At 43.7% G+C, this 144,179-nt stretch overlaps 1 protein-coding gene across 8 annotated transcripts; it reads left to right on the forward strand.

Moving 5' to 3' along the window:
* The first annotated feature begins 4,531 nt into the window (after positions 1-4,531).
* On the forward strand, positions 4,532-98,175 carry LOC139390516 (transcription factor COE3-like). Of its 8 annotated transcripts, none has more exons than XM_071137664.1 (17): positions 4,601-5,233; positions 15,798-15,954; positions 18,639-18,702; positions 19,915-19,970; positions 21,964-22,037; positions 26,161-26,229; positions 67,300-67,381; positions 67,512-67,629; positions 69,455-69,588; positions 70,235-70,361; positions 81,577-81,665; positions 89,042-89,107; positions 89,502-89,676; positions 92,746-92,928; positions 94,540-94,629; positions 94,968-95,030; positions 95,155-97,200. In XM_071137664.1, the coding sequence occupies exons 1-16, from the start codon at positions 5,100-5,102 to the stop codon at positions 95,024-95,026; spliced, it is 1,677 nt and encodes a 558-aa protein (XP_070993765.1). In that variant the 5' UTR covers positions 4,601-5,099; the 3' UTR covers positions 95,027-95,030; positions 95,155-97,200. The 8 variants fall into 8 exon arrangements, with proteins under 8 accessions (XP_070993767.1, XP_070993769.1, XP_070993768.1 ...); XM_071137665.1 differs by having other exon boundaries at positions 4,716-5,233; positions 69,458-69,588; XM_071137666.1 differs by lacking the exon at positions 94,968-95,030 and having other exon boundaries at positions 4,532-5,233; positions 95,155-98,175.
* Positions 98,176-144,179: the final 46,004 nt, after the last annotated feature.

The following is a 144,179-nucleotide window of genomic DNA, read 5'->3' on the forward strand; positions in this document are numbered from 1 at the left end:
AAAACAATATATACTGAACAAAAGTATAAACGCAACACGCAACAATTTCAAAGATTTTTTATAAATCTGCAGTTTCCAGCTACAATAGTAATTTACAACATTAACAATGTCTACACTGTATTTCTGATCAATTTGATGTTATTTTATTGGACAAAAAAATGTGCTTTCTTTCAAGAACAAGGACTTTTGACCCCAAACTTTTGAACAGTGGTGTGTGTATATATATATATATATATATATATATATATATATATATATATATATATATATATATATATATATATATATATATATATTAAGAACACCTGCTCTTTCCATGACATAGATTGACCAGGTGAATCCAGGTGGAAGCTATGATCCCTTATTGATGTCACCTGTTAAATCCACTTCAATCAGTGTAGATGAAGGAGAGGAGACAGGTTAAAGAAGGATTTTTTTTTAACTTTTTGAGACATGGATTGAGTATGTGTGCCATTCAGATGGTGAATGGGCAAGACAAAAGATTGAAGTGCCTTTGAACGGGGTATGGTAGCACTCAAACCGGTGCCAGATGCACCGGTTTGAGTGTGTCAAGAACTGCAAAGCTGCTGGGTTTTTCACACTCAAATTTCCCTGTGTGTATCAAGAATGGTCCACCACCCAAAGGACATCCAGCCAACTTGACACAACTGTGGGAAGTATTTGAGTCAACATGGGCCATGATCCTTGTGGAATGCTTTTGATACCTCGTAGTCCATGCCCCGTGTAGTTGAGGCTGTTCTGACTGCAACTTCATTCATTGCTTATGATTCACAACTAGAAGTTGTTTCTTTTCTGGCCACTAGGTGGCGGTATGTGCCTTTTTATATGCTAAAGGAGTAATTGACTATTTTACAACTTGGTGTTAGATGTTTCATTCCCCTGGAAGTAGTCTATGGACTAGCAGAAACTGTAATACATTAAACTCTCTTTAAACAGCCATTACAAACTTCAGATAACTTTAGCCACCGCTAGCTAAAAATCAATGGAAGTGATGGAGGCATGTGAGTATGTTTTTTCAAATTTATTATTATGGCCAAATCACCTTTAAGTATCATTAAACCAAATATAGAGTTGATGTCAGGTGATTTGGACATTATTTTTCAAAAAAATGCTCACATGCCTCCATCACTTCCATTTTTTTTTAGCTAGCGGTGGCTAAAGTTAACTGAAGTTTGTAATGGATGTTTAAAGAAAACTAAACCTCTAAATAAGTGGCTTCCAAACCTTTTTTCTGCAGAAACCTACTTTAAGCTCTCAGATTTTTCTAGTGACATCACAAAGTAAACCAATATTTCTTGTAACAAACCTGCAGTCTCCTTTCTCTCTGGCCATCCATATGACTGGTGTGATGAGCCAGGACTATGTCAGTTAGACTTCAGAGTGCTGGAACGATAGGTCTTGCACCCCTGGTGTGGAGGTGTTTAAGGGTTATGCAGGCATCATTGGATTTAGGGTTGTGACCGTGCAATCTATAGGGGGTGCTCTGCTGTATAGGGGGTGCTGTGCTGTATAGGGGGTGCTGTGATGTATAGGGGGTGCTGTGCTGTATAGGGGGTGCTGTGATGTATAGGGGGTGCTGTGCTGTATAGGGGGTGCTGTGCTGTATAGGGGGTGCTGTGCTGTATAGGGGGTGATGTGCTGTATAGGGGGTGCTGTGCTGTATAGGGGTGCTGTGCTGTATAGGGGGTGCTGTGCTGTATAGGGGGTGCTGTGCTGTATAGGGGGTGCTGTGCTGAATAGGGGGTGCTGTGCTGTATAGGGGGTGCTGTGATGTATAGGGGGTGCTGTGCTATGTTTCTGGGAGAGGAAGTATATGGATTCAAGAAGTGTGCTTAAATCAGGGTCCCCCAGGAGGAGCACATTTTTGTTCTAACCCAGCGCTAACACACCCTTGATTAGTTGAAGTAAGTGTGTTCGTGGAGGATTTGAGGATATTGTATTCTCATGGAATTCGGCTCCTGCTCTGTGGGCCATTCTGGTTCAGACAAGGATGACCAAAATATGGGGTTTGTTACAGGTTCAAATGTAATCTTTTTGAATATGTTGCTGTAGGAAACATTTTGAGGATGTTTTTACTTTGAAATCATGAATATATGTACAAGTGCTATATGTTTGTAGATCATTTTTGCTTATGCACTAAAGAGGACAATAATACCTTGATTCATGCCCCAGTCCATCTTCCCCTGATAACGCATGTTGCAAACATGCCCACTAGGTGACAGCAATCGCTTGCAAACGGAAAAATCAAGACCAGTGATCAGTGAATTTTCCGTGGAATACTCTGTCAATCTAACATTGAAAGAGAAAGCCTGAGCATATGACCAAAAAAAATTGGATGGATATCGTTTTTTCTATGAAAAAAATATAGTTTGTTTATTCTCAATCAGCTTTTATAATAAGTACCACAAGTCTTAAGCCACTCAATTTGAGTGGTTTGTATGAATGCAGAAATATTTGGAACAAATTTGACTCCAAAGAAACGTGCTGAAATCTATGTAGTTCCCTTACCATAATTTACAGTAGCCTATAAACATTTCCATTGGAATCATGCGTAGCCTAAATGGCATTAAGTGTACCAAGAGCCAGCTGCTGAGAAGACATTGCTTATTAATTGTTGATCCATATGGTTATGCGTTCGATGGTTACCTGTAGACCAACGAAACTCACACGCGAGGTCGGAGTTTCGGATTGTCTCCACTGCGTGTTTTGTGGCCTCCTGAATGTCCCGTCTAGCCTTGTACACGGCCTTGTTGACCGCTCTAGAAAGTGCAATTGAAATATGAATGTCACAAAAAAACTTTTTCTACCCATCTTCTTGCCCTTGAGACTGGACATTTACATTAGTTAGTCGCAACATAGAATTGTATCCTTGAAGTGCCATAGGGGGGAAAAATGCAATAGTTATTTATTTTACCCCAACTGTTTAAACAAACGTTTTGTTAGGCTATAGGCTAATCATTAACTTAATATTGTTTTGGTTATTTTTAATTGATAATAGTCCACCAAAATAATGATAAAGTTAAATAAATTGTATTCTTCTTTTTCTTATTATTATTATTAATTATAACAGTTCGTTTAAGTAACAGGAAAAACGTAGCCTATCTTTATTGAAGATTTTTTTTAGGTCCTACTGCGGTAATGTGACTTGCGATGACATGATATAGGCCACATGTGTCAAACTCATTCCACGGAGAGCCGAGTGTCTGCGGTTTTCCGCTCCTCGCTTGTACTTGATTGATGACATAAGGTCACTAATTAATAAGGAACACCCCTCACCTGTTTGTCTGTCTTAATTGAAAGAAAAACCAAAAACCAAAAACCCGCAGACCCTCCATGGAATGAGTTTGACACCCCTGATTAGACCTACCGTGTTTTGTTGTGAGAAATTATGGATCAGGTTATTCCTTCTAAAAGTAGCATCGTATGGTAATTTATCAAGAGATTTAGAGATCTTTTTAAGTATAATCGAATTAATCTAGTCTACTTGTAGAGAAAGACATGTTGGCCTCCTAAATTGGAGAGGCTAAAGTTGTGTAAATATTTAATTGTGGTTGCTTTTGGGAGATTCCTTATTACTGAAATTGGAGTTGTCGTGGTAGCCATAGGCTATTGCGTTCACGGATCTGTCAAATTACCTGAAACAATTACATTGTTAAGAGTTTTTATTATTAATAACTATGAGACAGCACTATTATGATTAATATTATTATTATTAGGCTGTTGGGATCAATTGTATTACCATTGCTGGACGCAAAGGACTGCAAGTACACGGCGCTGTCAAATCTCATTGAACACGTTCACAAATACCATTCAACAATGCCAAGAGAAGCATGATTGCAAAAAAATGCCTGCACGCTATGGACCCCTCAAGAAAGACATATGGCAACAATTGTTCTGTTCCCCATCATGAGATATTAGCAAATGTTCAATCATCATGAAGTATATTTTAGTGTGTGGATGATGAGGGAGTGTGTCTATGTGTGCGCATGTTTGTGTATGTGTTCATACGCGCACGTCGGTATGTCTTTCTAAAAACAAATGACTTCTAATGACGATGTTGTGGAAGTCTATTGCTCCTTACAAACATAATGGATTTTATACAGTCCAATGCCACAACAAAATACAGTGAATATCCATCACAGACGTCCGTGCTCCTCAGTAATTCTGCACTCAAATGACAGTATCAATGCTTTCAAATGAGAGGTCATCATTATGCCTTTATGAGCCAAATCAAAAAGTAGGCCAACATGCAAATCGACAGATTAATCTGGTAAAGCAATACGCATATTTGCGTCCACGCGCACAGCGCAGCAAAGCGTGCAATGTTGTACAGGTAAACACCGGGAAAGCTTTTGCCGCGAATTCAAAAAAATGACGTCACCGATGACTTCAGCCAATGAGAAGACAGAACTGCCATTGACGTTGAAATGATTTTTCCATATAAGGACTAGTCTCCGCCCCTGTCAAATCCATGCTTGTCTCCCTCGAGAGCACTAGAGCCTCCGAACCCGAGAGAAGGTGCGCTCCGCTGGGACAGAGGAAGCATAAAGAGACGGGGAGGGAGGGAATGAGATTTCTTGCTACCCAATCCCCCTTTTCCCCTGGGAGAGCAAGCCTTCCATGGTCCGTCCCTCCCTCTTGTTTGGTAATCATTTCATTTTACTCCTTTTTGAAGCAGTCGCTTGTTTTATCCCACTTTTCATTTCACAATCCCGTGCGCGTATGTTCGCCTTCTTCTGATCAACTTCGGCATCTCCCCTCTCTTTACTCACAACGAAAAGGTATCCTAGATCCCGGCTGATTCTTCTCCTTCGAGATGCTTAACTGTTCTAGCGCTCACCCTCTCTCCACCCTCTTATAACTTGAGACCGGTTAAGCTTGAGCGAACTGAACTGGGGTTGGAATTAAAAATAAAGCGGAAAAACCCAAAGGGATACGACGCTCGTCTTTGGATAAGGACCGCTATCGCTTTCCCCCTTGTTGCACTTTGGGGAAGATTCTTCCCTTTTCAGTTGCTCGTCGTTAATCCAGGTGGCCTTGTGAGTTGGTTAAGAGAGAGTTCCCAGAAGGTTACTTTCATGTTCTCCATCCAGGACAGCCTCCCGCGGGGAGCCTTGACCATGAAAGAGGAACCGCTCACGAGTGGCATGACACCGGTCCGCTCTTGGATGCAGAGCGCGGGGATATTGGACGCGAACACAGCAGCACAAAGGTAGGTTAAACATCAACTAGACGCACATATGATAATCGCTGGACAGGATGCTGACAGATCACTGCAGATTGCCCGACAGTATACACTCGTAGCCTATACGAGAACCGCTCACAGGAACGCTAAAGGTATAGGCTTACTGCGTTCCGGATAGAAAAGCATCTGTAAAGACGTTAACGGTTGGCCTTTTAAGTAGGCTACTGTATCCTGTATTGATTTGCAAAACAACTCTAGACTTAGTGCCCCAATACTTGTAAACATGTAGCAATGTGTAAACAGCCTAGCATCACAAAGCGTGGTGAGTGGAAGGCATTGAGCGTGATGCGCTTTCACATGATATGCCCGAATGAGCTCCAAGCAATTTGCTGTTATTGAAAACTCTTGACGCCGATAAGAAAATAACTCAACTTTACAATACGCACCTACCGTCTAATAGAACGTCATCATATCTCTCGCATGAGTGACCTAATGTAAACCAAACACCGTTCCACAGTAGTGCTGGCTAAACAATAAGATCATTTCGAAGAGTTTGCCTCTGTGCATACGTTGATTGGTTCAGGAAGCCCTTACACATAGCCTAAATAAACCCCAAAATTATTTATATTATACTTTGTGTTGAACAAGTGCCAGTCCATACTTACAGCCTAACACAACTCTCATATGTAGGCCTATGCCTATATGTGATCTAGGCGTAAAGTTGCATCCATTAAACTATGAGATTTGTGTTGGCCCATCCTATTGAATTCATATGAGCATCGTTGCTTTTCTATCATTTTAAACTATACCAAGACACATTCAATCGAATATTACTCATTTAGGCTATACGAAATAGTTGCGTATCCATCCAGCTGTGGGCAACTCGATTTTATGGACATGCTTGCGCTATTGTAAATTATTGATGTGGAGATTGACAGCGTGTTAACAGTTCCACTATGCCACACAAGGAGAACATATCCTTTGTATTATTTAAGCCTACCTACAAGTGTAACTTTTAAGCTGTTTTGAAGTCATAATTAATTAGAAGGGCTTAATTAATAAAATGTCATATTTTCATAAATCAATTCGAATTGATAAAGTATTGATTCATGTTGCTGTTTGGGTCTAAAACAAATAAAACACGGTTTGTATAATATAAATAAATAATAGGGTAGGTGATCGTATTGAAAATATTGATGATGCGAGTGTATTGGCATAAATTGATTGGTTTCACTCAAATGTTTAAATACATGACTTCTGCTGACCTGCAATAATCTAGACTAGTTTAAATGCCTATGCTTTCTTTAAAATCTAATAATAATTCTATATAGGCCTACCGACAAATTACTTTTTGGTTTTAATGTTTCTGCGTGAACATCGTTAACCATCCAAAGTTGTCATCACGGAAAATAGTCACGACAAATCTCCCCTGTCTCTTGAATTGGGGTATCGCAGATTATATGATATACTATGTTTATTATTTATATTTACTCTTACAATGTAAACAACTAAAACCGTTGCTCCTGGGTTTAGGTCAATATTTACGTCAGTTTGCGGCATCAACAATTTGTTATGGTGCACGGTGCACATGGCCGACAGTTTGACACATCCCGTTGTCTGAACTAAAGAAATAAAAAGCCAAAACGGTTAACAAGAGCAAGCCTACTGAAGCTCACCTTTACCATCTTCCATGTTCAATATGCTATTCGTTTTTCAGTGCATTTTGAGCATGCAAAAGATGAGACCATATCATATATGCTCAGAGTATTGGCCTACCGTGTAAGTGACCCTCAGCTCTTCAAGAGGCCGCGAGTGGTGGTGTCATGTTAGACAACAGCAGTACGTTATAATGAACTAGGATAGATACGTTTATTCTGTGTTAGTTGTCATTCTATCGCACACACAGACATCCACCCGGGAGTTCAAGTCCGATAAGCGGGTCAATTGACATGTCCGCTCACGGGTGAGCGCGTCGACGACACGTTTGTAGGCTATACTGGTTTTCTTACGGTGTCAATCCATTTTTAAGTCCACAAACTTACTTTAATGTGTTCACAATTTTCCCTTCATCACAATGCAATGATATCTTTTGGGGAAAAATCGACCCGCTGCAGCATCTGCATAACTGTAAATGTCAGTTTTAATATTTGGTGTTCACTGAATGATGCTTCATTTAATGCGACGTTTAACTGACATGCAGTTGAATTTCGCATTAATTAAACCCATGTGTCACACATTTATCCTCTGTAACACAAAGAGAATTCATAGAACTGATATGCGTTGAGTGGTCGGCAGTATACAAGTTATTGATCAGTACTGGTTGACAGCTGCATTACTTTGCATTGGTAGCTACACTTCAATTTGGCTGAACAGATACAGGCTATACGGTGGGTGATATTATATATTGTTAAAGTGCATCACTTTACATTATGTGAAATATTGAACATGTAAAATGTACACTTATCTAGATTAATATATTGCAAAAATAAGACAAGTGGCTTTTATTAGTGACAGTACATTCGTCATTTATTATACTGTTTCAATTGTTTCCAAAAATCATTATCCGAGACCATTTGCTATATGATTTGAACACATTTTGTATTTTCTTTTTATAGCAGGTTGTCAGATAATTCTCCCTCCCAGTGCATTTAAAGATTATGCATAGCTCATCAGGCATGTCCTTTTTTGTGTGTTTGACTTTTGTGGAGTGCAATGCATTGTGTCTGTGTCATTTTGCAAGGTAGATTGTTGATTTAAATGTTTAACTCTCATGGACAAGTAGCTAATGTGTAGTCCAGCTGCAAAAAGGACACTCCTATAGAGGAAATTCAGGTTTGACGCATTGAGAGATGAAATCTTACCAAAAATTGCATGTGAGTTACCCATACCCAACTTATACCATGCCACAAAAAGTTTGATTTAAAAAAAAGTACATTCCCCAAAACTCCATTGAGGGGCAATGCCCAAACAGTGAGTTTCTTAATGTCAAGTCACATTGCAGAAAATAGTTGCATTTGTGCGTGTAGATGATGTTTCTTGTTATGGGGTAAGGGAAAAGTACTCTGTAGAGCCTCTGGCCTTCTCTGGATTCTGGAACCCTAGTGTACTTTGCTTGTGACCTAGTGTTAATAAAGACAGAACTGGAGACTTTGAGTTAGTTTTGTTCAGCACTAGAATGTGGTTGTGGATAGATCTGTTTTGGATAGTAAAGTGTTTCATTAAGAAATGGTCATTGCTGATTTAAATGTGCAAAGCATTGGTCTGGATCGCTTTCAGAGACACTCCCCTAGCTTATGCCCACCATAACTGCCTTTCCCGATCTAACCCCAAAAACAGCCATTCCACTGAGGCAGGGAGAGGAGGGGTATGTGTGTGTGTGTGTGTGTGACTGAGTGGTCTGCACAACTAAGGAAGAGATTTAACTTGACCCTCCCCAGTTGCCACTGTAAAATCGAGCAAAGTGAATTATGTTGCCCCTGTCTTTGTCTGCTAGGAGGAGGAGGGGGGAACTTAATAAAGTGCAAGTTCCCAAGCTTAGCAGAAGACTGAGTGTTCCGCGTTCACTGGCAGCAGCCGATGAGACTGATAGCCCAGGATTCTATATCCAGAGCCCAATCCGTCACTGCCTCAATCATCGCCAGTCACTGGACTCAAAATATGGAGACAATACTCCCTATTGGCCTCAGGCATATGGGACGGAGAAACCCATTTGTACAGACAGACATATTTGTGCGGTGTGGCACTCACTCATATTTCACATCACCACATGTCGTCTTGGGAGAGATTTTTGTCCAAGGTTCATTTCACTGTAACCTATCATCATTCACAATCCCTGAGGTCAATGAATATGTCTGACCTCTTATTTCTTAGTTGTTAGAGAGCAAAATAGATATCGTGAAATGAGCATTTCTCCCCTATTTCCCCCTATTCAATTCAGCTACATTTGACTGAGCCTTGTGGAATAGTGTCAGATAGTTCAAACAAGGCCCTCACAGTGCATTCACCCTGTTGCAGCGTGTTCCGGTACATTCTATCTAACACGTTGCGCGGTGGTGACAATACGGTGACTCGCGTAAACATATATAGTCGACCCTTCGTCTCACTGCTACATCTCAGCCACCAGTTCATTGGATCCCGCAACAGAAACAAGTGTTTCTCACCAGCTGCCCCTAAACGTGCAAACAATTAGTTGGCTTGAGCGAGGCCACCATCTTTACGACCCCCATTAGAAGTGTGCAGGTGACCAACTAATGGTTTCAGCTGTGGCCCACTCATTAAGTTTGCAGAGGTATGTGTGTTGCGAGGACCAGGGTGCTGCTTTGATTTTCAGTCTAGGGACAGGTGCGCCTCGGCTCAACCTGTAGTAAACACCGGACAGGGAGAAAGTCGAGTAAAAAAAAATACTGTTGCAACCTGAGGAAATAGCTGACACCAAAACAGTGAAAAACTCAAGGTGAAGATATACTCTGCATTTTTTGCCGAATTCACCAGTTTTTATAGAGTATTTAGTGCGTGCTACAGTACATGCCAAATAAAGTAACTTATGGCTTATGTCTTGATATACAGTACAAGTTGTCGTGCAATGATGGATAGAGACTATTTTACCCTTAGTTGATGTTAAGTAAGTGTTTGCCCACATGTTTGGATTTGCATTGAAGTTTGAACTAAAAACAAAGTCTGTGTCCATCACGGCTGTTGCGTAACTTGTTCCACGTGTGTGCACTGTGCAATGCTTTTGTGAGAGAGGCAGCCGTTCTAGTTGAGGAAACTGTTGGTGTTTTGATTTTCATTCGTGAACCCTAATCGTCTGTGTCATTTTTTGATTTATTTACCCAGCCAGCTCAGAGAAACATTACCCCATTGGCCAAAAGTGGCGTAGTTGTCTTGCTGCAATTGCCAAACAGTTGGACGAAAGAGGGTTTTACCCTATGATAATGCTCTTTTTACAGTTAGAGAAAAAGGTAGCAGTATTTCTGACAGTGTGCAAAACGAGTGTGAGTGTTTGTACAGTATGAGTGTGTACCAATTAGTACACAGTGAGCAGTGTTCCATGTGTGAGCGTGTCGTAAGTGTAAAAAAAAACAAGTTGTGCCGAGGATCCACAAGCATGTCTGTGTGGGTGTTAGCTGTAGACTTGTTTGTGTGGTTTTGTAGGCCAGTACTTTTCAAATCCCTTTTTACAAGTAGTATTTTATATTATTTGAAGAGATGCTCATTCCTTTCTACTTGAATAGAAAGTACTACTTTTCTGCCACAGCATTTACCTGCATGGTTTTGTAGGCCAGTACTTTTCAAATCCCTTTTACAAGTAGTATTTCATATTCTTTGAAGAGATGCTCATTCCATTCTACTTGAATTGAAAGTACTACTTTTCTGCCACAGCATTACCTGTAGGGAGGGAAGATGAGTAGGAAGGGAGAGGAAGGGTAGAGGGGCTTCTGTATCGTTCTTCTGAAGTGAGGTGTAAAAACAATGTCAAACTGTGATTTTCTTTTCAATATCCGTTTCCTGATGAGGTAATTGATGCTTCTCACACGCCAATGTAGTGGCAACACCTCTCTTCTGATGACTGAATTCTGTTTCAGATGTTATCGATGCAGAGTGACACTGACGTTTTTTCAATTGCGCTTGTAAGATTGTGATGGTTGATTGGTCACTGACTGGCCAAATCATTCACTGGGTTTTTTTGAATTCTAAAATGGCATAATGAGATTCCTGAAACCTGATTGCTCAAAGACTGACAGATGTTCAACTACGAGGCAGCTTATTGCTTTAGCGATGAGATAGTTCATTGGGGCAGATAGAGGAGACCGTATACGGGATTTGTTTCCCACTATGATGGTGTTTTTTGTTTTGGATTTCTTAAGGCAAAGCGTTGTCGTAGCGACATAACAACCTTGCAATATGTGGCTAATACTAAATGGTTGGTCCTATATTGTGAGAGGGGAGAGGAGAGATGTCTAAGGGAGTGCGGTGATAGGTTTAATCAGACATAACTTCAGACTGAAAGCATCCGAGACTACCCATCCTGCCTACCGAGGGTATAGTGTTTCAAAACACACACACAGGCGAGGGCTGTCCTCCTGCCGTGTTCCAGGCTTCCACTCATTAGCTCATATTACACGGCTAATAAGAGCTAACCAAACAAGCACTAGGGAGGGAGCGGCCCTGACTGGGCAAATGTATGCCGGAGTAATTGTGTATCGGCTGCATAAATTACACTCTTCCTTATGCGCGCACACACACACACACACACACACACACACACACACCAACATTTGCATATATTTCATGTGACCCCCCCAACATTTGCTGGTGCAATTAGTGTAAGTCTGAATTTAGATAGGTCAATGTTCCTTACATTGGTTTTCCATGCTGTTTTATTCTGATACCCCCCCTCCCTTTTACGATCTCCTTTGGTTTGTCCTTGGTTTTATACTCAACGTTTTCTCTGTGTTAGTCCTATATCTTTGTCACCTACTGTCCTCTCCAGGGACAGACCAAGTTGCAACCCAGAGAGGGGTGGCCGTACAACCACCACAGAGGTTGTGTGATTTACAGTTCCACTATTCATTAGATTAACACAGTGGCAGTAGGCCAGAGAGAGGAGATTGTTAATACTCTGCTTGCATCCCATTTGTATAAACAAGGCAATGGTATATGGCTCATTAGGCTGTCCTGCAGGAAGCAGCCGGCCGCGCTGGTTAAAGACTCCGCCGCTCGGTCGGTAGGTCGGTCACACCCCATCACCCAGCTGATTAATGCTGGAGGGGTGCGGGCCGTGTCCACTGTGCCCACTCTGGTGGCACAGGGGATGCTCTCTACCCAGGGGAGAGTGGAGGCAGTGGGAAGGGCAACCACTGATCGCTCCCTTAAAGCCACAATCTGGAAGATTTACCAGCTGCTCATGGGTACTATTTCACAGCTATATGTAGAACAATATATTTTATACATGTGCGTGCATACAAACACACGCACGCACACGCACGCACACACACACACACACATACACACACACACACACATACACACACACACACACACACACACACACACACACACACACACACACACACACACACACACAGTACAGTCAACAGTGTCCATTTTAGAAGGAGAACCCTTCTGCTGCATGTTCATTAGTAGATCATTTCAGAGCACAAGTCTCAGTGCTTAATATCTATTTCCCTGAAGTGTGCAGGCCCTCCAGCAGTGAGGACTTTAGCCCGGGGTTACCTTTTTCATTTATCAGAATTAGAATTTGCTGCATTGCATTAAGCCGATACTGCCGAAGAATGTACACTTTGACCACCATCCTAATGCTGCATGGCGGATAGCTGGACCTACAAATGAATTCAAATGATGTAGAATCTCCTTTTATTTTTTTCAATTTTTTTTCTAGTCTTTAAAACCACAACTCAAAATCTTGTTAAATTCTCTAATGACTTTAGATCAATTGTACCAGCCCATGTTAAAACGACTAGTTCAGTAAACATACCATCCCTATCGGAGCGTTGACGGCAGCTACAGAATGAACATGGGCTTTTTGGCGTCAGCTGATTGTGTTGAGAAGTGACTGGATGACAGTTGCTACTTCACACGTGATCTCTTCCTTCAGCGTTTACAGTGGGGGGTGAAGTGTCAACGCGCATGTAGGGTGGAGGCCCGTCAGAAGATCTGTTAGCGCTATTTGTTGTCGGTCTGTTGCCCTCTGATTTACACGGCCTGTGTAGTAGAAACCTGTGTGCCATCGATACTGTTTTTATTATACTGAGTGCTAAGGCCGCGCGCTACAGGCCGCCGCGCCCAGTCATAAGTGGATGTGGCTGCAATTAGCATAATTGAAATAATAACGCTAACAAGCTTTCTGTGTCGATAGAGTGCAGAGAGATCTGGATGTGCTGAGACTGGCTCTGGCACTGCCGCCGTGGCTGGAGGTCTCAACGTATCCCCGATGTTCTGGCGTAGCTTCATAATTGGGGTAATGGTGTTGAAGGGGGGGGGGGGGGGGGTTATACATGTAATTGGAGGTGGGAAGTGATATGATAGTGAGGGCTGTTTCTCACTCGAGTCTTGTTTTATTAATTGTTAGGTAGTTAAGTATAATTTTGAGTTTTCCCCCCAGATGATTTCTATGTAGGCCATGGCAGTAGTACGGTCACCTAATGTTTGTGTTCAGCAAAACATCTAGCAACTTCATGGGATTTTTCCCCCATCCACTTTTTAGGATTTGCTTTTGACTTTTTGCAGGATTTTTAATGAGGGTTTGCTAGATAGGAAAAAAAATCCCCTGTCAGTCCCACGCTTAATATTTAGTAGCACTCAAACCATGACGTCAGATAGGCCCTAACTCTCTTTCTCTCATATCTCCCCTCGATGTAAAACGCCATTCTCCCATGTGCAACCTTTTTGTCTTTGTGTCTTCAGAACTGAGTCCAGGAATTCGCTTTCAACAACTCGGTTACAAATGAGGCAGTCAGCATTGGCAATGGGGGTGCAGAAAGGTCACACCTGTATTAATCTAGCGCCTGCGGACTATACCCATGAGCGCAGAGAGAAAGCAACCAGGCAACTTTCCAAAAACACTTGCTCCGCCCTCCAAGAAAAATGCAGCACGTGAATAAATATTTCGACATGAACCGCTTTGCGATTGTGTGGCACACGGAGGTGTGTGAATCTTACTCCTCAGCCTGAGGTGGAGCTAGCTTTTCACGTGGCGCTGACTGGTAAGATGCTTCGGGCGGGCGGTCACCCATGCTAGCAAAGCAGACATCCTGCGTTCGAGCCTCGACGTGAGGCCGAATCAGGAGGAAGTGGTAATTGCTAAGCAAGCAGCGTGGCGCCCATTCCACTTGGAATCTCGTATTGATCATGGTTATTTGTTTTGTTAGTGTAGATAAATGAGATATCAGCAACCAAGTTGAACAGAGATTGATACCAAAGCATTATGATATTTAGATGTTTCATTGATTTAACAACAGAGCTCCTATAGCTGCCTGCAAGCGTTTGTTTATACATTTAGATCTGTCTGCGATTTTAAAAAGCAATTACGCTCATGCATCCTTGAACATTTTCCTGAATGAGGAATCGATTCTTGGATCTAGAAATCGGTTTATATTGAAGCTATGGGATGAGCAGAGATGCATGAGATATCTTACAACAACAAAAAATTTGCTCTCTGTCCACGGCCTGGAGAAGTTAGGCACAGTCTTCCAGACCACAAGGTACACGTAAAGTCAATCAGTCCAAATCATTCTGACACTGCAATCTGTCGTCTATTGTCTTCACCTGAAGACATGATTCTGCACTATATTCATTTTACATGTGTTTATTTCCATTCAGTTTCTTTTGTATGTTTCTCTCATGTCGTCTCAACTTCATTTGTTGTGGTTATCAATGTTGTCAGTGGTTATCAATGTTCACCACAATCTGCCATTTATTAGTGACAGGTCAAGAATCAGTGTGTAACGTCACCCATTCAGCTTCTTCTAGATATCATTTCCTCTTTCTCCAAAATCAATTGAATTAAGTTCAGATGGTTAAAAACCTTCTACATTAATTCCTCTCCAAAGCTTTGAAACCTTTTCAATTTGAATTTGTCATCTATTCCACACCATGTCACCTTTTGAATTGGCATTCACTTCAAAACTTCACTTTTAATCTAAATGAACTCCAACCCTGCTTAGCAGTGTGTGTTAGTAGACATCCTCCGTCTCTAAATCAATGGTGAAAAGGGCCGTGTGTGTGTGTGTGTGTGTGTGTGTGTGTGTGTGTGTGTGTGTGTGTGTGTGTGTGCGCATATGGCGCACGCCGAGTGTGTGGAGGTCTTTTATTCTCCGGGCCCAGGGGATGCAGGGCAGAGTTTGACTGACAGGTCAGGGAAAACTGGAGTGGCGCGGTTGCCAAGCCGAATGGTACCCCACAGCGCTTGGCACGAACCGAGGCAGACGCTGCCTTCTGGAGTCCTTGCTACCCAGCCAAATTCACATTGTTGAGGTGGTCGAGGAGACAAATAACACAAAGGAACGCGTGGCACACACAGGGAACGTGAAGAGGGGGCCAAGTGTCTTTCATTTATCACTCTCTCTCTCGCTCTCTCGTCTCCACTTTTCTCTCCTTCTTTTCATTATTTGTGTTTGTGTTTTTAACTTAGGTTTTGAAAGATTACTGTTTGGGTTATTTTGCAGTCGGTGCTGATAGTAGTAATTGACCTGACTAACATCCATTTTTTGTCAGAACAATGAACACGTTTTGAAACGTAGGTTTCTTAAATGAAACCAAGAACTGCATGCTAATACTGCTAGGCTAGGACTCTAGGCCCTATTCAATCCCTACTGCTCCAGGGTTTCTTCTTTGCGAGGCGTCATACTTAAATTATACTTAAATTATTGGAAAACTTTATTTTAGTTTCACACAGTAAACAACATTTTGTTTTACCTGCAGAAACAGCTTGTGATTGAATAGCGCCTGCTGTGTTTTGAATTGCCCCGGTGCTCCTTGGCTACACGGTACTAACCAAATTTCATCCTTCTCTCCCTCCCCCATTTGCTCTCCCCCTGTCCCCCTCTCTCTCTCTCTCTCCTATCTATAGCGGTGTAGGTCTGGCCCGGGCTCACTATGAAAAACAGCCCCCCTCGAACCTACGCAAATCCAACTTCTTCCACTTCGTGTTGGCGCTGTACGACCGACAGGGCCAGCCCGTGGAGATCGAGAGAACCTCTTACATAGACTTTGTGGAGAAAGACAAAGTAAGACCAACACACAAAGGGGAATGGGGAGGAGGGCATGTGTGCCCAGGTATAGCTGGCATTGGGGGTCAAAGGGTGGTGTTGACGCTGGGGCCAGTGTTTGTGGGACGTCATTCCTTCTGCTTCATTCAGTACTATAGCGCAGTGATGCTTTTGAAATATGAAATGTCTAGCACAGAAGCTGTGGATACACTCACAGTTTTCTTGATGTCAAGTCGAGAGCAATATTTTTTTTCCCTATATTGTTTGTTGATTTATTATGTACAGTACACTGCAATGCACTGTAATGCGTTTCTTTAGTGAATTAGATTTTTATTCATTCTATATCTCTGCATTCTGTAACATAATTATATTCTATTTTATATACACTAATTTAATTATATTGATTTGATTTGAATTTCATAAACAGAATTGTACACATTTATTTGAAGATAATATACTTTATGTAAATTATATATTGATTATGTCCACCTCATAAATAAAGATCATGTTTTCATTTAATTAACAGATTTGACATATTGTAAGTATCTGTTGTTGTAATTCAATACTAATTCAAAGTATTTGATTTCAGAAAGTACATTAAGCTCTTGAGATTTCTTACAATTACTGAAAGATTGTAATCCTGAGAGCTGTTTGAGGATAGAAACCATTCAGATATAGAAGCACTCACAGTTTACAAAGAACCTGTCGGGGGGCAGTGATGAGCAGAAGCAGGAAATCTTGAATGAAGCAGTTTTGATTCAGCTTTAAATCAGACATTAAACTCAAATAATATTTTTACTTAAGTCATTTTGATAAGAGGTTACGCGAAGGTATCTATTTTAAAAAAATAATCTAATTTGTATTCATTAATTTGTATTAATTTGTATTATTTCAGGGCGGCAGGTAGCCTAGTGGTTAGAACGTTGGGCCAGTAACCGAAAGGTTGCTGGATCGAATCCCCAAGCTGACAAGGTAAAACAATCTGTCGTTCTCCCCCTGAACAAGGCAGTTAACCCACCGTTTCCCGGTAGTTCGTCATTGTAAATAACAATTTGTTCTTAACTGACTTGCCTAGTTAAAAAAATAATACAAGATTGGAGAGCAAATATGATGATTTGATCAGACATGCTTATGAAAAGCCTTTGTATTCGTTTTAAGCAGTAGTTGTTAATGTAATTTATTGTACATTCATGTGCCATCTACAAGCTCTGTTATATAGTTGACCAGTCTATGAGGCTCTCTCTCTCTGCCTCTGGTATTTGTTCAGCAGTACCTGTGCTCTCAGTGGTAATGGTAACCCACTTCTCTACCTGCCGCCTGGGCCATTCTGCCATGCTGCCAGGGGGTTGTTCTCAGTAAAAGGTTACAGAGAACAGCTCCGCCCACGGTCAGGAGGGACAGCGGCCAGCTGGCACGGCCGCTCCTCCCGTCCTCCCTGCCCGTTCCCCTCTGCCTTGACCTCCAGCCTGCCCCTGGGCCCCTGCCAAGACTCCACGGCACACTTGGCACTGCAGGGCGGAGGGGGAAGGAGAGAGAGAGATTGTGAGGGAGGGAAGGAGAAAGAGACAGGGAGAGAGGGAGAGAGGAGCGGATGTGGCCTCTCTCCCGGTGCCCGCCCGTTGAAGAGGTGACACGAGATCAGTGAGAGCGACTTGGGCCACCTGGGAGCTGAGGTCATCGGTGACCGTGGCGACCAACACTAACTGGGCACTGTCACTTAGACTTTTACTACATCTCTCTGTTTAGCTGTGGTCACAGGGTTGTTTTAGCTCTCACCTGGGTTTGTCCTTTTGTTCTTGATGTTTGATTTATTCCTGGCTAGACGATGCAACAGTAAAGCAGCTGGTTTGTTGTGTGCGTGTCAGCGACGGGAGTTGGAGGAAAGATGGAGATTCCATGTTGTTTATCATCATGGACCTGCGGTGGGATTTTGGGCCTAGACAAATACTCAAAAATAGCAAGGGCTTAGCAACTTCATAAATATAACTCAATCAGAGAACGGTGTGGATTGTCCTCAGAGTTTATGGGAAAAGAGATTTGTTTTTAAAAACATGAACCCCTAGAACTTACTTTCCCAGAACTGTCTTCCTGTACGAATCTAGTAGATATTACAAATGTTCCATTTAATTCATATGTTTTCGGTATCATACCATTATTTGAAATACCTGTTATTGTGGACACACAGGCAGTGTGATATACCTTAACTAACAGCTTTCTGATTGCAAGCTCATTCAACCTCAAATGAAACCACAGGGTAATAACAGTGTTATAACAGCGGATAACCAGTAATAATGCTGGTTGGTCCCCTGACCTCTTATGGGATTTATGTGTCCTCTTCAGATGATCTCTAATTGGATGCAGTGGATGCCGTATTAGTCTGGGTATTCCCTGTGGCACCAGAGTTGGGTTTAAGATTTCGATTTGTGGCCCAACATCTGCTTGGATTAGGACCGGGATGTTGGTCTCTTCGGAGAATGTCAGCGATAGAGTAGATTGAGACGGGAGCGTAGATTAGGATGGTCTAGTTCTTTTTTTTTTACAGGTAGTTCATTTAGTTGTGAGATTTTGGATGACGTACAAGAGCCTTTATGACAACACAGCAGGGGACTAAATGGGCCGATGTTGCCTTTGATTTTGGGTGTCGCCTCAAAAGCTGAGAGCCGTCTTGATAATTTTTCTGTGTTTGAATTTGACTCTTTCAGGAGTACAATGGAGAGAAGACCAACAACGGCATCCATTACAGGCTACAGCTCCTGTACAGTAACGGTAAGACCACGATAATCCCTCCAAACATACTGCAGAGTTCTCTCTCTTCTCGCTGCTCTCCGTGGAAAAATTTGCTTTAGCACTTTCAGGAAAAACATTTTTGCATTTACGTTTGAGTCATTTAGGAGACGCTCTTATCCAGAGCGACTTACAGGAGCAATTAGGGTTAAGTGCCTTGATCAAGGGCACATCAGCAGATTTTTCACCTAGTCGACTCAGGGATTCGAAACAGCTACCTTTTGATTACTGGCCCAACGCTCTAACTGCTAGGCTAGGACATTAAATAGAAAAGGACAACATAAATATAAACGATAATCCTCATCACATCTGGAATTATATTTGACGAGCAAATCCTAAAGTCTGTTTTGGTCATTGGGGAAAAGATCTTGAAATTTGAACACTGATCACTGATCTGTGGTCATTTTAATGCACACAGCTTAGATTCCTGTTGCCATGGATTTTGTTTTGAGACCACATCCCGGGAAGAAACAGAAGACTGTGGGTGGGGTACAGTACAATTCTCAAGTAATCTAAAAATGACCTTTTTTTTTATTTTATTTTTTTAAAAAGGACAAAGAAATGGCGAGAGAACACCAAAGCCTGACGCAATTACAGGCAAGAAATAGAAAATCGTCTCGTTTCCCATGGTCCCTTTTTGACTACCTACCCCCTGTTGTGTTTATGCCGTATTTACGCTCCGTTGCAAAGCTAATAAAAGATAAGCAATAATGATTGCTATTTAATTTGTCTGTGAATGAGAACTCCAAAACGGCAGCGGGAGCGAGGGGGAACTCGGCAGTTGCAGCCGGGAAATCATAAATAGTAAAAGCTAGAGAGCACAGGCTTGTTTGTTTTTGCTGAGGGGGGTTTAGAAAAGCTTGGTCCCCATGACAAGCACGACAGAAAACATAAAGACACCACGGGGACACGGATAAACAGAATTCGGTGAGAAGACGCTATTAGAAATTCGTTGTTTATGTTTCTCTTTCTGTGAAAGAAGTGAATTTGCATTTGAGGCTGATGTTTAGACTGCTGTTGTTGCTCGAGACATTTCATTTGGCTCAACCACACGCCTACTTCTATGCAAATTGTTTACAGAGGAAGATGACATTAAACTTGTCGTTCTGTCAATGGATCGTAACATTTCAATAATACAAATTGGTGTCATGTGTAATTGCAGGATATCTGATACATATTTGTGTTGTGTTGCAGGCATCAGGACAGAACAAGATCTGTTTGTACGGCTAATAGACTCCATGACCAAACAGGTGAGCTTTCTCCTTACTCTGATCCCAGCCGTTCAACAGGTGACCAGGGAAGTGTGAACATTGTTTCCAGTAGCAGGGTTTCACTACGTATCATACTGCAAACCACCACCCATTTTGTACATGATGTAACATGAGTCAACCTATCCCACCTGGGATTTGAACCCATGAACACAGACACCCTTCAGTCATTTTACCCGCTGAGCTAAAGTGCTATCAATTTACAGTACCCCAGTGGCAAATAACTAGTCTTGACCAGTCAGGCTAGAAGACATAGGGCATCCTGGCTCCACCATACACTGTGCTGTACTGTATACTCCTTCCCATCCGCCCACCCTCCCATCCTGTCCCCAGCCCACCAGGCCCTCCCTGTCCCCAGCCCACCAGGCCCTCCCTGTCCCCAGCCCACCAGGCCCTCCCTGTCCCCAGCCCACCAGGCCCTCCCTGTCCCCAGCCCACCAGGCCCTCCCTATCCCCAGCCCACCAGGCCCTCCCTGTCCCCAGCCCACCAGGCCCTCTCTATCCCCAGCCCACCAGGCCCTCCCTGTGTCGCCATGTCAGGCTGTCACAGATCGATGCGGCAACGAGGTCCTCGACAAAGCGCCAGCCACGGAAACCAATCAATAGCCCTTAATGTGCTGCAGCGACGGCGCGCCGGAGACAATAATTCTGACAACAACACAAGGAGCTTTCTACCTCGGGTGCGCCACTCAAATCCCTCCCTCCTGCCTAGACTTGGACAGACAGACATGCAGACTTTGCATACTGTAGTGTGTCCACCCACAGAAAGGCAGCCATCTAGCAGCCAGAGGGGGGCCCATGTCTATTGATTGGCTGTTAGGAGCCCATTCTCAGACACTCCTATTGGCAAATTCAAACATATTACTGTATATAATGCATTTACCTGGAAGGCAGTATGTTGCACACAATAGGAATACAAATAATCTTCTTTTAATAGTGGATGTGTCGGAAAATATATCTGTTTGATATCCCCCTTCAGTCTGTCTTATCATCCTCAAAAAAGCAGAATCTTGACTCTCCTTTTTTGCCTTTTTCAACATGGTGGTATTACTCACGTATGTCCATGATATACCCCCATGAAAACTCCCAGACTAGCTCCAGGGGGTGGAGCGGCTACTTGAATCAGAAATGATGATGTATAAATATCGACCCGATACACCCCCCCCCCCCCTCCCCCACACACACCTCCTCTCCTCCCCACACACACTCCCACTCCCTTTCCCTGGTCCCTGTTGCAATCCCCACCCCTTCTGGCGAAATTGGCAGATTTTAATATAGAGGCTGGGAGGAATCAATAATGCAGAAGTGGTCGTTATCCTAAAAGTATTGTCCCCTTGGGGGGGTGTGTGTGTGTGTGTGTGCGTGTGTGTGGGGCAACTGACCACCTAGGTGGACGAGGTAGGGGTACGTCATTGGGAGTGGGATGGAGCACTCCCTCCCTCTCGTCCTCCCTTCATCCCTCTGACACAGGAGGTATAGAGAGAATGAAGGAGGGAACAGCTCCTCTCAGTGGTCATCCGTCATCCATGGCCGACATGGCAGCTCCAGTGAAGGATGCCCAGAGGGTGGTCTCTCTCTCTTACTGGGGCTCGCACCGCCATCTGTCTGGGAGGGGTGGAGGGCCGGCCGGGCCGCTCTACACCACGTGGCTCTCCACTATGGGGGGGGGGGGGGGCGCTACTCCCTCATCGTCCCCCTCCACCATCTCTCCAGTCTAACCTCCTTTCTCTCCCTGTTAATATGATATGAAAGTTAGACCAAGCAGCGCTTGCGCTAATAAAGTGTCATCCACTTCCATTGTAGATATTTAGCAGACACTGATAACGAACACGCGCACAAAGCCTTTCCAGTTATATGTAGTCACAACCTGTACAGGGCTATGATCGGATATTGTACAGGGAAAGCACAGGTTCAAGTCCAGGGACCAAAAGAAGACTGAACAAACAAATATCGGCTGCTCTTTTCTTCTCCTCAGGCGATCCTCTACGAGGGCCAGGACAAAAACCCAGAGATGTGCCGTGTCCTTCTCACCCACGAGATCATGTGCAGGTGAGTGCCACTCTATTTAAAGGGATATTTCACCCCAAAATCTAATGAATGGACATGATTGGCACCATCTAAATTAATCTGGAATTGGGGTCTGCAGTTCTCCTGATGCATGTACAAGAATCTACACAACATGTACACATACCATCGACTCCAGGACATTTTATGGCAAAAATTGATGTTGGAGTGACTTTTCCTTTAAGAGATCAACACAAGGCTCAAGGTTAGTCCCATTGGTCAAAACCAGTTAATTTAATGCAACAAGAGGCATCCTTATTCCTCTGTGGGCCATCCCTTTTTGTGCTATATAGTCTTCTCTATACAGCCCTACAGGGTTGCTCTCATTAAATAAGTATAGTTTAATTGAATACCATGCTGAGTCATTATCTACCCACTGTGTGTCTGCCGGCTGAAGGCCCATGTTGATGGGGGCTTCATGTGTTTGTGTGTGTTTTGATGGAGGTTGGCTGGGCGCAAGTCTGTAGGGCATTGGTTAGGGCCTGGTAGGAGTGAGTGTTAATTATGCAATACAGGAAGTGTGTTTGTGTTTGTGTGCTGCCTTGGACACTGGGGGTTGAGGAGTTTCAAGCTTTGGCCCACGAGAGCCCTCAGCTGGTTGTAGGAGTAAGGGAGGGAGGGAGGGGGGGAGGGAGGGAGGGAGGGGGTTGGGTTCGACACAGCCCTTTGCCTTTTCCATTGACTCAGTCATCCCTGTTGGAACCCAATTGCATATGCATCAACTGCTATTCAAGCAAAACCTTGATCTGGACGTTTCTAGGGCAAGACAATAGAGAGCATTTACCTGTGAGAAGGCAATTGTTGATTAGTTGAATCAATAATTCAGCTAAGTGTTTAAACACAGTGCTGGAAGAATGCTGATTTGCTTCACCATGGAAACCCTCCGTCTGTTATTTTGATTGAATCAGGGTCTAAGTCACTCATCTTATGACCTAGCTGGGGAATCCATATCTGAGGGTTGTCTCCTGGTTATCTCATGCATCTTGTTTCACATTTCAAAGCCAATTTCAAACAGTGCATGGAGGAACATTTCACTTTTCAACATTTAGTTGAAAAATGGTCGATACTGAAAATGTGGGGACTTCTTTGAGTGACGGACCCATTGTCTCCTCCTTGGAGATCCCCTCTGATATGTCGCTTCATTTTCCTAATGACGGTTCCACTTGGCGTCGGTCATTACGTGATTGAGTGTGATTATTAACCATCCTTCCCCTGATGAATGCCGTGTTTCCATTGGCTAATGAGAAGGGGATGAGAGAGATGCGCTCTCTTTCTTCATCTATCTCGATCTCCCCCTCGGTCTCCCAGGTGACAGGGACGTGATGGCTGAGGTGTCTTTATCTAGTCCCGTGTGGTGTTGCAGCCTGGCTCGCCGCCGTATAAAGTAACACACTCAACCAGCAGTGGAAGTATACTGTAGCAGCTGGTAGGGACCCTCTCCGGCATGGCCATGTGGTCCCTGGTGGTGGCTTTGAGACTTGTCCCTTTGTCCAGAACTCTCTGAAGATGAGGAGTAGTTCTCTCATCATAGAGCTAAAAGCACTGACCCTATTGGACGGTTTGACAATTTAGAATATTTGCGATGAGTTTATTCGTCTTTAATTAGATAGACATGACGACATTATAGATTGTAGGATCAAAATGGAGGCCCTTTATGTACAGTGTTTTAAATAACTTTAAATATCACTTTTTTTTCACAGTATTTTTAAATATCACTACTTGACACACACACAAATATCAACTTAACCATGTCAGTAGTTGATTAGCAAGTACAACACAGCACTCTTTCATTTGAGACGGGCTCTTCCAAAACCACCAAATGGGGCTTTGTGGTAGTCAGTTGGCGTGGGCCAGTCATCGGAGGACTGTGTTATGGGTACACAGGCTAGCCAGGACTGGGCTCTGTGCGCCAGCCCCGGTGCCAGGCTGGAAGAGGGCACGTTGTGTGAGAAAGGCTTGCCACGGGCGTCCTCTCCCAGCCAAGCCGGCTGTCTGCCTGCCGTCCTGCCGCATATCATTAGGTCTGGCTGTGGCCCTCATGTTTGGGCTGGGTAATTACAGCACTTGCCCTTTGAAAACAAGCCCTCCATTGACAGCCATTCACTGTGTGCGCATCTTATCACAGGCCTGTGATCCAACAGACTGGCTCTGTTCTCCATCCCTCTGATGCCCGTCTTCAGGTTCCTCAGGGAGCCTTTGAAGGCTTCTCTTGTTTTTTAAAGCTAAACTCTGATAGTTCAGCTTCGAACACTCCTTTTTTTAGTGCTTAAGTAGATTCCACTTGTGGGGATCATTTGAAGTATGCCTGGCTGACTGAAGGGACAATGATAAAGATGCTAGTGACCAGCCAAGGCAGGCTGCCCATCTTGGGATAAAACTGGCATTCCAGGCTCACTTCTTATTGTAGATTCGGTGTGGGTCCTTTTTGCTAGATTGACAAATCATCAAGTTGGCCTCTCTGGTTTCGTTGCTGCGGCGCTCACTGGACCAGCATTGCTCATGCTCAGTACTATTTCTCAGCTGTAGCTGAAAAAAACATAGTAACGCTGACTGGATATCCAGTCTAGTTGTTTTGTGGGACTTGTCTGACTTACTGGCCTGTGTTCTCAGTCATTAGCTAGCCAGGGTGTTAGCCAGTTTGGGCCCGGGGGGAAACGTCATTAAGGCGATATTGTGGACGCTCAGCCAAGGTTTGTTTTTGTGTGCGAAGGGCCCCGGGTCCCCCGAGGGGCCTGGCAGTGCTCCTGGGGTCCAGTTTGTTTATAACACTTTCTCAGTTTGAGGAGGTTGTCACCACAGCAGCACCATTGGGTTTCCAATGCTAATTGGTCTCCTGGAACTTTGCTAATGGTTCCAAGTAGCTGGGGGAATAAATTATTGTGTTGCGTTCTATGGCAACAGTCACACACAAAGACCAGGCAAAAAAACAGTACTTAGTTTATGTTTTTCTTCTACTTAGAGATCAAATGGTGTGATAAATGATTCATAAAATGGGTTAATTTGGCATTCGGTGGCTCGGTTTTAAGCTTGTTTGTCAAATGGCAATGTGATTCATGACAGCATGGGTGAGTGTGTGAGCATAATTGGTCCTCGGCAGGTCATGCAATATGAATAATTTTGAAGAATAAGAGGGTTGGTTTCAATTATCTTTAGAATAACACATTTATATTTCAAATGGGACCTTAGTTACCGTTAACAACCCGCAGAATCAGGACTTCCATTTCAATTTCACATCGCAGTGTTAGAGGCATCACTACAGACCCAGGTTCGATCCCTGGCTGTATCACAATGGGCGTCCCATAGGGCGGTACACAATTGGCCCAGCGTCGTCCGGGTTTGGCCGGGGTAGGCTGTCATTGTAAATACGAACTTGTTCTTAACTGACTTGCCTAGTTAAATAAAATACATTTCAGTCACTGCATGAAACAAACAATTTTGAATGTAAATGTACAAAAGGCGTATATTTAATCCAAATTCATTTTCTGAATGCAATGTAATTGACACTGAATGGACTGCTAAACTACTAGAAAGTATACTACTACCACTACCAACAAATGGAAAAACTGAAAAACTCTCTTTGCACTGTGCTATTGTTACACTAGACTGAATCAGAATGATTGGGAAACTGATCCTCATTGTCCACCATTGCATGGTGACCAACCAGAAGAGCACATTTGGCTGAATTCACACCCACTTTTCTGAAACGGCATGCCACCACATGAGCAGTTGGGCAGGGGCAGAGGGGCAGTGGCACAGACCTGGGCAAGGCCAGGGTGGCCATGGCGGTGTGGCAGGGGTGATGGCACGGGGGCAGGATGGAGGTGGCTCAGCACCGGGCCAGCCATCTCTGGGCGCTGTCCAAACTGTCAGCGAGTCACTGAGTGACCTTGGCTGGAGCCCTGCCCAGCTGGAGCGTGGGTCGAGGTGGGGGGATGGGGGAGAAGGGGGACAGCAGATTGCACATGGTTCCTCTCTGACTCCATAGTCCGCTGTATGCCCACTATTACCAGAGACCGTCCAACAACTCTAGTAACAAATGATAGTAAATGTTTTTAGTAAACCTAAGTGTGATAGCGAATTGTGTCTTTTGTGCTTTTTTTCTCCCTAGTCGTTGTTGTGACAAGAAGAGCTGTGGAAACCGCAACGAGACGCCCTCCGACCCAGTCATCATTGACAGGTAAGGACACACTCCTTTTGTTCCACGTCTTTCTTTCACAGCCACAAAGCAGGCAAGCAGTGGGACCATGCAGGTAAGCAGGACCAAGCCTTCGTGGTTGTGGCTATCATTGGGCCTGTCAGGCTGGCTGGGGTATACTGACCTCCTCCAAAAGGACAGTAGTGGCCTCTGAGGGCACACGGGTCATTACCAAATCCATGTTGGCTCGTTAGACTGAGCTTGGAGAATGGCCAGGGGACAGGAGAGCTGGAAGCTTGGAAACCAGTGATCCACATATACAGAGTCACAACAAACACACACACACATGCGCATACACACACACACACGCACACACATACACACACACATACACGAACATGCACACATACACACACACACGCGCATACATATATATATAAACACACACATACACACAGACATGTCTTCTTACCTCTTGCTGCCTGTGTTAGGAGTAACAGTCCAAATCTACAGAGATCATGTCACACCTTGTTTTCCTAGATCAGGTTAAGATCTCAGTAAATCTCATGCTATTCTCTTTAGTCAGACCTCTAGCCAGGGTTGGGGAGGAGTAACAGATTAACCCCCCCCCCCCCCCCAAAAAAAACGGTAGCTGTAATCCCTTACTTTACCAGCAAAAATATTGTAATCACATTACAGATATTTTTCAAAAACAATATGATTACTTATAGGATTACTTTTACATTCAGAAAGGATGTTTGAGTAAAAATCTTTGATATCTGTGTTTTCTCAATGACATTTGAATCAGCATTGGAAAAAGTTATTCCTGAACGAGTCTGACCACAAGTTAGAGACCACTATGATTGACACCAAATGTGTTGAATGGATCGCGTGAACAGAACAGGAATAGGCTTTTTTTTAGGCTACAGTCCAAGCTATGTCTTCCAATGGTGTGACTGCTGTTGCTATCCAAAGATTATCCAACTTGAATAAATGCTTGGAGGACAAAAGCAGTGGTGTAGTCTACGGGCGATACGGATATCACTTATTTACATCTCACATTAATGTGAATCACACTACCGCTCTCTCGTTTAGCTATTTGCACCTTAGGCTTCGGATTATGGTGGTTGTGGATGGCTGTTTACAATTGTATTTGTGTATTTTATGCCAATAATGGTTCAATTGAAGAAGCTTAAGCTGCCTATCAATCATTGTTTTTGCGACCAGTGGACAGCCAGTGAAAAATGAGCTCTTGCAACAGCTGCATAGTGCAGACCTTTTTTGACTGCAACCGCCAACCACAGGAGCCCGCTGTCAATGTAAATGACCTGCTGCCGCTCTGCTAATCATCAGATGGGCGGAGGAGAAGAGGTAGGGGGCCCATGTGGGTAACTGGGGGGCCCTGCCTTGGTTGGGTAACTGATTCAGGGCCGGCCCTAGCCTTTTGAGGGCCCTAAGTGAGATCTGGATGAGCCCCCCCCCCCCCCCCCCCCCACCTCGCGGGCAAAACACTTTAGTCGCCCCCTTCTTGACAGCAGAGAGAAAGCTAATTACCTGCAATTCTACACATTTTGCTATGACTTATGCCATATTAATGATATCTGAGTGACAGTGACTAACAACAGCAATGGGGGCCCCCTCGAGGTCAGGGCCCCTGGGCACATGCCCTGTGTGGCATGTCAGTATTCGGTATTCAGCCATGGTTAATAAAAGTTTAGATAGCAGGCTATTTTACAAATCTAAAAATTGTTAGCTGACAAGGCTAATTGAGTGACTATCAGTAACTGACATAACAGAAAACTGCAGATGCACAACCACATTTCTAAATTGCACCTTGTGTATCTTTCTATTCTAACTCTTAACAGTAAGCTGAGACCCCGACTGAATGTAAAAAATATATATATGCTCAGGTAAAACAATTTGGCTAATCTATATTTCCATATTTCCAAGTTCTATTCTTGAAGATCAAGCGGTATTCAATTAATTGGAATGACTGTAAATCTGACAGACTTTGGATTTTAATGTAAAGATATTACCTAGCTAATATATTATTATCTGTAGTAGAAAGCAATGGGTTAGAAGAAGCCTACATAACCAACCCATAAAGTAACATACCACCTCCATTTAAGGCCAACAATGTAAACTCTAACACTGATTTATCCTGCAGTAGATGTCGTTCAATTGGTAATATTCATTTGTGTGTCCTTCTAATACCTCTTAAAGGGAAAGTAATCTAAAAGTAGCTGAAAGTAATCAGATTATGTTACTGAGTTTGGGTAATCAAAAAGGTACGTTACTGATTACAATTTTGAAAGTATTTGAAAGTATTACATTTAGAAAGTAATCTACCCAACTCTGAGCACATACGATTACAATGACGATACTTTCAACCAGTAAACACACATACACCCCAGTGATGATCAGTGTCGTTTAAAATGAAGGAGGACTATTATGTTTTTAATGAGCATGGCCTTATTTCTATTACAGCATATTGGATGACTGTCATTCATATTCCATTCACCCAGTTCAATGTAACATCGATAGGTTTAGGCTACTACATGATACTCAAATATTCCCGATACCCATCATGAGGTTGCTACAACCTAGCCTGTGAATGAAAGTTTACAACATAGGTGCACACAGGTCATTGCCTTCATCGAGCTGATCTAGGGCGTAATCATTAGTCCAACAGTTGCAAACAAGAGCTTCTATTGGACAAATTCAGGTATGTTTGTCCTGTTTGCTTCCGTTTAAGAAATGTTTTTCAACAGAATCGGCGGAATGAATACACCACTGATCACACGTCAACACAGTTCACTTTCATAGCAGCCACGTTGTATTCCTTCAGGCACGTTGTATTCCTGCAGCGTTCTCCTCCTCTCACCTTTTCCCTTCACTTGTAGACTTCAGTGCACAACACATCAGCTCTGACCAGGGAAAAAAAAAATCCAAGTCAAACCATATCATAACCGCTACACACAGCCTAAATCGCTGTCACCGTATTTGCTAAAATAATGTCATTGTCAACATACAGTAGCTAATAGAACTAACGTGTTACTATACCCGCTACAATCATGCAGTAACGTTACAGTGTATAGTCAGTAAGCAGGTCAGCACTTACAATGGTGGGCCCCGGTGGCAATAAATTAGTCAAACTGAAAGCTTACCTTGACTTGGGAGAGTTCCAGTGTTGTGGTGTTGGATAGTCATAGCCAACTAGTTAACATAGAATCCCCCTGTTTGAGTCGAGTGTTTGAGTAGCCTAAACTAGCTAGCTGCATTTGCTAGCTAAGTGAATGTGAGATCAAAAAAATATCTCTCTCGCTTCTCCTTCATTTTGAAGAAATTAATATGTTTAAAACCGCTCAACTATTGTCTTTCTCTCTACTCACCACATTTTATGCACTGCAGTGCTAGCTAGCTGTAGCTTATGCTTTCAGTACTAGATATATTTACTGATCCTTTGATTGGGTGGACAAAATGTCAATTCATGCTGCAAGAGCTCTGATAGGTTGGAGGACGTCCTCCGGAAGTTGTCATAATTACTATGTAAGTCTATGGAAGGGTTTGAGAACTATGAGCCTCTTAGCTTTTGTATTGAAGTCAATTTTACCCAGAGGAGGATGGAAACTAGCTATCCTCTGGCTACACCATGGTGCTACACTACAGAGTGCTGTTGAGGCTATTATAGACCTTAATTGCAAAACAGTGTGTTTTAATCAATTATTTGGTGACGTGAATATATTTAGTATAGTTTTATCAAAAAGGATAGGAGGATGGTCCTCCCCTTCCTCTTCTGAGGACCCTCCACTGCCACACACATGCAGGACTTGTCACATTTGTCGTATAGAGACCAAGGCACAGCGTGATATTAATACATTCTTCTTTTAATAAAGAAAGAACACTAAACAAACGTGACGCTATATAGAACAAGTGCTGACATGCAACTACACATAGACAATAACCCACCAAACCAAAATGGAAAATGGCAACCTAAATAGGATCCCCAATCAGAGACAACGATAAACAGCTGTCTCTGATTGGGAACCAATTCAGGCCACCATAGACCTACATATACCTAGACATACTAAAACCCCATAGATATACAAAAACCCCTAGACAATACAAAAACACCTAGACAATACAAAAACTAAACCAACCACCCTTGTCACACCCTGACCTAACCAAAATAATAAAGAAAACAAAGATAACCAAGGTCAGGGCGTGACAAGACTACGCACCACACACACTTGCATGCATCACAAAAATACATATCCAGTCCCAAAAGGCATATCCTCGGGTAGAAATCTGCAGGAATGTCCATGTGCCACATCCTCAACTAAAGTGTGTGTGTTAGTGGTCCCCCCCCCCCCCCCCCCCGCTACATCGCTACGCTCGTTACACCCCACCCAAACAATTCCAAAATGTTTACCAGCGACAAGCCTGGCTCATGATTTAGTGCCGGACTGCCCATATCACTGCATTTTAGTGCCCTATTAAGAGATACAGGATTTATGGGGACGCAGCCTCAAGCTACTTAACCAACAGATAAAACAGTTAGCCAGGGTGGGAGGAGGGTTGCTATTGGTGACCCGCGATGCAAATCACCCCTATCAGTCGCCACTGTAAAGTGGTTAATGCCGGCAATTCATGGCCCCTTCCCTACACACACACACACACACACACACACACACACACACACACACACACACACACAAGCGCCTCTGTTTCAAATGATCCGTAGACCCTGTAAATCAAACTCTGATTCTGCTCTGCATCTTTTACCACCTCTCCTCGGATTATCACTAACACACACACACACACACACATTATTAAATGTATGCAAGTGCACACACACTCCCTATATAGCAAGCATTTGAATATAAAATGGTGAAATTGCAGGAACTTTATTTAGTTTGGTGACAATGTCCTCTTTCTCTCGTGATCATTATACATTACTCATGTCTTATGCACGTCTTACATGCCTTCTCTATGACATGTCACATTCGACATACACACTTGCGCCTATAACCAGCATAAGGGACGGGTAGGGGATACATTTGGTTGGCAGACAAAATGGAGGTTGCACTGCGAGGTGGGACCTCCATCTAAAACCAGGAAGCAGTTTGTTTCCAGTGCTGCCATTTAATGGGGGAAATTGTGCCGAGGCAAGCAGAAAGCTCCAATGGGGCGTGGTGAAATATTGGCTTGTGGCCATTAAAACAGGTGTTATTACAAGCTAATATTGCAATTAGATGGCCGGGCCAGTTCCATGAGTGGGACCATAAATTCCCAGAGACTGTCAGAGCTTACTGGGGGACCAGTGTCTAATTACTCAGTATAGACCACACGGGCCCTAACCCCTCCTTGTCTCCTCCTATCTCCCATCACCCTCTTACCTTAATGGATCTGCTGGACACGGGAGTCATACCCTTCTCTCCCCACCCCCCACCCCTCATAGCTTTCCATGATCTGTTCTATAGTACTAACCACTAGCCATCCCCTACAGTCTGTGAATGGACATTTGTTTAGGGCTGTCTCTGTTGGTGTGGGTTACTGTTTATGAGTGGCTTGGGAAGCTGTCCATCATCGGTTGGACCAGTCGATGGGGAGTTATGAAAGCTCTCCTGGAAATAGATCTCATATACTGTATATATTGAAGCCTCCTCGTTTTTCATATGATCAGTATTACACTGGAGATTTAAAGCAAAAGTCACGTCATCTATCAGGTGCAGACATCTGTTAACGTGTGGATATACACTGAGTGTACAAAACATTAGGAACACCTTCCTAATATTGAGTTGCACCCCACACTTTGCCCCCAGAACAGCCTCAATTCGTCGAGGCGTGGACAACAAGGTGTCGAAAGGGATGCCGGTCAAATCAAATGTATTTGTCACATACACATTGTTAGCAGATGTTAATGCGAGTGTAGCGAAATGCTTGTGGTCCATGTTGACTCTAATACTTCCCACAGTTGTGTCAAGTTGACTGGATGTCCTTTGGGGGGTGAACCATTCTTGATACAGATGTGAAAAACGCAGCATCATTGCAGTTCTTGATACACTCAAACCGGTGCGCCTGGCACCTACTACCATACCCAGTTAAAAGGCACAGAGGTCTTGCCAATTCACACTCTGACTGGCACACATACACAATCATTTGCTCAATTGTCTCAAGGCTTAAAAATCCTTCTTTAACAATTATCCTCCCCTCCATCTACACTGATTGAAGTGGATTTTCACAAGTGACATTAATAAGGGAGCATAGCTTTCAGCCGGACTCACCTGGTCAGTCTGTCACGGCAAGAGCAGGTGTTCCTAATGTTTTGTCCACTCAATCTGTGTGGACGGGTATTAGCGAACACCAATATTTATGTGTGCATGCATGCATGCACGTTTCCAGGCGCTGGACTGACTGACAACCTCCAGTGAGGGTTAACTCTGCGGGGGGTGATGGGGTTATCAGCCTCCCCGGACTCTTTCCAGCAATCGCAGCCTATTGATCGGCCAGTGAGCACATCAGAGCCGGCCAGATTAAGAGTATAGATTTACAATAAAAGCAGGACATTACTCGGCAGCCCGGGTAGAAATTGAAAGAAGAAAAAAAGATGAGGTTCTGGAAGTGGGATGGTGGGATGAGTCAGGGCCGAGAGAGAGGAAGGGGTTGCCAGGTTGGGGGGTGGGATGGTGGGATGAGTCAGGGCCGAGAGAGAGGAAGGGGTTGCCAGGTTGGGGGGTGGGATGGTGGGATAAGTCAGGGCCGAGAGAGAGGAAGGGGTTGCCAGGTTGGGGGGTGGGATGGTGGGATGAGTCAGGGCCGAGAGAGAGGAAGGGGTTGCCAGGTTGGGGGGTGGGATGGTGGGATGAGTCAGGGCCGAGAGAGAGGAAGGGGTTGCCAGGTTGGGGGGTGGGATGGTGGGATGAGTCAGGGCCGAGAGAGAGGAAGGGGTTGCCAGGTTGGGGGGTGGGATGGTGGGATGAGTCAGGGCCGAGAGAGAGGAAGGGGTTGCCAGGTTGGGGGGTGGGATGGTGGGATGAGTCAGGGCCGAGAGAGAGGAAGGGGTTGCCAGGTTGGGGGGTGGGATGGTGGGATAAGTCAGGGCCGAGAGAGAGGAAGGGGTTGCCAGGTTGGGGGGTGGGATGGTGGGATAAGTCAGGGCCGAGAGAGAGGAAGGGGTTGCCAGGTTGGGGGGTGGGATGGTGGGATAAGTCAGGGCCGAGAGAGAGGAAGGGGTTGCCAGGTTGGGGGGTGGGATGGTGGGATAAGTCAGGGCCGAGAGAGAGGAAGGGGTTGCCAGGTTGGGGGGTGGGATGGTGGGATGAGTCAGGACTGAGAGAGAGGAAGGGGTTGCCAGGTTGGGGGGGTGGGATGGTGGGATGAGTCAGGGCCGAGAGAGAGGAAGGAGTTGCCAGGTTGGGGGGTGGGATGGTGGGATGAGTCAGGGCCGAGACAGAGGAAGGGGTTGCCAGGTTGGGAAGTTGGATCGTGGGATGAGTCAGGACTGAGAGAGAGGAAGGGGTTGCCAGGTTGGGGAGTGGGATGATGGGATGAGTCAGAACTGAGAGAGAGGAAGGGGTTGGTAGGTTGGGAAGTTGGATGGTGGGATGAGTCAGGACTGAGAGAAAGGAAGGGGTTTGCATTTTGGGGAATGGGATGGTGGAATGAGTCAGGGCCGAGAGAGAGGAAGGGGTTGGTAGGATGTGGAGTAGATCTTTGTCAGATTTTATGGGTTGTTTGTCTGGGGTTATGTTTTGAGGAGACAGGTTATGGGTACAAGGGGCCAACTGCTATTACATGATTTTGCATTGGGCTTTATGTATGTTATTGAAGGCAGTTGCCCCCGTGTCAACGTTGTTTTCACTGCTTTTTATCACATAGGCATTATGGAGGTCACCTTGTCTGGTGTTGCGTTGGGGGTAGCCTTGCTTTGTGGGATCTTTTGTATTTCGGCCTTAGAATGGTGCAGTTAGGCTATATCAGGGGTGGTGGTTGGGGGGAGTGAGACTCAGGGGTGTGTGTGCGTGTTCAGGGGGTGGGGGGTCAGAGACTGTGGTGTAGGTGTAAAATATGGATGGGGGACTGTTGGTGGCCTGGTCTTCTGGTTGAATTATTCAGTATATCCCATCCCTCACACAAGGGGGGACGGCCTACCGCTGCTCCATCACGACTTTCAGGAAACCAAACGGGCTTTAAGAGAAGGAGAGAGAGAGGTAGACGTCATCCTCTCGGGCTTTAAGAGAAGGAGAGAGAGAGGTAGACGTCATCCTCTCGGACTTTAAGAGAAGGAGAGAGAGATGTAGACGTCATCCTCTCGGGCTTTAAGAGAAGGAGAGAGAGAGGTAGACGTCATCCTCTCAGGCTTTAAGAGAAGGAGAGAGAGAGGTAGACGTCATCCTCTCGGACTTTAAGAGAAGGAGAGAGAGAGGTAGACGTCATCCTCTCGGACTTTAAGAGAAGGAGAGAGAGAGGTAGACGTCATCCTCTCGGACTTTAAGAGAAGGAGAGAGAGAGGTAGACGTCATCCTCTCGGGCTTTAAGAGAAGGAGAGAGAGAGGTAGACGTCATCCTCTCGGGCTTTAAGAGAAGGAGAGAGAGAGGTAGACGTCATCCTCTCTGACTTTAAGAGAAGGAGAGAGAGAGGTAGACGTCATCCTCTCTGACTTTAAGAGAAGGAGAGAGAGAGGTAGACGTCATCCTCTCGGACTTTAAGAGAAGGAGAGAGAGAGGTAGACGTCATCCTCTCGGACTTTAAGAGAAGGAGAGAGAGAGGTAGACGTCATCCTCTCGGACTTTAAGAGAAGGAGAGAGAGAGGTAGACGTCATCCTCTCGGACTTTAAGAGAAGGAGAGAGAGAGGTAGACGTCATCCTCTCGGACTTTAAGAGAAGGAGAGAGAGAGGTAGACGTCATCCTCTCGGGCTATAGATGTATGTTCTATTTTGGCAAGAATTTTGTTTGGTCTGCTGACCGATGGTGGCAAGACTAGCACTGGGGACAGGGGAAATGGGGTCGGTTGCCACAGTGAGGCGTGTATGTGTGTGAGGTACCTGCAGTGTGTTTACAGTCCTGTAATCTTATCCAATGACTGCCACCCCTCGGGCTCTGCTAAGAGATGCAAAAACTCTCAACGTGAAGTTGTTTGTTGTCTCTTCTCCTTAATTCAAATTATACAGTAGCTAGCCACATTACCTTACACCTTCTAGTTGCTCCTCGACTTCTACTTTGTGTGTGTGTGTGTGTGTATAAATGTGTTAGTGTGTGTGTGCTTATTTATGTGCTTGTGTCAGGGTTAGCCCAGATGACCTTGACGACTGCTCCACAGGGTAAGAGGGAAATATCAGCGCCAGTGTTTGTGGTTCACCCCTCTCGCCTTTCAGCAGGGTATCTATTCCAACACACACACACACACACACACACACACACACACACACACACACACACACACACACACACACACACACACACACACACACACACACACACACACACACACACACACACACACACACACACACACACACATACACACACACACACACACACACTACAGCTCCCCCAAATAGAAAACCACACAATCACAGCCACGGTCGCACTCTACCCCGGCATGATATGATACGACTAGCTGCCTCTGGTGAACAATGCTCCCACAAAAACATTATTCCTACCTCTCTCTTGGCTTTGATTCCCAGAGGAGAACCACTACTCGTATCCAACCTGCATGACTCTCCAACTTATTGAATCTTTGCATTTTCCTCAAGGAGGCTGAAGCTCGTCGAGCAGTTATTCTAATACAGATGTTGCCATTAAACAATCATCCTCCATTTACCATTCAGAGGAGGGTTTTCCAGTCCCTTAAAACCCAAAGGCTCTGTGAGTATAACACACTTCACTCTCCCTCTGTTGAACGAGGGCTCGGAAGCTGCCAAGTCACCCTGTTGGCAGGCGGTGGGGAACAGAAGGGGTGTTTCGCTACCTGTCTTAGCGTTCACAGCCTGTGGTAATATCCGTCTGGGTGGTTCCATCAGGCCGGGGTGGAGCCAGGGCCTCCAGCGGGCCCCCGGGGCTGAGCATGGCTGATGTGATACGCTGTGAAGTGTGCACTGGTCCAAGGTTGCCCATAAACCTATTCACCAGAGGGGAAAAGATATCATTCACCATTTGTTTTAGGATAGTAACTCCTTCCCCTTTCCTCTGTCCTTGTTTACTCTCTGTTGTGGATCTGCATGTTCTGGATAGGTATAGTTAACTGAAATGGGATTGAGCCCTAATTGGAACCCACTCATCGACACACGGACTCTTCACAAACAGATCCAGCCACGCCTCCCAGGCACCGACTCCAGTCCACCTTCCCACCCAGAGTAGCGCTCCATGTGGGGGCATGGGAACTGGGAAAATCCCTAGTCCTGACAGGGCCCCCCTACCAAGACCTGCCAGCCGCTAAGCCCTCCTGCCCCCCCTCCAGCGCCTGCTTGTCACTAATGCTGCCGTTAGCCCTTTACTACTCGTCGGTGAGAGAAAAGCTATCGATCCCTGTTTGTTGATCCTGCTGTTGACATACCACTGGCTCCTGTGGCTTTCAAAGAGCCAACACGGGGTGGGATGTAATCTGTAAACACCGCCGGGGACCCCTCGCCGAGCCCTCCACTCCCAGCTCCACCATCGACTCAACAGCTCAGGCTTAGCTGGGATGCCTTCGCACCCCAACCACCCACCTGCTCCACTCTTCCCAGTCCTTTACCTCGACCCAATATGTGGTTTGGTTCTGTTCTGCCCATTGATATGTGCCATGGAAGATAGCCCCCCCCCCATCTTCAACTCATCTGATTGTGAAACCATGGGGCAGCAGCATCTTCCTATCATGAATGTATTCACCTTTGATATCGGCCAACTCCCCTCCCCCACGATGGTCTCTCTCTCTCTTTCTCTCGCACGCTAATCACCCGAGTGTTTCCCCAATTAAGAATGCACAGATAACCCTCCATTCCCTCCAAACCCCACTGACACACACACACACACACACACACACGCACACCTACACGCACACACACACACACACTCGGGTGGTTTAATCAGGAGGAGGAGTGTGGTGTGGCTAATTAAGTCGGTCCATCCATGAGCCCAGTCCTGCCAAACAGATGTGAGGAGGCAATTTGATGCAGGATAAGAGCTGCTTGTTTATAATGCATGCTTGCTATAACCATTCATAACAGCTCACAGCCCGCAGGTTGTTTTTAACACCCCTGATATAGAGTATAGCTCTTGAAACGTTGTCTAACTTGAAAATAAGATTAGTCTGTTGTTGGTTTTCACCCTTGAGCAAGACACTTAACCTTCATAGCTGGAGCATATATTCATCTTTATGAATATCTAACATGGGGAACAACCCCACAGATTATTTAGGTCAGTCTGCAATGGAGGGTAGTTCGTTTCATCAGCAAGCAGGTTTCGTTTATCAGCCTTTGGTTTTTTCTTCTCGTAGTGTGAGGATGCAATCTGGACGCGGCATGCCCGAACCAGCCACAGCAGTTCAAGGGAAGAAGGAAAGGAGGGAGTGAATCACTGGATGGATGAAAAGAAGAGTGTGGATGAGGAGGGAGGAGTTGGGTGGGGTGGTTGAGTGGAGAAAAGTGGTGGTGTGGATGAGGAAAGAGGGAGAGATGGCAGAGTTGGGGGGGGGGGGGTAGGTGGGTGGAGAAAAGTTGTGGCGTGAGGGAGTGAGAATGAGACAGGATGGGGGGGGGGGGGGAGGAAAAGAAGGATGGATGGAGGGAGGCAGGCAGGGACAAAGAGGAGCAGATTAAGAGGGTATTGATTTCTATATAAAGATTCCGAGATTTGATATGAGGAGGGTCGCAGGAGAGGGGCCGGCCACGAGAGAGTGAGAGCGAGAGAGAGAGCGAGCACACAGGGGGAAGTCGAGGAGATCCATTACATCACCGTAAACAGTCCGATTCCACAGGGCTCATCGGTAACACCGGCGCATCGGATCAACACACAGACCCAAGGAGTCTGAATGGATGATCAGCTGACAAACTATGAGAGAGAACGCGCACAAAGTGTTTCCCAATGTTTATGTTTCTTACACTTACCTCTCATAGGGCCTAACCTGTCAAACCACGCAGAATAACATCACAAAACAAATCCACCAGCGATATTACGTACAGACATTTCACCGAGAGATGATATATGCTCATGTGAAAGAGTCGTTGCGGAATCTCCCAAAGACATTTTAACTAGGGAGAAAACAGTCCGGGAGGCAGTTGATCAATCATAAACCAAACCATCAGATTGTATCTTTATTGCACAGACTGACATTCTATACAGTATTCCCACTATAGGTTGCCTACCAAGTTGAGTTTGTTAGCGGTGGGGGGTAATGACAGTTGAAATCCTGTTGTTTCTAAGGTTTGGCTCTTTGTGTGTGTGAATCAACACTTTGTTATGCACTGTGTACATATCTCGCAGGGGATGCAGGATCATCTATATTTGATGCAACTCTGACGCCAGGGCAGGATGAGACCCTATTGCTTTCACCACACACACACACACACACACACACACACACACACACACACACACACACACACACACACACACACACACACACACACACACACACACACACATAGACATGATAACACACACACATAGACATGATAACACACAAAAAACACAGACATAACTAAATAAATGGATTGGCTCCAGTGTCAATAACATGCACTCATACAGAATGCACTCAGACATAAACATATAGACAAACACTTAGAAACGCTTAGAAAATGTAGCAAACCCATATATACAGTGTATACCTACAGTAGATCTTAAGCCATCTTGTCTACACATTTATCCCTCTTCACAAAGGGATTCACACACACACACTCACCCACAACACAAATCAATACCAATTTATAATTCAGGATTGCTGGAGTTTGGGTTTTAGGGCAGGCTGGCTTCCAGCCTTCATAAATATTACAGTGTTATTGACTTGATCCGAATTAATTGGAGATTTTTTTTCTCTTTTTTTCTTCTCCCGTTCCCCCCTTTTCTTGTTTCAGGGTGCTGCGCAATAAAGTCTAGTTTTATTTATTCCCTTTGAGTTAGAGATGAGAGGCCTAACTGGATACAAATTTGATCCCTAGAATGAAATAAAGTGGATAATAGCTGACAGAGGACGAAGCCTTGACAAATCTAGGGAGAGATGTGCTACATGTGCCGGGATTGGGTTAAGCGGAGTAATTTGTCTGCGCTGCGTCTCGTCCGTCTGCTTCAGCGATCTGGGCTCCAACACAGGCTTTGTGCCCCTTAGTGCAAACATGTCGTCTTGTAAGACATTGATCATTGGGATCTGAGAGGCAAAATAGTGCAGAGTAGCCTTTCGGTTTGGGAGCATGGCAGACACTATACACAATACTTAGACAGGCTCTAGTGTACTGTACTACATGAGTACAGATGGATACTCCAAAGTACTTTAGCATTTATGAAAAGATGAAATAATAGAAAATGTTATCATTGTTAAAATAGCATCGCTGCTTATGTCGACAATAACAGCTTCATACAAAGCTAGTAGTACTTATATTGATTATAATAATAATGATGATGGTGATTCTGGTCACCACAAATATAGTTGAACACACACACACACACACACACACACACACACACACACACACACACACACACACACACACACATACCTATCACTCTAGCTTCTCCCGACCTCCACCCCCAGCTCAGATCTCCTGGGGAGACCTCTATGGTTGACTCACTGAAAGAAAATCAATCATGTCATGAAGCAGAGTCCAAAAAAACACCCACCCTACTACTTGGTGATGTAAAGTCCAGTGAGCAGAGCAGCCTCTGTAGCACGCCCTGACAGTATTCACAAACACCGGATGCATTTTTACCTCTACCACACACGCACATACACACATACAATCAAAAAAACAAAGACACACACAGACACAGACACAGGTGTAGACTGGTGAGCGGAGGGCAGAGTGGAGGTTTAAGGCAGGGGCTCTGGGGAGGAGGGATTTGGGAGCGGAGTGTTGTTCCCTGCAGTCAATACACAGAGCTCCTCAGCTCAGCAGGCCCTCTATTAATCCTCTAATCAGGGCCTGGGACCACTGGTTCACTCGGCTGACTCGGCTCACACCAAGTGAGAGTGTGAAATACTGTAGACAACTGAACTAGTATGTCTGTAGGAATGTCTGTCAGTCCGCCCACATGGGTACGTGCCCACACTTGTGTATCGGACAAGTATGTATAAAGTTAGCTTTAGCATGGTTTCTGAGCACTCGGTCTTCATTGGGAGTTTCAGAACCTTGTGAAACACAAGTTGGACTTTCCTTTGCAGCTTAATCAGAAAGTCTGCTCATATCCCAGCAGCTGCAGGTTCTTGCTGTGTTGCAGTTATGCCAGTTATGTCCTTTTGGCTTTTAAAGGATTGTCTGGTGCCGGATAATCATGACTGAAATATTGGGTGGGTTGGCGAGGGGGGTAGAGGGGGGCACATTTGGCACAGCAAGCAGGGAGGAGGGAGGCGGGCAGGCTCTGCCCGGTCGTCTTTAGCTGCAGTAAAACCCTCTTAGTGGGTAATGCCATCTGGCCCGGGCCCCTGGTGGAGGCGTAACGGGCCCAAAAACTTGGGGTCGGGATGCTTTACTGCCCAAGCCTGCCGTCTGCAGATGGCACCAGCCGCGCCAGTGGAAAACGCCAAGGTCGACGCGTGTGGCGCGGGAGTGGCGCAGCTAAATGGCACGAAGAGAAATATGTGGATGTGCCGGACTGATTTTAACATCAAGCCAGGGCTATGCTTGACTAAGATGCTATGCTAGCTACATTACTTAGCTCTATTTCACTGTATGTCAGTTCTGTCACTGCTAATACCTGTGTGTGTGTGTGTGTGTGTGTGTGTGTTATGCCCAGAGGTCTGGCGCCATAGTCACAGTTCTCCTTTACTACCAGGGTGGCAGCTGGCAAAATGAATAGCCATTTTAACACCAGTGAGCACAGAACAGGAGCGGCGCACAAAGGAATTTAATAAGTGAGAGAGAGAGAGAAAGGGAGAGAGAGAGAGAGAGAGGTTTTCTCTTTTATTTCAATATGATGTTACTCCCACTCCTCCTTCTCCCCCCTCTCCCACTCCTCCTTCTCCCCCCTCTCCCACTCCTCCTTCTCCCCCCTCTCCCACTCCTCCTTCTCCCCCCTCTCTCTCCATCCTTTTCTCCACAAACAGGCGCAGGCTCCCCCGGCTCTCCACACCGCCTCCAGCTAAAGATGAGACTGAAAATTAATTTGGGGGGTTTCATTAGATTGGCTTTTTGGCCCATTTCCCTGAGTTAGTCCCTGAGCAGAGCGCCCTGGCATCGCTCTCGCCAGCCCCCTCCACCCACCAACCCCTGCACCCCCTGCTCATGCCTGTCACAACTTGGGCCGACGAGAATAACCAGGAGTGGGTGGAGACGGGGTAAAATCACAAAAAAACTGAGCGAGAAAGAGCCCACTATGCTTTAGTGATCATTATAAAGAGTCCATACCCCATGCCCTTAGGAATCTGTAATGCTACTTTGTTACTGGCGTGTGAAAAATCTCTTGCCTTGGGCTCTATCTCCTAAAGCTCCCGTTACACATCATATCTCAATTCAGATGTTCAGGTACAAACAATCGCAGTGTGTGTGTGTGTGAGAGCGAGAGAGTCAAGGAATTTGGGGGTCATTTTAGCCAAATTTCTAACCTTTATTTCCAACCCAGTGTTCTAAAATCAGACTCTATGAATAGCTTATTGTGTGAATTATTGGATGGATCCAACAGTTTTACTGTGCCTCTGTTTCGATGTTCTTTATATGGTACAAACAACAAGCAATGTTAAACCCACTTCAACACCCTCTCTGCCAATTTTCCCCTCTCAACACCCTCTCTTGGTCGTCATGTACCAAAACCTCAGCCGTGATTTTTGTTGTGTTTTCTCCCCAAAGTGTTTTTGAGAAATTTTTCCTTCAGACAGACTCTGGTAAATTGAGTTTTCAAGGTGAATGTCCCATTACTGGAGAAGGTTGACAAATTAATTTGGTGGGCGCCTTGTTGCAGTGTGGCTAGCGATAGAGACCAGGCTGTCAATTTGAGAAATGAGGTCTGGCTCATGGAGCCAGATGGGAGAGAAATGGAACAGCACATTAGCTAATTACTTATGCAAATCACCCCGGTCCTGCACCTTAACTTAAGCACGCTGGATGATACTTTGGGAGGCTGGAGAGTTTTAGATAATGTTAATCCTATAGCCCGTCACCCCTCTCTAGTGAGGCTCTTCACCTGCTGAGGTGGCTCTATGAGGGATTACAAACACACCGGGAGAATACACGTGTATGTGTATGTGTGTGTGTGTGTGTGTGTGTGTGTGTGTGGTAACACATGGGAGCACACATGTACACACCTGGACTCGCTCGCACAAACGTATATGTCCTCTGTGCATACACACACACACACACACACACACACACACACACACACACACACACACACCAACACACAGACCAACAATAGTCTTTGTCCACACCATTTGTTCTTTGTTATAATTTTTTTCTGGTAATTTTGCTCTCCACAGTTGATTCCAGCCCATCTGCTGAGTAAACCTTGGTGTGTTTGTTGTTAACTTACAACATGAACCAAGCCTCTGTAGCCAGGTGTTCATTTAACACCTAACGGCAACACTGAGAAGACACCCATGAGCCTGGTTTGCTACGTTCACTGCCTAGCCATATAACTGTCTTAGCTTTGCCAAAAGCCTTCTTCCGCTATGTGCTGCTGGCGATGGACAAAATGTAAAGTACAAAACAACCACGAAACCTAATGCTAATGACAAAATACACAGAAGTAATACATAGTTCAAATATATGCAATGAAGTCATTTAAATACTTCCCCATTCCCGACACTCTCAGATAAAAGGGTTCCAAATGGGTTTTTTTCACCTGTCCCCACAGGAGACCCCTTTTTGGTTCCAGGTTGAACCCTTTTGGTTCCAGGTTGAACCCTTTTGGTTCCAGGTTGAACCCTTTTGGTTCCAGGTTGAACCCTTTGTGGAAAGGGTTCTACATGGAACCCCAAAAGGTTCTACCTGGAACCAAAACAGTTCTACCTGGAACCAAAAAGGGTTCTTCAAAGGGTTCTGCTATGGGGACAGCCGAAGCACCTTTTTTTCCCTAAAAGGGTTCTATCTAGAACCTAAGAGTGTACTCTGTCCATCTGGCATGAGTGAGCTCTTTCCCAAACACCTGAGTAGAGAAGTGCAGGTAGGGCTCTGTAGGCAGTAGACGCGGTACCGTAGGGGACTGAGGGTGTCCATCTCCACCTGCATGCATGGCGTTACTCCCCGCATTGGCGCAGGGCTTACTGGAAGCTTAGCTAGCTCGACGCGGACCCCCTCCTAATCACTCGGTGCTAATCCCACCTGTCAAAACATCCCAGCGCCCCAATCAAAGATCCAAAGATCCAGACCCAGTCCCCTTAATTAGCTCTTCTAGCCCTGGATAGATGCTGGGAAGAAAATCTCCGGTAAAAATCAACCCTGTGTTCCACCTAGAACCTCTTATCCTCAGGAGGAGAGACATCTGGTAATATAGAGCCAGGGGCAGCGGGACACCTAGTCTGAAGAGGACATGGGTGTGTGTGTGTGTGTGTGTGTGTGTGTGTGTGTGTGTGTGTGTGTATGCGTGTTGGTGTATATGTGTCAGTAGGGGAGAGACTGAGAAAGTGTGTGTTTGTGCAGGCCAGTGTGGGTGTAGGCATTGATCCATCGATTCGTGTTTGGCTGACAGGCCCCAAGCGAAAGCTTAAGTATTATTAATGGTTTGGCTGTTTAGCTGTCAGTCATTAATGAAAGCACTCTCACTATTAGCTTCTCCTAGCCTGTCACTCCTGACACACACACACACACTGGCAACTCAATAAGACAACAGAAAACTCTCCGCTCCGGAATGTCCACTTAATATGAAGGAAATTGTGCTGACGGCAACATTTGATAAGAAGTGTGGACAAGCCTTGTCCTATCATGATCTAATTGTAATCTATGATGACCAATGTTTGGTTGCACTAGGTCTAATAAAGTTGAGAAGATTATAACATGATAAAGGTATTTTTTCGCTCACGTGTACTTGGGAGCCTCTTAATTCTGATAGACAAAAAATAACCTGGGCCAACGTCTGGATTTGCTAATAGTAGATAACAGCAAACTTTGATTAGTTTAGCTACTTCTGTACCCCTATTATAATTAAGTTATCTGTTTCATTTAAACAACTTTTATTTCCATAAGAGTGCTTGTGCTCCTTTTCAACCTGAGGAAACATTGGCGGGTCCAAATGTTTTAGCAGAGACCTCTAATTGACATTGGTTCAACATGCAGATTAGAAATGAACCTGGATTTACCTCTGCTGTGTTTCCAACCACCTCTCACAGAGAGACCGTGAGTTTGTGACCCTAGCTCCTGTTATAGACACAGCTGCATTCACACTCGGCACGTAAAGATAAACTTGTATGGAAGACCCTGATGTTAGTTTTGTTGATTCAATCTCAATTGCTATTCAGAAAACAAATAAAGCCTCAAGTCAGGAAGTGAGACAATAATGATTCTCCAAGAGTTGTGGTTGATGGTAAATTCACGAACGGGAAACGGAATCGACGTCAACACCACTGATACTGTCACAGACGACACATTGTTCAACATTTACTGTACCACTGTCTTTATCATCTGTGGTTTGGCTTCCAGCCCTTTAGAGGAACATGTGTTATCTATTTAGAGAGTCGAACCCCGGAATGTTGTGTTTTTCCCTGTAGAGTGAGGGAGCATGAGGAGGAAGTGGCTAAAGTTTCTCTTGGGAAACATCGCTGGCTCCAGCTGATTTCAGACGCTGTCCCATGCTTCTCCCATGGCGAGGCATGACTCCGCAGCCTTCTTCTCTGCACAAACGGAAACACATTTATGCCCCCTGACCCCAGGCACATGGAGGACTCTGAGGCTATCCAGAGCAGCAGAAAGGCACCATTTCGGCTCCAGATAAAGCCAGGCTAAGAGCAGGGTTAAATTAAGTCTCAATTATACCATGGTGTTGGAGAGGCGACCCATTTGGAAGGCAGTTTCAGCATTTCTGTTTTGACAATTTGACGCGAGACTGTTGTCACGTTGGCATAATGGATTCGGGAGACAGACTCACAAATGTGTAATTAGGCTTTTTATTTAGAACCAAATTACGGCGTGCCGTGTAAAGGCTCGGGGACAAAGACCAAACAAACACGTAACAAAAACACAGGGTCGAAACCCAAAACAAAGGAGCGAGGAGTACCTTGAATAATTAGCACACGCTCACAATGATGAACACACGGGACGAGACCCGTAATCATCTGCACAGGTTCTCAAAACAAACAGCGCAGGTACTCACACGCACCAACGGACATTGTAACAATAATCGAAAGCCCAATGGAAACCAAAGGGCACATATATATATATATATATATATATATATATATATATATATATATATATATATATATATATATATATATAAATACTAATCAGTGGGAATAGGGGACAGGTGTGTGTAAGGAAAGTTGCGGAGGGATCCGTGACAACTGTGAGCATTTGGATAGGCAACACTAAAAACCAAACCTATGTTGAAAGTTTGACAAATAAAAAAAAAAACAGTCCTCAGAGCATGCAATTTTGCATGTGTCTGTCCTGTGTTCTGCTGTACAGGAAACAGATTCGGCTTTAAACGAGGTAACCAAATCAGTGCTTTTATTTACATATATTTAATTGACTGCAATAATGCGTTCAATTGTTGTGTGAGTCGTGTGCTAATCTAACATGGGGAAAGAACACCCATTAGGCTTCCTACAGTACATGCCATCGAATGAACCCCTTTATAGGGTGGGGTCTAACTACTGTGCTTGTATGGAGGGAGTCAATACGTGTAAATACCAGATAAAGCAGGGCTAATGAGACCAATCATTTCTGTGTGTGTGTGTGTGTGTGTGTGTGTGTGTGTGTGTGTGTGTGTGTGTGTGTGTGTGTGTGTGTGTGTGTGTGTGTGTGCGTGCCTTTACTTCACAGGCTCTTATCTGTACAACAGTCCTATACGCCTCCACCGCTAAATGGACCTCAAACAGAGATCCCAAACAGTCACTTCAGTACAAACTGCCGTTGTCATCCGTAACTAAAACAACAGTCACATTCAATATGCAGAGTAAAGGTAGAGTCAAACATTGGAACCACTTTCCTATGAGCCAGATATGGAGTAAGTGGGTTTAGTTTAGCTTTGGCTGGACATCAGTGGCTGGTTTGGGGCTGGAAACGGCTCTCCAGATGCCCATCTGTCCAGCTAACGTTGATCCAGGGGAGATATGTCCTTGGAGTCGCCCCCTTGGCCAGGGGTACAGCTCACTGTGGGCCAGGTTTCATTGGGCAGTGGACCCACTTCACCAATAGCATGCCAGGTTGCACTTTCCCATGGCTAGCTGTGAGTGGGCGGCCGTCGGGCACAGTGGCACCCTGTGGCCAAACTGGCAACTTCCCCTCTCTCTCCTCTCCCTTTCTGACGGAGGTGTAAGGTCACGTCCATTACCTCATCCGGCTGTTTTCAGGCAGAAAGCAGAGAATCATATCCTTGCTTTATTGTTGATTATTAATATGTTTGTGTTAATATGCAGATATGATTTCCTATAGAGAAATCACTTTTCCCTTCATATGAACTATTTACATTGAATAGAGAATGTAGTGGGGCTTTGTATCTGCCTTTTAGTCATAGCCGTGGTGTGTTGGAATGTGTAAGGTCCGACTGCAGCGTCCCTCTCTCTCAACATCTCTCTCTCTCTCTCTCTCTCTCTCTCTCTCTGTGTGTCTGTGTCTGTGTCTGTGTCTGTGTCTGTGTCTGTGTGTGTGTGTGTGTGTGTGTGTGTGTGTGTGTGTGTGTGTGTGTGTGTGTGGCTGGGTTATTAAAAGCTGTCCTGTGTGACTGAGAAGGAGTGAAGGGAGCTGGGATCTCCGCTCATTCGGTGAATCCTCCAGTCTGAGACCTAACTTGTCATCAGACACGCTAGCACTCCCAGCATTGCTCCTTCCCGCTTTAATTAATATTTACCTTTCCTAGAGGATCCGTGTTCTCCCCTTCTCAATGATCCCACGTTGTGTTAACACCTCAGAAAATAACATTGAAGCTTTAGGATAGTGTCAGGTTGTGGTGCACTCTTTAAATGGGGGGGGCATTTAAGCCGCGGAAAAGGCACCGAATCCGACAGATGTTTGATCAAGATTTGATTTGACGAGAGTCTACCTGTCTGTTGAACTGGCTTATGAAACGTTTACAGTCCCTTCCTCCTTCCTGTATGTTTTCACGGTGTAGAAGCTGACGAAAAAAGAAAGAAACCCACACAATGCTCTTTATTAAGCTTTACGTATGGGCCTCAAGGCCTTCGTCAGAGCAGAGTAGAAGATGAAAAGGGAAATGTCTATATTTTTCATCCAGAACTGTAGGGATAAGGTTGGTTATTTTCTCTAATTCAGTTGTGCACGTTTCCCTTTATGCTCAGGTAATGCTGTGCCAAGTTCAAACAGCATAGACTAATTTTGTGTAAATTATGTTCAATTTTCCCAAAGCATTGTATTGTTTTTTTCACACCAGTGTAATGCTCTTGACTGGGGAAACCTCCTTTCATCTTCTTTAGCAGAGCCCTTCCTCTGATGGATTGGCCTGGGACACCGCCAAATGGAAGACTGAGCTGATATGCCCATTTAGGCTACTCTATTGTTTTAAAGCAACCCTGAGAAAACGTACAAATGCAACGAAATCTACAGCCCACATGCATTTGCTTTGTAGTTTCTTTGCCAAATACCCCCACAGGTGAAGCAGTGTGCGGTTGTTTGGTATTGCACGGGTGTGTAACCTGACTCCAACAAGCCAGTTCATTTAAGGTAGTACAACTATCAGTCCTAATTCCATTGTAAGCTGTCTACATTGTTCAGGTCGTGCTGAGTTGGTTGCATGCTGTGAAACACGCCTGCCCTCTGTTTTTGAAATCCGCTGACGATGCGGTGTCATCTCTGACTGCTGGCTGTGAAAAGAGACGCCAAACAAAAAGGCAAACCGAAACAGGAAGCAGAGAATTTTAACAGCAGTGACTTCCTGCTCTGGCAACCCGCAGGTTTGTTTACTGGTGGTGCCATCGCTGCCGCTAATCAAAGGCGGGGCCAGGAAAGTGGGGAAAAAAACATAGATTGACACCAACCGTACAGCACTTGACAAACGGCCTCATTGCGTTTGTTCAGCGAAATTAAACACTCTGGACTTTTTTCACCTGCTCAGGCAAGCAGCCGCGCATATGGCCCGCGAGTTAAAAATAAAGACAATGCGCATACATTACCATACATAATGCAGAACGACCCCCATTTAATATGCAAATTCCCTGAAATATTACTGAACACCTTCTGTTCTGAGCGAATACATTTGAATTTGCAATTAGAATTATCTTGTATAATTAATGAAAAGCGTCAATTTTTGGCTGCTTACTAATTTGATTAAACATGTTGATGGGGCATTTAGGGAGCCAGCCGAATTGGAAGCGAAGCTAGACCAGAACTAGGAAAAGAACCAGAACGTGGTCCAGTTCCCATATGACCTTCCTGACCCCGATAGCTTGTGCTTAAGTTGCTGTCGGCTTGTGCGCACTGGTGGCAGCACTGGGATACACAGACCTTAATTAGCCAGGTGGAATGTGACCCGTCCGCTTGTCCGGAATGGCAAAGAACAAATTGCCTCAATTGCACAGTGGCTTCGCCTACAAATCAGGGAGTGTGTGTGTGTGTGTGTGTGTGTGTGTCTGCCATGTCTGTTCCTATAGCTCACAAAGAGGAAACTGAAAACAGGTAGATTTAACCCCAATAGTTCTACTGCTTCTCCTTTGGAATTGCTATAAAGCTCAAGTTGACTGTTGCAGTTTCCGATCCAATGAATCGTGAATAAAATGTGTGTCCATGCAAGTTTCACATCTTTTACACATTACAGCTATTGTTGATTTACTGATAAATCATACGTTTTTTGTAGTAGCCTGTTAAGGTTTGGCAGATTGTTAGTCATTTTTATCCCCCTAAGATATTTCCAGATAAATCCTATGGGCTTCCTCTATTTTATAAAGGATATTATTTGCACAACAATACAATCTAATACCCAAACTAGTCTGCTCAAGAATAATTTCTTCACAGTCCAATTAAATCTACTCCCACAAAAAGGATTTTATTGATTACCAATAATTCTAGGCACACATTTGTACAGTGCATTAAATACTTTCTTTAAATTATGTTATCTTTATGGAAATGGTATTTAGGCATTTACATGTAATAGTGAACCTTTGTTTTATTGAGTTATTGAGTGAGATTGTGACTGTTTCAGGATAGTATTTTTGCCATAAATGTTACACTGGACACTATTGTTATATGTATCTTCTCTGACGTGCCATGTGCATGGAATGGACACTGAAGCATGCCAGAGCAGAATTCGTGCCATGGCAGCGTAATGGCGGAACCGTGGCCAGCCAAAAGGGGGTCCTCTGAGAACATTACTGAGCCCTAGTCATGGCAGGGGAGATGCCAGCTGATTAGGAACCATCCTAACCACCCTAAAACGCCAAACCACTTCACAAAAAGCTCCAATCAGGCAAATCGGATGAAGACATAAGCTTATTCCCAGGGACTTGGTGACCCTTTTGACCACAGCTCTCAGCTTTGTGTTGTTTGTTATGTCTGGCTTAGTCCTTGTATTGTATGTAATCCATATAATACACACACACACAGACACACACACACATAGTCTTGTATAACTAACCATGTGGGGACACACATTTCAGTCCCATTCAAAATCCTATTTTGCATTTGTATGCCAAGGCAGCAGATACTCTTCCTGGGGTCCAGCAAAATTAAGGCAGTTATACGTTTAACTCTTTAAAAAAATATATATATTATTTTTTACAATACATTCACAACAGATTTCACATCATACTAAGTGTCTGCCCTCAGGCCCCTGCTCTACTACCACATATCTACAACACAAAATCCATGTGTACAGTGCGTATGTTATTATGTGTTTGTATGCATGTGTCTTTGCCTATGTTTGTGTTGCTTCACAGTTCCCGCTGTTCCATATTTGTATCTGTTTTTTTTAATCAAATTTTACTATTTGCATGAGTTACTTGATGTGGAATAGAGTTCCGTGTAGTCATGGCTCTATATAGTACTGTGTGCCTCCCATAGTCTGTTCTGGACTTGGGGACTGTGAAGGGACCTCTGGTGGCATGTCTTGTGGGGTATGCATGGTTAACCGAGCTGTCTGCCAGTACTTCAAACAGACAGCTTGGTGCATTCAACATGTCAATACCTCTCGCAAATACAAGTAGTGATGAAGTAAATCTCTCCTCCACTTTGAGCCAGGAGAGATTGACATGCATATTATAGATTTTACCTCACTGTGTACGTCGAAGGGCCAGCCGTGCTGCCTTGTTCTGAGCCGATTGCAATTTTCCTAAGTCCCTCTTTGTGGCACCTGACTACGACTGAACAGTAGTCCAGGTGCAACAAAACTGGGGCCTGTAGGACCTGCCTTGTTGATAGTGCTGTTAAGAATGCAGAGCAGCGCTTTATTATGGACAGACTGCTCCCCATCCTAGCTGATGTTGTATCAATATGTTTTGACCATGACAGTTTACAATCCAGGGTTACTCCAAACAGTTTAGTCTCCCCAACTTGCTCAATTACCACATTATTCATTACAAGATTTAGTTGAGGTTTAGGGTTTAGTGAATGCTTTTAGTTTTTGAAATATTAAGGACTAACTTAACTTATTCCTTGCCACCCATTCTGAAACTAACTGCAGCTCTTTTTTAAGTGTTGCAGTAATTTCAGTCGCTGTGGTAGCTAATGTGTATAGTGTTGAGTCATCTGCATACATAGCTTTACTCAAAGCCAGTGGCATGTCATTTGTAAAGATTGAAAAATGTAAGGGGCCTAGACAGCTGCCCTGGGGAATTCCTTATTCTACCTGGATTTTGTTGGAGAGGCTTCCATTAAAGAACACCCTCTGTGTTCTGTTAGACAGGTAACTCTTTATCCACAGTATAGCAGGGGGTATAAAGCCATAATACATATGTTTTTCCAGCAACAGACTATGATCGATAATGTCAAAAGCCGCAATGAAGTCTAACAAAACAGCCCCCAGAATCATTTTGTCATCGATTTCTCTCAGCCAATCATCAGTCATTTGTGTAAGTACTGTGCTTGTTGAATGTCCTTCCCTATAAGCGTTCTGAAAGTCTGTTGTAAATTTGTTTATCGTAAAATAGCATTGTATCTAGTCAAACACACAAAGGGTTGGTAACAGGATAAATGGTTGGCTATTTGAGCCAGTAAAGGGGGCTTTACGATCCTTAGGTAGGGAAATACATTTTGCTTCCCTGCAGGCCTGAGGGCACACAATTTCTACTAGGCTTATATTGAAGATGTGGCAATATCGTACGCCATTATCCTCAGTAATTTTCCATCCAAGTAGTCAGACCCCGGTGGCTTGTCATTGTTGATAAACAACAATATTTTTTTTTCACCACTTCCACACTTACTTTACGGAATTCTAAATTACTATGCTTGTCTTTCATAATTTGGTCAGATACACTTGGATGTGTAGTATCAGTGTTTGTTGTTGGCATGTCATGCCTACATTTGCTCATCTTGCCAATGAAAAAATCATTAAAGTAGTTGGAAACATCAGTGGGTTTTGTGATGAATGAACCATCTGATTCAATGAATGATGGAGCCGAGTTTGTCTTTTTGCCCAAAATGTCATTTAAGGTGCTCCAAAGCTTTTTACTATCATTCATTATGTCATTTATCTTTATTTCATAGTGTAGTTTCTTCTTCTTTTTATTCAGTTTAGTCACATGATTTCTCAATTTGCAGTATGTTTGCCAATCGATTGTACAGCCAGACCTATTTGCCATTTTGTTTCCCTCATCCCTCTCAACTATGCCATTTTTTAATTCCTAATCAATCCACGGGGATTTAACAGTTTTTACAGTAATTTTCTTAATGGGTCCGTGCTTAATAGTAATTGGGATAAGCAATTTCAGAAATGTGTCAAGTGTAGCCTCTGTTTGCTCCTCATTACACACCACGGACCAACAAATATTCTTTACATCAACAACATAGTAATCGCTACAAAATGTGTTGTATGACCTCTTATACACTATATTAGGCCCATGCTTTGGAACTTTGGTTTTCCTATATATGGCTACTATATTGTGATCACTACGTCCGATGGATTTGGATACTGCTTTCAAACAGATTTCTGCAGAATTAGTAAAGATGTGACCAATACACATTGATGACTTCATTCCTGTGTTGTTTGTAACTACCCTGGTAGGTTGATTAATAACCGAACCAGGTTGCAGTTTGAAGCTTTCTCTTGAGTGGTCAGGCTGATGAAAGCAAGTCCATATTTAAATCACCCAGAAAATATACCTCGCTATTGATATCACATACATTGTCAAGCATTTCACACGTTATCACTTGGTGGCCTATGGAATCTATCCACCAGAATGGGTTTTAGGTGAGGCAGATGAACCTGTAGCCATATTACTTCAACAGTTTTAACATGAGATCCTCTCTAAGCTTTGCAGGAATGTGGTTCTGAAAGTAAATGGCCACAACTCCACCTTTTGGCATTTCTTTCTTTTCTGTGGATCTTATAACCATGTATTGCTACCACTGTATCATCAAAGTGAGTTTCATAGATTGTCCAAATATGAATATCATCTGTTCCAAGCAAATGATTGATTTCATGAACTCTGTTTCTTAAGGTACATATGTTAATGTGGGCTATTTTTAACACTTTCTGGGATGCTTGATTGTTTTTCCTGCTTTTCTGGGAAGCTTAGCAGAAGTAGACATCCTCAGGTTATTTATGTTAGTGCAGGGAGAGCTGCACACAGTGGACTTCCTGCTAGGGCACACCACCTCAGTGCTAACAGTATAACTCTGGATCATAGGCACATGATTACTGCATACAATAGCTGTAGGATCAGCAGAGGCATTCAGGGCAGTAAGAGGGACATGAATTAGGTTACTTACATTGTGTCTTCCAGCGCCCCTGGGATAATGTACATTTGCTGAAGCATTCTGACAACTCAGCGACACAATGGTAGGGATTAGCTGAGCTGGGCTTGGGTCATTTTCCCTAATCCCTAACCCTAAACCTAACGCTAACGCTAACCCGTACCCTAACCTTAACCCAAAAACCTAACCCTTGCTCCTAACCCTAACCTTAAAACTAATCCTAGCTCCTAACCCCAAACCTAATTCTAAACCTAACACTAATTCTAACCTTAACCATAAACTCCCTAGAAATAGCATTTGACCTTGTGGGGACTAACAAAATGTCCCCAGTTGGTCAAATGTTTGTTTGTTTACTATTCTTGTGGGGACTTCTGGTCACCACAGATATAGTTGAACACACACACACACACACACACACACACACACACACACACACACACACACACACACACACACACACACACACACACACACACACACACACACCTCTTGACTCCCATCTGAATGGTTGGAGTGGAGGGATAATGTGAAATCCAGAGAGGGAGCACACCCAGCAGCTGATGCTGAGATAATGCTTTTGTCACTGAGGTATTTGGCCGTGGCTGTGTGTGATTGAGGGTATGTAGCTGTTTTTGTAAAAGAGCTGTGTACGGGTGACCCATGTGTCTTGAGCGTAGTGTGCGTGTGTGTGTGTGTGTGTGTGTGTGTGCGTGCGTGTGCGTGCGCGTTTGTGCATTGTGGTCTTGCGCACGTATGTATTATCAGTGAACCTGCGGTGCTATATGTTGATGTCTGTGCAACGCATTTGTCATTTATGGGTATGTGTGGTCTGGAGGCTGGAGAAAGTATTCATGTCCGTGTGGGCACATTTACGAGTGTGTATGTGTGCCTGTACTGTGTGTGTGTTTTGTGTTTGCGCCTGCATGCCTGTGTGTGCCTGGGATGGATCCAGGCTGTGCACCTGCACAGCTCTCAGGGCTTCGTTTCCCTCTCCACTCTCCTGTGGCAGACAGCCATGCTGGAATATCTGCAGCTTTCCCAACAGCTCCGTATCAATTACTCCTCACTTGTCACCCACTTATGAATATTTATGATATTTGTAATAAAGTGCCTCTTCTAACTTGGTCTTTGTTTCTTGCTGGCCATTGATTGATGCCTGTTTGTGTGTGTGTGTGTGTGTGTGTGTGTGTGTTCATCATTTTTTAGGGACATAACCCACGGCAAAGAGCAAACAATTGTTTTTCAAAATCATCTTTTCACTTCTTTTTCATCATTCATTTACTTGAGTATATATTTGAAATAGGAATGACAATTTCATACACAGGAAATATCTGTGAGATGCATATTTCAATGCTCCAGGAAGCAGTTACAGTAAGATACTGTGTGTCCACATCATCGCTCTAAAGAGAGACTTAATTCCTCTCTGGCACTTTGGCATCTGGATGCTATTAGCAGTGAATGATTTCATGAGTAATCCACTTACACTGACTGGAAATATGAAAAGATAAATGTTGACTTCAATCCTGCACTCTGGACAATAAAGGAGGTAACGCTCCTCGCTGATGAAAGCAGCCTATTGTTTTTGAAATGAAAATAAAAGTTTAAACCCGGCATAAATTAAAATTCAATGGATTATTTGATGTTTCATTACTGTGGTGCTGAGGTCTCGTTGGGTGGGATGGTTAGAGTATAGAGAGGATCTGTTTCCTTTTATGTTCAGACTCATCTGCAGTCCATTGTAGTAGCAACTCTATTCTCCCACACTGGGAGTGGAACTCTCCAGTGTAGGTCAGGGGCAGGTAGGATGGATTTCACTGATACGCCTAGCAGACAGGTCTTTTGGGGACCTCCTTTTTTTTCACAGGCTAAAACAAAAGAGAAAACAAACAAAGCTTTAAAATAGAAATGTCTACAACTGTCATTTTTTTGTATTAATATATTTGACGTGTATTATTTATTTCCTGAGGAAAAAAGTTTCAAACTTTGTGCTAACAGGTCTTGCTTAACATTATTGCTAAGGCTAGTTCAATTGAATCTGGACCATAGTCGCCAGACCCAGTTCCCTTAAGGACAGAGACTCAAAAACTCACATACCTTTTGGCTCGGGTTTTGAGAGCAAAGTATCAAAACGATAATCACAACTTAACACCTATTTCTCCCTACTTATACAAGCAGCAGGAAACATAATGTGTTCATGAAGCTAAATCTGTTGGGTGAGACTGGGAGGAGGTATTGGGGAGTGTTTTTCAAGGCTGCAGCAACTGCCCCACCTAAGCAGTGTCCAGGGCCAGGCCAAGGTAGAGGCAGATGGTGTGAGGGAGTACACCTTGTCCCTGACCACGTCCCTCCCAAAGCAGCTGAGAGAATTCCTGGGCCAAACAGATGGAGAATATCATTGGGCTTTCGCTCTCTGTGATTTAAAAACCTACGTCTGGAAATGAGACAGCCCCAGTTGGAAGAGGAGCACAACACATTTTTTTCCCCCTTCTCTACCCAAGCCCTGCCGCTGTTTGTTCCAATTAGGTGTAGCTTGGTGCTATGTTGACGCCCGGCTGAAATTTCCTCCCCCTTTTATTTGGGCTCCAGTCGTGTTTGATTAAACTTACCGTTTGAGACGTTCTAACGTGGTTGGGTTCTCCACCGACTTCAAAGGCGGGACTAAATTACATTTACTTTGTAACGGTTGCATCATTATGCTGCTTCTATCAACATATCACCGGCTGTATATCTGTTTGTTCCTCCCTCCTTCTTTGTCTTATCTCCTCCTCAGCACACAAAGAGTACAAACAAACAGAACAACCAGGAGGTTGCCATGTTTTTCCCTAGTCAGGTGACAGGGGAGGAAGTCTCTCTGTTGTTGATGAGAGGCGTTCTCAGCGTGCTCTGTCTCCATTCACAAACAATTGAAGGGGCCGGCGCTTAAAGAGGTTAAAGTGGCATGCGCGATATTATAATGAAACACTTGAGAGGCAACCCCCAGGCCGTTTATTCAAATGGGAGAGTTGTTTTTAATTTTGGTTCAATAAAGCAAGACGCTCACTCGTCTCTGCCTAGATACTTAATTAAATACTTGACGCTGTGTATTCGTTTTTATGACGCCAGGCCTCGTTTGGAATAGTAGTAGCCATAAAGAGAAACATTTGTCTGACAGACAAAGTAAGGGATAAATCACTCTTCCTCTGAAGAACGTTTTGAAATAATAATACAAAAAACTGAAATTATATTACTTAGTAGGGTCCATTTCTCAGACCATGATAATTTGCATTCTATTTCTAAGAGACTTTTTGTTATTCGCTAGTTCGGTGGTTACGTTTCTCTCCTATACAGGAAGTCCATATACAATACATTTGTGTTCAGGCATGCTTAATGACAGGACTTGCATTCAGCCCTTCTTCCAGTTACAATCTGCAGTATAGATACTCTTTCACAGTATTTCCCCATGTATATCTCCTCCCTCTCCTCCAAGTAAGATGTCTCCATGCAGACCGTTTCCATGGCTCTGGCTGTGCTTGGTGTCTGCCTTACATCCCCATATTTCTCACACTGTCTCCCAGTCTGCAGGGTCTAAACTGGTGGCATCTGCTAGTCCATCTCTCCCTCTGTTTACCAATATGCTCCCAGTCTGTCCATAGGGCCCTCATTGACTGAAATATATGGCTTCATCTCAAGTATACGGCGAATCTCCCTCTCCCTGGGCCTTAGCATGCTACAGCAGTGGATTAGGCCTGATTGATTCTACCATGCACTGGGTGTGCAGAATGCACCGGTAGGCTCCTTTAAAATCAGAATAGAGAGCCTTTATTGGTGAATAACAGGCATCATTTGGTGAAACATCTGTCTTTTCTGTATAAATTGTTAGAATCATCAGGTGTATAGTGTTCAGGTCTTTGTTACTCCTGTGTGTGTGTGTGTGTGTGTGTGTGTGTGTGTGTGTGTTGCCACTCTACAAGCACACCCCTCTGCTCCGTCTCTCTACCTCGACAGCCTGCCTGCTCTGGCGCTAGGCCCGAGGCCCACTCTGCATTAAAAAGCCTGCAGGCCCCGGTGTGAAAAATGGGGCCATTTGTGCTTGTTTGTAAGTCCTGTCAAGAAGCAGCACCTCTGGTCCGGCCGGTTAACAAATTGGATGTTTAATCTGGTGACATTCCTATCTGGGCCAAGGGCTAATGTAGGTGTCTAAGAATAACCTGGGCGGCAGGCGTGATAGATGGTAGCCTATTATGGGCTGTATTTAAATCTGAGAGGACAATTCCTCCGTCGCCGCCCCCAGACTGACAGCTTGATTCCAGTGCTGGGGGCCTGGATGGAGCTGTCAATCAACATGTCAGGAAGGGATTTTCTTTTTTTCACCTTCCGCCTGCATTTGGTGGACAGGTTGTTGGACAGCCCGTCCTCTCTCTCGCCGAGACGGTGACTGTAGACATGTGAGGGAGGAGAGGCTAGCTGGTAGCCACAGGTCTGTGGTTTTGACCAGCCGACATAGGGGAATGTGCTCGTGTTCGACTCTCTGATGCCTAGGAAATGGACAACTCCTACCATCTAGGCACTTATAGATCTGGAAGGATTGGATAGGTATAAGCAATATGGTGGAAGTTCCAGCCAGCCTATCCTATAGCAAGGACCTATAGCCTGAAACAGCCTTTAACCTCAGATGTTTCCAGACAGAAGCCTCATCTGTCTTGGCACTGTGTTAACTCATGTCAAAGGAAAAATACAACATTTTGCATCAGACTTACTCAAAGAGACTCAATTGATGCTCCAACCGTCCTGTTTCAAGCTGTCACTGGACCTAGTCAAGTTGATGAGTCAATGAATATTCAACACCACCTCTATGAAAGATATAGAGCTGCTTCCTCATTCAGCTCCATACATCGCTGTTCAGGGCTTTACCTGTCGTTGTGGTGATTCTCCCCCTGCTGTGGAACGTATTGTGTGTGTGTGTGTGTGTGTGTGTACCCTATGCATGCATGCATGCTTGTGTGTGTACCCTCCTCCTGCTGTTTCACTCATCACAGTGTGTGTGTGTGTGTGTGTGTGTGTGTGTGTGTGTGTGTGTGTGTGTGTGTGTGTGTGTGTAGCCTATGCATGCATGCATGCTTGTGTGTGTACCCTCCTCCTGCTGTTTCACTCATCACAGTGTGTGCGTGTGTGTGTGTGTGTGTGTGTGTGCGTGTGTGTGTGTGTAGCCTATGCATGCATGCATGCTTGTGTGTGTACCCTCCTCCTGCTGTTTCACTCATCACAGTGTGTGTGTATGTGTGTCCACCTGCTGTTTCACTCCTGCTGAATCCCTCAGTGTGAGCTCTCAGCCTCTGCTTTTGATGCACTGCGTTTGTTGTGGTTCTATATCTGATGCTCCCCATACACAACCCGACCACATCTGTTCACCGTTCCCCGCTTTAGGGTTTTACCCTACCTCCAGAACACCTCAGAGATAATGACAACATGTCTCTTCTACCGTTTCAAACTTTCCTAACAGTACTGAGGTTGAAAGGTGTTCTATCTAATGTAATTACACTCATACGTCTTTTCCAAAACTCGCCAAAATTGGAAAAGAAAAACATGAAATAATTGTTTGATATCAAGAATGTTGTTTCTGAACAAACCGTGATCTTTCTGATGCGTGATTTGACGATATGTTTCTCGGCACAGGAAGCAAACGACAGATTTTTGCAGCTTGCTACAATTTCTAATGCATGCCGGGGCCATGAGGTCACCGCGAGTCACAGTTTTATTTTCGCTCGTTAGAGCATTATGTCGTGGAGTGATTTTGATTGGAAAGATAAATATGTTCTTTGCCATGGCAACAAGGCCAAAACACAGCTGAGGAAGGACCAGAGGAAACCTGAGTGCAGCGGAGAAGTGTGTGTGTGTGTGTGTGTGTGTGTGTGTGTGTGTGTGTGTGTGTGTGTGTGTGTGTGTGTGTGTGTGTGTGTGTGTGTGTGTGTGTGTGTGTGTGTGTGTGTGTGTGTGTGTGTGTGTGTGTGTGTGTGTGTGTGTGTGTGTGTGTGTGTGTGTGTGTGTGTGTGTGTGTGCGCGTGCGATGGGTGGGTTTAAGTACCAACAGACAGGAGGTTGTGGTGGAACACGTACTGGTTTACTTGGCTAAACAAACTCCGTTCTCTCTGTGCTCCAAAGCAGTTTCTCACATCCACCCTCAGAATAGAGCCAGCCACACTTGCTGCATGAAATAATGATGGGATGTTCTGTTCATATCTGTGTTCAAGGAATTCTGCATGTGTTTTTTCATATGATAGATCTCACATAAAAAAATGGGATTTTGTTGAACTCACAGTGACATTTTTCACGGTTTCCGCAAGCTGATAACCCTTCACTGACACAAAGCTCTCATTAACAACACTGCTTAATTTTAAAGGATCATGTTGACTTCAGCATAATAAATTAAATATAGATATATTCTAGGCAGATATGAACTCTGATCGAATTATTTATCATCTCTCATACAGTAGCAGAGTTGTTGTATCCTTTAGTGGAAATGGCCAGCTGCCAATTTACCAGGTTCAGACAAAGTCATCTCAGAAATGTTCAGCAGTAATGGATTTTATGTCACATCATTTTTAATGTTGAATAATCGGTGTCTGATCAAAGATGAAAGGTGAGGTAAAAATCCTGGTGCTGGCTTATATTGCGATCAATTTGATTGGGATATTCACTGCCATCGGTTTGTCTGATTGAGCCCTCCTCTTGTACTGTGTTGATTTCCAGGCAGGGAGACGGACTTCCTTGATACGTCGGAAGTGAAAACAAACCCTTATAAAATACATCATGCTCAATATTTTAGAAGTAGCAAATGAATTGTGCATGACACTCTTAGCAGAATAAACTGCTTTTGTGTCTCTGGCAAAGTTCGGGGAATAAGGGACCAGAGTCATAATGCGTTGTTAAGACAATAGACAATCGAGCGTGTGTGTGTGTGTTTATGTATGTTTCAGAGAGGGAGAGAGAGAGAGCGAGAGAGAGAGAGAGATCTGTTCCAGGGACTGTTTTAGTGCCTCATCAAATATTTAGTTTGATTGTACATGGTCCTGTAATTGCCATCTTGGCTACTAAATTATTGATGGCATGTAGCAGAACCGAGGAGGATCCTAGTCTTGGAGCGTTGTCAGGAGGGGACACACACACATAGACACACATACACACACTGAGCCATATTGTTAACTCCATCCGTTTCATACACTAATTAGCTATACAGGAGCTTCCTCAGAATGTGTCAGTAATTATTTGAAGAGGGTATTTGTTTTCAATACAGTAGAGTAAATATTAGATACTGTAATAAGACTGTGTGGAATATGGTTCCTTCTGATGTTGGGGGAAATGTTCCTTGAATTTAGCAGAACAACAATAACGAGTTGATTAAATCAACTGACAACCGATTGGGAAACAATTAGCGACAATGCTAATGTCATTTCAGTGTCACTGGGCAGACTGTAGATCTCTGTGTCTAACCTAAGTGTTTGATTAGGAACTTATCTCAGTTATACTGTGAAGCAATTCAGCAATGTGTCATCTCTCAGTTGATTTCAGCCTTAGTTTTGAAATTGGAGAAGTCGACCTCAAAGAATCTGAGGCGCTATCTCATTGCCTCCTGGTGCTGCTCATCATAGAGTAAACAGCACCGCCTGGTTCTGTCTTTTCATAGGCATCAAACACGCAAAGCAAATGGTGGGGCAGAATTGGAAACGCGGCAGCTTTTAAAAATACCCCTGCTGAAATATTGATTTCTTATTTTTCTTGCCTAACGTAATAAATGAGAGACTCTGGGAATGGTGAAGGTGTGTGTGTGTGTGTGTGTGTGTGTGTGTGAATGTGTGTGTTTGTGTGAATGTGTGTGTTTGTGTCTGTGTGTATGGAGTCAGGAGGGCCTTGTAATTTGAGCCAGACATAATTGCTTCAGTATAGTGCTGTGGGTGTGGTCCCAGGATGACATCATCTAGAGTGGACCTCAGCTCACATCCGCTGTAATGAAAATGATGCTGAAGTCAGATGCTTATTCCCTGCTCAGCCTCATTCAGCTTTAGTGTACATCATATGTAGCTATTATCTCAAGCTTTATTCCTTTGAAACAACGATGTTACACAACCGCTTTCATCAAGCGTTTCAATTTTTAGAGGACCTGCATAGTGATTTCCTGTGCCCTTGTTCTTAGTTTAATGTATTTTGCCCCTTCCTGGCCTACTGCCGCTTTGTGCAGCTTCTGTGCCAACGTTATTTGTAATGCTATTGTACTTGGGGCTAACTGTATGCAGCGTCCCAATAGTCACATCTCCTTTCCTTATGTTCACAAGGCCTTATAAGGCCGAAGGTCTTGGAAAATAAAACCGAGATGGAGTAGTACAGATGTAGGATCTTCATTTGATCACGCTTTTGTTGCTGAGAATTTTCCTGCACTTGCAACTTGGGTAAATTTGAGTTTTAAAAAGTTTGTCATTTCCAAATTGTAGACTTTATTTGCCATAATAAAAAATATATTAACCCCTACAAAAAATGGCCATTAATTATAATCCACATAATAATTCATATTTTCTGCTGTAGCAAACTGGCTCAAATTAAGATCCTACATCTGTAGACCATCCAGTCCTTACACCTATCAGCGATCACAAAGGGAAGGAGACAAGGACACAAAGAGACAAGGAGATGAATGTGGACTCAGCCTAAACTGAGGCAGGTTAGCCCAGCAGGACTATAGCAGCAGTAAGTCCTGCCACAGCCACGGTTCCACATTAGAGCCTGGCAGGCTCACACACCCCCTTGTAATTGATTGTAGGGCAGCATAATGAGGTGGCGGCTTACAACAGACACACTGACTCTCTCATTATCTTTACCTACTTTTTAAGAGCAGAAGCGAGACGGCGGGAAAAACTGGCTGGAACTAATAACAGAGCCCTGGCTGTAGATGGACATTCATTATTTATGATGTTTTAATAAGTTCTCGATAGGGAGGGAGGAAAGGGGTTGAACGGAACAGGAGAAGTTACTCCCTGCCTTTCCTCCCTTAGGGATGGATCGAAATTTACAGAATGGTTACTTGGAGGAAAATTGGGGAGGGTCATGCTTTTTACATTTCAGTCAAGGGGAAGGTTTAGTATTGTTTAAATCTAGTCAAGGGGAGGGTCATGTCATTGGTAATTGATGAAATGTAAATATTTCTCAGTGTTTTAGAATTAGTTTCTTATTAGGCTATTTATCGACATGTGCAAGATCTTGCTCCTCATCTCTGATTCTCCGCTGGGTGCGCAATGTCAAGTGCGCCTATATGCTACAGTTGAAGTCGGAAGTTTACATACACCTTAGCCAAATACATTTAAACTCAGTTTTTCACAATTCCTGACAGTTAATCCGAGTAAAAATTCCCTGTTTTAGGTCAGTTAGGATCACCACTTTATTTTAAGAATGTGAAATGTCAGAATAATAGTAGAGAGAATGATTTATTTCAGCTTTTCATCACATTGCCAGTGTGTCAGAAGTTTACATACACTCAATTAGTATTTGGTAGCATTGCCTTTAAATTGTTTAACTTGGGTCAAACGTTTTGGGTAGTCTTCCACAAGCTTCCCACAATAAGTTGGGTGAATTTTGGCCCATTTCCCCTGACAGAGCTGGTGTAACTGAGTCAGGTTGGTAGGCCTCCTTGCTCGCACACGCTTTTTCAGTTCTGCCCACAAATGTTCAATAGGATTTAGGTAAGGGCTTTGTGATGGCCAATCCAATACCTCGACTTTGTTGTCCTTAAGCCATTTTTCCACAACTTTGGAAGTATGCTCGGGTTCGTTGACCATTTGGAAGACCCAATTGCGACCAAGCTTTAACTTCCTGACTGATGTCTTGAGATGTTGCTTCAATATATTGGCATAATTTTTCTCCTCGTGATGCCATCAATTTTGTGAAGTACACCAGTCCCTCCTGCAGCAAAGCACCCCCACAACATTGATGCTGCCACCCACATGCTTCACGGTTGGGGTGGTGTTCTTCGGCTTGCAAGCCTCCCCCTTTTTCCCTCCAAACATAACAATGGTCATTATGGCCAAATAGTTCTATTGTTGTTTCATCAGACCAGAGGAAATTTCTCCAAAAAGTATGATCTTTGTCCCCATGTGCAGATGCAAACCGTAGTCTGGCTTTTTTTATGGTGGTTTTAGAGCAGTGGCTTCTTCCTTGCTGAGCGGCCTTTCAGGTTATGTTGATATAGGACTTGTTTTACTGTGGATACAGATACTTTTGTACCTGTTTCCTCCAGCATCTTCACAAGGTCCTTTGCTGTTGTTCTAGGATTGATTTGCACTTTTTGCACCAAAGTACGTTCATCTCTAGGAGACAGAACGCATCTCCTTTCTGAGCGGTATGACGGCTGCGTGGTCCCATGGTGGTAATACTTGCGTACTATTGTTTGTACAGATGAACCTGGTACCTTCAGGCGTTTGGAAATGGCTCCCAAGAATGAACCAGACTTGTGGAGGTTAAAAAGGGGGTCTTGGCTGATTTATTTATATTTTCACATGATGTCAAGCAAAGAGGCACTGAGTTTGAAGGTCGGCCTTGAAATACATACACAGGTACACCTCCAATTGACTCAAATAATGTAAATTAGCCTATCAGAAGCTTCTAAAGCCATGACATAATTTTCAGTAATTTTCCAAGCTGTTTAAAGGCACAGTCAACTCAGTGTATATAAACTTCTGACCTGCTGGAATTGTAATGCAGTGAATTGTAAGTGAAATAATCTGCCAATTTTTGAAAAGATTACTTGTGTCATGCACAAAGTAGATGTCCTAACCGACTTGCCAAAACAATAGTTTGTTAATTAACAAGACATTTGTGGAGTGGTTGAAAAACAAGTTTTAATGACTCCAACCTAAGTGTATGTAAACTTCCGACTTCAACTGTAGGAAGGGGCAAAAGTGACTAGGCAACCAGGATAGATAATAAATAGAGTAGCAGCAGCGTATGTGGAAGTGTGTCTGTGTGAGTGTGTATGGCATCAATATGTGTGTGTTTGTGTTCGTGGTATGTATGAGTTTGTGGGTAGAGTCCAGTGAGTGTGCATACAGCCAGTGCAAAAATGTTAGTGCAAAAAAAATCAATAAGTGGGTCAATGAAAATAGTCCGGGTAGCCATTTGATTAACAGTCTTATGACTTGGGGATAGAAGCTGTTCGGGAGCTTTTTGGTCCCAGACTTGGCGTTCCGGTAGAGAAGGGTCTACTGGTTCAGGGAGAGGTTGAAAATGTCTGTAAAGAGACAGCTGGTCAGCGCATGTTCTGAGTACTTGTCCTGGTGATCCGTCTGGCCCTGCGGCCATGTGAATGTTAACCTGTTTAAAGGTCTTACTGGCATTGGCTACAGAGAGCGTGTTCACACAGTCGTTCGGAACAGCTGGTGCTCTCATGCATGCTTCAGTGTTGCTTGCCTCAAAGCGAGCATAGAAGGTATTTAGCTCGTTTGGTAGGCTCGCGTCACTGGACAGCTAGCGGCTGGTTTTCCCTTTCCATGATCGTTTGCAAGCCTTGCCACATCAACGAGCGTCAGAGCCAGTGTAGTAGCATTTTATTTTGGTCCTGTATTTACTCTTTGTCTGTTTGATGGTTCGTCGGAGGGCATAGCGGGATTTCTTATAAGCGTCCGGATTAGTGTCCCGCTCCTTGAAAGTGGCAGCTCTAGCCTTTAGCTCAATGCGGATGTTGCCTGTAATCCATGGCTTCTGTTATAGTATAACATACTATGGAATATTTGAACTTAAATATATGGTAAAACATTGTAAAAAAAACGTTGATGGGCCCCAGTGCTGAGCGGTGCAGCTGCCAAAAGCCTGAGAGTCATTTTCTCCCACTAACTCTAGTCTCTCCTGATGTGATAATGATGTTTCACCATCATATGTCTCATATAAAATTCTCTGCCAATTTGGAAGCTACAACAAAGTAATCGCTGCAAGTTTCAAGCATGACACTGGTTTCAAAAGGCTTTTCAGTGCTCATACTCTTAAAATAGGCCAATGGAACAGGTGTATAGTCATTATATTTCTGATATAATGAAAACCCTGGTGGTTTATAAACAAGGGATTGAAATGGCTCCAAATGTACAGAAATATATTTCATACATTAAATTTAAGTGAAGTTACCTGTTGAGTTTTCGGATGGGATTGGGTAACCTTTTCAAGTGACAAAATCATCGTGCAGCTGTGAAGTAATACAGTTTACAGCACAAGTCTGGCCTGAAAACTAACCCCTTTCTCTCGCTCCCATTTCTCAAAGTTGAGATCAACATTCAACCTCCGTCCTGTCATCTTCTACAAGCAGCTACTTCCCCCTTTGCTTCCGAGCTGCTATCGCAGAACCATTCCAAAGGGAACCAGGCTTTGATCTGGTGCCTCTTTTCCATGAAGAGACCTGGAATCTTACATTCCTTGTCAACTCCTGCCCAGTGGCAGATGGAGGATCCGGGGCCGCCGAGACAACATCACATGCTCCCCCCTCCACAGACCTCACCCTCATCACTCTATTCCTATTTTTCTGTTTTATTTTTTTTTTGTTTTCTTGTCGTTTTGGAAAGCTGTGGTGAATCTTAACTCTGAACTGGCTCTACCCAGGGCTTCTAGGAGGGTATGTCCCAGATTCTCTTATTTTTTTGTGTTGCAAGTTGGTGTGCTTGCTTGGCTGAGCTCTGCTCTGGTTCAACACCATTGGAAAAAGAGTGTAGCTGTAATATCGGCGTGGCTGGTTGGCTTACCAGGCCCTTGTCTCCAGCTGCGTTTTAATTCAATCCCTATTGATCTATATCTCTCCTCCCAAGGACTCTGATATCATATGAATTGGGCTTGGGGATGGGTTCCCCATGTTATTGTATTCCATTGCCATAAAGGGCATTAGTAGCCTACAGTGCACCCCAGATCCAGTTTCAGTCAATACCGGCTAAATAGAGTAGCAATTTCTTTCTTGTTCAATGTGTCATTACAAAATGGGCATATTTCTTTACGCAACAGGGCTCTTTTGAATTCACACTCTCTCTCTCTTTCTATGCTTATCACTGTACGGCCACTCGAGGCGGTTTAGATATATATTTTGATTGAGCAATGAGAAAATCGCTTCGCTCACCACTGTGTGTTTTAAATATATTGTTACTGTCTTGTTAGGGAGAAATCGATGCTCTCTTCAGATAGCGACCATTTATATCTCTCTGAAAGGGCTGCTCTCCGCGACAGGAGACTCCCAGCATCCTTTGCAACGGAAAAAAATGGGTGGCTGCATTGGACGAGGTTATCCCTTGGTTAATGTGACATGGCTGTCTGTGACCTTGCCGGTTGTTAACTGCCCGGATTATTATTGTGATAATGTGGCAATTAAAAAGAAAGTGCTCCATCAAAATAGGGGGCTTCTGGTCCAGAAGATGGATGTGCGGAGATTACATGGCAGCGGGAAATGCATTAAGACGGCAATCCATTTTTACTGTATGGCTGGGAATCTTTGCTCCAACGGCTGGGTTATTACGGCCCATCCTCGTTGATATCCATTCCCAATCAATACCCCTCTGTTGCCGTAAAGACAGTCAATTAACACATGGGAGAAAGGATTGGACATAAAGAAGGTCAAATCAAAAGCCAACCCTAATGAGACACTATGAGTCTGGAGAGAGAAGGAGTGTCATTTTGTGTTTATTTGAGAGAGAAAAAAATGAAGAAAATTATTGCTTCAAAATATTTCAAATAATTCTAGATTTTATTCAAGTGTTTTGAAATGTTTACTGAGCGAGATGTCCCTAGTTTGATTTTGAACATGAATAGCAAATAAAAAGCATGGTTGCATTTGATTGTGTTAACTATTTTTCTCCCAGCATGCATCACATTGAAAATTGCATCAACATTCAAATGTGATTAACTGTTTTCAGTGTTTGAATAAAACCTCTCGATGAAACAGAGTTCTAATGTAGTATGTATGTTTATTCTTTCTTTTGTGTTTACAGATTCTTCCTGAAGTTCTTCCTCAAGTGCAATCAGAATTGTTTGAAAAATGCAGGGAACCCACGAGACATGAGAAGGTTTCAGGTAAGGCCATATTTATTGTGAAACTTGCCACTATAGTTCCACACAACATACATTTTCTCATTCGGCTCACAATGCAGGTACATGAATTGAAAACGTAGTATATCGTTAAGGTTCTCTATTTATCCCTCAGGTGGTGGTCTCCACTACGGTGAACGTGGACGGCCATGTCCTTGCTGTCTCCGACAACATGTTTGTCCACAACAACTCCAAACATGGCAGGAGGGCCCGACGCCTGGACCCCTCTGAAGGTACAACTGCCTCACACTTACAGACAACATGACACTTTCTCTAAAACCTCAATGCATCTTGGTGTCTTTGGCCACCTGTGTGCCGGTGTCTAAAAACTTTGGCTGTGGTGAAAATGATGGTGCGCCATTTTATTTTGCCCCACTGAAAAACTGACTTTTAATTACATCATCCTCTTTATTGGACTAAATGAAACCATATCCTTATGTCTGGAAAAAGATGATGACATCCTCTTTGAATTGGGAACCTTTTTATTACCAGAGCCCTAAAAAAAACACCCCAGAATCACACTGTAAAATCTACCTCACCGCGTCGTTTGCGGTTATGACGTAACATGGTGCCATATTGTGAGAAAGAATAGTACTCTTGTTCTTACCGGCAATATTAAAACATTGTCCCCTACCTGCCTAGCGACCACACGGCCTAGCACCTGGCTAGGCACAGGGAAACCGCTTAAACTTATCGCTTTGATCTAACTTCTTACAAGTTTCTGAGTTGACAAATGACAAGAGCATTGGGACACACTGGATAAACAGTACTTAGGCATTCATAGGAACACTGGGAGAGAGAGAGTCACATGGGTGGTCGCCACTGACGGCAACAGAGCAGAGCAGTACGGTGCCATTGTGTGACTGGAGTCAGAGCGCCATTGTCCCCCGATGCAGACTCGAGAAGGCTATCACTGAAGTCAAGGCTCCACTGAGGGAGTCTCACGTCTTTCATCTCAGACAGATTGGGATGTTTTCAGAGGCGATAAAGCCAACATCTGCTCCTGTCTTTGTTCCATCCCCCCTAAGCCCCCCCCCCTAAGCCCCCCCCCCTCGATAAATGTACAAAGTTTCCACAGTCTGTTTCACAACATTGTGTTTTATTCATTTGTGAGAGTCCCCCCATTTGACTGTGTGTTTACGGCTGTGACAGGGGGGAAATGAATAGCGATGACAGTAGACTACCGAGGAAAAGCCCCTTCTCCAACAACACCCTAAAAAAAAAAAAAACTCCTGTTAAACGGTGTGAGAGACTCTGTCAAACAGTATCCCATTGGTTGAAGCACATTGCGCTCATTTATAATCTACTGGCTTCAATTGTCATTCAAGCCTTAAAAGTCTGTTTCCCATGCCTCCTCTTTCGGGATCATCTTTACATTTGAGAAGGCTACACGGTCCCACCACTCCCAGGGCACAGTTAGAATGACTACCTTTACACCATGAACCAGTAGGCCTATGCTATTCAACTCATCCTAATATCAATTGGATCGGCATCGGTCTTTGACAGACACGCGATCTGCATGCAGACTGTGTGGTAAATGTATCCCACCTCCACCGCAAGCCACAGTCATTATTTTGATCACTTGCCTCTTTCCCCTTTTTTTTTGAAGTGCAGTGGCTGTTTTGGCCAGATATCCTGTAGACAGGACCCGTTAGTCAGTCTGTCTGTCTCCGTTCTGTTGTGCCTACACACAGTCTGGCCAGGCAGGAGACACTGTAATGTTTCTGTTGAGCTTATTGATCCTCCGCCATCAAACAAAAATGAAATCATAACACTGCATTTTTGATGACTGAGCTAATTGACAAAGTAGACGGCAGGACCGTATGCAATTAGACATCTGTTTGGGGGAAAAAAAACACACCAATTGTATGTCATTTGTTAATGCTACCCTTGCATTGTATTAGTCATATTGCAACCGGACAGTGACTTAACATTCCTCTGAGCATATAACACATTTTTGGCCCAAAAAGTGTAACCACTCCGTTTGTCAAGTTGGGGGATTTTAACGGTCCTGGTAAGTAGAAGTCATACCCGTTCCTGCTGTCTGTGTTTCCGAAGCAGCTACGCCCTGCATCAAAGCCATCAGCCCGAGTGAGGGGTGGACGACCGGGGGAGCCACTGTCATCATCATCGGAGACAACTTCTTTGACGGACTGCAGGTGGTCTTCGGTACTATGCTGGTCTGGAGTGAGGTGGGTCCAGTTACACGCACACACACACACACACACACACACGCGCACACACACACACACACACACACACACACGGACACACACACACACACACACAGACACACGGACACACACACACACACACACACACACACACACACGGACACACACACACGGACACACACACACACACACACAGACACACGGACACACGGACGGACACACGGACACACGGACGCTAGGTGAAAGAACTCAGAGAAAGACAGGGCATAAAATATTGGAATATGTCCAGAGTGCTTCAGAGACGACAGAGGCTGCCTCAGTGCTACGCCTGGCTCACTCTGTTAGTCAGGCAGATACCTCCATACCACAGAGTCTCTATCTGGAAATCTTTACACATAGTTCATGACAGTGTGTATTCGGTTGGGTTTACTGTGCTTCGTCGTTTGGCCATATGTACTGACTGCTCCAGATATTATTGTCTTCTAAATGACTTTTAAAATGATCAAATTTGAATTTGCTAGACAGAGTTGTGGATGATGCTGTAGATGCACCTTTGAGATCAAACTAAGACTAAGTACGTCTATTGTATAGTAAGAAATGACCATACCTCCCACAGTGCACTGCTCTTAGCGTTTAAACGAGTGTGCGTGTTGATGTGTTCCAGCTAATCACGCCCCACGCCATCCGGGTCCAGACGCCCCCTCGCCACATCCCAGGGGTCGTGGAGGTCACGCTCTCTTACAAATCCAAGCAGTTCTGCAAAGGGGCGCCAGGACGCTTTGTCTACACCGGTAAGATCACCGTTCCTTCCTTTTTGAAATCTGTTTTACCCTCTCTCTATATCTCTCTGCTTCCTCCTCTCCTCCCCTTTAAATCACTTTGGTATCACTTCATCTGAAGGTCTGTTTTTATTAACATTAGTACATAGGTTAACCATTATATTGAGTTTTAAAAAAATGGGCATTGGGACTGTCACCACATCTTCCTATAGGGTTTATTGTTCTCCATGCTATATATTATTATACATAAAGTGGTGGCGACATTCCCCGTACTCCTCTGTCCTTTCAAGGTGGTAAACATTTCCCCTTGTGCAAGGGCATTGAGTCCTACCCTTCTTTTTTTGCTGGAGCTTTTCCCCAGGTTATCCTTCAAGCCTTTGTCTGATGTCCAGACTGTTATGCCGGGCGTGACTGCCGGCAGAATGGAGTATCGCTCCCTTAAATCAGCGCTTTACTATTCCTGATTATTCCATCGGAATATCCAGATGCCATTCAAAGTAGCAGAAAGGTCAGATGGATGGCTGTTTAGTGTGATAAGGAAATGTCACTGTGTTGCCAATGAAAGAGGGGACTGTGTTAAGGCTTTCTGTTAAGCACAGGTTTATCGCTGCGGCCTTCTCCCCTCTGTTCAAAGCACCGCTTAGTTCCCATGCAAGTGTGAGCGAAGCAAATAGACAACTTCACAATGGGCTGTCCAACCCAGCTTACGGTTCCTTTTGCAATGCTAATACCTGATTCCGTTTGACGATATGACTGACAACTGCTCGGTGTATTGCTTTTATGGACGGGTGTGTGGTGAATCGAGACCTCCTGTTACCTCGTCCTGTACGTCTATTAGGCCGTGGGACGGGTTCTGTCGAGAACCCGTGTTGTGGATCCCTGGAAGGAGTTATAATACTTTATGTGCTCAACGAAGTACTCAAATGTGGTGAGCATTTTATGATTTGAAGTCGATAAAAATGATAAAACCAAAACTATTTGACTTGATCGATAGCGAATGAACAATGCTGTATTTCGCTGGTGACTCCATTCCTAACACAGACAGGTGCCTGCACCATAATATTGTAAAAAAAAAAAAAAAAAGGCTCATTAGTCTCTAATTCTTCTCTCCAGATTGAGACCCATATTGTGCACACATCAACATTTAATCTGATTTACACATACATATTTCAAGATTGTCTGCGTGCATTTCTGAAGCGTGTTTATTGTGCCAGGAGTGTCTTCTTCATGAATGCAAAATGAGGCAAGCTTTTAAATACTAAATCGGCAAGCTTGTGTATAATTGAACAGGAAAGAGAATGCATCCAGGCTCAATGATGTCATTTCCTCTGGGGAACTTCCAGATGCCCAAGTGAGCTCGTCTTTCAGTGCGTCCCCTCCACAAAAACATAGCCCTCTCCTATCAAACAGCGGTTGAATAGCGTAGCAAATCAGCTGAGTTGTAGAGATGACACACCAAAAGTTTGAACTAATGTAACACATTATTTTGCTTGATATCATGCCAAAGAAAGAGGGAGCGATCCACACGTTGTGTTATGACAGAGGTACACATGGGTCTAAATGTTTTATTCCTTTAAACTCAGCCGAGGAAGAAAAAAGAGACCTAGATAAGTTCCCCTCTTTCTCTGTCTTCCCTCTGTAGCAGAGAACGGTGTCTCCGGGCTTTGATCCTAGGCATTACAACTGTTGCCATGGGCTAGAATGGCAATACAATGAACCTGAGCGAATTGCGCTCCTCGGGGCACTCCACTGTTACCTGACACTTTCTATGTGACTGCAGCTTATCTACCGTACAGAGACATGCAGGACTATGTTGACTCTGTCACTGCCTTAATATGTCTGGGTCCACATTGACTTATGAGACAGTGAGAGATTGGTCTCCTTGATATTGGAACTAAAGAGTTGGGTCTAGTGTCTAGACAGATATTATAGGTGCTGGTTTCTCCTATAACCAAACAGACAGACAGACCAGTGGCTTCTTGGATTGTTTGCCCTCCAGTCAGAATCATTCATTTGAGCCTTCTCTTGTGCAGTACTTGAAATCCATATCTCACACACATGATATCCAAATAGAAATGTGATGGTTTCTCTCCCACACACTTCTCTCTCTCCTTTTTATTCATGCAGCTTCCTCTTATTGCCAACTGCACATCTCCATCTTCCCCCTCTCTCTCCATCTCCCCTCCTTTACCCTTTCTTTCCCTAGCCTCCCTCTCGCTCTCTGCCCCCTCTCTTCTCCCCGCCCTCCCTCCCCCGGACTTCCAGACTCTCTCAGGGGTTGTATATCCCCAGGTGCGGCTCGAGGAGGGGAGGGTGAAATTAATGAGGGGAGCCTGGAGGTATTGACTTTCCTGGGAAAACACAGCTCTCTAAAAATCAGTGGCCAAGTACTGCAATAACTCAGCACCCATCGATTCCCCTTCCCCATAGGCCACATTGATCTATGCATTACAAGCACTGAGGCTGGCAGCATGGATCCACCACCACCCTGCCTTAACACCACCCCACTAAATACTGGAATGATGATACTGCTACTATTACTACCACTGCTGTTACTGGACCACCATTACTACTACTAACACTACTACCACTACCATTACTACTACTACTACTACTACTTTCTAGTACTACTACTACTATCTAATACTACTACCACTACTCGTGGAAATGGTAGTATTTTTAATAGTGTTGTTACTAATTCTTCTGCCATCACGGATGATAATATTCATAGGAAGTGAATGCCGTCCTTCATGGATGGCAGTGTAGTGTACAACACACGCGCTGTGCCGGATCCATTTCATGGAGTGATGCATGGTTTGAGTCTGTGACTACTATTTCACTAGCCTGGGGGGGGGGCAGCAGCCTCAGGGGGTTCTCGTGGCAAGCCTCATCTTGTCCAAATCCCCCCCAAACAACAAAACACATCTGTCTAGAGGGAGAGGACGTGTGACCCAGAGGTTGGGTGTTAGAGTGAAGGGGTGTGAGAAGCCAGTCCAAGCTACATGGCCTTTTATTTGGGTTAATCTGACGTGTGGCAATCCAGTGCTGGTTCGGATGAGGTAATTCGGAAAGAAGAATTTAGCCAATGGCAGAGACGGCTAGCAGGAGCTGCTGTTGGGACCTGGTTGTTGTGTGGCGTGAAAGGAGGCCTGGCACCCTGGCGGCCACTACCTCCCAGGCTAAACCCTTAAGAGGTTTTCAGCATGGGCAGTCGCTGTTTTCTCTCAGGGCATAATGCCTTGGAGTTGGGCAGGGCCAGTGTTCCTATCACAGCGAGGAGAAAAACAAAGGTCCACTCTGTACTGTACCTTACTGCTCTCGCTCTCTCGCTCTCACACACACACACACACACACACAGGGGCTGGCCACATGGAACATATTAGCGAAATGTTCCATACGGTATGCTGAAGGTCTTGTGAACATGTAACAAAGGAGCGAGAGTTATACCTCGTGGTGTGTTGGTCCTTCCCAGCCCTGTCGGCGATCTCTTTCTGTAGCACTGTACGCTGACTAATTGACTACTGCACTTTTATTGTTTAAATACTCTCACTGTAACACATGGAGGTAATTATGCACAAGTATGCGTGGTATCAACTTGCGTGCAGTATAGGAAGAAAAATGAACACTTTTACACAATCACGTGTTAATTGTTTTCCATATTTCCATATTTGTTACACAGTAGATTTCCCCATGATTGAGCATACATTCCCCCCCCCCCCCCCCCCCCCCCCCCCCCCCACACCCCCCCACACCACCCTGTACCTACAGTATTGCACTGAACCACTGTTGGATCAAACATTTAGTTTCTTCACGTAGACACAGAAGAACATCACGTCGATGGTTGTCCTCTAGAGCATGGAGAGAAGTGGAGGTGACAGCAACACAACCACTCCCTTCTGTTGCCTCTTTCGTCTCCTGTGTGATCTGAGAATGACGCAACCCCTGTGATTAGAGTGTGCATCCGCTTCAGCGGCGAGATATGTTAATCAGCTAGTGAATAATTACCTCCTTGGTGCCTTGATTAGACCGGAGTGACAAGGCTGGGAAAGTGTGTGCCTCAAAGAAATACCCCCTCACACACACCTGAGAAGTTATTATTTTTGAGTCACAGCCTACAATGCCCCCACAGAAACGCTTATTATCTGACATTAGTTCTGCTAGTCCCCCTCCTTGAAGACGAGTAGATCTCTGTCTTTGATATATGAAATGTGGCATGTCTCTGTGGAAGAGAGGGGAATTCCCTCAGTGGAGAACACTGTTCTGTCTAATAAAAGAGGAATCTTCGACCGGTAACTTCGGGGAATCTAGAGTAAGTGTAGTTTCATCACGTGCATTAAATGGATGTGATAAGTACTCATTGACTTGGGGCTGAATCCAAACGTGAGTTATGTCCCATTGACATCCGTGTAGGATTTACAGAGACATACGGAGACAAAATGCGGTAAACTGATAGGCCTCCTTCATTGAAAATACAGTTCAGTATTTAGAACCCTTCCCTTTTTTGACATTTTGTTTTATTCTTAAATTGATAATTTTCCTCATCAATCTACACACAATACCCCATAATGACATAGCAAAAACAGGTTTTTAGAAATGTTTTCACATTTATTAAATACCTTATATACATAAGTATTCAGACCCTTTGCTATGAGACTCGAAATTGAGGTGCAGGCGCATCCAGGTGCAGGTGCTTCCTGTTTCCATTGATCATCCATGAGATGTTTCTACAACTTGATTGGAGTCCATCTGTGGTAAATTCAATTGATTGGACATTATTTGGATATGCACACATCTGCCCAAATAAGGTCCCACAATTGACAGTGCATGTTTGAGTAAAAAACAAGCCATGATCATGCCAAGAAGTGTCTGTAGGCCTGCGAGACAGGATTGTGTCAAGGAACAGGTCTGGGGAAGGGTACCAAAAAAATTCTGCAGCATTGAAGGTCCCCAGAAACACAATGGCCTCCATCATTCTTAAATGGAAGAAGTTTTGAACCACCAACATTCTTCCTAGAGCTATCAAACTGAGCAATAGTGGGAGAAGGGCCTTGGTCAGGGAGGTGACCAAGAACCCGATGGTCACTCTGACAGAGCTCCAGAGTACCTCTGTGGAGATGGGGGAATCTTCCAGAAGGACAACCATCTCTGCCGCACTCCACCAATCAGGCCTTTATGGTAGAGTGGCCAGACGGAAGCCACTCCTAAGTAAAAGGCACATGACAGCCCGCTTGGAGTTTGCCGAAAGGCACCTAAAGGACTCTCAGACCATGAGAAACAAGATTCTCTGGTCTGATGAAACCAAAGGTGCTTCAACAAAATACTGAGTAAAGGGTCTAAATAGTTATGTAAATTTAAATTTTTTATTTGTAATAAATTAGCAAACATTTCTAAAAAACGGTTTATGCTTTGTCGTTATGGGATATTGTGTATAGATTGATAAGAAGAAACAATTTAATCCACAAAATGTGGAAAAAGTCAAGGGGTCTGAATACCTTCCGAATGTACTGTACCCATTAAAAGATTCCCTCTTTCCTCTGAAGGTCAGGTGTGGTCTATCGTTTTTCTCTCTCTTCAAAGCTATGTGGTCTAGTGTGGTGTCAGACAGGGGTCACTGGAGGTCATAGGAGTCATGTAGACTACATCAGTCAGGCTAATTGTTACCATATCGCCAAAGTGTTTTAGTCTTAATTAGAAGTGTGTGTTTGGTGAGGGAAGAAGCCCTTTCATCTTCCCTGGTGGCTCTCCACTTTAAAGAGGCCATGTCTGTCTGGGGCCAGTCTGTCTGTCTGTCTGTCAATCACAGTTTAAAGTTCATGAAATTTCTATGAGCATCGATCGCAAGGGGGCCCGGATGATTGATCAAGCCTCTTGCTTTGAATTTCTCTTCTCTATGCTCTCACTGTGATGGGATGTGTGTGTTGTGTGTGTGTGTGGGCGGGGGGGGGGGGGGGGGGGGGGGGTGTATGGGTACCTGTAGGTCTATGTATTGAGTTTGTACAGTGTGTTATATATACAGTGCATAATATAATGCTGATGGAGTCATGTTTGAGGAAAGCAACTGTTTTTACACAGACAACAGCGGACCGCAGTCCAGGCCAGAGTTTGGTTTTGCATCGTACGTCTGTACGTGTCCCAGTGTGTTGCTATGTCATCTTACTCTGAATGAGGGACAAATGAAAGAGAGAGAGGGGGGGGGGGGGGGGGGGGGGGTGAAAGGAGTAAAACAATAGCATAGTGCACGTGCTTAACAGTAACAGGGCGGCTTTAGATGCTGGTCGCCCGGGCGGTGCTCCACAACCCCCAGCCGACGACACACAGCCGCACTTGACCGACTCAGATCAGGCTCACACGGTTGGTGCGTCCGACAATTTCTTCCCTCAGAAGAGAGGGAGGAAATGATCTGATACACACATCTGTAGGCGACGGGGGCAAACGCAGCGATGACCTGCATCAATCATAACATGAATAGAGATGATAGGAATGGAAAATTGGAGCCCATGTTGCTCAAGCCGCTTCAAATCCCCTGTTCTGTCAGCCGGGCGGTGGGGATGGGCTGGGGCCTTGATGGTGTATCTCATATGAAATATGGACTCCATTTGAAATGATACGTGCAATATAGGGAAAGCCACGGAGAGCCTATGTGTTGAGTGGTGGAGCAGGAGAGTGGAGATTTATGGGTTTGAGGATGATCCTCATCGGGGACATGACTGCGCCTTCAACAAGGATATCACTGGAGTGAAAGGCGTCAAGGCACCGAAAAAAAAAGATTCCCTAAAGTGCATATTCCATCCATCAGCTATATCTGGTAAATGTGTACAGAATCAGCTAGCAGCCAAGTAGAAAAGCAGGAGCCACCTAAGCGGTTGGAAGGACAGCGGCGGTGAGGGAAAGTAAATAGAAAATAGCTCAACATAAATAGATGTAAACACGTTGGAGTATGAGGATGTAAACATGTGCTGAGTAAATGGATACATATTTTGCCAAGGCACCACTTGAAGCATGCAAACCCAATAAAGCTTTGGAGCTTTAGTCTCTACACCCCGTGAGACTGATTGTAAAAAAGACTTGCTAGGTTCCAATAATATTAACTGGCTTCCTTTTCCCTCTCTCCCATTCTGGACCACCAATCTGAAAGGACTTGATTTGTTTAAATGCTGTAGTTGGAACACCTATCCAATCCCTCAGTAGCAACAAAGGAAAGGAAGCTATTTAAGAATATTGGTGCGTCGCCAACCTTAACTCTATCATGTTTCCTATATTTGTCCGGTTCAGGGGTGTAAGAAAGCGTCCCTCTGATCACGTTGACCTTGTAGAGGTACACTGTTCTAACCCTGACTTAACCTCTTGCTCCTGCTAACTGCGGTCGTTTGGGTCATTTGGAAGGCAGCGCTGTTTGAAATAAGACAGAGAGCAGCATGGGAATTGATTTTGAGGGAGCTTTAGGTAGCCTCCTCCTAAACCTCTAGAAATAGGTGAGGACATCTGGCTCGACACGTGGAGGTTTTTCACACGGGTTGAAAGGTGAAATGTTGCACATGTACGATCAAATGAGCCATTTTTGTTCACAAAATAAAGACTTTGCTACTTGTAACAATACTCTCAACCTACAGAAGAGGAAGAGTTTTGCATTTGATGAAGTCAGAATGATATCAGAGTATTAAGGTGGAAGACATGACACTTAAGACGTTGATTAAATTAACATTATCATCTGTAATACCAATTAATGCTACATGGTCTATCTGACTTTAAGTGCCTAAAATTTGGAGCTCATTGTTTTCCTGAACCCGAAAATGTCTGTCCTGCTTGTGTTGTGTCCTGCTGTCACCAGCACCATGTTTCCCTATCTAATACAGTTTTGTGCTTTGGGATCATATTTCACTAGAGCTCCTCTCAGGCTTGGTTGAGTGTGTTAGTGGAAATCCCACTCACCCTCTCCCTCCCCTTTGTCCCAGTCGAGTGGTCACCTAATAACAACGCTCTGTTTAGTGAGACCCCAGTCGACCGTTTGATCACTTTCATAGAGCGAGAAATAGAGAGCAATAAATGGATGATTAAATAAATAAATAAAAGTATACTCTCCCGCCCACACCTCTCTTTCTCCCTCCCTTTCTCTCTCTCTCTCACTCCTACTCCCGCCTCCTCTTCCCAGCGAACTGCATTATCTTTCCCCTTTGAAAAAGTCCAAACGTCAGACACCACAAAGACGACTGGGCCCCCGAAGAAAAAATCTATACAAATTACGATGGAGAAAGTGGCACTGATGGCTGGAATTGCAGCATATGTTTACACTAAATCAGGCAATCTATCTTCATATGGGGTGTGTAATACGTAGGGGGTCAGGGTTCGCGCAGTGCGCCGGCGCTCTCCAATTACTCGGGCTCTTTGCGAAGGAGGCTGCCTTATCGATTGGCCGCGAGAACAGGGGCCTGCAGGTAGCCAATGGGGTGCTGGGGTCAAAGTGCAGGGGGATTTTAATAAGGGGAAGTAATGGACTTAATTTCTGAGGGGCCTGGCAGTAGAGGAAGAGATGTCTGCTTCACTACCCTCTTGTCTCCCAGTCGAGAGGTTCATTAGGAGGCAAGCTTTATGAGATTACATTCTCTCTCTCTCGCTCTCTCCCTCTTTCTTTCTTTCTTTTTTTTGCTCTCTGTCTGGTCTGTCTGTCTGTCTGTCTGTCTGTCTGTCTGTCTGTCTGTCTGTCTGTCTGTCTGTCTGTCTGTCTGGTCTGTCTCTCTGTCTCTCTGTCTCTCTGTCTCTCTGTCTCTCTGTCTCTCTGTCTGTGCTGCTCATTCCCTTTTCTATTGCTCTGTCTCTCTCTGTCTCTCTCTCTGTCTGTGCTGCTCATTCCCTTTTCTATTTCTCTGTCTCTCTTCCACTGGTTCTCTCTTGGTATATTGGCTGTTTTTCAAATTTTCCCTGATTGTGTTGAAATTCCCTTTTACAATGCTCAGCCCTAGCTCTCTGACAAGGCCTAAGGAATACCTCATTATCCCAAAGACGTGTTTGGTTTCAAAGTAGACTATCCTCTTCATCCCGACAAGGGAGAAATTGTCCATGAGAGTGTAATCTGTTTGGGCCTTGCTAACGTTCCTCTCTAGGTCCCTCTCAGGGGACAGGGGGCAGATATTCAAAATGGCAGCCCGTGTGGAGAGGGCACGTCTAGGCTCCGTCACCCTTCAGATAACATCCTGACCCAGCCGCAGCCTGAAAGCCCTTTTCTCCTTCCCTTGGTGTGAAACGAGCCTCAGACAAATTTGATTTAGCAGCTCGCGGGTGCCCGTTCCCGGGGAAAGAAAACAAATATTGTTATAATGGTAATAACATCTATTTGCCGCTCGCGACAAACGGCAGCGGGCCTTTGAAAAGACCCCGCGCTGCCGCCGCCACCTTATTCTTATTCATGAAAGCGCCGGTTATGCATATTAGCGCAAACTAGCTATTCTACTCACCGGCATTTGGTGTGTCAATCATCCTTACGGAATACAAGAGGCACCAGTGACAAAAGCGGAGAGGGCAAGAAGGCTGACAAATTGTCCCCAAAGTCAAATTTGACAGCCTTTTATGATTAATGGGCTTGATTATGGAGAAATATCTCTCTAACTCATTTCCGGCTGTTTCTCTTTTTCTCCTTCGTCTCGAAATGGAGAGGAATGGAGATTGCGTTGTTTGCAAATGTGTGTGTGTGTGCGGGGGGTGGGGGGGTGGGGTGGGGGGGGGGGGGGGTGAAATAAAAAGGGGGGTACCTGAGAGGCTTAGAGTGAGGGAAGTGCAATTGAATTAGTTAGGAATGCCCTGTGAAAGGGATAGCAACTGGGACAGGTTGAGTGGAAGGTCTCAAGCTTAATAAATAGAATAGACGAAAGAGAGAGGAAGAGATCGCCTGACGCCGGGCTGACACTCAAGGCTATTGTAGAGCACATGTATCAAGGCAGGAAAGAGAGAGGAAGAGATCGCCTGACGCCGGGCTGACACTCAAGGCTATTGTAGAGCACGTATCAAGGCAGGAAAGAGAGAGGAAGAGATCGCCTGACGCCGGGCTGACACTCAAGGCTATTGTAGAGCACATGTATCAAGGCAGGACAGAGAGAGGAAGAGATCGCCTGACGCCGGGCTGACACTCAAGGCTATTGTAGAGCACATGTATCAAGGCAGGAAAGAGAGAGGAAGAGATCGCCTGATGCCCGGCTGACACTCAAGGCTATTGTAGAGCACATGTATCAAGGCAGGAAAGAGAGAGGAAGAGATCGCCTGACGCCGGGCTGACACTCAAGGCTATTGTAGAGCACATGTATCAAGGCAGGAAAGAGAGAGGAAGAGATCGCCTGACGCCGGGCTGACACTCAAGGCTATTGTAGAGCACATGTATCAAGGCAGGAAAGAGAGAGGAAGAGATCGCCTGACGCCGGGCTGACACTCAAGGCTATTGTAGAGCACATGTATCAAGGCAGGAAAGAGAGAGGAAGAGATCGCCTGACGCCGGGCTGACACTCAAGGCTATTGTAGAGCACATGTATCAAGGCAGGAAAGAGAGAGGAAGAGATCGCCTGACGCCGGGCTGACACTCAAGGCTATTGTAGAGCACATGTATCAAGGCAGGAAAGAGAGAGGAAGAGATCGCCTGACGCCGGGCTGACACTCAAGGCTATTGTAGAGCACATGTATCAAGGCAGGAAAGAGAGAGGAAGAGATCGCCTGACGCCGGGCTGACACTCAAGGCTATTGTAGAGCACATGTATCAAGGCAGGAAAGAGAGAGGAAGAGATCGCCTGGCGCCGGGCTGACACTCAAGGCTATTGTAGAGCACATGTATCAAGGCAGGAAAGAGAGAGGAAGAGATCGCCTGACGCCGGGCTGACACTCAAGGCTATTGTAGAGCACATGTATCAAGGCAGGAAAGAGAGAGGAAGAGATCGCCTGACGCCGGGCTGACACTCAAGGCTATTGTAGAGCACATGTATCAAGGCAGGAAAGAGAGAGGAAGAGATCGCCTGACGCCGGGCTGACACTCAAGGCTATTGTAGAGCACATGTATCAAGGCAGGACAGCTAGTCAGGGGAGATATTCCTCTAGAATGTGACATAACACCTTCATAAGGCCTACATAGGCATACAGGCGTGGAATTTAAAAAACAATGCACATGGGACATTGGAAGCTTAAGAAGATCAATGCATGTTTGAGCTGCTTCACTCAGCAATGTTCCAACCTTGATAATTCTCTCTCTTTCCAGCCTTGAATGAGCCCACCATCGACTACGGCTTCCAGAGGCTACAGAAGGTCATCCCCAGACACCCAGGGGATCCCGAGAGGTTACCTAAGGTCAGTGGCGTGCCTCATAGGACAACAAGGAGTACGCCATCCCCTGTTGTTACTCCAAAGACCACCCAGACTTCGGACCGCCAAATATCTGAGTTTATAAACCTGATTAGTTTGATTTGGATTAATTATGAACCCTCTGCCCTATGAACAGGCTCTGATGCCAAGGGGCACATTGTTCTGAAATCTCGTACAATTGGAAACAGGTGGTTATGGGATGTCGTATTTGGTGTTTGAGACAGTGTTCCTGGTCTGGTTGTTTTTTAGGTTTGAGGTAGCAACAGTCACTTATACATAGACATGAGTGTATGCACGGCTCAACGCTGCCTTTCAGACACACTTGATAAATACTTGCGTACACACAACGACACACACACTTAGGCACAGACTCAGGTAGGGCAGCCGTCAGGGGCCCTGGGCGGTTTGCCGCCTGGTTAGTATGAAAAGATTATTTTCCCCCTAAAAGGTGCTCCACTAAATGAGTGAGATTGTTTTGGGCAGAGAACTGCTGTAAAGGGGGATATGATCAGATGGGGCCTGACAGTCTAAAGCAGCTGCCAAATTGAAACCATTTATCAAAATCTGACGTCTGAGATCCAGTCACCAAAAAAGTAGTTTATTTGTAAATTGATACTAATAGTGAGCATATATTGTCTGGCCCCTTTGATGCCCTGATTTGTGGCGGAGGGAGAATGTCCCCATCAGCCGTTATATATTTATTTATTCAAAAGAAAACTCAATATGCAAATAGATTTTCCTCCGTCTTCCATCCAGCTGCGAGCTTTCCCGAACATTTTAGACAGAATGAAATGGCAACAAGAGTAACACCTTAAAGCTTGCCATTCGTGAAGTACCTCATTGCTCTCACCCAATGTGACTTGTCAGGATAGACTCACAATATCACTCGGGAACAGATAGGTTGACATTTCATCCCTTTGTTGTCCTCTCTCCTTTCCTTTTCCTGTAGGACAGAAAGGTTGGCCAGGAGCGATAGTAGAATGTTTGTCTCTTAGGCAGGGAGCAGAGCTCCCCTAAGCTACATCCAGAGGCTATATACACCAAACCCTGCTATTGGAACCAATTAAAGTCAAATGTAATTATTTATTTTTTTACAGGAAGAAACAGAGCATGTCTAGAATGGTGGGAATAAGAGGTATTCCATGTACATAATGATAGGGGGGAAACACTAATATAGGAAAACACTGGCCATCGTTCCTCTAGGCTCCTTTGGTTTTGGCGTTTTCCTTTGTCGCCGAGAAACCCCAGTTGAGTGATTTCATTAGGAGGTTGGCAACCACACTTCTCCAACGAGCCGGTGTCAAGAGGTGGGACCCTAGCTCCAGTGATGGACAGACAGACCAGCCCGGGGCTAAAGCATGGCCAACTGGTCACTGATGACCTCGGAGGCTGGGGCTGGATCAGGTTCGCCTCTAATTTCATTTCCAGTCTGCCTTGGCTGCAAGCGGACACTTCCCTGTCCAGATCTATGGAGGATATGTGAAACGAGTTCAAGCTCTAGCCTCCCCTCATTGCTCAGCATGGGAGGCACTCCGTTCCAGGACCTTTGCGGTAGAAGACCCAGACCCATTCCCAGGTCACGGCAAGTTTAACGGCCTATGAATCCTCTTAAATAGACACCTGGATGGTGATGCATTCCTTACACGTGGAGGGCCTATTTTCCTAAGATACGGCCACACGGGAAGCCTGTTTTGATACAGAGCAGACAAACAAATGGAGACAGAGCTTAAAAGCAAACCGAGGTGAAGAGTTTGCCGTCTTATCGGCCAAAATGTGTTAACGGCAACAGCAAAAAAATGGCTCATGTGAGGTTTCATATGTTCAAGGAGAATATGTGTTTTCCACCTGTTTGGCCATGACATTGGAATTAACTGCCAGGGTTAGGGGACAATTGTATTTGAATGCAATTGTTAGTGCGAGGATGGAATAAAAGCCTGCACACCCTGTAGCTTTTCAGCACCTGAGCTGTGTGTGCGCACACCCCTGATCTAGACTGTGTACTTGAACAGATCAGTTTGGTGGTGTGGTGTGGAAGCGGTAGCGGTAGCGGTAGCTAGCCATAGCGTCTCCTGTGTGTTGTATCTAGGTGGTATGCAGAGCCAGGCTAGGGGGGATTTATCATTGTTAAGGGACCTGTCGGATGACTTCTTCTCCAGGGTCAGCTGATCTCTTCTCTCCGGGCACCTCTGGATCCAGGGAGCCAACCTCCCATAATTGAGCCCCTGGAAAGCAATGGAAGAAAAAAAGAAAGTGGAATATGTCTGGAGACAGACGCAAGGAGGACTGGGGCGTTGGGGGACAGGGGCTGGTTGCAGGGGCGGGGCTCAGGAGGGTTGGGTTAGGTGAGGTGGGTAAAAGAGAGATGCTGTTCAACTATATGACGTATGATCAAGGTGCATTCCATAACGTTTCCACATGGAAATAGCACTTATCAAAGTACCGTATATCTGTAGTAGTAAAGACATGTAATTCCTCGAGAGAAGTACCTTTTCTTACCGTGTCACTAAGAAATACCTCACCATTACAACGCGTACAGTCGAGGAGAAGTGAATTAGACTGGGTTTCCAGTCGATAGGTAATTCATTGTAATTTAACTTATCCATTTTCTCAAATTCCACAAATCAATTGGAGAGAAACAATCCTCATATAAAATGATCTGCATTTTTCAACTCATGAATCAAATCGGAATTCATTTCCTCAATCGACCTGACTTGAAGATGACGCCAGCCAGTTCAGGATAGAGGGATTCTATCATTCCTGCTCTTTCATATCGTTCTCCTTGTGAGTTATTCCACCTGGAGCTCTGAAGTACCCTAAAGAGACATCCACTCTCTAGATGTGTGGTCTGTCGCTCCAGAATGCTGGATGTGCCTTTCCCTCTTGGCCCTGAGACAGACGAAAAGAGAGCATGGTGGATGAAATGGTTTCCCCCTCTGTCTGAGGTCGTAAAAGAGACATATACTAGCTAAAACCTGTTTTTCCCCAAGTCTAAGTCATCAGGGTAGAGGTTTCCAGGATAGAGGCTGGGAACAGACCCGTCCTACTCTCACAGAGGGAGGGAGTCTCTTGTTGGGCCAACTTCTTATCCCTCACTGGCAGTAGCCCCACTGAGGATGAAGGAGAGAACACTCCTTTCCCTCCCTCCTGTCCTCCCCTGTCTCTGTCTGTCTCTCTGTCTCTCTGTCTCTCTGTCTGTCTGTCTGTCTGTCTGTCTGTCTGTCTGTCTGTCTCTGTCTCTGTCTCTGTCTCTGTCTCTGTCTCTGTCTCTGTCTGTCTGTCTCTCTGTCTGTGCAAAGTGCTTGCATGCATGTGAGAGTGTGTTTTCTGGATGCTGAGAGTATAACATCACAGACTGTACATTACTCCTCCATGGTTAGAATTCAGTGTACAACTTGTTACTGTTTTATTCTTATTCTTATCCCAGAGTATTCAGTGAATCTTTCAACCCTTGCACATTCCATGTTTTATGTTTATTCATATTGCAAATGGGTCATTCCAAAAATCAAGATATTACCTTTATATTTAATTCAAGTGACACTCACTTTATACGAGCACTAAACCAGCATTTAACACACTCTCTCTGTTCATTGGCCGAGGTGATTATTGAATGAGCCGACATGCTGCTTCTAACCCTCCATCCCTCTTTCCCTCCGTCTATCTCTGAGAGGAAGTGCAGAGCAGCCTGACCCCCCCCCCCCCCCCCCCCCCTCCCTAGAGGTGTGGGCCAGTGATAAGAGATTATGATGATAACTGGGAGATAGTGCATTACCGTATTGATTGTGTTAAAACACCCGCGCTCTGATTGCCGGCACTTGGGCTGACAGGAATCCAATGGCGCTGTCTCTCCGCGCCGCTAAAAGGAGGAGTGTGTGTGCGCGCGCGTGTGTGTGTGTGTGTGTGTGTATGTGGATATGTGTGTATGTGTGGTATGGTTCACGGCAAGGCAGTGCAACGTCCATATCTCACCTCCACACACACACATGCCTCACACCCCCACCCCAACAGCTACAGTACCACAAGGCCCAGGCATAGATAACCCCTGCTGTTATGTCGCAAAGTGCTGTGATGTATTTCCAATGGTCCAAGTCAAGTAACATGAAATGTAATGAGGTTCTCAGAACAGTTCTTAGTTGGTTATCGAATGGTTGTGATTGTTTAGAGCAGCATTACTTATTCTACTATAATGCTCCCAAACTTTCTATCACTACACAGCTGACTCTAATAATTAAAGCTTGATGATGAGCTGTTTATTTGAATCAGCTGTGTAGTGCTAGGGCAAAATCAGCTGGGTAGTGCTGGGGGGGGTGTACTCCAAAGAGTACTTCCTTTTGCATTTGTTCGAGAGATTCTGGTTAGTTAGGGCAGTTGTTATGATCAGAAAATGGCCACGCACTTCAAACAATTGAACACCCAAACACACAAACAGAGTGGCACCAGCGAGCAGTAAGGCCTCGGAGGCGTCATTAACTCGAGAAAGGCTGTTGTGTTTGTCGTTGCCTAATGAAAATACAAGAAGAGAGACCGGCAGTGGCAAACACACACACACACACACACCAGTGTGTAGAGGCAGGAATGTGTGCGTGCGAATGTTTATGAGTGCATGTGCTTGTATATTGCTGCATGTGTAAGTGTTTGCGTACGTGTGTGTGTGTGTGTGTGTGTCTGTGCGTTTGAGGCGGCAGGGCGGGAAGGGGTTGCCAAAGTTCCCTATGGCAGGCAGGGTGTTGCAGCCGCCAAGCCTCAGAGACATTAACTAACTTCTGTTTTATAATGGAGATTAATGAAGCGAGCGCATGCCAGAGGGGAGGAGAGAGGATGAGAGGGGATAGGATGAGAGGAGAAGAGGAGAGGAGGGGTCTGAGACACTCCTCACAGGGGTGGATATGTTGGCAGTGCCAGGGTGTGACAGATTGTGCCCTCTCTCAGTGGATAGGGGTTTGGGCGTAGGGACGAGGGGTGGGATAGAGAGTGACAGGAGCTATATTGCTTGGTTGCAGTGGGGGTAGCGGTGTATGTGTGTCTGTGTGACTTTGTGCCTGCAGGATAGCTGCGGGGTCAGTAGGAGTGTGGGGGTAGGCAGGTGGGTCGGCATGCCCACTAAGGAGAGGCACAGAGGAAGGGCACACTGGCACAGTGGATCTCAGATAGATGTGAAACATAATTTGATCACTTTTTGTTCCAGAGAGTTTTCCCTGAAATGCAAACTTTAGTGTATTTGAGGTTTAAAAAGGCTTCTAAAGTTTGTAATTGACATTTTTTTCCCTTTCGAAAAATGTATCAAGCCCTACAAAAAATGTCCGTTATTTATAATCCACATAATGATGTACCTTTCCTGTTGCTGCAGGATTCTTTTTGTGCTGTAACAAGCTGGCTCAAATTAAGATCCTACATTTGTACACACACACGGACGCACAGACATATACACACACCCATACAAACACACAAACACAAACACACGCATACGTTCGTTCACACGTACTCTTTCTAAAACAAAATGTGCACAAGGTAAAAAAAACTAAACCAATATGTTAATAAAACAAGGTAATCTAATTTCCTTTCAAGCATATATTCAGGAGAGAATACATGAAGTTAAGAAAAACGCACACACCCCTTCCTCACTGTAACTCAAGTCAGTATGCTTGCCCATCTGGGCAGATGGTTTTTCCTCGGGCTGATTCGACTGAATCATTTTTCCTGAGGTCATATTTTGTCGTGGGAAATGTGGGACAGAAAAGAAAGAGCGTCCTCGTTCACTCTTTCCCTGTCAAACACTGAACACAGGGCCAACAGTGAGGGAATAGTTAAATGATTAAACGATAAGGAAAACAGTTATTCCCGGATACATGTTCACCACAGCACTGCACATTTCCTTTGACAGCATTTCGGTCAAGTTCAATTATTATTTTATTTTTTTACAACACAAGGAAAAGTCTCGATGTGTTGTAGGAACCAATCACGCTCCAGAAAAACAGACAGAGGCCCCTCCTCGTTGTAATACCCCAGAGACCTCCAGCAGAGGCTCCCACAACACCAGCTCTCATCCACAGAGCCCTGGAAACAACAACCAACCCAGCCCTCTCGACCTCACTCACTCCTCTTCTCTGTCCTCTTCACTTCGCATCTCTTTTCCACTCTCATGTGGTGACGTCCCATCCTCCTCTCCTCTCCTCTCCTCTCCTCTCCTCTCCTCTCCTCTCCTCTCCTCTCCTCTCCTCTCCTCTCCTCTCCTCTCCTCTCCTCTCTCATTCCTCTCCACTCCTTTCCTTTCCTCTCCTCTCCTCTCTCATTCCTCAAGTGAAAAGGCACAGGACCTTGTGTGAATGTGTGAGTGTTTACCTCCTCCGGCAGACCCGATTTATCTATCTATCAGGCCTGTTATTGTTATTAAGAGCCATCGCCACGGCGACCCACTGGGCTGCCGGGGAGAGATTGGACACTTCCTCCTCTGGGTGGTGGGAAAACAGCCCGGGGGCAATGGAGGAGGTGGGGATGGAGGGATGATGGTGGGAGAGAGAGAGAGCAGGAGGGAGGGGTGAATTAAGCATTCAATAAACATATGCAATGTGGCTCTAATAAGCTGGGGTCTGAAGTGGCGGATCGGAAGCACTGAAGGCAGTCTGAAAGTGTTAATGGGTTCCCACCACCTCAGGCTTCTTCCTTCCCCCTTCCCTCACTCCCCACAGGGTGCATCGGCAGCCATTTTGATTAGAGGCCTGGTAACGATGCCCTCCGATCATGACAAATTGTTACTATGTGGTGCCGTGACAAAATGTGTGGTCTAACAAAAACGTAAACCCCCTGCAAGCAGAGACATAAGAGGTTGGGAAGGGAGTGGTTGGGCCTAATACTTGAGACGTCTAAGTGCTGACTGGGAGAGAGTGTGAGTGTGGGTGTGTGAGAGAATGGGAGAGGGGAAATGAGATGCAGACAGCTGCTTTCTCTGGGTTGTTTATCACACATAGGCCTTGCCATTAAAGCTAATCTCTGACTTGTGCTCTGTAAAACAATGATTACATTTGAATGCTTTCCCCATTTTACGACCCCAACTCCCCAACATCCAGGTCCGACTCTTACAGCAACCTATTTATAACTTTCAAACAGAGTTACAGTGCAATGGAATGATTTACACTCACAAAACCAAAACATCCCAGATTGTTTTACCGCTGACATGTTTTAGGTTTTAATGTTCTCGGTTTATACGAGCAGTAAAAAAAAAATATTCAGATCTTTACTGTCAACCATCAACAAGTTCCAGGATTCTGAAATTGTAATGAGTGTGGAGTCTTTCATGTAACTCGGTATCATACTGTGTTTTTATTCAAATGAACTGTAGTATTCAGTAACATGTGATGTCATTTCAGGAAGTGCTGTTAAAGCGATCAGCAGACTTAGTAGAAGCCCTGTACGGAATGCCCCACAATAACCAGGTATGTAATCATATCGATTTGTATTGGCTCTCATCCTTTTAAACATACCCCTGGGCATTTATTGAAGTTTTTCCTTTTTCGCGACTCTAAAAAAACGCGTTAAGCATTTTTATTTTCTTTGATTAATTACAGATTAAATGAACATCCCATTTTATATTTCAAGAACAGCCAGGTCACAAGGACCTGGGAGGCCAGGATAACTACCTATGTAGTGTCTAGATGGCAGAAGTAGGCTAAATGTACTGACTAAGAGGAAATAAAGGGTAACGTGGCCCAAATAAAATATATGATCAGGTTCATTTCTGGTCAAAGAAATACTCAACACTACACATAAAATCTCTAAACTCACAATTCTCTCCACCTTCCCCCTCTCCCTGTCCCTCCTTCCCATCAGGAGATCATTCTGAAGCGGGCAGCTGACCTGACCGAGGCCCTGTACAGTGTCCCCCGCAGCCACAACCAGCTGCCTTCGCTTAGCGGCTCGGCCGCTCACTCCGGCATGATGGGAGTCAACTCCTTCAGCAGCCAGCTGGCCGTCAACATCTCCGAGGCCTCGCAGGGGGACCAGGGTGAGTGTCACAACCCCCCCCACTATGACCCCTCACTACACGACCCTCACCCTTCACCCTCTGATCTTCTCACACCTTCTCTGTGTATTGGTGTCCCCTGTAGATATGCTCGTCCTATGTTTCTCTTTAATATAAGCTTCATGGCTATCCTTTAGCAGTACTTTAGCTGCTTTTAGCAGCCATATACGTCAGGCGTGGCCATTTGTGCGTATATACGCTCAGTGAAATGTGTGTATGCCTTTGTATCTATCCCTCTGTGTGTTTTTTTTTTATGTATCCCTCTGTGTGTTTGTTTTGTATGTATCCCTCTGTGTGTTTGTTTTTGTATGTATCCCTCTGTGTGTTTGTTTTGTATGTATCCCTCTGTGTGTTTGTTTTGTATGTATCCCTCTGTGTGTTTGTTTTTGTATGTATCCCTCTGTGTGTTTGTTTTGTATGTATCCCTCTGTGTGTTTTTTTGTATGTATCCCTCTGTGGGTTTTTTTTGTATGTATCCCTCTGTGTGTTGTTTTGTATGTATCCCTCTGTGTTTGTTTTGTATGTATCCCTCTGTGTGTTTGTTTTGTATGTATCCCTCTGTGTGTTTGTTTTTGTATGTATCCCTCTGTGTGTTTGTTTTGTATGTATCCCTCTGTGTGTTTTTTTGTATGTATCCCTCTGTGTGTATTTTTTTGTATGTATCCCTCTGTGTGTTGTTTTGTATGTATCCCTCTGTGTGTTTGTTTTGTATGTATCCCTCTGTGTGTTTGTTTTGTATGTATCCCTCTGTGTGTTTTTTTTGTATGTATCCCTCTGTGTGTGTTTTTTGTATGTATCCCTCTGTGTGTTTGTTTTTGTATGTATCCCTCTGTGTGTTTGTTTTTGTATGTATCCCTCTGTGCGTGTGTGAGCGTGGACGTGTTTAACTATACTTGTTAGTCCCCACAAGGTCAAATGCTATTTCTAGGGGGTTTAGGGTAAGGGTTTGAATGAATGCTAGGTTTAGAATTAGGTTTAGGTTTAGGGGAGAGTGAAAATAGGATTCTGAATGGGACTAAATTGTGTGTCCCCACAAGGATAGTTATACAACACTGTGTGTGTGTGCGGTAGAGAAAGGGTGTGTGTGCGTGCGTGCGTGCGCGTGTGTGTGTGTGTGTGTGTGTGTGAGTATGGGGTAGAGAAGGGGTGTATGAGAAGGGGAGGTGCTAATGAGTTAAAAAATGCAGACGAGGTGGCATGAATAAAGCAACCAGAGTTTAGACACTGAAGACAGCAGCTCGGTCAAGATTTCAGGGAGCAGAGTGTGAGTGTGTGTCTCTTTTTTCAGTGCATGCTTGACACCATTGTTGCAAGTATGAATTCACTATTTATACAATTCCAAAAATGCGGAAGCATGTTATTATGCATATATTATAATGCAAAGCCCTCCACACACGCAGGCATGTATGCATTCACGCACACACACAAACACACACACACACCCCTATCCTAGAGAGGGCTGTTTCCTTTGACAAAGCAGCTCTGTGACTGATGCACAGGAAATAGGTCTGAACGTGTGATGAACAGATTGGCTCACGTCGGACCTGAGGATACAGGCAGAAAGAGGAAATGCGAGAGATATCTTGAGATGTTTTCTCTCCCCTGACACCTCAGCATAGTTCCTCCCTTCCTCCTGCCCTCCCCTTGTCTGCTTTTCACATCAACCACCGAGTGAACACCTACAGTAATCTATGAAGTCATGGGAACAGGACTGCAGCCATCGTGAAAATACAGAATGTCATAGTCTATGTCCATAATCATTGGAACATTGCAACCCAGAATCAGACTTTTTCCCATCTACTGTAACTCCTCTTTGAGCTCCTAGAAATGATGTACTATGACTCAAATATTAATTTGATTTTGTATTTTTTATTTCACCTTTATTTAACCAGGTAGGCTAGTTGAGAACAAGTTCTCATTTACAACTGCGACCTGGCCAAGATAAAGCATTAATATAGAGGGCGGCTCAGACGCCAAGCTTTATGAAAGGACTGAGCAATGCAATTTACTGAAACAATTCCAGACGAGCGTTATGGATCTGCTTTACATCACGTTGTGTGCAAAAATGGATTATATCATTCCTCCTCTGGCATTTGTCTTCAAACTTGCATCCACTCCAGTTGTTTTACTTCAAGTTGACAGTTTCCTCTGGAGCGAGTAGGGGTACTACCCGGCCCTTGTGGCGCGTCTCGGTCTCGTTGACCTCCAGAGGCTGTCCGCGATAGCTGGATAGGGTTACTGACTGCTCCCCCTAGGCTAGGCCTGTCCTTCATCTCTCCCCCCAATAGTGGAGTGGAGATGCCTTAACTATCTCCCCCCTCTACCACCCCCAGCCCTTAGTTGATTGGCCCTCATCTAGGATGTATTGAATACCCGTTCTCCCTTCGTTATAGCCCTCTTGCCTTCACAAGGCACTAGGGCTCCTACCCATCTGGGGGCTTAGAGACAAGGGAGAAAGGCACAGTTGTGCTCTCACTTCCTCTCCATACTACTACTCCCCCCCTCTCTTGCTCTCTCTCTCTCTCTCTCTCTCTCTCTCTCTCTCTCCCTTTCCCTCCCCTTTCTCTCCCTCACTCTTCTTCTCTTTTCTCTCATTCTCTCTTCCCACTTCCTGGTTTGAGCCAACGCAATTCCCAGCAGGAGAGCAATTGATGGAGAGCTACCCTGGGATCAGGAAGAGTGCAGGCAATGGGAAACACATGTCAGGAACAACAGTGGAGGGAGGGGCAGCAGGGACAATCCCTTTCAAAAGCCACACTGTGTCCGATTCAACTCTTCAATTCATTGGGGAAACATGGAAACTTCACACTATGGTTCCATTTTGAAAGGCTCTACTCTTACCAAATTGAATGATCACTTTTGACATAATATTTATTAACCCTTGTTCTGATTTGAAGTGTAAAGGGAATTGTGCTCAAACAGGTAAGGGAGAGGGAAAATGCTGCCTCGGGTGGTTTTAGTTTTAGTCAATGGAATACAAATGTGATGTTGTTCAAACTGCACTGTGCTGATGCCATTGGATTAACTATAGCATTTCCTCCTTTCGTCCAGGTTACTCCCGTAACTCCAACAGCGTATCGCCCCGTGGCTACGTCCCCAGCTCCACGCCCCAGCAGTCCAACTATAACACCATCACGTCCACCATGAACGGCTACGGAGCGGGCATGACCAACCTCGGGGTGCCAGGCTCACCCAGCTTCCTCAACGGCTCCGCTGCCAACTCCCCCTACGCAAGTAAGTACAGCCTTATTTGGTCCCAATGATCATTAATATATCTGATTGCATCTCAATGCGTCACGTCTCAACATTCCGTGGGGGGGGGGGGGGGGGGTCATTTGGGTAGTTATATATGTGGTGGGATAGCAACACGCGGTTTCATTACGACAGTAATACTCTGATTCAGTCCAGGAGGGATGCAGTGTCGGCTAGTTATCTCCTACTTCCTGTTTGCACAGTGATTGGCTTAGACCTGGGGCAGAATGTGTGTGGACTCGCACCAATTTAGTATTGATCAATTCAGTAGAGGCACAGAAACAGAACATACCTGTGTCTACTGCCATTCTGGAGGACTGGTGTTGAGGACACCTGCCTTGGAATTCCTCACACACACAACATGGCGTAGATGACATCACAGGGATTCCTCCTCTCTCCCTCAGTGCTAGAACTCTTCTGTGTCTCTGTCCCTGATCCTTCCTTCTAATTAACATGCTCAGAGTCACGATTCCACTCGGAGGTCACAGGTGTTTTTGAACTCGGTCACCCACGGGGACTTTTTGAGTTGCTTGTTGTTTAGGCTACAACATCACAGATCAAAGTCTCCCAGAGGCGTGTGTAGAGCATGGCAGACAAAACAATGCCAGCGTCTCAGTGGTTGTCGATTCTGGATACGAAACTGAAAGTCGGTTTTGTTCTGGCATTCGATGCGGAGGGTTATGTGTTGTCTACTGAAGAGAAAGGTTGGGTTTGTCTGTCTGTACCATGCATTGTAAAAGTCATCATCTGCTTTGCCTATACCTTGTTCCATCTCCTTCATTACTTACCGCTACTAACATTCTAACACCCTCATAGTATCATTCATGCTTGGGGTCAAACCCATTAAGTTGGATTAAGTAACAAAAACATCTCCACTGTGATGTTACAGAGCAAGTATAAGTCAATAGTTCAAGGAAGACGAAACAAAATAACTATTCACATGTAGGGATGCACAGTTTGCATTTTGCCATCCATTTTAGAGTCCCATTTAGAATTTGTGAGATATGGGACTATAAGCTGCTTCAGGGATTCATACCTTACTGGAATCATATTTCTTGTGGTAAAATGTGCAATACCTACAGAGACTAACCGAGCCATTATTGGGTAGAATGGGGTATCAAATACACTGTGATTATAATCTAATTGCTTTATTATCACAGTCAGCATTTCATACATGAACATTCTACACATACTGTACACACGGACACACAATTCTTTTTTTGTTGTGAACATGGATGGAGGTTGCTGCTACCCTCAAGAACAAGTTATTGTCGTGTCAAGTCTAAAATGGGCCTCTTCAAGTTATGGATCAACTTTGCAAATATTGTGCACCTTTTACTCCGGGCTTGTCACTCCAGACCTTGACCCTTCTTCAGACAGGCATCCATTCCTCAGCCCCCATGCATGCCCTCACTGTTACAGTTCATCTCAGTCCACTCACTCACCAACCTCTGTCTGTCTGTCTGTCTTCTCCGTTAGGATCTACCACCTCCCCCTCCTCCTCCTACTCCTCCTCCTCTTCCTCCATCCCTCTGTTCTCCGGTGGACCCATAGGCCCTTATTCATTCTCTCCTGTCCATATGATCTCTGCAGTCAAACAGAAGAGCGCCTTCGCCCCTGTCGTGCGGCCACAGACCTCCCCGCCCCCCACCTGCACCACCACCAATGGCAGCAGCCTACAGGGTGAGCATCCCACCCCTCTCCTGCCTCTCAGTCCCGCCCACTTCTGCCTGGGTTATTGTTAGAAAGGGCGTTGTCATGGAGACCCTGTAATGCTAGAATTCACATGACGTAATGATGTGGCCTGAGGTAGTAGTGGATTGAAGGTCAAAGTTGATCCATAACTTCTGGCTCTTGGTAAAGTAGATTTTGGAATCTGAGACTGAGACTTTTCAAAACATTCATCACAATCAAATAATTTGGCTGAGAATCTTTGTTGACATAGAGTGACTGATTATAAGTCAATGTAACATGACTGGAAAAGTTATTATATTTGAAAAATATAATTTTGTCATTCTTAGGTTTTGCAGCAAATCCATATGCATATCATAATTACCTCAACACACGGCTTTTCATTTAAGAGGGTGTGTAATGATTTTCTATGGGATATCCTTACAACATTATATTACCGTTTTATCGATGCAAAATGTGTTATGGATACAAAACGTCTCCCCACTTTATTAGGTAACCAGCGTGTCTGTCTTTCAGCCATGGCAGGTCTAATAGTCCCACCTATGTGAAGAGGGCCTACTGCCAGATTGACCACATCTCCACTAGCTCACAGAATCTCTACAGCATCAGCTGAAATCTCATCAACCTCCAAAACAGGACCATCAAGCCTCTTCACTCCTGGAAACAGAACAGCACAAAAAAGAAAATCCAAGTAACCGGAAAACCCCTGAAATGACGCTAGATTATCTTTGTGTTGGTTCAGTAGTTGACTTCATCGTCACTTTCTGTGTTTTGCATTTTGGGACTTGTAAGCCATTCCTTGCCCAACAGGTAGCATTTCCACATAGATATGTATGAAGGGTTAACTAATCTGAAAATATAGCAATGTGAATAACAAACTGTGGTTTTGAAAGGCAGGTAGTTACTCCTTGTCGTGTAAGCATTGTCCGGCGTCCTACAAGGTTCATTTGCATGTCGGGAAAACTATTTTGACTGGATCTTCTAATGAACCTAGTTCGTTGTCAGTCATATAACCACTGTGAGCAGGTAGAGTCTAAAGGCCTACAGTTCAAAACGGTCAACTATGGAAAAAGTGCAGAAGCCATGAATATCCAACACTCTGTCAATTGTCCGACTCAAAATCGGCGGGAGTTTCAATGAGAATTCCCCACAATGTCTATAAAAAAATCGGCTTCAAAAAGACAACTGATATCTAATGTCGTAGTCTTTTAGCATTTTAATTTGTGTACCATAGCTTTTAATAATGTGCGTTTATCATATCTGAAGGAAAATGCAGTAATTTTCTAATCTAACGAAAGGGTTGGCAAACATTCTGCCAAGGAGCAAATAGCAAATGTTGTACTAAACCGCCCGAGGTTTTGAGGTTAAAGGGTTTTAGATGTCTACCATTTTTAAAACATAGTACAATAGATATATTTCCGGGTGTGTTGATTGGTAGATTTTAACCAGAAATGCTTGCAGCAGTTTTAATCACATTTAGGTACCAGATTTCTTGTTATTCTTCTGATTGTGCTTATTTTGTATGTATTTATAAAGTATGTTTTGGGATTCCTTTTGTGATTTAGGCCTGAATGATAGTCTTAAATATATATGTAAACACATTTGATGTCTTAATACCTTTTAGATATTGTAAAAAGATTGAAAAAGGAGAGGAACAACCCTTTTGTAAAAACGAAAAAAGTCAAACATGACATGGTCACCCTGTCTTTTAAAGCAGGATATACGCCCCACCACTTTTGTATAAAAATGGTTTTCCGATACTATATTTAACTTTTTTTTGTATACAGCATTTGTGTTTTCGCCAGTTCTCCTTGTCCTTTGTGTATTATTGTGAAATGTGTATTATCATGGTTATTTCTTAATGCACTATTTTAGTTGGGGCACTTACAAGAGCAATGCATCTTAGCAAGCAAGAAAAAAATACAAAAAAGGAAAACAATTACAGAAAATGGAGATAAAAAAAAAATACAAAAGACAAAGGCTAGTACAAATATGCACCAAGATGATTTTTTTTGTTGTAGCCATTCTTCGATTCACATTTTTGTCAGCGTGGCTAAAATGGCAAGGTTGTTTTCATGTGAATTTCTCTTTTTCAAAAACACTTCCATCCATTTTTTTCGTTCATTGGTTAGAATTCAACTCCTTTCCCATCTTAACTACGGACCCAAGCCTATTCCTTGTGTTTTGGTGATAATGAATGTAATACACATGCCTGAATCAGCAGCGAGGTTGAAACTCAAGTACACCCTCCAATAACTGCTGTGGAGGGACCACTCAAGTGTAGGGTTCACCGATCTCAAGGAACCTTCCATTGATGTCAGTGTTGTCGGTGGTGTTATTGTCGTTGCACACAATCTGTATCATGTACTTATGCAATGTGTATTTCCTGTAAAGCAAGCTATCGCTCCACATTTCAGTGGAAATGGTTTTGAAACGTAAAAGAACACAAGACATAATTGATGCCTTACAATAGAACACGCTCCAATACAATGCATTTTCATTATTTTGATACTCTTAATTGAAGTGTGGTCTTAGAATAAAACTTTTTTTTTTTTAAATAGAGTTATGCTGTTGTAGATTTATTTATTCCTTATTTTTACCAGGTGAGTTGACTGAGAATACGTTCTCATTTACAGCAACGCCCTGGGGGAAAGTTACAAAACATAGTAGAAATAAATAGATGTCTAAGAATTAGTTACAGTTGTCGTTCATTTGATGGTTTTGAATAATCATTTGAGCTGCAGTGGATGTAGTTTAAACTAGGATATGTTGAACGATACATCCTCCAAAATTCCCACATAGCCCGTGTAACATAATGATAGTGGGACAATAGGTCACAAAAATCAATGATGCGTCTGATTAAACCTTTGATTTAATGCTAATTCTGTGCAGTGATTGACATAAATCAGCTATCATCGGGTGGCATCAACATGTAGTGTGGGCTTGTGAAGAAAAGAAAAAAAGCGAAGGGAAAATCTGTTGCACCACTTTGAGAGAGCCATTTTTCAATTACGCGAGTCAAGGCCAGCTCATAGAATGTCATCTGAATTCAATATTATGGACTTCTAAACCCATTTTCAATGAAAACACACGTTTTCTCTTCGAGTTAAATCTTGGCTGACTTCTCACAATCCTCCCCTTCACCCCCACGTGTCCATTCCATCCCTATACTGAGTTTTCAAATAGCTTGCAAAATATTTTTGGTTTGTTTGTTATAGTTGTAGAAAGCTTGCTTTTTGCTGCCCTGGTTTTCTGCAGAGGTTTTTTTCAATTGCAAAGTGTACTTTCTCAATGTTTTATTCAATATGAAAAGGGGAGAGGTACTGCATCTTTGTCAAATATGAAATGTACCATCAAAGTATACTCTATCAAAGCACAATGTTTAATTAATGTCTCTAAAATACAAAAGGGGGGTATCCCCCCCGCTTTTCCTTTTCTGTCTTTGACCATGCTGTAAATAGATGCATGTTTTTTTTCTGTGATCCAGTGCTTTTTTGTACAGAAACAGACTAATAAAGAATACATTTGGCTTGAAAACTGTCTTGTATTGTTGATGTTCTAGGTTCTGCATTGGAGTTCATTTTGCTTAAGCGTGGCTTATCTACAGATCTACCATAATCTATTCCCTCACATAGCAGAGGGCAACAGGAATCACACCAAGTACTCCTAGCTTAATAAGAAACTTTCCAGACAAGCTCATCCTTCAACCTTTTGGACGCTAGTTCTAGCCAACACTCAGTCTATGGGAGATACGTGTGCAATAGCCTCCAAAGACCACATTTTATGATGAAAATCTTGGCTCTCAAACCCTCGAACTAGGCTTCTCAGATGACATATTGACCGGTGCGCATCTGAATCAATCATTCAAAGTCTGAGTAAGAGCAACAATTCCTCCCTCTATAAATGATAGCATAACATCAGGCAAAAAGATAATCTCGATGGTTGCAAGCCTGGAGGTCGACTCTTATGTGTACTAAACTGTACAAAGTGACTTCATCACTTCAAGGCACTACACAGAGAACACACAAGACAATTCCTTTGTGCACGCTAGTGTGCATTTTTGCAAAGAGTTAATGGGTTTGTGTGTATGCATACCCGTTTGATACTGTGTGCAACGTGCACGGGCTTCCTCAGAGGTCGTAGGGTGTGGCCACTTCCTGAGATAGCTGCCCTTAACTCTGCCCGATAGCTCTTTCTGACGCCATTAGAGTAGACCAGCAGAGGTCTTTATCAAGTCTGCAGCCCCTTAGTAGGAAGTCTGTTTCCTATCTTTCAAGCACGTAGGAGGATCACAACATAAGCTATCTAAGAGACTTCGCATCGGAGGCTGCAAACGGCAACGCCGATTAGACACCATTAGCTCTCTCAGCCACAGGTTGTAAGTAATTAACCCTACTTTGGGAGTCAGCAGTTTCTTGATGAGTTTTGATGACTCTTTGTTTGTTGGCATACTGTGCATGTTAGTAAGAGCCTTCACCCAAAGCCTTCTAGAGCATGTCCATAGAAAACCAAAACGCCATCTCCCAGAACCCAGAGTCCTTCTCCTGTAAGCCTCCGGTGCCAGAGCCAAAACACATCTCGACTCTGCCAAGTGAGGGCGGAAGCCGAGCAGCCCAGGCTATATAAAACATGGCCACCATCCCATAACAAGTGGTTCGTCACGTAGAGAAGCCATTAACGGGTTTGACATATTTGAACGAGAGCGCTCCATAATACATGACCAGGGTTTCCTCTGTAAAGATTGAATGTAAAAAAGGTTCTCATTCGGCACTAGGTTGTTGATACTTGACGGTTGTGCGGTCCCACTCTGAAAGAGGAGGATGTTGTAGTGTTTCTGGGTGATTTGGCTAGCAACACATAGGGACTAAGTAATGCATCTGCTAGAAGGGGGAAGGAGGGGAAGAGGAAGCTTCCACTAAGAGGCCGAAGCCTGACCCCTATTCATATGACGGCCATAGTGCACCTCAATACTTTCTGGAAGCCTCTTTTCCTATCATCTAATCACTTGAACCTTGCTGATCTGAAAGGACTGTATGGGTGTCAAACAAGAGGGAACAATCGACCTAGGCTATCAAATTAGATGGCCATAGTTGTCATAGTACAGAACGCAATCATTTTAATCAGAGTTGTAATAGATTGTGTACCGGTGTGTTTTGTTTCAGGGTTTGAGCTGAGTGAACTAGGTGACATTATGACACTCCACAACACCATACATCTGCACCCCGAAATGTTGAAGTATTAGACCATTTCCTGTGTGCTGATGTCATGGTGACACCGCAGGCCTGGCTTTGGGCTGGGGAGGTAGTGGGGGGGGGGGGGGGGGGGGGGCACTCAGGACTGATGGGGGACTGTAAGTCATCTTGCACAGGAAGTGCTTTGGGCCTCAGCCCGAGATGACATTGGAGCCCTCCGCCAACTCTGCACAGTTGAGAAGGTATGTAAATCACCCGTACAAAAGTTCAACCTAGCCAGCCATGTTTCCTGGGAAGGACTGATGCTCGAGGAGCTTTGGAAATATGATGTTGGCCCATCAAAACCATGTGTTGCACAACCTCTGCACTGTCAAAAAAAAGAGCACATATTTCAGTGTGAGGTTCACTGATTTTCCCATCTTCAGGAGTAAGGTTAGAGAGTTGGAGTCTGAGTGTTTAAATAGTTTGTGAGTCCCTCAAGCTTTTGGCACTGTGACAATGTGACGAAGCAAATTGTATTTACAGGTGTGCCGTTATCTTTATAGCCTATGACATGTCTGAGTAGGAAATGCATAGGGGGGGTTCTGTTGTCTGGGATTGGAACCTGCTTCTGTCCTATCAGAGGATGGGGTTATTGTTTATGGTAGTAGTGGACAAATTGTAGTATTCGTTTATGACTCTATTCAATCTGTATAGGCTAAGCATTACAGATTCCGCCCCAAAAGATGTAAAGCTAATTTCCGATTGAGCCGCCATATGAAGATTTTACTGTGAATGCAGTCTCTGCTAATGCAGGAACATTGCCTTTAAATTTCAACCATCACTCTGTAAAGCTGAACATCCGTGATGCGCATTAAATGCAGCATACAGTGTATTACAATGATAGTAACATCCACAGTAGTATATCAATATTATCACTAAACAATGTAATACTTTTTTTGTGAATGGAGGGGTCTACTAAGATGTTGTTATACCATGGATCATTTAGTTCTTTGATTAGTTCTTTAACCATGGTTTCAAAAAAGGCTATTCATTTCCACAAAAGTTTTACCGGTCTGCAATGGGTTTCCTTTAGACATGTCTCTTGAAGCTTGTGGAGCAGAACGTTCATGTTCGTGAGAGTCTCAGCTTTTGATTAGTTTTTACCTCAAACCGTTTCAACTTGACATCAGTGACTTTAGATGAGTCCCATGAAGCTCGTGGGTGTCGTGGAATAAAACAGAGAATATGTTTGTAATCGTGAGCTTCTCAGCTTTCTACAACTGAGTCCAAATCGTTTGGATGTTACAGACATTTACGTGTGAAGTCTCTAGCTTAAATAGATGGATTTCGATGCTGATCTTGTATCATTATGCTGATTAGATCGACTCTAGGGGGATTATCATTCACTGATGCCTCCCCCTACTACTACTACAACACACACACACACACACACACACACACACACACACACAGAGAGAGAGAGAGAGAGAGCTCTTAACAAGCATGACAAGTGTTACTTGATCATGTTAGTGAATATGCCAAAAGGCCAAACCACATTTTAAAAATTATGCTGATATATAGCCTGTACCAGCACCATTTCCCCCACCGGCTGGTATAGGCCTGACACGCTCCCTTGACTTACCTTCTGCTTCTTCTTCTCACTGAGGTCAATGGTGCATGGAGATCCCCACAGGGTTGAATCCTCGGGGTGCATTTTACGGATCAAATTGTGTAGCTGAGGGTCATATCGTAACTCTTTTGTAACTAGCTTTACCACCCTGTGTTATTGCGATTTACTCACTAAAATAGTTAGGCTAGGAGCCTGAAATGGGGGATTTAATTTAATATGAAACTTTGCTTAATCTATTCACTAAAAGTCCAACTGAAAAATGTAAATAATAGGATTCGTCGGCAATTGTTTTCTGTGCTTGCTAGCTAACGTTACATCTGGGAAATGTTAATCAAATGTTAACGTTTCCTTTACCTTTCTATGTTGTGTCTGTATCATTTTTTATAAGTGGTTTGTGATTGGGAAAATAGAAATGTCATAAAAGACCTTTAATGTTTGTGTTATAGATATTATGTTCATTAATCATTATTGTCTTCTCTCAAGTGCACATACGGTGTCCTACCGTTTTTCCATAATTTCCTTGTCATCTCTTCAAAAGAATTGCTCACATTTCTCCATTCCTTACAGCGTATGTATATGCTGTATTTTATACCATCTATTGTATCTTGCCTTTGCCTCTCTGTCATATTTATATGTATATATTCTTATTCCATTCCTTTACTTAGACTTGTGTTTACTAGGTAGTTGTTGTGGAATTGTTAGATTACTTGTTAGATGTTGCTGCACTGTCGGAACTAGAAGCACAAGCATTTCGCTACACTTGCAATAACATCTGCTAAGCATGTGTATGTGACCAATAGAATTTGATTTGATTTGATTTTTACGATCATGTTATGACAGTATTATGAAATCACACTTTGAAATGGAAGTGTTTTGTATTATCAAGTCATTTCAAATGGTTCTAAATGCAGTCAGCCGTGTGTGTAAGTTTAGGGCAGGGCAGGGTTCTTGATGGTTAGTGTCACTGTATCACTCAGTGATCCCTCAGCATGGCTCTGGGATGCTGCTACACTAGGACCTTAGTGAAACCCCCGGGTAGGAAACCCAACCTCATAAATATGGAGCAGAGCAGGGGCAGTGCTCCGTTTCTAATGGTCCCCCCCTGGAGATCCACAGTCACTCTCTCAACAGTTCCCAGGAACTATGCATGTGAGAGGAGAGGGGAGAGAGAGAGGGGGGAGGGGGGGGTGGAGTGAGAGGGAGAGAGAGAGAGAAAACGTCCTTTGTTTGGTTTTGCTGTGACTTTTTCCCCCCTCCTCCCTAGGACCTCAGTGAGATGTTTTCTCGAAGACAAGCAAAGCAGAGAACACCTCCCAGAAACAAAGGAAACAAAAGCAGTAGAGTTTACACCTGTTTCCCTTTTTCATCTGTCTTCATCTGTCTGAGGGAGGCAGGATGTTTAGCTTGGCTGTGACCTGCCCCATGACTTAATCCCTGGGTGATATTGTTAACGTTTTTTTCAAGAAAATAATGAAAACCAAATGCAGCGTGGGACACCGTTTAGATTTTCAGGGCCTGCACTTTAACAATGTTACATTTCCAGCTATTGAGGCCAAATAATTCAGTTATGTTTCCCTTGTAATATTATGCCAAACATGAGATCTTTACTTTGTCAAATCTGGTAAGTATCAAACCAACTGTATCAATAGGAAAACAGTTTTAATAAGCATTCCCAGAAGAGAGCCGAGAAACACCTCTCACCTGGAAGCTATTAAAGCCGACAGGAAATGGAGGCAGAGATCGAGTGCTTCCCAATAATCTGTATCCCCCTGGAGAATGAAAATATGTAGATTCATCATAAAACATTTCTGAGAGGTTGAATTGTAACAGAAGATAAAAAATCACCACAGACAGCTGGGCACCCGAGGCCCTCCAAGATTATTATCACACAAACATCTGCAGACATAACTTTTTCAGATTTTTATCTGTGACTTCATATCATCACTTTTGATATCCATAATGTGAACTTACATTTTCCAGATGGACAGCCATTTTTCCCATCGGTTTGGCAACGTCTCGGTAATATTTGCCCTCTTCGCTGATAGATTTAGACGGCCTCCATTAAATTACGACTCGCGCTAAGTCATGCATGGCAAATGTTCTAGCGAAAGGGGTTCTTCCGTCCATTGAAATTCCTGAAGCACCAGGATCGTCATCACGATGGTCTCACAGGCCGGAATCAGTGTTAATAAATCAATCCCCAGCTTGGGCGTGCTGTCCTCCGCTCCCTTAGCTGTTTGATAAACAAATGGATTTTGCATACCTAATGAGGATGGGGGAGGTAGCGGTGAAGTAGAGAATACCTTTAATGATCTCCACAGACTTTAATTTATATTTTTTTTTAAACACTGGCACCTGCCAAACGCAAGGAACAAAGTCCAAGTCAGGAAATTCTGGACAGCGATACATCAGTGATCACGGATGAGGATTTCTTGTGTCTTGGCAGATTTACAGTGGACAGTGAGACATTTACTGGGAAGACAATGCACTGAAGGGAGAGTTCGCATGTAACAGTGCATCGCAGATAAAGACAACGCACGGTCATAAGCATTTCAGCCATCCCTGTAATTCAGGGGTTTGTGCATGTCAGGCGCAGCCAGCGAATACAAGGTGATTGACATGCAGACGATGAGTAATCAGCGGCACATCTGCATAAGACATTTTTTCGCCTCTCAAATTTGAAAGGGTTATTTCAAAACCTTGAGCGTAAAGGACAATAGAAGAGAAAAAAGTACTTTTAAACTCATATTTATTGGCTTGTGGGATAGATATATCTAGCAGATCAGGTACTTGGCTTGATGGTCCTGGGAATAACTATTTGGACCCGGAACAAGAAACTGTTTTGCCTCATATTGACCGAACAGTGTCACTGAGAACAAAACTCATCACAACATCTGGCAGAGAACACAATTTATTATCCAAACATTAATATTCATCATACAACATAAAACAATGGGTTGATATTTGTTCCTGACCATCTATTTAAAATAAATGTTAGGCCTTTTGGGTAAAAGTGTTTGTTTATGCGACGAGACTGGGACGTGTAGGTGTGATTGGCTAGGGACAATTGATATGGCGTCCTTCAGAGATTCTCAAGAGAATGGACAATTATGTATAGAATCAAAAGCAACAGTATAGAGGGCACAAATGGATTTTGGGGGCAACTGATCAGTAGACAGACAGAACTGTTCATTATCCACTGCAAGATGACCTTTCCACAGAATGTGGCCTTGTCAAAGTAGTTGATTAGATAATATCGCATTTGAGTCCTTGTAAAATATGTATACTTTTGTGATGTTGGCTGGCTCACTGTTTATCACTAACTAGATACAGGTAACTGGTGATCTCTAACAATTACCAGACATAGTTAGTATGGCATTATGAATAGTAAAATCTATCATAATTTATGAAGCATGATAGGATAATCCCAGGGTTTGGTGGTTTTGCAATAAGAGACCCAATCAAATTTTAGTAGACACCTCCATGGTCAAAATATTTACCAATGGTATGCCTGCATTCCATCTGTCCACCATTGGTGCTGCCCTTAAAAAAATCCCCTCTGGGAACTGTGAAGATGTACGAGAGTTCCAGCCTTGCCAAGACTCTTATTAAAACAACGAAGCTCATAATTATCGTGGAATTCCAAAGTAGCGCTAACCATAATGAGGCCACACAGGAACAGCCTTATAAAGAATGAATGTAATAAATAAGCCATTAGATGGGCAGTAAAGGGGCAGGAAGTAAAAAACAACGCTGGAACAGAGTCTGGACAGGTCTCATTGCCTCTTGATGAGCACTTTGAGAAGTTGCCTATTCTCGTATTTTCATTCCATTCCTAATCTTGCTGGCTGAAATTTTCAACCCCCTACATTTCACAAGATCCGCTATATACAGTTGACAGGGGTGCTTTGCTGCAGGAGGGACTGGTGCACTTCACAAAATAGATGGCATCATGATGAAAGACAATTATGTGGATATATTGAAGCAACATCTCAAGACATCAGTTGTCCTTAAGCCATTTTGCCACAACTTTGGAAGTATGCTTGGGGTCATTGTCCATTTGTAAGACACATTTGCGACCAAGCTTTAACTTCCTGACTGATGTCTTGAGATGTTGCTTCAATATATCCACATAATTATCTTTCATCATGATGCCATCTATTTTGTGAAGTGCACCAGTCCCTCCTGCAGCAAAGCACCCCCACAAAATGATGCTGCCACCCCCGTGCTTCACGGTTGCGAAGGTGTTCTTCGGCTAGCAAGCCTCCCCCTTTTTCCTCCAAACATAACGATGGTTATTATGGCCAAACAACTCTATTTTGTTTCATCAGAGGACATTTCTCAAAAAAGTACGATCTTTGTCCCGATGTGCAGTTGCAAACTGTTGTTTGGCTTTTATATGGCGGTTTTGGAGCAGTGGCTTCTTCCTTGCTGAGCGGCCTTTCAGGTTATGTCGATATAGGACTTGTTTTACTGTGGATATAGATACTTTTGTACCTGTTTCCTCCAGCATCTTCACAAGGTCCTTTGCTGTTCTGGGATTGATTTGCACTTTTCGCACAAAAGTACGTTCATCTCTAGGAGACAGAACGTTTCTCCTTCCTGAGCGGTATGAGCTGCGTGGTCACATGGTGTTTATACTTGCGTACTATTGTTTGTACAGATGAATGTGGTACCTTCAGGCATTTGGAAATTGCTCCAAGGATGAACCAGACTTGTGGAGGTCCACAATTTTTTTCTGGGGTCTTGGCGGATTTCCTTTTATTTTCCCATGATGTCAAGCAAAGAGGCACTGAGTTTGAAGGTAGGAATTGAAATACATCCACAGGTACACCTCCAATTGACTCAAATTATGTCAATTAGCCTATCAGAAGCTTCTAAAGTCATGACATCATTTTCTGGAATTTTCCAAGCTGTTTAAAGGCACAGTCAACTTAGTGTATGTAGACTTCTGACCCAGTGGAATTGTAATACCGTGAATTATGAGTGAGATAATCGGTCTGTAAACAATTGTTGGAAAAATTACTTGTGTCATGCACAAAGTAGATGTCCTAACCGACTTGCCAGAACGATAGTTTGTTAACAAGAAATTTGTGGAGTGGTTGAAAAACTAGTTTTAATGACTCCAACCTAAGTGTATGTAAACTTCCGACTTCAACTGTATATACTGTAACTGATTATGCTCTTGATAACATCCTCGGATATGTAGTAGTGAGATAATATATTAGCCTCTGACATGATGTAGTGTTGGTTTTCTCATTGTACCTATTAGTTCACTTTCATATTATTTAAAAGTTACTTGGCATGTTAAGACTACCCCAAAGTGTTTCCCTTCAAAATAATTACAAATATTCATTTTTAGTTACCAGCGAGAGTTTGTGATTCCTTGCTATTAGTGTTTGCTATTTATTCTATACACATGCCCCTAAAGAACTAATGAAATCATGCCCATATACCCCCTTTTCCACTCAAATACTTACAACAGGCTCCCACAATTCCATCAAGGCTGATGAAATTGTATTTGTAATGGTTGCTTTGAAGTAAAAGGAATTATCATAGCTCTGAAAGTATTAAACTTCTCCAGAAGGAACCCTACGGTTTTATTAGTTTTACTACTGCTGTCTTTTTACGGATTCGACCGCCATCCCAGAGCAAGCAACACCAAAGTTAACGGCTAACAAAAAGTCAAAGGGAAAATTTGCCTGATTATGGCAATAACTCCTGGAGATACTAATTACCAATGGCTGTAAAATAAGTCAAACGGGTCATCCTAATGAGCACACCAGAGACCTATTGTTAAACTCCATTAAAAAGATCTCTTTTCCCCTCCTCTTTTTTTTCCTACAGCATCACTGTCATCCTATCAAATATAACAAAACAAATTCCTCTTTAAAGGTCATTATGCTGCAATGTTCCGTAATGAATAATTCATGTCATTTTAAGCTTGAAATGTAAGCCAAAAATGGTAATCTATTTCAAAAACATATTTAGTTGGGGAAATATTCTCAAAAACATCCCTTAATTACACATGTTACATTTTTGGCTTAAATATTTGGATAAGGACAGACACAGTCATGAAGGGGTAGCAGAGTGTTCTGTGTGTTTGTCTTACGGCAGGAGATGCAGTTGTAAATGGAAGCCTATCTCCTTGCCTGTCTGACCGATTTCACAAAAGAGAGTGTCTGTATGTGCAGACAGTAGTTTGTAAACAAAGACGTTGCGTAAACATTGAAATGGCAGGTTTGATTGAATTCCAACCTACAGTGCATTCAGAAAGTAATCAGACCCCTTGATGTTTTCCACATTTTGTTACGTTACAGACTTATTCTACAATGGATTTTAAACTATTTTTACCTCATCATTCTACACACGATACCCCATAATGTCAAAGCAAAAACAGCTTTTTAAGTATTCAGGCCATTTTCTATGAGACTCAAAATTGAGCTCAGGAGCATCCTGTTTCCTTTGATCATCCTTGAGATGTTTCTACATGTTGATTAGAGTCCACCTGTGGTGAATTCAATTGATTGTACATGATTTAGAAAGGCACACACCTGTCTATGTAAGGTCCCACGGTTGACAGTGCATGTCAGAGCAAAAACCAAGCCATGTGTCATGATTCCGGATGAAACCCAGATGCAGACACATGAGGCAGATGGTTCAAGTCTCAGAGATTTATTGAATATACAGGGGCAGGCAAAAGGCAGGTCGAGGACAGGCAGGGGTTTGTTATCCTGGTAATATTTGGCAGATGTGGACGGCAGGGAGGCTCAAGGTCAGGACAGGCAAAACAGGTCGTAACCGGGGAGACTAGAACACAAACCAGAAAGAGAAAAAAACATGGAGAAAGATGCTGACACGACTTGACGAGACAAGACGAACTGACAACAAGCAAACAGAAAACACAGGTATAAATACACAGGGGATAATAGGGTGTAAATGGGGGACACCTGGTGGGGATTGTGTGTCAAGGCACAGATATGAGGAAGGGTACCAAAAAATGTCTGCAGCATTGAAGGTCCCCAAGAACACAGTGGCCTCCATCATTCTTAAATGGAACCATTTTGCAACCACCAAGACTCTTCCTAGAGCCAGCCGCCTGGCCAAACTGAGCAATCGGGGGAGAAAAGCCTTGGTCAGGGAGGTGACCAAGAACCCAATGGTCACTCTGACAGAGCTCCAGAGTTCCTCTGTGGAGATGATAGAACCTTCTAGAAGGACAACCATCTCTGCAGCACTCCACCAGTCAGGCCTTATGGTACAGTGGCAAAACAGAAGACATTCCTCCGTAAAAGGCACAGGTCAGCCCTCTTGGAGTTTGCCAAAAGGCACCTAAAGTTTCTCAGACCATGAGAAACAAGATTCTCTGGTCTGATGACACCAAGATTGAACTCTTTGGCCTGAATGCCAAAAGTCACGTCTGGAGAAAACCTGGGACCATCCCTACGGTGAAGCATGGTGGTGGCAGCATCATGCTTCGGGGATGTTTTCAGCGGTCGAGACTGGGAAACTAGTCAGGATCGAGGGAAAGATGAACGGCGTAAATTACAGAGAGATTCTTGATGAAAACCTGCTCCAGAGCGCTCAGGACCCCAGACTGGGGTGATGGTTTACCTTCCAACAGGACAACAACCCTAAGCACACAGCCCAGACAATGCAATAGTGGCTTTGGCACAAGTCTCTGAATGTCCTTGAGTGGTCCAGCCAGAGCTCAGACTTGAACCTGAACAAACATCTCTGGAGAGACCTGAAAATACCTGTGCAGAGACGCTCTCCATCCAACCTGACAGCTTGAGAGGATCTGCAGAGAAGGATGGGAGAAACTATCCAAATACAGGTGTGCCAAGCTCGTTGTGTCATACTCAATAACTCAAAACTGTAATCGCTGCCAAATGTGCTTCGACAAAGTACTGAGTAAAGGTTCTGAATACTTATGTAAATGTAATATTTTTTACTTATTTATTATTTTTAAACTATTTTTGTTCTTTGTCATTATGGGGTATTCTGTGTAGATTGATGAGGGGGAAAAACTATTTAATCAATTTTAGAATAAGGCTGTAACGTAACAAAATGTGGAAAAAGGTCAAGTGGTCTGAATACTTTACGAATGCACTGTATGTATGGATTTCGATCCAGCTGAGAAGCTGAAAACATTTGGGTGTAAGACAGGCAGTTAATGAGACAATAAGTACTACATCCTTGGAAACAATCATCCAACGTTGGTATCACCTCTCTATGGCATGCCATCCATCCACTGTGCATCTAGGATTCAGGGGGCTGTTAAACCTTGCAGGGTGGGCAGAATCTAATAAAACCTAGTTGACATTTTAATTGCATTTTTCTCATCAAGGAGTAATCTGCAAGATGGTTGTGGCGTTTCTGTTCAGACCAATAAGGATGATATTATGATCACCACAGGGTGTTGGTGTCAGCTTAATTGAGGAGGACGGGCTCGTGGTAATGGTTGGAGCGGAATTAGTGGAATGGTATCAAACACAGGGTTTCTATGTGTTTGATGCAATTCCATTCGCTCCGTTACAGCCATTATTATGAGCCGTCCTCCCCTCAGCATCCTCCACTGATGATCTCTCATTTCCTGGATAAATATGCAACTCCTGACTCTATTGTGAGAATGGCAGAGTGAAGGAAGATTATGCCTGGAGGCTGGAGTTTGGACTATTTTTAAGTTTGTGTTGTTTCCTTCCTTTGTTTGACACGCAACTGTGCAGAGTGTATTTCTCACAGTAATGGGGTCCAAATTTGACTTGTGGATCATGACTGATCTACTGTACCTAAATGACAAGAAAAGTAGTGCCACTTTCTCACCACAGTTCTTCAATCTGTTTTGGTATTAAACATTTATAAATCCGTGGGGTAACAACTGACAGCCTTGACCTGGCCCTTGTGTGGGAGAGTTGCGACTTCAGAGACTTGGCGTTTAACGGTCTCTCCCTCAAGTGTCACACTATGATAATATGGCTGATAATTGGTTTTAATTAGCAGTTACATAAACATTACACACTAAATGGGTTTCTGTCAATTCATTAAACTTCTACTTGAAAATGTCATGCTAACTCAGAGCACAACTGTGAGCCACTAGAAGCAAGGTAATGGCCATCAGCCATACACTTTCTTATATGATAACAATCAGAACGCAACCTGAACTGCACAGGACCAAGAGTACTTGGGTTGCTATTTCCATCACATGCACACACACACACACACGCACGCACACATGCACACACACACACACAGTGCTAAATTTCACATGTAACATCATATTTTCACGTGTGAGAATATATATTTTTTTCACCTCACGTGAATTGTAGTTGCACATGTGAAATTTGTGGTTTCACATGTTAAAAAGTTTCATGTGAAAATCGGATATGCCGTTTCCCATGTGAAAAACATGCTCGTGAAAATCTCAGGTTCACATGTGGAATTGTATTTTCACATGTAAAAAACAATCGCGTGAAAAATCACATTTGCAATTTCACATCTTAGAAAAGTCCATATGTGAGAACTTTCAAACGTGTAATTGTAAGTTCACATGTGGTGGTGAAACAGTGTTATTCTCCTCACATATGAAAAGGGGATGTTGCAGTAGCAATATTTCCACATGTGGAATAGCACGTTCTGTAATGCCATTCTGTAAAAATGTCATTTAGCCTGGCCGGAATACAACAATTGAACTGTGTTTAAAATAATGATTTATTATTTCTGAGCCATTCATTTGGAGTGTTACTGCTGCAGGCGCACGCCTCTCTTCTTCATACGTTGGTCAGTGAGCGTTGGAAGAAGCCCAGTGGAAAAGAGAAACTTCCTGTCTCCTTATTTATCCTGTTTAACATGTTAAAATTAACTGAGTTAATCAGTTGACACAGGTTAACTTTTGATAATTTTATCGCTTTTTGTCTGAAAGCGTTCAAAATACACAGAAAACGGATCCTAAACAACGTCGCAGTAATAGGGGCAAACAAAGCGGTCTTCTGGTCAGGCTCCGGAGACGGGCACATCGCGCACCACTCCCTACCATACTACTCGCCAATGTCCAGTCTCTTGACAACAAGGTTGATGAAATCCGAGCAAGGGTTGCATTCCAGAGAGACATCAGACATTGTAACGTTCGTTGTTTCACGGAAACGTGGCTCACTCGAGAGACGCTATCGGAGTCGGTGCAACCAGCTGGTTTCTTCACGCATCGCACCGACAGAAACAAATATCTTTCAGGCGAGAAGAGGGGCGGGGGGGTATGCCTTATGATTAACGAGATGTGGTGTGATCATAACAACATACAGGAACTCAAGTCCTTCTGTTCACCTGACTTAGAATTCTTCACAATGAAATGTCGACCGCATTATCTACCAAGGGAATTCTCTTCGATTATAATCACAGCCGTATATATTCCACCCCAAGCAGACACATTGATGGACCACATATCAGACACATTGGAAACCACATATCCTGAGGCTTCATTCATTGTAGCTGGGGTTTTTAACAAGGCTAATCTGAAAACAAGACTCCCTAAATTCTATCAGCATATTGATTGCGCAACCAGGGCTGGTAAAACCCTGGATCATTGTTTTTCTAACTTCCGCGACGCATATAAGGCCCTCCCCCGCCCTCCTTTCGGAAAAGCTGACCACCAATCCATTTTGTTGCTTCCAGCCTACAGACAGAAACTAAAACAAGAAGCTCCCGCACTCAGGTCTGTTCAACGCTGGTCCGACCAATCTGATTCCACGCTTCAAGACTGCTTCGATCACGTGGATTGGGATATGTTCCGCATTGCGTCCAACAACAACATTGACAAATATGCTGATTCGGTGAGCGAGTTCATTAGAAAGTGCATCGGCAATGTCATACACACAACAACTATTAAAACATTCCCAAACCAGAAACCGTGGATTGATGGCAGCATTCGCACAAAACTGAAAGCGCGAACCACTGCTTTTAACCAGGGCAAGATGACCGGAAACATGACCGAATACAAACAGCATACAAACAGCGTCAGTATAGAGACAAAGTAGAGTTGCAATTCAACGGCTCAGACACAAGAGGTATGTGGCAGTAATCACGGATCACAAAAAGAAAACCAGCTCCGTCGCGGACCAGGATGTCTTGGTCCCAGACAGACTAAATAACTTCTTTGCTCGCTTTGAGGACAATACAGTGCCACTGACACGGCTCGCTACCAAAACTTGCGGACTCTCCTTCACTGCAGCCGATGTGAGTAAACATTTAAACGTGTTAACCCTCGCAAGGCTGCAGGCCCAGATGGCATCCTAAGCCACGTCCTCAGAGCATGCGCAGACCAGCTGGCTGGTGTGTTTACGGACATATTCAATCAATCCTTATCCCAGTCTGCTGTTCCCACATGCTTCAAGAGGGCCACCATTGTTTATGTTCCCAAGAAAGCTAAGGTATCCGAGCTAAATGACTACCACCCCGTAGCACTCACTTCTGTCATCATGAGTGCTTTGAAAGACTAGTCAAGGACCATATCACCTCCACCCTACCTGACACCCTAGACCCACTGCAATTTGCTTACCGCCCCAATAGGTCCACAGACGACGCAATCGCAACCACACTGCACACTGCCCTAACCCATCTGGACAAGAGGAATACCTATGTGAGAATGCTGTTCATCGACTACAGCTCAGCATTTAACACCATAGTACCCTCCAAACTCGTCATCAAGCTTGAGACCCTGGGTCTCGACTCCGCCCTGTGCAACTGGGTACTGGACTTCCTGACGGGCCGCCCCCAGGTGGTGAGGGTAGGTAACAACATCTCCACCTCGCTGATCCTCAACACTGGGACCCCACAAAGGTGCGTTCTGAGCCCTCTCCTGTACTCCCCGTTCACCCACAACTGCGTGGCCATGCACGCCTCCAACTCAATCATCAAGTTTGCGGACGACACTACAGTGGTAGGCTTGATTACCAACAACGACGAGACGGCCTACAGGGAGGAGGTGAGGGCCCTGGGAGTGTGGTGTCAGGAAAATAACCTCACACTCAACGTCAACAAAACAAAGGATATGATTGTGGACTTCAGGAAACAGCAGAGGGAGCACCCCCCTTTCCACATTGATGGGAAAGTAGTGGAGAGGGTAGTAAGTTTTAACTTCCTTGGCGTACACATCACGGACAAACTGAATTGGTCCACCCACACAGACAGCGTTGTGAAGAAGGCGCAGCAGCGTCTCTTCAACCTCAGGAGGCTGAAGAAATTCAGTTTGTCACCAAAAGCACTCACAAACTTCTACAGATGCACAATCGAGAGCATCCTGTTGGGCTGTATCACCACCTGGTACGGCAACTGCTCCGCCCACAACCACAAGGCTCTCCAGAGGGTAGTGAGTTCTGCACAACGCATCACCGGGGGCAAACTACCTGCCCTCCAAGACACCTACACCACCCGATGTCACAGGAAGGCCATAAAGATCATCAAGGACAATAACCACCCGAGCCACTGCCTGTTCACCCCGTTATCATCCAGAAGGCGAGGTCAGTACAGGTGCATCAAAGCAGGGACCGAGAGACTGAAAAACAGCTTCTATCTTCAAGGCCATCAGACTGTTAAACAGCCACCACTAACATTGAGTGGCTGCTGCCAACATACTGACTCAACTCCAGCTCACTTTAATAATGGAAATTGATGGAAATTGATGTAAAAAATGTATCACTAGCCACTTTAAATAATGCCACTTAATATAATGTTTACATACCCTACATACCCTACATTACTCATCTCATATGTATATGTATATACATCTTGCCATCTTTATGTAATACATGTATCACTAACCACTTTAAACTATGCCACTTTTATGTTTACATACCCTACATTACTCATCTCGTATGTATATACTGTACTCGATACCATCTACTGCATCTTGCCTATGCCGTTCTGTACCATCACTCATTCATATATCTTTATGTACATATTCTTTATCCCTTTACACTTGTGTGCATAAGGCAGTAGTTGTGGAATTGTTAAGTTAGATTACTTGTTGGTTATTACTGCATTGTCGGAATTAGAAGCACAAGCATTTCGCTACACTCGCATTAATATCTGCTAACCATGTGTATGTGTGACAAATAAAAATTTGATTTGATTGTGACAAATAAAATTTGATAACATTTGATTTGATTTGAAATACATAATCTATACAGCTATAAACAACAATGTGATGTCAAAACAAGTTGACATTGAGGTGGAAGAAAGTGTTTTTATCAATTTACCTGACTATGCTAACTGTGACTTTGGACAAAATCATGATGTCATTATTATTGTAATGCTTTTTGTATAAATAATCTTTACATTACAGCTCAATTTGATAAAATTCTGAGATAAACTCAATTACACTTTTGAATCATTTGACAACCCTAGTTAAAATCTACATTAACATGTGAAAATGCACATGAGAGTGTAGCGGACATGAGCCGTCATGGTTACTCATGGTCATGTGATAAGGTAGCCCAGCGTGCAACTTCAAAATGAGTGTTGGCCCTTTTGGTCTAATGGTCACATACACACAGACATACACATACACACGCACACGCACACGCACACACACTGAGGCGGGATCAACTGGCATGCCTAAAATTCACAGTGTTTCCTTGAGTGTGCTGCCAATGACCAACACCTCTACAGTAATGAACTTTAGTGATCTGGAGGTTTTTGACAGAACACATTCAATCGTCTGCTGTGGTCGAGTGGTTAAACGGATGAGCACTCGCAGTTGAGCTCCCTCATGGCTTAAACACAGAGAAAGTAATTGGAACTAGTCAGAGTAGCTACAAACAATTCTTTCATTTTCGACGAGATTCAAATTTACAGTTTGAATGGCAGAAAAATCCAAGATCTTTCAATTACGTATTTTTGTTTTTTCCCCAGCATTTAAATTGGAAGTGATCTCTGAGGAAATAGTTATCATTTTAATGAAAGTCTCCATTCATTAAAACTCTCATTCTTCCCTCCTTCCCTCTCCTGGGGGGCCTCTGGATGAGAAGCAGATTCACAGAGCCTCTGTTCAATTACCTCCGAGTTGGCCCCACCTCATGGGGCCCCTCTGTGTGGCCCTGGAATCCTGTCCTTGTCAGGCCCAGATGCCTTGCAGAGAGAGCAGAAAACAAGCAGCACTTACTGTTGTCAGAGGACTAGCTTATACTGGCATAGGTCATATGTTTGTGATGCAATGCAGAGAGAGGAAAGGCAACTGTGTATTCAACTGTGAAGCGGATGTGACAACAGAGATAGAGAGGGGGGTGGGCACACTATCCAAAATGTCTATGGATATGTTATGGAGAATGCCATTGGGCATGTAGTAATGTAGTAATGTATGTAGTAGGGAACTAGCTGTTATGATAGGCTCATGACTACAATTATGATTAAATTAAGGCATTATTTTTTGTCTCTTTGTGAGTCTCATTAATGCGGGCTAAACAGCAGACATCAAAGAGAATGCAGAATCACATCTCAGACGTATAAAGTCGTCTCCATTCATTTGTTCATCTAAATCGTTTCCAAAAATGATGCATCAGTTAATTGTTGACCCAGATTTTGTGCATTTTAAAGAATACTTTTTGGTTATAAATGTGTAAATAAACCCAAGCAGAATATTCTCCTCCTCTTACCTGAGGGGCAACAAAGTAACATCTTTAAAAAAGGAAGAAAAAGCATTTGATTAGGGACTGATCATGAATTTCACTGAACAACACTTTTAATATTTCAAGATCCTAGCCGTATGCAAATAAGAACAGCATTAATCGTATCATACATTACGAAGTCAAAGCACACAACACTGTTTCAGGGATCGTCTTTTTTCATTGTGTAATTAGGGCCCAAATGTTAATGAATTATGCTAATTCCCACAATTAGCATATAATATTGAAGACAATCAACAATTAGCATATGCTGTGTTGAAGACAATCAAAAGCCCCCTGCAATCCCATATGGACTGCACACACACCTAATGTATAGGAAGAGGACAGTGTTTATGTGTGTGTGTGTGTGTGTGTGTGTGTGTGTGTGTGTGTGTGTGTGTGTGTGTGTGTGTGTGAGATCCGATTACATGCAGAATCAGCGTTCTAATTACCTCTGCCTCCCATGCTTCTCTGCTCACCCTCTGCTCCCACAATCCTCCTGGGTTCTGGACAACACCTCACTACACCTCGATCTGTCACCCAGCAGGTCAGCCAGGCTGAATAGGAGGCTAGTGTAGAGAGTGGCTGCTCTGGGACCGGGCTGTGTTGGAGGTAAACAACAAGGTTTAGGAGAAGATGATGTGCCTGTGCAAGGAGATAACGCACAGAGTCATAGAAAAACGAGCATCTGAAAGCGTTAGCAGTAACATTTTACATTGTCAGATTTTTGACTAAGTTTATGAACTTAGTGCCCTGTCGATTGTAACTACAGGGCACTAACTGTGGTCCTTTAGTGGCTATTTCACAAACAAAATGTTTGCCGTTGCATCACTAGTGATTTGTCTAGCAAACCTGGTCTCAGAGCATTTCATATTATTCTGTACGTTAATATGGGAGACTACATTTAGTTACGTTTCATGTGGTATGTATTAATTTGCGGATCTAGCATGAAATGTTACGAATTACAAATCGTATTATATGTTACTAATTCTCAAAACTTACAATATGCTACGAATTTGAAAAACATATGATATCTTACGAATTCTAGCTAGGTCCCTAGGTGGCTAACGTTAGCTAGGCTAGGGGTTAAGTTTAGGGGTTAAGGTTAAGTTTAGGAGTTAGTTTAAAAGGTTAAGGTTAGGTTTATTGTTAGGGGAAGGGTTAGGTAATAGGGTTAAGGTTAGGGGGAGGGTTAGCTAACATGCTAAGTAGTTGCAAAGAGCTAAAAAGTAGTAAGTCGTTGAAAAGTTGCTAATTAGCTAAAATGTTAAAGTTCTAAGTGATGAGATTCGAACTCACACCCTTTGGGTTGCGTGACATTTGCGGTAAACGCCTACCCATCCACCCTGACCAACCAACCTACTTTCGCTTTGGCCTTAATTAAGGAACCATCTGTCTTATGTAACCATACCAAAAGTAACACATCATACTAATTGAAAAGTACTATCGAAAAGATTTGGCATGGGTCTTCAGATCTTCAAAAGGTTCTACAGCTGCACCATCGAGAGCATGGTTGCATCACTGCCTGGTATGGCAACTGCTCGGCCTCTGACCGCAAGGCACTACAGAGGGTAGTGCGAATGGCCCAGTACATCACAGGGGCCAAGCTTCCTGCCATCCAGGACCTCTATACCAGGCGGTGTCAGAGGAAGGCCCTAAAAATGGTCAAAGCCTCCAGCCACCCTGATCATAGACTGTTCTCCCTGCTACCTCACGGCAAGAGGTACCGGAGCACCAAGTCTAGGGCCAAGAGGCTTCTAAACAGCTTCTACCCCCAAGCCATAAGACTCCTGAACATCTAGTCAAATGGCTACCCAGACTATTTGCATTGCCCCCCACCCCCCCTCTCCCCTCTCCACACCACTGCCACATTCTGTAGTCATCTATGCATAGTCACTTTAATAACTCTCACTACATGTACATACTACCTCAACTAACCGGTGCACATTGACTCTGTACCGGCACCCCCCTGTATATATTGTTATTTTTTACTGCTGCTCTTTAATTACTTGTTACTTTTCTCTTATTCTTATCCATATTTTTTTGAAACTGCACTGTTGGTTAGGGGCTCGTAAGTAAGCATTTCACTGTAAGGTCTACTACACCTGTTGTATTCGGTGCATGTGACTAATACAATTGGATTTGACTTGATTTGATTTGATTTTAATTCCCTGATCAACATTTACTATGTTACGTGTAGTCTATGAGACCAGGCTGAGCAAACTGGCTCATGGAAAGATACAGTACTGTATAGCTAAGATTAACATTACTTCCACCTGTAAGCTGTGTTTCCTCAGAGCAGTCTAGTAAACATTTATGTTGGCATCCAAAGCTATTAACAGTGGAATAAAAAGGTTATGTTGTTGGGCAGACTAAATACAAAGTGTTATACTGTAGGTTGATCAGCTAAATGTAGCAACACTACCAACAGGATAGTTAGGTGTTTCCCACCAGCCTCCTGTCAATCATAATGATTGGTCCAGTGGGTCAACTTTCAGCACTCTGAAACTGCAGGCAATCTAGCACCCCCGGACAGGTGCCTCCAGCTGCCCAGTCCTGTACCCAATTCCAGGGCCCCACGCCTTCCCTCTCCCCCGTCGGGGTCGGCCGTCCCAGAGCGTTGGCCGGCAAGAAGGGTGTGGATGGGCGTAGAGCCCAGAGCCGGGGTCCGGGTCGTCCATTTGGAACTCATTAAAGCGCTCCGACGGAGGCGAGGCCCTGCTGCCCAGATCCTCCGGGGGCCTCACACTGTCTAAGCTCATTTACAGAGTGTCCTTTCCCACTGACAGCCCTCTAATTCGCATTTGAATTTAGGTCACATTGATCTGGGCCCCAGTCCAATGCCGACTCCCAGAGGATCCACTGCGTGAGGCAGCCTTGCTTATCAATCCTCGCGCACCGTGGTCAAGCAGGAGGGAGAGAAAGTTTCTGCCGAGAAACAGCCTGCAGCGCCACGGGTGTGATTGTGTTTTGGTTGAGGATGGTTTGGCACATTGTGGAAGCAGGGTGCTCTGCTCTGGTGTTTCAAGGATGTAGGTTTGAGAGTGTCGGACAGCAGTGATGAGGCATGATGCATGTAGCCAGGTTCAAAGAGGGGACGAATCTGAAGTAGTCAAAATGTCCCTTGCACTTAAAACAAAGATAGGCTGAGAGGAAATCAAGAGATGCTTTTTGGGATATGATTCTACATTAATGGAATGTGTTGTTCGGCTTCACTCTGATTCCTACAATGTCTATGTCTCAGTAAACAAATCAGAAGCTTCTCGGGTCAACAGGGACTCTGAGAAGCTTAAGCCTTATTGACATCAAGCATGCTTTCATTGTTTGGAACTTCGTATTCCCTGCTTGTTTTTCAGTTGTTTGTCCCTTCAGTCACAGAGCACACATCAATTGGAATGCATGTGAAATGTTATCCGTATTTGTTTTACCCAGTGGAGACAAATACTTGGGTCTTCCATACCTCTCTCAATCTGTTACCAAATGTTTTTATAATCTGTTAATGACCTGGTGGATTTATATCATTACCTGCTGTTGGTCTGAGTGGCATAGGAACAATTTGATTGTCTGTAATAAATAGACTTTTAGAAACCATAAACTGTCATTGTATGTTACTGCTGTCATTTTCAGCTAGAAGAGGCCACACTGAAAATGTGCAAAAACATTTTTCCTTTTTCCTTCACCTCTCTAACTTCCCGTATTCATTTCCTCAACAGATTGCGCTGCGGAATTAATGAATTTTTCAGAGGCTTCGAACCCTACCAGCGCGCTTGCCTCACATCTCCCAAGAACTCAATTACTCACAATATTTAAAATAAATAAATTAAAGGTGTCCCGTACCCCAGCTCAAGCAGCTGCATCATTACAAGTGCTCCTGAGAGACCAAATTAAGCCACAGAATGTATATCTAATATACAACCCCACTAATGATACACGTTAAAAGAGCCAATATGTAGGCACAGCTTAAAAATTACACGGGTCATTACAACAAATTGAGACCAAGATTTATCTGCTGCCAACAAAGCACATAATTTGTTTTACCTGGTAATCATAGAGCCAGTATAATTAAATGTGAAAACAAAAAAGTGCAAGTGTTCTTTATGTGGCAGTTATGAGGCTAAAACACAAGAGTATTCAGGCAGGGTAGACCACAAAGACAGAATAGAGTCACTATGGGTTTCTATGGCAGCATACTGTACAGGATCTTGTTTCAGAGACCCTTTGTAGTGTTAGTGGTGGTGCATCGTTAGCATCCAAGCTGTTTTATTGCACAGAAATCAAAGCGACGACCACAGTTTGCCTGGTGTCCGTTTGTTGTCATCTAGCTAATGCCGTAGAACATTCAAATTCACGTAAGGAGAGGAAATGTATATTGCTGCAGTCTATAAAATATTGAAATAGAAAACAAATCGATTCCAACACGGATTCTTGTAACTTCTGCATTTATTTCTTTAGGGTGTCCTTCCCAATTGTGCAGTCCTGGCTTCCGTGCAGTGGAAGAAATGACACAGGGAAGCCCTGAAAAGTTCAAACCTTAATTACATTGAAATAATGTGAAAGTAATTCCTACACCACCACCAAATCCATCGGACAGCAAACATCTGCATTTTAATCATTTTTTTTAATGTATTTTTCTTTCAAGATCATTAACTTTATTGGATTGGACATTCCTGTTGCAAAAACAATTCACCATAATAATTTGCAATGCAAGTCCCATGTGCTGATGCAAATCCTCCCCCTTCGCTTCTCGGCCAGCAATTACTAAAGGACCACAGATGCAGACCTCCATCGGCATAAAGTAGATGCTGCAAATAATGTGATTACTCAGTCATTACATATTGTAGTGCATTCATTATGGGCAAGAGCGGAATCTGGGCATTGTTGACAATGCCTTGGCAATGCCCAAGATGCAATGGGATGTCAAGAATGTAATGCCCATAATTTCATCTCAGCAGTCCGAGACTTCACCAACTCACCAAGGAGTTTCAAATGAATGCCATTAATTTATTATGCAAGCTGAATCTTAATGTGTAGGCTTGATACAAGTAACAGGATGGTGTCATGCCTGCTGTACCAGGGCTGTACAGGTGGCATGGGCTGAGATCTGTGGGTAGTCAGCTAATAGGTTCTAATCACAACACATTTTCAAAATGGCCCACCTGCTGTCTGTGTACCATTATCTCTCTCTCTCTCTCTCTCTCTCTCTCTAGATGACATTTGATCATTTGGAGACTTCTTTAAATCTCTGTGCTGCTATTCATGAATACTTCGTAGTGAATAACCTTAACGTTGTATGGGTTAAGAAGACATCGTAATGCAAATGGTAAACACAAGGTCTTTGCTTATTGGTTGTCTGTTACAGACGCTTTAGTAAATTAATAGCTGGTCATCCGACCTGACTTCTGATTTGATAGATTCTAGCACTTCACTCCTTCTGTAACTGAGAAATGTTTTTCAATAATTTTGTGATGTTTTAATTTGAATGTGTGTACAGGCAATAGTAGCCTACTATCACTGTGCTGGAATATTCTATCTGGTGGGAAATCACCATCTATCTGATCATTGGAACTCAGACAATCTGTAAATTCAAATGGGTGCATGCAACAAATGAAGGACCAGTTTCATTTAGCAACTTGGTGCAATATGTTCATGTCAGAAGAAAGGGGACTCATCCCTAAATGTATTAAATTCAATTAAATTAAATAGCATATATTTGAAAGTGTAATTTTTAACACGTTATTATTTCAAGCCCGGTAATTGAAACTCCAACCCGGGCAACTTGTATTTAGATTGTGGCGAAATTGCACCTTTCGTTTGCCAAGGCTGACTGAGTCCTTGCATCAAATGATTTAATTATTCCTGTAGCCCATATATTATTAATCATCTATATTGATTTCTGAACTCCCAGACTGCTTGTGGACATGCACATTTTTCCACTGCAATATCAGGAAAGGTTCATTTGCAAGGGAGCCCATTATTATTTTATAAGTACATTTTAATGTGGACTCAATTAAAACTCAGAGAGTGGAACAGCTAAATTGGCCCAAGGTATGGATTTCTATGATTCATGTGCAGAGCAGGAATATATCAATTAGTAAAGATCAAACTTTGGCTCCTCGGTGAGTGATGAAAATGCTGGAATTCAATCAGAATGACTTTGACTACTTTCAATGAATAGTGGATCCTTGGTGATTTCCTTTTTGGAATCCATCCAGGTTGCATTCTGAATATCTGCCAAATGGAATGATTACCCATTATGATCAATCTTTTAGTCCTAGTAAAAATGTAAAAGGTCACACAAACTTTTTTTGTGACCTTATATGTGACCTGCCTTCATTCATAAATGTGTAATGCAGTGGACTAAATCAGGGTCACACAGAGTGATTCTTGGTAGTCTTACACAAATCTACTTTGAAACAAAAGTATACACCTCACACACATGGTTATGCGCACACACCAGTAGTACATGCAGTAGCGGTGCTTGGGTAAAATCCCTGGTTAAGCCAAGCCGGGGGGAAAAAGGTCTTAATTTATTACAACCTATGTGTTGTGATAATTGCGTTGTTTGCTTTATAACCTGTTAGTTCATATGCTTTGCGACCGTGATATATAGGCCTAAGGCCGAGACCATAAGAAGACACAGTGGCAGAATAAATTCAACCACTCCATTATTTTATTACAAAACCGGAGAGCGACCTCTGTCTGGTGAAGTCAACAAAGCATATTGCATGTAACAAACAGTTACGTGACCTACACCATGGTCAAGCAAGTTAATGTTTCCCACATTTTCGGACTACTTAACATCTATTGATTTAGAACCACAGAGAGTTCCCGCAAGTCGCAAAGTAAACAGGAGCTGCCTCCACTATTCCAGCACCATTTCAACTTCAACATCATCAAATCACCTACGTTGCATTCGGAAAGTATTCAGACCCCTTGGCTTTTTCCAAAATGTGTTACTTTACAGCCTTATTTTAAAATTTATGAAATACATGTTTTTCCACATCAAGCTACACACAATACCCCATAATGACAAAGCAAAAACAGCTTTTTAGACATGAAAAACATAAATACCTTATTTACATAAGTATTCAGACCATTTACTATGAGAAATTTAGCTCAGGTGCATCCTGTTTCCATTGATCATCCTTGAGATGTTTCTACAACTTGATTGGAGTCCACTTGTGGTAAATTCAATTGATTGGACATGATTTGTAAAGGCACACACCTGTCTATATAAGGTCCCACAGTTGACAGTGCATGTCAGAGCAAAAACCAAGCCATGAGGTCGAAGGAATTGTCTGTAGAGATGCGAGACAGGATTGTGTCGAGGCACAGATCTGGGGAAGGGTACCACAAAATGTCTGCAGCATTGAAGGTCCCCGAAAACACAGTGGCCTCCTTCGTTCTTAAATGGAAGATGTTTGGAACCACCAAGACTTTTCCTAGAGCTGGCCGCCTGGCCAAACTGAGAAAGGGAGGTGACCAAGAACCCGATGGTCACTCTGACAGAGCTCCAGAGTTCCTCAGTGGAGATGGGAGAACCTTCCAGAAGGACATACATCTCTGCAGCACTCCACCAATCAGGCCATTATGGTAGACTGGCCAGACGGAAGCAACTCCTCAGTAAGAGGCACAGGACAGCCTGCTTGGAGTTTGCCAGAAGGTATGATAAAGACTCTGAGACTGTGAGAAACGAGATTCTCTGGTCTTCTGAAACAAATACTGAACTCTTTGGCCAGAATGCCAAGCATCACATCTGGAGGAAACCTGGCACCATCCCTATGGTGAAGCATGGTGCTGGCAGCATCATACTGTGGGGATGTTTTTCAGCGGCAGAGACAGGGAGACTAGTCAGGATCGAGGGAAAGATAAACGGAGCAAAGTACAAAGAGATCCTTGATGAGAAATTGCTCCAGAGTGCTCAGGGCCTCAGACTGGGGCCCCTTCCAACAGGACAACAACCGTAAGCGCACTGCCAAGACAGCGCAGGAGTGGCTTCGGGACAAGTCTCTGAATGTCCTTGAGTGGCCCAGCCCGAGCCCGGACTTAAACCCGATCAAACATCTCTGGAGAGACCTGAAAATATCTGTGCAGCGATGCTCCCCATCCAACATGATAGACCTTGAGAGGATCTGCAGAGAAGAATGGGAGAAACTACCCAAATACAAGTGTGTCAAGCTTGTAGCATCATACCCAGTAAGACTTGAGGCTGTAATCGCTGCCAAAGGTACTTCAACAAAGTACTGAGTAAAGGGTCCGAACACTTATTATATGTAAATGTGATACTTCAGTATCCATTTTTGCATATATATGCATGAATTTATGGTTGGATCAAAATCGCCGTTATAATCAGTGGCCAGTAAGGAAAATTAAGTAAAACCACAAGTCCAAATCTCCATCCATGGCTAATTTAGGAAAGGGCCAGTTTAAGCTAACTAACTAGCCACTGGAGGACAATAACACAACGAGATGCAACAATTCAAGTTGTTTCTGTCAATGATATATTTCTCTTGATGCAATGTGATAGGAGTGAAGCCAAATCCAAACAGGCTTCCCTTGAAAAACATTTGTTGGTGTGCCAGAACCATTCACAGTTGAGCTCACTCAGCTTAATCTAGAGGAGAAAGAAACACACACCTCTTTAGGTGAGGTGCTGGCTAGCGGAGTAAAACACTTGAAAAACTAAAGGAGAGCCGCACACTCTAGGAGCTCAGATGCAAAAGTGTAATAACCTAATGTCCAACGTTTCGACAGACAAGCTGTCTTACCTCAACACTGATTGGCTATTATTTTATACTTTTTTATCAATAGAGGCCAAATGCTTGCTGGCTTCCCTTGCATTCAATGTTCCGTACGGCAACTATGTCATACACCTTTATGACCAGACAGCATCCGATAGATGGCCTACACATACAAAGACAAAGGGGCGTTGTTTCGCACACTTAGATGCTTTCTCTTTCTCTTGTAGGAAAATTATGAAAACACAGAGCGACGAAAGACACATTATTTTATGTTTCTTTCTTTTTCTCTTGGTCATTTTTTTTAGGGAAGCCACTGGTACACTCCATAATGTTGGTACCATGTCAGAGATAGAGTTGAAATGGATTACATTTTTAGTTTGCACACCAATATTACACCAACATTAGACTTTATATACAGTACATCACAGAAAACTAAAATAACTGTTTGACATAGAAACACTGGATTTTCGGTATAAATGTTTTAAAATGAAACATGAAATTATGAAGAAGATGAATAACATTCCACCCATGAGGCCACTAGAGGGCGATTTGGTCATTTGACTGCAGGAAAGGGTAATATTATTGTATCGGCATTCACAGAAGAATGCTTGGTAGGTGTACAACAATTGCTTAAGTGATGTCTCAATGCACATTTAAGAGTGGAGACATAAACCATTCACAGTTTTATAGCTGCACTATGTAGCAATACTGTTGAGATGTTTGCAGGAATATCACTTACTCAAATACCTGTTATATTAACCCTATCTGACGATTCATATAAGCAGTATTAGAACAGACACGTCAGAAAATAACTCCAGTCAAATCCTCTGGGAATCAATAGGTGAAGACTTTGATCTTCCTCTGAGTGGCCAACTTGTGAACAAAGCCTTGTCTTTATATTTTCGTCTGCTCCCCCCTCACTTTCTCTCGCTCTCAATGTCTCTCCATTCCTCTGAGGATGGAGTTATACAAGTGCAGACTTTGACGTAGGGAGCTGTGTGTAGAACCATCAAAAGGAGAGACAGAGGCCCAGCTGTCCCCCAGTACTGCAGACTGCAGTCTGCCTGAAGGAGCCCTACTCTATGTGATGACAAGGTCACCCTCTTCTCTTAAAGAGAGTCACTTCCTCCCCAAGGTCCCGAACCAGCCATTCTCATGGTAGCTTCACACAGGAAGTCCCTGTCCGAACACAGGAAGTGTTGGTGAAATATAGGGAAGGTGATATAATAGAATAATAACAATCACTAAAGACTGGGATAAAAAGGTGTGAACCCAAAGATACAATCACATACAGTGCCTTGCGAAAGTATTCGGCCCCCTTGAACTTTGCGACCTTTTGCCACATTTCATGCTTCAAACATAAAGATATAAAACTGTATTTTTTTGTGAAGAATCAACAACAAGTGGGACACAATCATGAAGTGGAACAACATTTATTGGATATTTCAAACTTTTTTAACAAATCAAAAACTGAAAAATTGGGCGCGCAAAATTATTCAGCCCCTTTACTTTCAGTGCAGCAAACTCTCTCCAGAAGTTCAGTGAGGATCTCTGAATGATCCAATGTTGACCTAAATGACTAATGATGATAAATACAATCCACCTGTGTGTAATCAAGTCTCCGTATAAATGCACCTGCACTGTGATAGTCTCAGAGGTCCGTTAAAAGCGCAGAGAGCATCATGAAGAACAAGGAACACACCAGGCAGGTCCGAGATACTGTTGTGAAGAAGTTTAAAGCCGGATTTGGATACAAAAAGATTTCCCAAGCTTTAAACATCCCAAGGAGCACTGTGCAAGCGATAATATTGAAATGGAAGGAGTATCAGACAACTGCAAATCTACCAAGACCTGGCCGTCCCTCTAAACTTTCAGCTCATACAAGGAGAAGACTGATCAGAGATGCAGCCAAGAGGCCCATGATCACTCTGGATGGACTGCAGAGATCTACAGCTGAGGTGGGAGACTCTGTCCATAGGACAACAATCAGTCGTATATTGCACAAATCTGGCCTTTATGAAAGAGTGGCAAGAAGAAAGCCATTTCTTAAAGATATCCATAAAAAGTGTTGTTTAAAGTTTGCCACAAGCCACCTGGGAGACACCAAACATGTGGAAGAAGGTGCTCTGGTCAGATGAAACCAAAATTGAACTTTTTGGCAACAATGCAAAACGTTATGTTTGGCGTAAAAGCAACACAGCTCATCACCCTGAACACACCATCCCCACTGTCAAACATGGTGGTGGCAGCATCATGGTTTGGGCCTGCTTTTCTTCAGCAGGGACAGGGAAGATGGTTAAAATTGATGGGAAGATGGATGGAGCCAAATACAGGACCATTCTGGAAGAAAACCTGATGGAGTCTGCAAAAGACCTGAGACTGGGACGGAGATTTGTCTTCCAACAAGACAATGATCCAAAACATAAAGCAAAATCTACAATGGAATGGTTCAAAAATAAACATATCCAGGTGTTAGAATGGCCAAGTCAAAGTCCAGACCTGAATCCAATCCAGAATCCAGAATCTGTGGAAAGAACTGAAAACTGCTGTTCACAAATGCTCTCCATCCAACCTCACTGAGCTCGAGCTGTTTTGCAAGGAGGAATGGGAAAAAATGTCAGTCTCTCGATGTGCAAAACTGATAGAGACATACCCCAAGCGACTTACAGCTGTAATCACAGCAAAAGGTGGCGCTACAAAGTATTAACTTAAGGGGGCTGAATAATTTTGCACGCCCAATTTTTCAGTTTTTGATTTGTTAAAAAAGTTTGAAATATCCAATAAATGTCGTTCCACTTCATGATTGTGTCCCACTTGTTGTTGATTCTTCACAAAAAAATACAGTTTTATATCTTTATGTTTGAAGCCCGAAATGTGGCAAAAGGTCGCAAAGTTCAAGGGGGCCGAATACTTTCGCAAGGCACTGTATAAGAGTAGTCAAATAGAAGTACACTTATTACTTTATTAAGGGTTAAATACAGATTATTGGTATTTTTTTATCCTGGTAGGTTATGTTCTCTCATACATAGCACACAGTACCAGTCAAAAGTTTGGACACACCTACTCATGCAAGGTTTGATCTTTATTTTCACATTGTAGAATAATAGTGAAGACATCAAAACTATGAAGTAACACATATGGAATCATGTAGTAACCAAAAACGTGTGAAACAAATCAAGGTATATTTTAGATTTGAGATTCTTCAAAGTAGCCACCCTTTGCCTTGATTAAAACTTTGCACACTCTTCGCATTCTCTCAACCAGCTTCATAAGGTTGTCACCTGGAATGCATTTTAATTAACAGGTGTGCCTTGTTAAAAGTTATGTGGAATTTCTTTACAAAATGAGTTTGGGCCAACCAATCAATCAGTGTTGGGTCAGATAGGGGTGGTATACAGACAATAGTCCTTTTTGGTAAAAGATCAAATCCATATTATTGCATGAACAGCTCAAATAAGCAAATAGTAATGACAGTCTATCATTACTTTAAGACATGAAGGTCAGTCAACACAGAACATTTCAAGAACTTTGAAAGTTTCCTCAAGTGCAGTCGCAAAAACCATCAAGCGCTGTGATGAATCTGGCTATCATAAGGACCGCCACAGGAAAGGAAGACCCAGCGGTACCTCTGCTGCAGAAGATAAGTTCATTAGAGTTACCAGCCTCAGAAATTGCAGCCTAAAAAAATTCTTCACAGAGATCTAGTAACAGACACATCTCAACATTAACTGTTCAGAGGAGACTGCGTGAATCAGGCCTTCATGGTCAAATTGCTGCAAAGGAACCACTACTAAAGGACACCAATAAGAAGAAGAGACTTGCTTGGGCCATGAAACATGATCAATGGACATTAGACCGGTGGAAATCTGTATTTGGTCTGATAAGTCCAAATTTGAGATTTTTGGTTCCAACCGCTGTGTCTTTGTGAGACGCAGAGTAGGTGAACGGATGATCTCCGCATGTGTGGTTCCCACCATGAAGCGTGGAGGAGGAGGTGTGATGGTTTGGGAGTGCTTTGTGAGTGACACTACAGGTGTCTGTGATTTGTTTTGAATTCAAGGCACACGTTGCCAGCATGGCTATCACAGCATTCTGCAGCGATACGCCATCCCATCTGGTTTGCACTTAGTAGGAATATAATTTATTTTTCAACAGGACAATGACCCAACACACCTCCAGACTGTGTAAGAGCTATTTGACCAAGACTGAGAGTGATGGAGTGCTGCATCAGATGACCTGGCCTCCACAATCACCCGACCTCATCCCAATTGAGATGGTTTGGGATGAGTTGGACCGCAGAGTGAAGGAAAAGCAGCCAACAAGTGCCCAGCATAAGTGGGAACTCCTTCAAGACTTTTGGAAAAGCATTCCTGGTGAAGCTTGTTGAGAGAATGCCAAGAGTGTGCAAAGCTGTCATCAAGGCAAAGGGCTTTGAAGGATCTAAAATATAAAATATATTTGTTTCACACTTTTTTGGTTACTACATGATTCCATGTATTTCATAGTTTTGATGTCTTCACTACTATTATACATGTAGAAAATAGTCAAAATAAAGATCAACCCTTGAATGAGTAGTTGTGTCCAAACTTTTGACTGGTACTGTAAATGTGATCAAATGAGGAATCGTTGTCTTCGAAAGGGGAAAAAACATTCCCAGCAATCACAGCCATGTTCATGTTAGTCACCAGCCTTTATATGAGGCTGGTGGCTATCTCTTGGTGCAGTGTGGTCGCCAAGACTAGAATAATTCCATAGAACAGACAGTGAGATCAGGCAAACCTGTCCTCCTTTGTTGGTAGCAGCCCTTTAAAGTCCAGCAAGTCTGTGGCCGTACTCATCAGTCGGAACTTCCTGGTTAGAGAGGTGTTTGCTTGTGATTGGAGGAGTTTCAGTCATTCTGACGAGACGATGGAAAAGGCGCATGTACGATATGTGTGCCCACTCCACAACAGAGCTTTGGTGTTCTGGGTGCAGTGTTGTTATGAACAGTGGAGATGTTGCTGGAACACAGTGGATCCTAAGCCAGACATGCTGACAAAATCATGTGTGAGTGATGCTTACTGCAGCAACCTGCTATTTAGCTTCAGTTGCAATTATTGAGTTACTGATTCACCTGCTGTATAGTGCAGAAACACACATCAGATACTTTCTTCCTCGATCACCAACACGCCCACAAACATTTCCAAGCCCTCTATTGGCCATGATAACTGACCCATTGGTGCTGTCCTTGGGAACATCAGCCTGAGTGAATCAAAACATTGGACCTGCTCAGGGCCCCTGGAATAGCCCTCAACGCTGACAGCCATGTTGTCCCTCTCTTCCCTCCCAGGACCAGGAGCTGGCAGGAGGGAATTCCAACGCTGCCACTACTCCCACATCATTTGGAATGGAAATGGTGGGACCGAGCCAAGATAATCCCCAGACTCCACTCTGACCCGGCGTTGCCAGTATCCAGTAACAGAACTCCGTAAAGGTTCAGCATTCCTCTGGTATGATGGCTCAGTGATTTACCGTTGGTCCATAAACGTTGCTTGTTTAAGCACACTAGATGACATATTGGGGCTATACGCACTGAGGTCAAGAATATGGACAGAAATAATCACTTCTTGGATCACGTCTGATAAGGACATGGATGCAGACGCAGTTATGAGGTATGACTTATGGATAGTTTGATGTTTGGAGAGGATGTAGATATCGATGCAGGGGTAGGAATGTGCCCCTATACTACCTTGGATTTTAGAGGCTCGTGAAGATGAATATGCTAATGTTTTCCAGATGGGAGAAAGCTCTGGAGCTAGGATGGACACATCCATCCTCGCCACTTTTGAAACCTTATACGACTTGATTTTGGCAACGGTAAAGAGGAGAAGGCTAAAGAACACAGAGCAGTGCTACATGTGTACTATACTGCAGGTATACTACAGGTATACTACATGTATACTGCAGGTATAGTACAGGTATACTACAGGTATACTACATGTATGCAATATTACATGTATACTACAGGTACACCACAGGTATACTACATGTATGCAATACTACATGTATACTACAGATATACTACAGTTATACTCCAGATATACTACATGTATGCAATACTACATGTATACTACAGGTATACTACACGTATACCACAGGTACTGTATACAGTATTTTAAGAGATAGAGCTCAGCTTAGCGTATTCTTCTTCATTTCTGTTGAGCATCAAGAGACTAGAAGTCTGTTTGAGGCTTGAAGTCTTTGCTTTGACTGGTCTTCAGAGATCCTGACTTGTTACGTCAGGCAATAATAGGTCATTGTAATAACAGTGTTATCTGCATTGCCTGGGTTTTATCTGCATCTGCATTGCTTGGGTTTTAGGCTGGGTTTCTGTACAGCACATTGTGACATTGGCTGATGTAAAAAGGACTTTATAAATGCATTTGACTGATCTGATTGATAACAGTGTAATGACAGGACATAAGCAAAGTGTGATGGACAAATCAAACCTAGCCTGGTCAGAGTCCTCTCGTAACATTTTCACCCACATTGTTCAACGGTGAGGCGTCCCAACATGTGGTCTCACACAGAGACTGTTATACTGATGTGCTGTTTCCGTTTGATACCTCCATCCAACTTCTGGAAAGCTCCTCCCCAACCTCAACTATGTGTGTGGGTGGGATCATGACAACCTTCGGAGGGGATTTTGCTGACTCACATGACAAGGGTATTGGATCACACCATGTGCACAGCTAAGAGCTAGCTATTAACCAATGACAATCAGTGGGACGGTATGCACAGCTCAACCTCCCTGCACAGCCATCACCATGTCCACCACACACAGAGACATTCCCAAACATGCAAATCAGGAAATCCAATCATCCTGAAGAAGAAAAAACCTTTTGGATGCCAGGACTGCTATAGGAACTCTCCCTTTCTTGAAGGGGTGTGGGGGGGGGACTGAACACCAATGGTCCATCTTGGCTGGACCCTACCATCCTGTTATATTTAGTGCGGAGGTAAAAGTTTAAGGTCTAATTTGACATGGCAAGGGCTCTGAAGGGAACGTGCAATTTTCACAAGCCAAATGGTAATCCCAGAACACTGCAAGAAAACAACTGCCTCTGTTCTTGGAACTTTGCGATCGAGTTTCACAGGAGGGTTGAACTCCGAGGACCGTCCCTGGCACATATGGAGAAGTTTGGAAGTCCATGCTCATGGAAGAACAGTAAGGAAAAGCCCATGCATAGTCCATTAAGTTAATTTTTTTTTCAATAAGTAAACTTTAAGTATTCGTGAAATGAGCACTAAAGCCTATTTAACAGTGTTTTCACAGCTGGTTGAAACTCTCCCGCTGCTCGGCAATAAAGGCCCTTCCTGAATGAACATTAACATGGGAAGCCAGTAACATCATACTTGGCAGCCCTGCCATGCTACTAAACACCTAGTGAACCCAGCACATAGCCCAGGCCTACAGGAAAAGAAATCTGCAACCCATTCAGTCCTGCACATTCGCTGGTAGCCCCCAACATTTAACTGGTGACATATGGATATTTAATCATAGACGTCCCTTACTCCCTCCCTCTGACCTTCCCCACCACGACGCCCACCCTCTCTCTCCCTCACCCTCTCTCTCCCTCACTCTGCAGTTCATTTCCTGGTAGGGAGGTAAAACACCCAAATCTAGGACATGTGCTGCATGAGGAGGGTTTCCTGCTTCTGGATTGATGGGTTTGACTGTTAACAGTCATGTAAAACACTGCCGAGTCCCTCTGCAACTGGAGCCGGCCCGGGGAGCTTTCAGACTGCACTACTCTCAGCTCATATGTCACAGAACAATATGGAGGACCGCGGTCCCATTTCCACTGTGTTCAGCTCATGTTACCGCAATAGTCAATCACTTGAAATAGTCTACTCTGGCCATTAGTGGTGTAGCTTGGTGTACGACGTTATTCTGTACTGATTGAGCCACTTAAAACAGCTTCCCGAACTTTATGAAGGGTTCAATAAGTGAAATTGCTTAATTGACTAAATGAGGCTAGTGGAACGGTCGGTCCTCTGACTGAGTTAGATCTTTGAGTTCAGTATCCCACTTGGACATCTAAAGGTAGCAGAACTTTGTTGCACTGGGGTCACTGCTCAATTTAACCCCTGGTTATCCCCTGACGTTCGCTCTATAATAACTAAGAGCACGGATGAAGAGAGATGTCTTTGATTGAATATTCATGTCAATATCCCAGTCCCGAGGAATGATTGTAATGGAATGCTAACCCCTCTAAATGTACCTTCACCAGACACGAATGTAAATGCACCTGTCCCTGGCCAAATGTATACAATTAATCATGACACATCATTTGATAAAATTTGAAGGGAATTAAAGAGAACTTTGAACGACTAATAAAAATGTGTGGTGATTACATTCTCACTGCTCCTTTTCATTTTGGGCTCTGCATTGTGTCTGTCAGCGTGGGTCTTTTATTGGGGGGAACCCCCCTCCCTCCCCCTGCCTCTCTCCCCCGCCTCCTTCCCTCCTCCTCCCTCCCTCCCTCCCTCCTTCCTACTCTGTGTCCTCCCCTCACACTTGGTTGTTCTGATACAGTAAACCACTCCAGATGGCCGAGAGTGATTAGACCTGTCTCACCCAATATCTACCTGTGTCCATCTCATCGGAGCGCGGCCATAAAAGCTAAACCTGTTCCCATTCACGCAGCCAAGAAAAACAACCGCCGTGGGCATTTCTGATTAATACTCGTATTGTGTCTGAAATTGTTGATGGCCCTATTTCCGCTCGGGCTATACGCTCGCTGCAGAGACGACGGGTTAATCTGTGATTAATAAAACGCATGAAAAAAGTGACATAACGCTTAGGATTGGGCGCGAGGGTTATTAAATTGGATTGCCGTAGTCGGTTTTGACGTTCCGCCGAGAGCCGTGCCAAGTCGAGTCAGGGGTCTGACAGGGGTCCCTGTGGTGCCAGCGCTAGTGTGTGTATGTGTGTGTGTGAGAGTGATCACATTGCAGGACCCGTGTGTGACTACAGAGAGGAGAGATGAAAGGGCCATTTTAATCCACTCCGGCACACTCCCACTGCGTCCGTTTCACTTTCACTTTTATTCCCCTTTGGCCAAGTGACAGTGGGATGTGCAGAAATGTTACAGCATATTAAACCAATAGTGAGAAGACGGGGGTGCCTGGTGCTGGCCTTGAAAAATGTGTGTGTGTGTGTGTGTGTGTGTGTGTGTGTGTGTGTGAGAGCACATACTTGAGCAAGGTACACTTGTGTGTTACGTTTACAACTTTGTGTGTGTGTGTGTGTGTGTGTGTGTGTGTGTGTGTGTGTCTGCACGTGGTGCAGTATATTACATGATATGAACAGCATATATTAATCTGAGTGTGTGTATGAGTGTGTGTGTGCTGTCAGGGGGCCAGATTGGGACAGGTACAGTGTAATAAAGGAGCTGGGAGCCGGGGCAGCTGCAGTCCCTTGGGCAGACAGAGGCTGAGCCAGTGCCACTGAGGGTTCGGTTGCTTGGCAAAACTCCACCACGGCCTCCTCAGAAAAGCCCAGGGAAACAGCAGATCCCGCAGAGTGCCAACAACCCCCCCCCCCCCCCCCCGCCCCCCGCCACACACACACACACACACACACACACACACACACACTCCCATAGGGCTCCTGCCTCATGCTGGTGACTGCTGAGAAAGAACCGTGGACCTGCTGTTGTCAACTCCGATGTCGAGCAATTAAAATGAGACATGCATAGTTGGGAAGGCAGAGAAATGAATGGTGGGGAGAACAATGTGGGTTCCTGGCCCCCGGTTCAGAGAGAAATCCATAACTTTTAGATCTGAGAGGAAAACATATCAGGGGGAAGTTACGATGATGGATTCTGACTTGATGCGTGAGAGAAAACGCAAGCATTCATGCGGCAATGGGGAAGATCAGAAATGATCCCTAATTTGAGAGGAGGCAAATTGAAAACATAACGGCAGATTTGCCTAATTGTCATCATCTGCAGCTGTCAGCGAACGCCGGCGTTCGGGGAAACCTGCACTGACTGGTCGGTGGTGGCGGTGGCGGGACTCCTGCCAGGTTACACCAGTGCAGAGCCACGGCCCAGTGTCTGTGGAGGGACAGAGACAGTCACGGTGACAGGTGGCGCTTTGAAGTGGTGACGGCAAACCGTAAATCTTGGCTTTTGGGGTCGGGGGATTGAGTGAGGAAATAGTGGCTTGCACTTGTGAACTCTAGTTTAGGGAACTCCACTGGGGTAAGGTGCTGAGTCTGACCCTCTCCTCCCCTATCATCCTGCCTCGTCCTTCTCTGTCAGCAGAGTGTACTAGCCTGTTACAGAATTTTAGCGCTTGCCTCTGCAAACAACAGTTAAGGCTTTATTCCATCGAACCCTCAGTAATGTAGTCTACCATATATATAAACTTGTTTTTTTTTTACACTGAAATTAATTCACTGAATGGTTTCAGGTAAGTAAAAATACTAGGTAGACTTTCCTCACATTCCTCAAAATACTGCCTCAATTTCAAGTATAAAGGCACATTCAAGCAGTAGTCTATTTAAACAAAGATACTGCATAAACATTGGTAAAGCAGGTTTGATCTATTTAGCCCCTACTATGATACTTTTCGCTACAGAATAATCATTTTTTAACCTTGCATGACCATATTTGGTGTTGTATTTTCATTTGGACAAATATGATATCTTGTTGACTAAAATCTTGGTGAAAGACATTACATAATAAAGTGAATAAAAGTCGAAAAAGGCACCTAAGGACCTAACCTTCTGTCACCACCTGTACATTACACATGACATCATTGCGGTGTCAGTCTTTATGTTAGGTGGCGGACATTGATGAAATGCTCTCCAGCGGCACGTTTTGCTGTTCTAAGAATCATTTTAAGAATGTAATCAACAATGAAGTGATCTTCACTTCAAGCATTAATGGAATTATGAAATTGTTCGTAGAATGTGTTTCTCACTTTTAGGAATACTATGTTCAAAGATAACTATATGAAGATTTTAATTAATACAATTCATAGTTATATTGTTGTTTCAATTTATTCAACTCTACAGTATGAAAGAATTAGACTATGTAACAGCAACTATATGACTATTAACATACTTTTAATACTGTACATCATAGTAAATAATTCAGATATATTGCTAAGGGCCTTTTTCCTTTTTGTATGTTTCTTGGAGGCATGATGCAAGTGTTTCAATTACTTGCACCAATGAGAGGCAATTTAGTTTTTTCCCAACTTTACTTTCATGGCTCATTGAAATCATAACCAATTTAATTCCACTGAAATAACTACCAAACATTCAAATAAAGTTTTGAAATCCAAAGGAGTAGGAAACAGACATTTTTGCTAGTAACATTTTTTGTCCTATAATACAAGCATGAATGTGCCATTCAATAACTAAAAACCCACACTGGTCTATTTAAATAATCTACCTGTCTATGTTTGAGATTCATCTGGTAGCTTTTCACACTTATTCACGTTTTCATCATTGAAATCTAATGAAACATAAATGTTAAGGAAAGAGCATTTGTAATGATCAATGGAACGTCAATACTAAATGTATAGCACCACATGAAGTATTACAGTTTATATTTGGCTATTATTCATTCAACATGTTATTGTGCAGAAGGGAGAAAAATGTGTTTTAAATCATGATAATATTTTTGATCTGATTCCAGATTCAAGGCTAATTAATAAATAAATATTGTGCCTCCAACAAAGAGTTACATGTGATAAAACCACACAGAGGGCCAGAGATAATTTCAGACAACTCTGATAATCTGAAGTACTCAAAAGGGTAGATGTCTTGTGGTAGATTGCATAGAATCCTTGAAAGATACCAACGTTCTGGTAGTTCACTGGTAAACTTTGAACGTTTTCAGTAATTACCCTCCCTTTGCCACCCTAACTGGGGTATCTGTAACTATCTATTCATTCAAACCGTTAAGAGCAATAACCATAGAGGTGAACGATCTTACATTGTGCAAACAATTTGATTAACCTGGGTCTCTCTTACCATTTCCACATCTGATGCAGACTTGACACTTTGACACTTTCATTATGGCTGACTTTGGTTTGGCTATTTTTAGGCGGGTGGGGATTTTAAACTTGACCTTTAACCTTTTACTGCAGTGGGCTAAATCAGGGTCACACAGAGTGATTCTTGGTAATCTTAAACAAATCTACTTTGAAACAAAAGTATACACCCCACACACATGGTTATGGACTTAAAACAAGAGGACACCTCTACCATGTCAGATATAGAGTTGAAATGTATTACATTTTGAGTTTCCATCCTAAATATGACACTTTAAATACATCCCAGAAGAACGAAATCTGCCAAAACTGTTTGACATAGAAACACCAGATTTTCGTTGGGGTTTTTTGAAATAATATTTATTTAATGATGAAATTAGGAAAAATATGAATAACATTCCACTCATGAGGCTAAAGAGGGCCCGTTTGGTCATTGACTGCAGGAAAGGGCTAGGAATTCCACACCATGGACTGGTGAAGATGTGAGAGCAGCTGCTAAAGAAGTGGGATCAGGATTCCGAGTTGTTTTCTTGTGTCAGCACTCACAGTGCCGACTGTGTTATTTTTGCTGGAGGGCACTTGGCATCTCTTTACCATTTAAGTGGTCCTGGAAGAATGCCCAGAGATTTGACACCAAAAACACATTAAAGAATGTGAGCGTTTCACTTTCCTGTGGAGAAATATACTTTTCAACCAATTTCATGCTTCATGTCCAAAAACCCACGTTTTTGTTATCGCACTGCATTGGAGTTTGAGGAGGAAGCACCCTACGCCCTTCCGTCCTGCTCTTGGAGGATCTGCTTGAGAGGCCGGGGCTACGGTGCTACCAGTTCTCTCACTGACTGAACCTGCCAAGATGTGGAGGAAATGATGGTTCATGGCAAATTGAAGACCTGTGGCTATCAGGAGACTTTCGCACCAAACAAAACATTCGATTTATGTGGCTGGAAGCAAAAACGCTCGCAAAAATGTTCCTGTTATGATCATATCAATTCATTTGACGCACACATCAATCTAACTGCAGAGTGTTTCTCATAGACCTTAGTGCATCGGTGGGGATTTCTCACCAGGATTGCTTAACCCCTTTCCAAGGGAGACCCATTGGACATGCTAATTCCCGTATTGACATCATTGCCAATCAAATAGACTGGCTGTGAATGGCACTGCATGCTAAATAGTCTAGAAAAAAAGCAAGTCAACCATAGAGGTTGTTGGACAACACAGTTGTTGTTGTTTTTTACAAGATACTAAGTAGGCAGCATTATGATGCATAATCGAAGAGGTCGTGTGGATTTATTAATCAATAGCAATAACTCAAATTACCTGGGTTTGTGTCAAGAGTCTACACCCTGACTAAGCCGGGGGAGGGGTGGTTACTACCAAACTATATGGAATTGTCACACCAAGGATCATTTTGCTATTTGATTTGGAGTTTTAAGACCCCTTGAAATATCAAAAATAATATATATATATTTTGTCCTTACCTTACTGGTATTAGCCCATACAAACACTGTAACGATTCTCTTCTTGTGAAGTAGAGGCGGACCAAAGCGCAGCGTGGTGGTTGTTCATTGTAATTTATTGACGACACTATACATGAACAAACTAACGAAAAAACAAGAAACGTGAGAACTCAAAACAGCCCTGTCTGGTGCAAACACAAAAACAGGAACAATCACCCACAAACAAACAGTGAAACCCAGGCTACCTAAGTATGATTCTCAATCAGAGACAACTAATGACACCTGCCTCTGATTGAGAACCATACTAGGCCGAAAACATAGAACTGCCCCAAAACATAGAAAAACAAACATAGACTGCCCACCCAACTCACGCCCTGACCATACTAAATAAATACAAAAACAAAGGAAATAGAGGTCAGAACGTGACAAACACATTGAATAACAGATTCACTACATGGAACAACAGATAGTCCCCAAAAAGAATCTAAAGGAAGTTTCTTCTAAATTGTCTGTCCTATATCTGAGAGATATAAGAAAGATCAGGAATCAATATTATTATTATTATTATTAATATATATTTGTTTTACATGTATTTAACCCCTATTTGTGTCACTAAACAGTCTCCAAATATACTTCAATTATTGTTTTCAAGTGGTACCGGGGAACCTCTAGGCAAGTCTTGTGAGGCCATGGAAGTGTTTGCGAGAGTCTCATCTGTCCATAGAGGAGTCATAATAGTTTTGTCTGTCACCCTTCACAGCAGATGTGGAAGTGTTACATAGGCAGATATCTCAAGCTTAAACTGTCGGATTGTTTTTTTTTTTTTAAAGCACACAAAAAAACAATTATGCTAATTTCATTCCCATGCGGGCGTGGACATCGACTGTCGGGGTTTTTAAAGGAACACCCTGACCGTGGGATTGCCTATAGACCCTAGGGGTTTTTCTCATTCCCTATAGCACGGGGACCTTAGGTGTCGGTGCCAGGACGTTAACCAGAATAACTTCCTATGGAAAGTTGCTCTGGCCCTTGTCCAAGTTTCCTATGTTCCCATGTCATGCTTTAAGGGAATTATGATTTAAAGTTAATGCCAGGATGTGGACATACAGTATGGTATAAAATTCTCCCGTCATCCTCCATAACTTATAGGTCTTGACTAAATGGACAAAAAGCAACCGCAGACGACAGACAGTCATGTAATGTTTATACTGTATGTTCAAATGTTGAAAAAGATTCAAGTAAAGAAAATAATTGCTCTCTGTTTGAAATTGCAGTGTGTACAATGAGCCTTTTTCCAAGGCCAGTGTTGGGTTGGGGAAAGCTATGAGGGCGATAAATCCTTAGGTCGCTGGTTAAAATCCAGCTTGAAGGACCAATATTGATGCACTAAATTATTGAATCCACCGTCTTTCGTACAACCAGTGCAGGAGACCAAATTTAATCACAAAACACATACTGTGACAATTCGTTTCATATAGAAAAGATGTCCACTTCATAACAACAAGCAATTAGCGGCTTGGTAGTGAGCGAGCCCAACAAGTAAATAAACCCAATGTGAGTGACACTGGCTCTTTATCAGTGATTTTATTTTCTCTCTGAGCCAGGTCTGCTCAAAGACAGAAGGTGCAGGAAATTATATCTTATCTTGAATTCAGCTTTAGAGGAGAGGTGAGAACTCTGCTTTAGCAGTAGCTTGACGGACTGTCAGAGGAGTTTGCTGGAAATTAATTACATTATCTGTGTAAGACAAGTGTTGGAACTGAGAGAGGGAAATAATTACTGTTAAATGCAATATGTTTAACTGCCATAACAGGATTCAGGGGTTGTTTTTTTTCTCAGATAATGTATCTATTATTAGATTTTCCAAATTAAATCACTGACATGAATGTTCTTTCCTTTTATGATGTTTTTCGGATTAGCCAGTGAAAGTACTAGATTACTTTGTTGTCAGTTCCTTTGAAGGCAAGTGAAATGCAGTGTCAATAACAATTGTCCATTGACGATCACTTCCAAATCATTTACCTAAACCCATACACATTAGAAGTAGGATTCACGATTATTATGAAGATTAGATTGTTTGGAGAAAATAACCTTCCCATTTTAAATTCCATTACTTACAAACCTAACCTATTTTTCAACCATCAAAACACGTCACATCAAAACTACATCAGTACCATCCCCACAGGTCAACGTAGGTACTGTGGCCGTGTGCTGAAAGGTTATGGTGTAAGTCCTGGCTCTCGCACACGAGCCCACAAACACCCCACGCCCGCTTCATGCTGCTAAATGTCAGCTCAGTCCATATGGCCCCCTGGCAGGCAGCTGCCAATTCTTTGCTCTCGTCCAATCACAAGTCTCAGAGCCAGAGTCTCCCGAGCCCCATTGCTGCTACGGCTTTGAGCAAGCCCACCCGGCCCACCCAACCCTTTAACGCTCTGCTCCTTCAGCCCCCCCCCCCCCCCGCTCCCTTCCAGTGTGTCAGCTCACTCTACTTCACAATAGGGCCTGGTGCTCGACACCTGCTCATCTGGGGAGGGGGCTACAGGCACATCTGCTCCTCGGGCCTGGGCCAGCCGAGCTCTGCCGCTCTGATTAATGACTCACCAACAAGGTAGAGGCCCCGCAAACACGGACGCACAGCGCAGACAAACACAAAGAGGACAGAATCACTAGAAAGGCCTGACGCCTTGAACACTGACCTCAGAGTCAGCCCTGTTGTTCCAGTCTACTGTAAGGATCCAAGTGAAATAGCCCGGCGAGCGTGCAAGCCACATCTGTGGATGTGTTAACATCACCAATTGAAATAAACAATTGAATTAGAAAGGACAAAAAAAACTTCAGTACAGCTGAAAAAACCTTATTGTTTGACTATGAGAAATACTTTACGTTATTACTTTACATTTGTTCTAGAATAAGTTGGTTGTAAAATACCAAAAGAGACCATTTATTTGAGTAATGGGACATTGGATCAATTTAGGCAAGCTCTGTCTATGGGAGAAAGGAATGAATGAATGGACAAAATGATTGTGTACATTTCCTGTGTTCACTTTTATTTCTCTCTCTCGCTCTCTCTCTCCCTCCCTCTCCCTCTTTCTCTCTCTTTCTCTCCCTCTCCCTCTCTCTCTCTCTTTCGCTCTCTCACACACATAGATGGCGTGCAGGTTTAAAGTGTGTGGGGAGGGAGGACTGTGTCAGGGGGCGTGGCCCTACAATTAACCCTGCTGTGAGGTTCAGAGGGCGGCAGGAGGAGGATGAGGAGGATGAGTAGGCTCCCCACCTCCGGAGGCTCTGCTGGGGGAAGGTTTTGGGGAGCGCACGCTTTTGGTGGTGGAGGAAGGGGGGGGGGGGGGGGGGGGTCAGCCTTGCTGCAGTGTCTGTGACTGCACTCACTACACTCACACTCCACAAGCCTTGGCTCATAATGCCAAGTGACTTGCAACAACGATTCTTTTTTATTATATGGAATTTATTTCATCTGTATTTTTAGCATATTTTAATTCTTGTTTTTTCATGTTTCTTTAAAAATGTTTCTATTTGACGGAAAAGTCTTTTGAAATTGTTTGAATGCATTTTAAATGAAAACCTTTGATTTCATGAAGGTTTTTACAGAGTACAGAGCAGAACTTTCACCCTTTAATTTGATACTACACACTGTATATTTTTCTTTGTGGTATATATGGGATGAATTTGGTACACACTATTTATGCTTCATTTGGACTGGAATGATATCAGTCATCCACATAAAATAATGTGCTGTTATTTATTCTACTAGCAACTTACACTAAACTGTAATGTTATATTATACGTTTATGTGCTTTCTAAGACAACTGAAGTAAACTTGAGACCGAGCGGTAAAATAACTCTGTACCTCATCTGAGCATTGAACCTGTAACCCGCTGGTCTTGGTCCTAAGCCATACTTTTCTCCTAACACCAAACCCATATCCAAACCCTGTCATATTATAGTCCACGTTTCCATGCCGATTCGGGAACCCTTTATGTTTTTACTTGACATCACCTGTGTGTCAGTGGTTGAGTTAAATACGTCTCCAGGTTGTGTTGTCTCCCGGGGGAAAGCTTGACATCTCAGAGATCTCGGAGACCTTTTCAGTTTTGAGAAATCCTGACAATATGGAGTCAGTAAAAGGAAAAGATCCTCGAAACAGGGGGTGCTTATTATATTGTTCACTTGGGTCTCAGAGGTGCAATTTGACTTTAATGCATAGCCAAAAGTCTTGTGGACCCATGTCGGTGTTTCACTCAGCAATTTGAGTCCTAAGTGCTGACCCGGGCGGGACGAGTGGAAGGACACCTGCGGTGCAGTGGTTTAAGAGCTTCAACAAAATGAGAATCTCTATATGATAGAGAGTGGAAACAACTATTAATCATCCGTCTATTTTAACTGTGTTATTTTGCACTAGTTACGTGGGGGGAAAACATTTCTTATCATGGTGTCTCACACATAAGAGAGTGTCGAAATTAAATGTGTTGAGAGGCTTTTCCATGGAGTGTTGAAATAAAGAAATGTTTGCACGTTCAGCATTAATAATAACTTTACAGTAGGCACTGAGGAACTATTATAAAATATGGATCTTAGGTAGAAAACATTTCATTTAGGAGAAGGAAATGTTTCTTTTTTTAAATGATGGTTATAGATCAAAGAATTAGTTATAACACTTAACAGTTCAGTTATAAAACTGCACTTTTCAACATGCTGTTATTAAATTAATAACAGTAGGATTACAAATTAAAAGGCTAATGATTGCAATATGTTTGAGTAAAATTGTATATATCGATAATTGTTATTACTAAATTGTTACAGTTTACACTGTTATTGTGGTCTTGTGAATTTTTTTACATTTTAAGACTAAACATGACTTCTTAAAGGGAATATAAAACTGGCAGTTAATAAATATCCCCATTTAATCAACTGTCTGAGGTAATTGCAGAAAACAGTGCAATATATCAAACAATGAAAACATTTCAATATTCCTTGTAAGTGGTTTCAAAGTTTCTAAGATGTCCACCATCCTCAATTACTTCTTGAGGAATTCTTTCATTTCATTTATATTCAGAGAAGTGTGATCCTCTGGGGACAAAGTGCCTACAGGGTCCAGAATTATCATCTAAAACACAACATCTCATATGTAAATGAACATAGTGTTATTGTTGGAAAGTGTCCGTTTTTCCACTGTCTTTGGGGGGGGGGGGGGGGGGGGGGGGAGAGACTTTCTTTCTTTTGATCTTAATCATCAGCGCCTGAAACGATAATAGATATTTGCCAACGTCCCTGGTGAGAGTCAATATTAAAACGCCACAGCGCAGGACAAGAAGGCAGGGTGGTATTGCCCACGGGATGACATAATGAAATGTAATCAGGAAATACGGGGACATTCTGTATCTAATGCAGTAAATCAGTGTTACCATTGTTGTATTTCTTGTGCTGTCATAATCATATCAATTTCATGTTTTAATGTTTAAGTGTTTATTCATGAATCAGAGCGTTTTATTTATGTTCAGGTAAGACAACTGCAACAGTCGGACTAAACCTGTAAAATGTCACTCTAACATTAACTTTCCACAAAAAGATGTGCTACAGCAGAAAAAACATGGAAGTTGATTTAGTGTATGTGTGTAAAACTCATAATATTAATGCCTTATAATGCCTTTTCTGAATATAGTATTTTCCATTCTTCAAACCTAGAGATTTCCCTTCCAGTGTACGTCAACGTTTGACTCAATCCCAGACGACCTATATAACTTGGTATGAACATGACAGTACTGATAAGAATCTCTACTGTTATCTCTACTGTATAGGGTGAGTAG

This window comes from Oncorhynchus clarkii, chromosome 31 (genome assembly GCF_045791955.1).
Source record: "Oncorhynchus clarkii lewisi isolate Uvic-CL-2024 chromosome 31, UVic_Ocla_1.0, whole genome shotgun sequence".
In the NCBI taxonomy this organism is placed as follows: domain Eukaryota; kingdom Metazoa; phylum Chordata; class Actinopteri; order Salmoniformes; family Salmonidae; genus Oncorhynchus; species Oncorhynchus clarkii.

Bases quoted from the DNA above. Each gene is read 5' to 3' on its own strand.
- LOC139390516 (XM_071137661.1), top strand. From the start codon at position 5,100: ATGTTCTCCATCCAGGACAGCCTCCCGCGGGGAGCCTTGACCATGAAA. The intron at 22,038-26,160 runs GTGAGTGCCACT...TTTTCTCCCTAG, and splicing joins ACCCACGAGATCATGTGCAG to TCGTTGTTGTGACAAGAAGA. The intron at 94,630-95,154 runs GTGAGCATCCCA...TCTGTCTTTCAG, and splicing joins CAATGGCAGCAGCCTACAGG to CCATGGCAGGTCTAATAGTC.